Source organism: Mauremys mutica, chromosome 1 (assembly GCF_020497125.1).
Source record: "Mauremys mutica isolate MM-2020 ecotype Southern chromosome 1, ASM2049712v1, whole genome shotgun sequence".
Taxonomy (NCBI): domain Eukaryota; kingdom Metazoa; phylum Chordata; order Testudines; family Geoemydidae; genus Mauremys; species Mauremys mutica.
This window is the reverse complement of record NC_059072.1, coordinates 93,338,123-93,464,692: the sequence shown is the minus strand read 5'-3', so window position 1 is coordinate 93,464,692 and position 126,570 is coordinate 93,338,123. Positions and strand designations below refer to the sequence as shown.

The following is a 126,570-nucleotide window of genomic DNA, read 5'->3' as shown; positions in this document are numbered from 1 at the left end:
AGGTTAGAAGCTTATGTGGAGAGTTACTTGCTATGGATTTTAACTCTTGAATTCTTTGATGGATCTTGATGAATTTCATCAGATTCCCCAATAATCTAGTACAGATTGTATGCTCTGCTGAGGTGTGACTTCTCACTAGGGTGACCAAATGTCCCATTTTTAAAGGGACAGTCCCATTTTTGGGGACTTTTTCTTATATAGGTGCCTATTACCCCCACCCCCTGTCCTGTTTTTTCACAGTGGCTATCTGGTAACCCTACTTCTCACTCAGGCAGAAATTTAAGCTTTGTCTGCTGACTTGTTCCAAGGCAAGGAGGTTACACTCTTCATGGTTAGCATTTGATTTGAATACTTCCATTTGAAGTCCATTAGGTTTTACCCTAATTTAAATAGGTGTGCTCCATTTTAATGATCTGAGGGGTTTAGTAGCTCTGGTAAAGGCATTAAGCTTGATTCACCCATGCTGAAGATTCAACACAGGTGCATACTGCAGGTTGGTAAGGGTGTGGTGCAAGAGGAGAGTGTGTGTATGTGCATGTGTACATTGTATTTCTGCTTTCTCTGATGGTTCCTTCACTGTGGTCAGATTTAATTTCAACCAGGATGCCACTGGAGACTGCTTTGGGGGAGAGAGTGGAGAGGAGAGTGCACTGAGACTCTGAGATATGATTGATCTTTATAAATATATCAGAGGGATAAATATCAGGGAGCGAGAGGAATTATTTAAGCTCAGTACCAATGTGGACACAAGAACAAATGGATATAAACTGGACATTAGGAAGTTTAGACTTGAAGTTAGACGAAGGTTTCTAACCATTAGAGGAGTGAAGTTCTGGAACAGCCTTCCAAGGGGAGGAGTGGAGGCAAAAGACATATCTGGCTTAAAGACTAAGCTTGATAAGTTTATGGAGGGGATGATATGATGGGATAGCCTAATTTTTGGCTATTAGCGGTAAGTATGCCCAGTGGTCTGTGATGGGATGTTAGATGGGGTGGGATCTGAGTTACTACAGAGAATTCTTTCCTGGGTGCTGGCTGGTGAGTCTTGCCCACATGTTCAGGGTTTAGCTGATCGCCATATTTGAAGTCGGGAAGGAATTTTCCTCCAGGGCAGATTGGCAGAGGCCCTGGAGGTTTTTCACCTTCCTCTGCAGCATGGGACACGGGTCACTTGCTGGAGGATTCTCTGCACCTTGGTCTTTAAACCACGATTTGAGGACTTCAATGGCTCAGACACAGGTTTGTTACAGGAGTGGGTGGGTGAGATTCTGTGGCCTGCATTGTGCAGGAGGTCAGACTAGATGATCATAATGGTCCCTTCTGACCTTAAAGTCTGAGTCTATATGAGACTCTGATTCAAAGCCCATTGAAGTCTGTTGAAGTTTTTGCATTGATTAGAGTGAGCTTTGGATCAAGACCTGGGTCGGGGAATCCCACAAGCTATGCCCCCTCCTTGGCAAATTCTTCTAACTTCTGGGATGGCACTGGCTTGCCTTGAGCTCTGGATGGAGCAGGGATTACAGGCACCTTTTGCCAGTGCAACCTCTTTAGCAAAACAGCAAGTTTAATTTTCTGGAAATTACAGTAAACTGAAGAGAAATGGGTATTACATCTTTTACATGTTTATTTGTGCTGGACGCACTTCTTGTTTCACAGTCTAACAATCCGATCATGCCCCCACTGAAGTCAGTGGGAGTTTTGCCATTGCCTCTTATTGGAACAGAATCAAGCCTAGTACAATTACAGCAAACCTCTTCCTTCTCCCTGGATCCTGTTTTCTTCATTTCAAGCACATGCATCTTGTTTAAAAATAAAAGTCAAGGTAGACTCCTCTATAGAACCCCAAAGCACTGCATCAGCTCTACGGTAATAATAATTTGATAAATAAATGAGTTAATTAACATTTCCCTCGTACTGTAACAGACTCAGTGACGTTTTTAATTGTCATTGGATTTTAGGGGTAGTGCAAAGATACATGTTCCCCATAATATGGAAATATTCTGTTTGTTTTTTCTTAAATATTATTGACAGTCCTTACCCAGGTCCAGGCAAGTTTTGCTGGTGCAATTAGCCCTAAACAGCACATTTTGAAATGAGAACTATTCCAATCAGAAATGGAGCAAATACCTCCCGACCTTCCTCTCCCAGAGCAGAATCTAGACATGAATACATCCATTGGCTAAACTGGGGATAAACCAATTTGGGGGAGATGAGGAAAGGGGGCGATGGAGGGTGTTCTGAGATCCCTCATGCCTCAAGAGTTCCATATTGCCACAGCATGTCTCCTAGGGAGCGTATTTTCACTTCCCGAATCCTGAGAACCAAGAGCAAGCGCTGCTAGACAGCAATGTGAAGCACTCCCTCCTCCTTGGGAGGGAGAGTTTGAGCACGTTTATGCTGGGACTCTCCCATTCTCACCCTCCCACTCCAGTATAAGGGAGCACATGGGCTGACCCTGAATTCCAAATGGTGAAGGAAGGGTGTCTCTGCCTTAGAATTCACAGTGTGCAGTGTTGTAGCCATGTTGGTCCCAGGATATTAGAGACAAAAATGGGTGAGGTAATATCTTTTATTGGACCAACTTCTGTTGGTGAGAGAGACGAGCTTTCAAGTTACATGGCGCGCTTCTTCAGGTCTGCGTCGCTTGAAAGCTTGTCTCTCTCACTAACAGAAGCTGGTCCAGTAAAAGATATTCCCTCACCCACCTGGTCTCTTGGAATTCACAGCACAGTCCTGAAGGCCTGCAGCTCACAGGACAGTTAGAGTCCAGAGTTTGTTCTGGGTGTCTCAGCATCATGCTGCAGTGTAATGATGGGCTGAGCTCTCAGCTACCATGGTGGCACATCATTATGCAATGTCATCATGCATTGATGCTGCATTATAGCACAAAGATGGAAACACCACAGCAACTGGTCCTCCCACAATCAGATGGTAATCCTAGAAAAGGGTTTTGATACAACAGGTGAACCAAGGAAGGTGATGGCATGGGTCACTAGGGCAAAAGATTGGCTGAAAAGAATGTACAGGCTGTTTGTCCTGAACTTTTTCTGATAATGAATGACTAGATGCATTATCACTGGGGTAGCTCCATCGGTGGTACCAATGAGGGTGCACTAGTGTAGACAAGTTACTGGTGCTTTTAATACCATGCCATCTCACCTTGCCCCCAGCAGATTGAGGGGATGTGGTGGTAAAAATACTGACAACTGCTGGTGCCTTGTCTACATTAGAGCTCCTCCCTTGACTACCAGTGGTGGAGTCACCCTGGGGATAATACAATGGTGGGGAATTTTAAGGAAACAGCCAATGTGCAAAAGGCCACAGTCAGTCTGAAGTTGTAGTGCTACCCTACCACATATGCATATGCAACCTCTACCACAATCTGACTTTTAGTACAGGAGAGAGGGAGGATTAAGTACATCTGTGTCTATAGAGCATCAGTGACAGACAAGAAGGACTCCCACTTCTGTAGCAATCAAAATGGGTTCCTTTTAAACTGTGGAGGGAGTGGAGATGCTGATGAAATGGAGTCCCCACCCATGTGCTTGCAGTGGGCACATCTCTCCCCATCGCTGCTGTTGTCATGCCTGGAAGTGGGGTGGTAACCAAAGAACGTTGATCTTTGGGTATCTGGGTATGGGTTGGTGAGGTTAACAAAAGGCTGCAACACTGGTCTTCCCAGAGTGGGTGCCAGGAAACCGCTCCCTTGGGATAAGGCTGACATCCCTGACAGAGCTAAGAGAGAATAAATGTGTTAGTGGGAGCATGGAGAATGAAACAAAGAGGCAAAGGTCGAGGACAAGTTCTTAAGTGCTTTGCTAGTGTGTGATGTGGTTGTTCTTTAAAAGAGAGTTGCACTTAAAGGAGAAGGACAAGCTTGTGGGTAAGGCATGGGACTGGCAAGATCTGGACTCAGTTCCTAGCTCTGCTACAAACTCCCTGTGTGACCATGGGGAGGTCACTTCACTCCTGAATGCTTTAGTTGCCCATCGGTAACCTGGAGATAATACTTCCCTGCCTCACAAAGGTGTTTGAGGATAGATTCACTGATGTCTGTGAGGGGCTCAGATACACAGAGTTGAGGGACCAGAGAATTACCAACAGAGAGGGATGAGAAATTCCTTGGTGCGGTGCTCTCTAAGCTGCCGCGGTGAGAACTGCTGCTCTCCATTATTAAAGTGTGATTTGCATTTAAGGAGTGAATGTTTGTAGCAGAGGCACACAGGCAATGGCAAGTAAACACCAAACATGGCCAGGGACATTACTTCAAGAGTCAACACACCCCAGCGATGTTTAAAAAACAATGTTCTTGCCACATGGAAGTTCTGTGTGGCCATTTTCTCAGACTTTGGGTTCACTTTGAGGGCAGGGTTTATTATTACTATGTGTACTACCATAAATGTCCATAGTACTTTACAAAGGAAATAAACAAAAGGGGCCAGATATTCAGCAGACTCCATTAGAGCTGTGCTGGTTCACATCAGCTGAAGATCTGGCCCCATTATCCCTGATCCAAAAGTTTCCAACAGAAGGTTTCCAAAAGGAATTGTGACCCCTGGGAATACAGGTGAAATTAGGTTTTGTTTAAAGGCAGGGAAAAAATATTAATTATTTGAACAGAGTGGCCTGGGTGGGAAAGGAGTGATACAGCTGGTCATGTTTAGCATCCAACAGTAGTTCCATGTCCTCTGTGAGATGAGAACATTTGATTTTTCTGGGCTGTGGTTCGCTGAAATTTTCCTCTTGTCATATAATCGAAAATAAACCTTTGCTTCTTTTTTAAATTAAAATGGGCATTTCTGAGGTTCCTGCTTGTGGTCTCTGTACTGCAGAAATCAGATACCATCTGTGGCACTAGTGGAGTGCGTGCAGCCTGTTCTGCACTGGGGATTTCAGCCAGCAGTGCCCAGCCCTCTGTGTAGATAGGAAATACTGTTGTAAGCCTGAAGGAGTTATAAGGGAGGAAGGATGGTTCAGAGCTCAGGTGCTAGAGCCTGGGATTTGGGAGACATGTTTGACTCCCTGCTCTGACAGAATTCTTAATAATAATTATCATGGTCGTTACCATATTGCCTAAGGGCCAACCAAGAGTTGGGCCCCATTGTGCCCGGCACTGTACAAACACAGAGTAGTATATAGTCAGGCTATATCTACACAATGAGCTAGAGGTGTGATCCTCCTACTTGTGTACACATACTTGTTAGCTCTCGTCAAGCAAGAGTGAGTATAAATAGCAGTGTAACTGTGGTAGCACAGGTAGCAGGAGCGGAGGCACAACTTAGCTGTGCCAAGTACGTACCCCCTGATTTCAGACAGATACGTACTTGAGATGGCTAAGCCATGCCTCTACTGCTGCTACCTGTGCTACCCTGCAGCTATGCTACTATTTACAATCATGCTTGCTTGATGAGAGCTAGCATGAGTATGTGCACTGCTCCTGGGGGAATTATGCGCCCCTACGCACGCACAGAATTCACGTCCCCTGCAGATTTTTTCCCCCCACAGAAAATAGATTCTGCTGGGGAGGTGCTGAAATTACACTTTTCATCCACCAGGGACTGCTGTGGCATCAGAAGAAAGGGCAGTCAACTCAGGGCCAGAGTAGCCAGCCATAGAGAGGGAGGAGGCAGTGACTTCCTTCCTCACAGCACCTGCCCATGGAGCCTGGTGAGGAGATGGACAGAGGAGGGCATGGGGCCCATGGGGCTGCTGGGGGTCACATAGACTGAGGTTCAGAAGGGCTAGTGGGAGGAACTGGCTGGGGCAGGGGCACAGGAGCTACTGGGGTGACAGCATTGAGACAGAAGTGAATGGAAGAGGAGGTGCAGGGCTACGTGGGGTGGGGCAGTGCAGTGGCAAGGGGAGCAGGGGCAGATGTGCCTGACTGAATGGGAGAGGCTAGGGGTCAACCAGTGTCTGCATGGGAGAGGCTCCCCAACTCCCTAACAATCCCTTCCCTTCCTTCCCCCCAAAAAATGTTTCATACTTCTCCCACCCACACCCAACCATCCTTCAGGTTCACTGCCAGGCTCCTTCCCAGCAATTACTTCCCTCTCCCTCTGTTCCTCCATTACCCCTGACTCCCCCAAGTCTTTGTATTGCTTCTGACAGGTGTGGGAAATACATTTCTGTATTGTAGTTTAAATGACTTATTTCTCAAAATTCAGTATTAATGTGCCTAGTAAGGAATCTATTTGTCAAAAAACATTTCCTGAATCTTTTATTGTATATATTGTTACAGACATACTTGCTGACAAGTATTTTGAAGTAAATTACCAAAATAATTGAACCTGGCATGACTATATTGTGTTGTTTTGACAAATAAAAGATGCAGAATTTTAAAATATTGTGTGCAAATAAAAATGTTGGTGCAAAATTCCCCAGGAGTAGTGTACGCAAGCAAGGGGATCACAACCCTAGCTCATAGTGTAGACATGGCCTAAATAGACAAGAGGAGACACAGTGTGGGCAAAGGAGTTGAACACACAAGCAGAGAGAAATGAAGGCTACTTACCCATCACCAGAGTTCTTCAGGATGGCCTCTGCATAGTCACACTCTTGGGATGCTCTGACTGGTGCAGTCTGAATGTTAGAATTCTAGCTAGCAGTCCCCATTGGATCACTCCTGCATCTTCCTTGCTCCTCCCCTCAGTGAACATCAAACATTCTAGAGCAAGGGTGTAGAATGGGTATGGCACTCCTGATGCCTCAGTGTCTTCCTCTGCGACACCTATGTCTCTTGGTAAGTAGGATTCTAAGGTAGTGGGGAAAGAGTGGGCAGGAAGTGTGAATGTGCAGAGTTCATCTCTGAGAACTCTGGTTACAGGAAGTAACCTTCAATTCTTTTTCGAGTGTTGTCTGCATATTCCCACTCTTGGGATAGACTAACAAGTAGTAACTGTGGTTCAAGATGGTGGGACCATGGAGTCCTAAGTACGCTGGGGCCTGGTCTACACTACGAGGGGGTGTTGATATAAGATACGCAACTTCAGCTATGGGAATAGCGTAGCTGAAGTCGACGTATCTTATTTCGACTTACCTCCCGTCCTCATAGCACGGGATCGACAGCCACGGCTCCCCCCGTTGACTCCGCTACCACTGCTCACCCTGGTGGAGTTCTGGAGTCGACGGGAGTATATTTGGGGATTAAATATCGCGTCTAGATGAGATGCGATATATCGATCCCCGATAAATCGATCGCTACCCCCAGCGGGTAGTCCGGACATACCCAAAGACAGTAAAACTGCTTTGCCAAATTTTGCAGCAGACCTAGATTCCAAGTCTATTGAGTAATGTTTAGGAAAAGCAGGGACTGAACTCCATGCTGCTGCTCTGCATGTCTCTGTTAAAGAAATGTGTCTAGAAAATGTCATAGAGGCTGCCTTTGATAGAATGTGTCCCTCAGGGACAGGTAAACCAAGCAACTTGTAAGCTTAATTAATACATAACCTAGCCCATCTTGAAAGAGTTTGCATGGAAACAGTCCTCTCTTTATTTTTCTTTTCAAACACTATAAACAAGCTTGGAGACTGTCTAGGTTGTTTAGCTGTTAGAAGGGCTTTACCTGTTTATTTAGACATCTAATGTATGTAGCTTAGCTTCCTCGTCTTGACTGTGAGGCTTGGGGAAAAATACTGGTAAGATTAGATATTGGTTTATGTGAAAATATGAAACCATCTTTGGTTAAAAAAAACAACTTTGACTGTGTACAGAGAATTACCTTATGAAACAGTAAATGGGAGACCAGTCAGTAACACACGCAATTCACTTATATGTCTTGCTGAAGTGATAATTATTAAAAACAATGTCTTAATAGATAGATGAAACAAAGTACAACTTGCCATTGGCTCAAAAGGAGGTTTCATTAATTGTGAAATCACTAAGCTCAAGTCCCAAGATGGCACAAGGTTTCTTAATTGGAGGATACAAATTATTAAGACCTTTAAGAACCATTAATTATATCATGAGTAAAAACTTATTTACAATCAGGCTATTCTGATATGGCTGAAAGATTAACCTTAACTGTAGACAACGAAAGACTCACTCTCTTAAGATGCAACAGATATTCAGATATTCTAATATGCAACTAACAGGGGCTATAAAACGATCTATCTCATACATGGAAACTTGCAATAAAATCCTTTTCCATTTATAACCATAACATTTTTGTGTGGACTCTTTTCTTGAATGTATCAGTACATTTTGCACCTCTAATGAACAAGACTTTTTTGTTAGTCTCTAAGGTGCCACAAGTACTCCTGTTCTTTTTGCGGATACAGACTAACATGGCTGCTACTCTGAAACTTTTTTTTTTAACAATCCCAGAGACTTATTCCCCATGCTGTTAAGTGAAGAGAGTGAAGATCTAGGTGATAACTTTCCCCTGTTGTGTCAACAAATACAGTACTACTAGTAGAGGTGTGATTAACTCTCTGGACAGGTGAATTAAGTCTGGGTACCACTGTTGTCTCGCCCAGGACGGTGCTATTAAAATTACCTTGGCTCTGTCTTGTTTTGTTTTATCACTCTCTGAATGGGGAAAATGCGTACATAAGGTCTTGACCCCAATTTATCAGAAATGCCCCTGACACCGAGTCTCTATCTTTGTCTGCCCTTGAGCAAACAGGTTCTCTTCCTTTGATAACACTTTTATTAAACAGTCATCTAGATAAGGATATACATAAGTCCACTGTTTTCTTAGATATGCTGCTACAACCAAGAGGCATTTTGTAAACACACTTGGGACTGTGGATAAACCGAAAGGGAGGACCCTGTGCTGATAATGGTCCTTTCCTACCATGAAACACACATTTTTGAGGACATGATCATATTGAAATGTGGAAATACGTTATAAATTCTTAGTTGCAAACCAAGTCTGAAGGAAAGGAAGGGATTATAGAAATTAGAGAGAATATGTGGAAACTAACATTTTTTTATAAAAATGTTTAATTATCTGAGATCCAAAATGGGACGAAGGCTTCTGGGTTTTTTCAGAATTTAGAAAATAATGTGAATAAAACCCCCTCCCTTTGTACTCATGAGGTACTTCCTCTATTGCACCTGCTTGCAAAAGGGACTGAACTTCCTTTCTAAGTGAAGCTAATGAACTGGATCTTTGGTCAGTGAGAAAACAGTGGGAGGAGACAATTTGAACTGAATCAAATAACCACATGCAATGATGTCTAGAATCCACCTGTCCAATGTTATTAATTTCTGTATTTGTTGCATTAACCCCCACGCCCAAGATCTAGCTGTAGATCTGACGTTCCTCATTTTTTCTAGCACTTTTTTCTGTCTGTGTGCTAAACAAACCATCTCCATCAAAAGGAAGATCTTCTATTCTCTGAGGGACAAGGATTACTTGGTATAAGCAAAAGATCCTCAGTACTTGACATGGGTTTTCCCTAAAGGACATATAGAGCTTGCTTATCATAGAAGCTTTTATTACCTTTTGAGTGTAACTCAGGCCCTGTCTACACTGGCAAGTTTCTGCACAGTATAGCAGCTTTCTGTGCTGTGACTCCCGAGGTGAACACACTGCCAAGCCACATAGTGCACAGAAACTGCGCAGTTGTAGCGCTTTTGAAGGACATAAATCCACACCATGTAGAGGTTAAGCATAGGAGTTTATTACACACAGCGCTGGCGGAGTGTTATTTTGCTTATTAGGCTTAGAGACACTGTCAATTAATTGATTACAATAGAATATATAGATTTTCCATGGGTGGGGGGAAATGACAGGGTAGGCAGTTTTACACCCCGGGATAGGTTTTGCAGCAAGACAAGAGAAGCACATTAGCCAATGGTTAAAAGGTTACATAATGTCTCCGCCCATGGTCTTAAGTTAGCAAGTTAACATTTAATTACTACTTTGATGAAATGTTATTAGTATAAAAATATATATATTGAATTTTGATTTGGGGTTCATAGGAATGGAGCAACTTTTTTGATTAACAGGTATATTTTTAGGGGTTAAAGCAAAGAAACAGTGAAAGTATATGGCAATAAAGATTGTCCCCTTTATGTCTTAAGGCAGGCGTTGGTCCCTGGGAAGGGAGGTGGAAGGATGCCATATTTTATACTGACGTGCTAACTTTTTATAAACTCAAGCTTGGATTTGTGGGAAGAACGTCTCCCTACAGAAGAGACTAACACAATAGAGATTCTCTGTTTAATTTGCAATTTTGAATAAGACACAATTATTTAGTTTTTAGCTTTAACACCTGGCAATTTGCTGACCAGGCCTATTTTAGCAAAACAAGATTATTTGTTTACTTCAGTTTTTTCTTAGCTGATTACTATTTGCTAGGCCTCTGGTCCCTTAACCATACTCTGGACTTTGGGTCTGAAAAAGAGCTGGCACAATCCATATACCAGGTTGTTATATAAAATGCACATGGATTGTAACCTTTCAGCTTTAAAAAAACCACCCCCATGAGAGGTGGGTTTAGTCAGGATGGGATTGGTTAAGTGGGATGAAAAGGGAAGGGAAACAGGATGTGAAGGGATCAGGGCAGGGGAGGAGGGGCAGTTGTCGAGTGAAGCTGAGGTGAAGAAACTAGGAGGGAATGGGATAGGGTGTGTTGAAGCAAACAGCCAATTAGCACAAGACAGAGAAAGTACGCTCAAAACTGTAGAAAGTTCTCCGACTGTCCAGAGGCCCTGCTTTTCTGGCTGCTTCTCCTGGCCAGGGGTAGCTTTCTCATGTGACCTTTTGCTGAATCATTTAGTTTCTGCGTGCCTCAGTTCCTTCTCTGTAAAATGGGAATAATAGTACTTATCCTCGCAACAACTCTACCGCACAGGCACCACCTTCCCTAGGTGCCAGGGGGTGCTCAATCCCCGACTCTGCCCCAGGTCCTGCTCCCACTCCACCTCTTCCCCCAAGGTCCCACCTCTTCCCGCCCCATGCTGCCCCCTCCCTAGCGCACCATGGCCTCACTCCTCCCCCACAGAGCCTTCTTCATGCCATATAACGGCTGATCGTGACTGGCAGGAGGTGTGGGGAGGGAGGGTGAGGTGCTGATCAGCAGGCAGGAGGCACTGGGGGGGAGGGAGAGGTGCTGATAGGGGGCCTGCCAGTGGGTGCTCTGCGCCCATCTTTTTTTTTTTCCATGTGGGTGCTCCAGCTCCGTAGCATCCACAGAGTCGGCGCCTATGCGCAGAGCGGTGTTGTGAGGATATATGCAATAAAGGTTAAGAGAAGCTCAGATACAGTGGTAATGGAGGCCATGTACGCATCTAAAATAGATCTCTAGATAGGCAAGCTGCAATTTGCACTGATGCCGTTTAGCCATTGCTGAAAACAGGGTAAATGTTGCACTAATGCAAATAGCAGGTTGGCTGATCTATCCTAGGGTTTGCACTGGTGCAGCTGGCCATCAATGGCAATAAGTGGGGCACATTCCCACTGTAAACAAGGCCTGGGGACCCGGAAACGATGTGTGAGCAGTGGCTGTTTTAAGGTAAATCAGTGGCTCTATGCTCTGTGCCTAACTGCTTCCTTACCCAGCCATGTGTGCACAACTTGGTTAGCAAGGGAAACACAACCACTTATCTGAGGCGGGACTGAGGGGAAGAGAGCGGAAGACTGAAGAAGCTGGTAAGAAATGGGTTCATGTGTTTTTCCAGATCATTTCAAAGGCCTTTCAGCAAAATGGCTCTTAAGTGTTTTTAGTGAATCAATTACAGGGATAGGATTATTCCTATACAAACATGTGAGTTTGTTTTCTCTTTTTTCCAGGTAGCGGCAGCTTTCCTCTGAAAAATGACCAATAAACCCCTATTTCTTAATCCCCAAACTTCAGTCAGAATGAAATTACGGCAAATCTCAATCGATTTAGTGATCGAAATTGAGCCTCTTTTAAAAAAACAAAAAACACTATTAAAATGTCTAGACAAAATCAGGCAGCGTGTTTCTGCTATGCTCAGCCCCTCCATGCTCTCTGAGATATTCCTGGCATGCTGCTGTTTTACATAATATTGGTGCCATGAAGCATGGCCTCTTTAGGTGAAGAGGCAGAGATTAATGAGCCACATGGAAACACTAATTTGTCTGAGTTAGAGGAGATTAATTATGTTAATGGTCTAAGCAAAGCTAATCTAGAGGCTAGAAATGTTCATTCAGTGTCACCCTTAAAGATTGTTGGACTTGTATTTAAACTCTGTGAAAAGAGAATCTGAAAATAAGTGATGTATTTTATTTACAAAATGTGAGCTCTCTCCCTTTTTTCTCTGTGCATCAATATATATAGGAGTTGTGTATGTGCATGGGAGGATAACAGAGCCCTCATTATTTAATAATATTTTACATCTCTCTACCACGTCCTATCCCAGGGGTTCTCAAACTTGGGGTCGTGACCCCTCAAGGGGTCGCAGAGTGGTTGCATGGGGGTTGTGAGCTGTCAGCTCTGTGGGGCTGACAGCCCTGAGCCCCCATTAAATTAAATCCCCCCCACACACACACACACACACTCTCAGAGGTTTGCTGTGTGAAAGGGTCACCAATACAAAAAGTTTGAAAACCACTGTCCTAGCCTCAAGGATCCCCAGATGCTTCCGAAACGATGCATTTCAGTCACTACTGAAGTCCAGCCACTTCTGGATTGAAATACAGCAGCTGTTTAACTTTCAAGGAGCTGGCCAGTCTTCCAGAAATGTTGTACACTATTGCCAGCAGTATCAAAAGTCGCCTCTGATTCTGAGTGCCTCAACTTTTAGTTAAGATACTTGAAGCCTGATTTTCAGAAGTGCTGAGCACCTCTGACTGAAGTCAGTGGGAGCGGTGGCTGTGCAGTACCTCTGAAAATCAGGCCCTGGGTGTGACAAACTGGGCGCACAAAATCTGTGGCCACATTTGAAAATGTGCCTGCTAATGACGGCTCAGTTGGGGAAGCCTGTAAAGGGGCTAGGCTAGGAAAAAAGAAGGATCTATGGCTAGGAGAGCGAGGAGCTGGAGAATCAGTATTCTTGGGTGGGGCAATGCTCACCCATGCTCCACCTCACCCGGATTGGGAAAAGTCCCTCCTCCCCTGGCCTGCCTTCCTACTGTTCTCCTCCTTCCCAGGTCTCATCCCCTGCCTCCCTTGTGGAAGTCTGGATGGCAGACTGAGAGGAGCATCAGTTGCCAGGAGCAGAACAGAGCTGGCATGGTGCCCAGAGTGACTCCATGATGAAGAGGCTACTGCCTCAGGAGATAAGGTGGGCAGGGAGTGCAATGTTCCTTCGCATTTGGGGGAGTCCCTTTCTCTCGCATATTGTGGCGAGTGAGTGGTATAGAGAAGTGGAAGAAGACACTTTCTGCTCTTGGGAGGAGAAAACAGGAAGGAAGCTGAGAATGGGGTGGTGGAGAGAGGGAGGAGAGACTTGGGTGACCAGACAGCAAATGTGAAAAATTGGGACGGGGTGGGGGGGGTGCTAGGAACCTATATAAGAAAAAGATCCAAAAATCGGGACTGTCCCTTTAAAATTGGGATATCTGGTCACCCTAGGAGAGTCTGCTCCTACCCCTTCTCTGGAATCCTAAGGATAGGTGTAAGAAAGTGATGGTGATGTAAAAGCTCTTGAAGCATGGCTGTAACATGCACCTCCCATCACTAGATAATTCTGTACAGTAGCTTTTTTGGGGTGGGGGTGGTGGCAGAGTTACTGAACTTCAAACATGGAGGTTTGAGATTATTACACCATAGTTAAAGTTGCAACTAGCTTGTGTTTTAAAACTATTTTGTCGCTCCTGTAATTATAAATCTGTTACAGAGAGTATGAAAAACAAGAGTTTGGGGCTGAGAGGAGCTGCAGCATTCAGGAATTTAAGACAAACAGATGGAAGATGCCAAGAAAAGTACTTTAAAAGCTGGGAACTGGAATACAGGCTGTGTTGTGTCCTGGTTTGACTCGAGGGAATTTAGGTTCTCCTGAGACTCATGTGGAAATGGCTGGAACATGGATCTGCTAGGGAAGTTTATTGCAACATTCCAAGGTGAAATCATTTTATCTTTCTGACTTTAAATTTTTGTTATTATTCTGAGCTCTTCAAATTTCGGAAAGTTCAGCTGGGAAGAGCAGCTGTGCTTGTTGGCATTTGCTTTGATTCATAAAAGATACAGGTGTGCTGCCAAAAAATCCTAAACTGAAGAGAAATTGGGTTACAGGAGTAAAGATCAACACTACACAGAAACACTACTCTGTAGTGTAAGACAAGAAGTGAAGAGCTGTGTGCCCAGCTGAAAGCTGAGGGCATGCAGTTGCCCAAGTTGGAATCTGGCCAAGACATGTGAGCCAATACCACTTGTTTAATACAATATATATGGTTGGAGGTAGAAGACTTGAAGCAGGTTGGGTTTCTCAGTCCCTGTTCATTGTTCAGCTTCATATTTCGTAGGTGGTCTTATCTCCACATCCCCTACCCTTTTGGTGGTTCTCCCTTACACATGGATTTATTTTATACAAAGCTGTGGTTTTTGAGAGGATGGGGCCACATCTTCAGTAAAGGAATCTCTCATAATCTTCTAGGAATATGAGAGAGAGAGAATCAAATAGCTTATTTTAGCAGCAGCCATGGCAGAAATATTCTGCCCACCTCCCCAGAGAGGGGAGGGCAGTATGCCCACAGCAGCTTTTAATGTATTCATCAACACCAGACAGGTTCTGATTAACCACAGTTGTGTCTTCCAGTGGAGCGTAATGATTAGGTCCATCCATCCTTTCTATCGCTGCATGCTCCCTTCCAAACAAATCTCATCAGTCAGTTATTCTCCATTAGACCTTTATCAGACAGCATTTAAACTGCCACTTGAAATCAGCCACATTGAGTCTATTATTGGCATTTCCACTTCTGTTTCCAGTTCTGAGTTTTTCAAATTGATGAACCTCCATTATCATTGTATATATTCTCCTCCTATGACCTCAGAACCTTCAGCCAGTTCTCTTGTAGTTGCACGTCTCAGTATTAACCTCTTGTTCTCTCTTCTCTCCTTGCTCTCTCTGGCTTTCAAGAGGTGACTCGGTGATGTGCAAGCAGGAAGGTGAGTGGGATATAGAGGCTATTCAGCCCAAGCAGAAGTGCCTAGAGGCATGGCTCAGCCAGAATACCTCTGGGAGTAAAAGTCGGCAGGCACTGCAATACCTGTTTAAAGGGTGAAGCATGCGCTCTCCCACGGTGCTTGCCGTTGCATCACAGGCTATAGTAGAAGGTTCACAATGCTGGCTGTGCCTCCCTGTGATGCCACGCACCACTCTCTGCGGAAGGTCACCCATTTAATGAAAAACCTTGGATAATGTCAAAAAATATTGTGGCAAATTATGTTTGATGTTAAGTGACTATGACTGTCTGAGTATTTACGCCCTGAAGTAATATAAGAGCAGTCTATCTGAGAGACCACCTGCAGCCTTCTGTCCTGTCAACTGACTATTGGAATTGATCATCCCACTATAGAGTTTTGAAAGGACAGGAGGCGTGGCCTTCTCTGTGAAGGTCCTGTATCTCTGGAATGCTTTCCTCCTTAATTTACACCTAGGCAATGATGATCTTACATTTCAACATAGCATCTTTTGTCCTAAAAGATCTCAAAGCACTTTACAAATTGAAAGCAACACACAAATTACACATAGGGCATGCTTAATCCGTACCTGAAATGTGATCGTCTCCAGGATGAAAACAACTAACTTCAGTAACACAAAGCAATATTAGGCAACAGGTTAGGACAAGAAGTGAAGAGTACCTTTTCCAAGTGAAACGCTGTGGGGAGTTTTTAGGTAGGCAGCACATAATGGAATTTTGGTCAGGACACTATGTGACCTTTACTGGCCTTTTTATTTTTATAAGGAGTGCCAAGCATTCAGGTCTTCTCTCTGTCTTTGTCTCATCTGAAAGATTGCACTTACAGTTGCATGGGGCTTCCACACACCTTGCTAAGCCATTGGTTCAATATTAACTCATAGAAAAGAATGCCACATCCATCTTACCACCATCACTTTCTGCAGAATCTAAGTATTTCTTAGAGGTCTCTGATCCAAGCATTGAACTAAGTGGGATTGATCTAGATGATCTGACTGAATCATATCTGTGACATCCTTTCAGTAAGGGACTTGATTCCCTCCTCCACTGCCCCCATAGGCACAGTGTTTGCAAGTTGAACTGCCCTGTGTCTGCAGTTGCACCATTGGACACATTCAATTCCAGCGATGGGCAGGTGCTGGTACCATCCTCATTTGGGGATCCTGATGAAGAGTAGAAGTTTTAAACTCCAGCTAGGACTCCAGAGAAGCCACATCACAAGTGGCTCCCTAGGAGATGCATTGAATCAGCACATCTGGCTCCGTACCCTTCTGAAAGAATTGGGTTTGAGGGCATCTTGAGCTCCTCCAGGCAGATTTTTCTGCCTTTGGGTATGTGCAACCAGGGTTCCGCTGACAAGAATGGATTGGGCTTGAAGATTTGGGTTTTTTGATTTGCTGTGGCTGAGGGCTTGTTCTGACGGTTGGGCTAGCGAAATTTCTTTGTCAGTTGCAGAATTCATTGAGAATCCATGTAGTGTTTGCTAGCCATTCCTCAGGCCTCTCTTTATACTTAGACTGGACCTGTTGCATGTGGCAGGGTCCAGGGCCAACCAGCCAATCCACCTGTTTAGGTTTTGGTCTGGAACCAGGGAAAACCATTCTTGAGAGAGGGAGAGAGGCTAACTTGGATCTCTCCTTATGAAGTAAAATAGAAAGGGGGTGAGTTTGTCATCCTCCATTAGGAAGACACAGGGTGGGGAAGGAGCCAGCGGCTCATTGCCTTGGAAGGAAGAGGGGCCTAGTGCTTTTAATATACAAGGTTTTAGTCCTTACCTAGTCAGCAGTGAGAGTAACAAACTGTAGAGCTTACAGACAGCTTGAAAAAGTGGTGAGTCATGTGGCAGCTATAAGTCAGTTTTTGGATGATTTGGGGTAATTATCAGGATTGCTGTTCATTTCTCTTTTCTGGTTCATTTAGTGGTGCATTTTGTCATTTCAGTTTTTTGTTTCTTTAAACAATTAACTTGCACCTATTTTTGGTCACTAAATTTTACACCTCTGGTAAGCTATTTCCTGTGGCTGCCTCTGGGATTCCCTAGTACCGCATCTGTGGTACTTCCAAGCATGCACGTGCTGCCTTTTTCCCCACTAAGACTTATATTATACAGTGTGCAAAGGGGGCAGGGGTGTTCAGACATGCAGGGACACCCTATAAATGAGCTGCATGATACATATTATTTTATTTGCTGACAAATAACTGCTCTGGCAGATTTGCATGCACAAAACCTTTGTCCTGTGCCATGTGAGGATTTTGTAAAATGCAAGGTGTGCGTAGTCTAAATGTTAACAAAACTCAAAGGATAAAGATGTAAATTATTTATTTATTGACCATGACAAGAACAGAACAGCCCTATGCATTTCTATCTGTAGTTATTTCAACACTGTAAAAGAGGTCTGATGACTTATATGAAGTGTATTGTTGGAACAGATACCACAAAGCTACACTGAAAATTGTGAAAATTACTACTGACATGGGGCATCCTTAGCAGTTTGGGAAGATGCCGAGAACTTGCTCATATGTTGAATGTCACCCACCAGGCTTGCCATCTGGCTGCCAATGGTTTGCAGCTCCTGGGCCACTTTACCTATGTCCCCTCGCAGTCCCAGAACTGCATTTTTTATCTCCTCCAAAGTGCCCAGGGCTTTCTGTGTTGTGCCCACGTTACGTGACCCTTCAGCAGAAGGCATATTGGGGCTAGCCACGGGATCTACATTCTGCACAGGAAATGCCCCCCAGCTCCCACCAGAAATGCGGAGAGTTCTGCTCTCAAAACTGTTCACTTTTCCAGCACAACGTCTTGAATTATCTGGGAGGAGATTCAGGATGCTGGTGTTTTCACTCTCCTCTTCCTCAGATCTTTGGCAAGAAAAAGGATGTGTAACCCTGTCCTTGAGACAATTAAAGAAAACAGAAGAGGAGAGCTTGTGAGGTGAAGACAAGCCTGAAGGTCCACAGGAAGGGATAAGGTTAGGATGAACTATGTTCTCTGGAACAACTGAGTCTGGGGATGAGATGGAAAAGGTGGAAAAAGAGGACGTTGTTGCCATGGAGCTGGTTGAACCTAAAACGTATGTAAAAGAGAAACAAAAATGAACACTATACAATCTTTGCATAAAATTAATAGTAGCAGTAGTAAATTATTTATACTAAGGTAGTGTCTGAAGGCCTGATTGGGCCCTGGGTCCCATTGTGCTGGGTGTTGGGCGCACACACACAAAAGTGTTAACCCCTGCCCTAAAAGGCACAAAGAGTAGAGCTGGTAGGAAAATGAGGTGGTATTATGTAACATTCAGTCCACATGCTGTACTTGACACAAGACCCAAACAGCCTTAACACTGGACTGATTCACAAGCCAAAAAGGATCTACTAAAACATCCAGCATGGTGCTAAATTGTAACAGACCATTGTTCAGGTTTATAGGTGGAACACCCACTTATTTCAAAATTCATGAGACAATTCCTGATCTTCATACATGACCTGAGAGCACAGAGCTTGTAGGACAGCTAGAAAATATAGGAATGACATTTCTAGGCCCCACAGCCTTACAAAGATATTACACTGAGGATTAAATCCTCAGATGGGCCAGAGCAGCACCCACCACACCTTGGGACCGGGGGGGAGGTAGCTTTATGCCAACTTTGCAGTCTTCCTCCCTTTCCTAGGACCAGCTGGAGACTTGTTTGGCCCCTGAACTGCTCTAAGTCAGACCAGTTTGTAATGGTCCCAGAGTTCATTACACTACCTGAGGATCACTACAGTGCAGCACTCTCCCTCCTTTAACGGCTGGGAAGGAGAGAGTTATGTAATTCTAGCCTTATTCCCTCATGCTGGAGGAACCCTTAGCTGTCCTTTTAGAAAAGCTTTGTCTTCATTGCACTGCCAAAGTGCCAAAAAGGAGCTTTATTACAGGCCATGACCTAGCACTCAGTCTTCACACTGTGACATTTTACTGATGCCCGATATCATTGCATCACTTGCACTGATTCCACCTCCTATGTGAAAAAGCAAATATGATGCAAGTATTTTGTCCTGCAGGATAAAAATAAAAAAGATGGAGTGACACAAATAACTATAGGCTCTGAAAGGAGCAGTTTAACAGAGTTTTTGCCTCAAGGCTACTGATAATATTTTGATTATATCTACACACTACTATCTAAAATATAAACACATATGTAATTTAACAGTACGAGTACCTGTCTTGCAAATCTCCATGTACAATGTATAAGAGGGCTTGGGTGTCTGACTTTCACCAAACAGATCAGACTTTATTTATTTTTTATTTTTTTAAATTCTTTTGCTGGGATGGAGAGATTCTCCACTCGATTGCTGCTTCCATGAGTAACTGGCTTCCTCTTCTATTCTGAAAATACTTAGTATCTCCTTGGTGGCATCAATTTTGTTTCATTTGGCAGTAGTGACACTTTACTGGAGTAAAGTTTCTTCTTTTAGAAGTTCCACCCTCTTTAAGGTGGTCACTATCACCTTAGGATGCAATCCACCTTGTTTTCCACACTCTACAAAACAATTATATGCACAAAATGCTAAAATGAATCTGGCTCAGTGATCTAGACTGAGTATGATATGTTGCCAGGCAGAGATGGATTCCTGAGAGGTGAGAACAATAAGCTGACTCACCAGAGTGACTAGGAGGTGAAGAGGGGAATAATGCTTAGTGCAACTGACATAAAAACATTACCAAATGATTGCATTTTTGTTTACATTTTCAAGACCCAAGAATGTTTCTTTGCATACAACAACGTTCTATAAACCTAAATGGGAAAGTCTCAGAAATGCCCATTTTAAACTTAAAAAATAGCTGCTCTCAAAAGCAATTGACTCTATCAGCAAGTGAGAAGCATTTCTTAATAGGTGAACCTTCAGAACACTGCACTGACTCTCCTGGAGGCAGCTATTCATTCTCTAGTCCTGTCTCCTCCTTCAGAGGTTTCTTCTGACATCCAGTAACTCTCACAGGTGTAAACACAAGATTACTAACTCCTGACAGTTTCTGTTTAGAGAGAACTTCTCATGTGAGAAGAAAACAAAGGGGTTTCATTTGTTTGCGTGTCACAAGTATAAAGCTGTATGGTACAAATGTCACAGGACTAGCAAGGTCTGGGGACTAGGATTGGGATAAGGAACCTTTCACTTCTAAACCACTAGTTTCTGATATACTGCAGATCATTAATTACTATCTGATAGCTTTTCAATGGCTTAGGTGAAGTGAGTTTGTGGTCTCTGTCCAGGCCCTAGTAAGGGAGCGAGTTGATACTACTGGACCCTCTTGTTGGCAGTCTCAGCAGTGAAGCCAAGCAGTGAATGGGCCATGGAGACTGAATTACCTTATGGTCAGGGTTGAACAGTGGAGGTGAGACTGGGGGAAAAGTTTGTTCTGACATTAACTATGCTGTAGCTGTTCTGTGAGTAACCGGAGAATTTCAGTCCCCAGCGCTGATAATCCAGCACCTTGCAATTGCGCTAAATGATGTACAAACATCTTACAGCATTTTCAAGGGCTCTTAAATAAAGATACTTATTACTGCTTTCATTCTGTAAGATTTTGCTTTGGCTTGTCGTATCTAATATTGAATATGAAAATGTAAAGGGAAGATGTTACTTAACCTCCATTTAAGTAGCTCTGAACATTTAGTATTGTGTTCACTCTAGTGACAGCAAGAATGCACAAGGAGGCACAAGACAAGGCACAGATAGCTTTTTTTCTTAACACCTTCTAAATTCTGAAGGGCTAACTTCCTTTGCTGAGTGCTGTCACTACTGCATGCATGTTTTGCAAGAACTACAAAGAGGATGTGGGCTGGGAGAGGAGGTAACAAAGAAATTAGAATGCAAATTAGACACTTGTCTTCTGTTAGACATGGAATGCACAAACTCACCTGGCCTTGTGGAAAGATGGAGATTTGTGTTAAATGTCTGCAGACTACTAGGTGTGGAGGAATTGAAGTTTAGTATGCTGGTTGTATTAGGTTCAGGGAATTGTTTAGAAGAAGCTGGAGTTGGTTTCAGAATCTCACTGTTTGCCACACTATTCCTTAAAGGATCAAAGACGCTGAAGGTAGGGGAGAGATAAAGGGTCTCCACAGAAGCTATACTGCTAGCGGGAAGAAAGTCTGACTCTGGGACATGTTGGCAGGTTGTGGCAGGCTTTTCTGGAACTGATGACTGACGACCAAGCAAAATTTCTGCAATTTTGGGAGTGTTTGCTGACTGTGTCCTTGAAGGAGGCATAAGAGTGATTGTTGAAGCAGGATTTGTGAGTGTGCTGTATGTTCTCCTGCCTGTGCCCCATTTTTGTGAGGTAGATAGGCTTCTCTGTGAAGGGAAGGATATGATACCTGTCAGGCAAAAAGTGAGAATAATGTCACAGAAAAGGAGTTGCATCTTGGATGGGAAAAGTAATAATATTAATACAATGACGAGCTCTAAAATAGCATTTTTCATCAGTGGATCCCAAAGTGCTTCACAAAGGAGGTAGATTATCCTCATTTTACAGATGGGAAAATTGAGGTACAGAGCGGGAAAATGACTTACCCAAGGTTACCCAGCAGGCCAGAGCTGGGACTAGAACCTAGATCTTCTCAATCCCAGTTTGGTGCACTAGCTGCTAGGCTGAGCTGCCCAAGTTAGTTAGAATTGCAATAACAATAATGCTTAGCACTTTCCAGCCATAGATTTCAAAACATTATACAAAGGTGTACAATACAGTATCTTCATTTTTACAGGGGAGTTAATGAGACCCAGAGAGGTTAAGTGACTCTCCTGAGCTTACACAGTGAGTCAGCAGTTGAGCTGGAATGATCTACTGTCTATGAAGCAGTTTGTAATTCATAGAAAAGTGCACTAATGTACAATTCTAATTATTACATCTCGTTACAAATTACCATAAATCGCTAAACCTAAGTGTCTAATGTATAATTAGAAAATTAACAATCAAACCATAAGATGTAATCTTGACAATCTGATGTACGTTAACATGGCAGTTTGATTCAGCAGTGGAATGCATAAGACACTCCTGAAATCCTTATAAGGTAAGTTCTATTAATTTAAAAAATGGTTAATAACTATTAATTCAGCTAAAAACATAGAACTTTTTGCAACAATTTTTGAAAGTCTGCATTCAAAATGGGATCTGCATTCCAGTGTCTTAAGTCAAACTTTGGGGCTCTTGATTCCCCTAAGGCCTCCCCCAGATACCTGCAGAGGTGGTGGTGGGGAGGCTTAAGCAGGTTCCCTCCTCAGAGGCGCAGAGCTGACAACAGCACAGCATTGGCTCCAGAGCAGCCTTCAGAAATCTAATGGCCTAGAGAAATTATCAGAACTTCTCTGGACTTCTGTTTTCTGCAGGGTGGCGATAAGTGTGGGGAATTGGGGTAGAGGTTGCCTGCGCGTGCACACACAATATTATCTATTTATAGAGAGAGAACCTGCTTTGTGGATTGGAACTCAGTTGTTTGGTGGAAAGGGACCGGGTGGTATTTTGTTAAATTCATAAAGAACAATGGTTATGTTGTAGAGGTAAAGCTAAAATAATAGAATTAGGCAAGGGCAATTGTACATGGTTCTGGGTTTTTTAATAAAGTATGTAAAAGGCTTTTTTTTAAATGGAAAAGGCGAGTATCCCTACCTTCCCTATCGCAGTCCCTCCACTGCCAGCCTTAGTCTCCTTACCCACACATGCTCCTCTTCATCCTTCCTTTCCTCTTTCCTCTCTCCGTATCACTTTCTGTCCCCTCAGTGTCACTTTTCCTCCTCCTTGCTCCTATTAACTCCTCTTTTGCCATTTCCACTTCACCCCAACTTTGAATAAACTTCAAAACATGCATGTTACTGATATGTGCCAATCATCACCTGGATCATCTACTTGGACCCCAACCTCCACTCTTCCTTTGGTTTTGTGCCTTTTAAGGCCCAATCCTGCGAACATGACGTATATAATTTCACTCAGACCAGAATTAATCTTGAAAATCTCAACTTCCTTATACAGGTATCATAGACTCACAAAACTGTTTGAATCTAAGAAAAGGGCGGAGGGTGAAAGGGGGATTAGTCCTTGCTTTTCATAAAGTGGTGGGACAAGTTCTCCAACATACAGTCCCTGCCCTTATTACTCTTACTATCACTATTTAGGAGCTTGTCCCAATGCAATTTAAGGACTGTTCTCTCTGAGCATTCGCCAGAAGAAGCTTGGGAAAGATTGCTTCAGATGGTCTTGAGATACTCCCAGTCTTTTGAATATGGTTCTGCCCAGGGTCCTGGAACAATTTGTATAGTGGGGATGCTGAGAGCCATTGAACCAAACTGTAAATCCTGGATATGATGGAAACCACTTCAAGCCAGGTGGTGCAGCAGCACCCCTGGCACCCCAAGTTCCAGCACTTATGGTTCTGGGCCGCACACAATTCCCATGTGCTACTGCCCCTCTAAGATATAAATCTCTGTCCTACAGTACTAGTGCCTTCTCGATTGCTCTCTCTTGATATCTCCACTTTCTTGTTACTGGCACACACTGCATTATTCTTCATACACCACCATGTGGTTTTGTTAGACAGAGCTAGATTCCCAGAGGCTATTGCTGTGAGCAATTTCCATGTTAGCCCGATATGCATGCGTTACAGGTTTCAAAGCAGAGAGTCAGCAGGTGTGACAGGAGATTTTTAAAAAGTTGAAATGTATCTCACGGTTTAAGAATGTGTGAATGAAAGTTCCTCTGTGAGTAATTACAGTGCTCAAAGGAAATAGAGCTCAGAGATAATAGAAAGACCAGTACACTAACTGCCTGCAGTATTAAACTGTTGATACAGTGGGGAGATTGGAATCAGTGAATGTACTGATTCAATGGTAGATACAGTCTGTCTTTTAACAAAGATACTGTATGTTCTTGTTAAATGTTACATTTGAGAGATGGGTCTTTAATTGCTGGGGCAGGAGAAGGCGGGGAGGGATGTTTGTGTGTGCAGGTATGTGCGTAGGTAAAGAATGATGAGATAATATATTTCTAATAATGGAAAGATCTGAAATCTCTATACCTTACTCTATATTTTTGAGAAAAATATAAACTAGTTAGAAGTTTAAATTAAAGTGCCTTCTCAATACAGACTAGGGACCAAGTGGCTAGGCAGCAGTTCTGCTGAAAAGTACCTAGGAGTTACAGTGGACGAGAAGCTGGATATGAGTCAACAGTGTGCCCTTGTTGCCAAGAAGGCTAACGGCATTTTGGGCTGTATAATTAGGAGTATTGCCAGCAGATCGAGGGACATGATCATTCCCCTCTATTTGGCATTGGTGAGGCCTCATCTGGAGTACTGTGTCCAGTTTTGGGCTCCACACTACAAGAAGGATGTGGAAAAATTGGAAGGAGTCCAACGGAGGGCAACAAAAATTATTAGGAGGCTTGAGCACATGACTTATGAGGAGAGGCTGAGGGAGCTGGGATTAATGAGAGGGGATTTGACAGCTGCTTTCAACTACCTGAAAGGGGGTTCCAAAGAGGAAGGATCTAGGCTGTTCAGAGTAATGGTCTCAAGTTGCAGTGTGGGAGGTTTAGGTTAGATATTAGGAAAAACTTTTTCACTAGGAGGGTGGTGAAGCACTGGAATGGGTTACCTACGGAGGTGGTGGAATCTCCATCCTTAGAGGTTTTTAAGGCCCAGCTTGACAAAGTGCTTGCTGGGATGATTTAGTTGGTGTTGGTGCTTTGAGCAGGGGGTTGGACTAGATGACCTCCTGAGTTCCTTTCCAACCCTGATATTCTATGATTCTATGAATACTATAGCCTTTGTAGAAAACACATTTGGAAGTCATTTAATAATACATGCACTCCAGTTTTTTCACAGTGAAACAGTGTAAAGCTGAGAGTAGTGGCAAGGAGCCATCTGAGAAATGTGTTGAAGATGCTCTTCCTTTTCCTCCCTCTTATTTTGATCCGCATCTCTCTCCTTTGGCATTGGGCTCCCAATTCTCATGTTAGCTTTTCATTCCATTTACCCTTCTGCTGTTTTCTTAACCTGAATACCCGCTTACTGAACCAGAACACCTCCACAGAGGATCTGATACTAGGAAATGCTGTATTCAGCATTCATTTTTGGTTGGCTCTCATTGCCTCTGCCCTCAGAACCACTTCATTCATTCCCCTGGAAGGGATAGGAAGCAAAGGATAGCAAACAAGCACATGTGCTACTGGCCACATTCTGCCACTCCAAACAGCACTGTGGGCTAGATTCATGAGGGCATGTAGGTGTTGTAATACAGACCATTGCACCATCTCACTTTTAGATAACATGCTGCCTAGTGGAATTCACTACTCCAAGTTAGGGACCCAGGGTCCTTGTACAATATATGGGGAGAGTCAGGCACCTAAAAATGGGATTCACAAAAACCAGTAAGCCACATAGGGAGCCACCTAAGCTCCCTAGCAGGCAATGTAAAAGGGGTATAAACCTGTACCCCATCGGGAGTTAGTCGCCTCCCTCTGGCCTGGATTTAAGCACCTTTCTCTACTTGGGATTCATAGCCATGAAACCTCCCCTGGGAGTTAGGCACCTAAGCCAAGAGGAGGCAGTGGTGCCCCCCTTACTGCCAATATCTCAGTGGTTAGCACCCCCACCAAGGATGTGGGACCTGAGTTTAAATTCCCCCTCTACCTGATGTGGAGAAGGAACTTGAACCCAGGTCTCCCACTGCTGTGAAGAGTGTCCTGACCACTGGGCTATGTGGTACTTTGGGGTGGGGCTCTTAGTCTCTGCTGTTGGACCTGTTCCACTGTGTATAAAGTTATTGGGCCAGAGAGAGTGAGAGTGAGCGTGCTTCTGCAGCACAATGGTTAGGGCTCTCGCCTGCAGGCTTGAGTCATGCCAGAATGCTCCAGAACACCACGCTAGCTTCTTCCTCAGACTTCTGGTACTATCAGTTCTGAGTGATGAGGAATGGAAGTGCATTCTGGTACTTTTTTTTAATGACTCGGTCACTGCTCACCTGGGAGGTGGGAGTCCTGGTTCAAATCCCTGTAGGGTGACCAAAGAGCAAGTGTGAAAAATTGGGACAGGAGGAGGGTAATAGGTGCCCATATAAGACAAAGCCCTGAATAGCTGAAGTGTCCCTATAAAATCAGGACATCTGGTCACCCTAAATCCCTGGGTTTAGTGTTCTATGCATTAGGACATTGAAAGGGAAGTGGCATCACCTCCACCATTTTGTGTGGGGCCCAATCTGTAGACATGCTCTAAGGTATCCTCTGAGCATGTCTACTGGATCAGGCCCCAAATGCAAGGTAGGCAGGGGAATTTTGTGACTCCCACCAGGCCTTAGGCAAGAGTTAGGCACTGAGCTGGGGGGTGGGGACACTATTCAAGGGCGTAGGTGGCTGGACATGCAATTTAGGTACCAGGGGCATTTTGCTGGTGGAAACTTAGGTGCTTAGGGACTTTAGGGATCTACTGGTTTAGGCAGCAGCTGAATGGTGATTTTGTGAATGCGAGTGGCACTTAACTTGTCAGTTAAGTGCCTAAGTCCCCCTTGTGAATCCAGTTTGGTGTATTTCTGGAGATTGGAGCAGGTTCTGTCTGAACAGCTAGCTACAGTTTCTATGCAGGGATTCTGCCATCCTCCAATAGTCTTCCCCCAAAAGGCGGTGTGGGTTTGACAAATGTAAACATGCCCTCTATGTACATAAACAGTGGAACAGAATTGCTGGGAAAACATTCTGGCCAAGATTTGTAAAAATAGATGCTTTAAAGTTAGGGTCCCAAATTATAATTTACACACCTAAATATGTGAGCTGGTTTTCAGGAGCGCTGATTGCCACTGAAGTGAATGTGAGCTGCTGGGAGAGCTGGTCACTTTTGAAAATTATGCCCACTTGTTTCAGTGCTTAAATAAGGCTGTAGGAATCTAACTTTAGACACCCAATTTTTGAAAATATTGATTTCTATTTCTATTCACTTTGGGAATGTTTTCAAAAAGTACAAAAGAAGGTGAGGATTAAACAGCACACAAACTGAAAATTTCTATTTTAGGGTGTTATACTGCCACCCATCACAGTTGTATCTGAGCCAAAATATCTAGGTTTCAATAATAATAGTATTTACTTCTTATATGCTGCTTTTCCTCAGTAGAGCTCAAAGCACTTTTCAAAGGTGGTTAGTATCATTATCCCTATTTTACAGATGGGGAAACTGAGACACAGAGAAGGCCATTACTTGCCCTAGGCCACACAGCAGGTCACTTGCAGAGAGAGGAATAGAACCAGGTCTCATGAGTCTCAGTCCAGTGCTTTATCTACTATTCAAAGCAGTAGTTGGGGGACCAGCCTTCCTGTGACTCTGCAACCTAATCTGCTGTTCTAGATCTGCTCTCCCACGGATCTTTGCCAATGATTGATCCTGACCTGCAGCACCCCCGTTATTTCAATAGTGCTGCCCTGTGACTGATTATAACCAACCCATAACACTGTGCTCTCTTCAATATCTGTAATTATGATCTCTAGTCATAGTACTGTATTCAAATTTGTCTTGCTCAAGCTGAATGCTATTTTGGTGCATGTAACGTATAGTCCTCAGTGACTGTCTTATTTAAATGCTAATCACCTATGAGAGGCTTGGTTTCCTAGAAATGATCAGACTAGTCTTATTCAATAGCTTGGTATCACAGGATCACAAACCTCAGATACAGAGAAGAATCATCAAAAGAGAGAAGGTTTCCAGGAACTAGTCAAAATCCGTCCAAAACTGTCAAATCCCCCTGCAATAGTTTTGGGGAGAGATTCAAGAGCTTACTCGCTCCTTCTCTTGGCACTATCTGCAGCCAAAAGTGCTCCAGAATGTTACTTTTATTTCCTTGCAGCCAGAAGAATTTCTTCCAAAGTTGCAGTTAATTCCTTTTAAACTGCCTTGTTCCACAAAGAAGTCTATGGACTCGCACATCAGCCAACAGACATGGTACGTGAACTGTATTTTTTGATCAGTTGGTCCCAAAGAGGAGTCATCTCCTCTATTTCTAAATATTTGTCAATATTTTAGTGCTTGCACCGTGAAAATACCCTTGAGTTTGCCAACAAGCGTCTCTTTGAAAGGCTGCGTAAACTTAAAACATGGGTCTCAGAATGGAGGAGTACACAGTTACAAGGTCACAGGCCACCCTCTCACCCTGATTTTTAATTTATAAATATAGATCTGATTCTTCTCTCACTTACACCAGTTTTACATTAGTGGAAATATTGACTTCAGTTGTTATACCTTATATACATCCTTGCAGGTGAGAGCATAATTCTTTTATATTGCATTGTATGTCATCTGGAACATATGAGTTGTTGCATTTTAATCAGATCACTGGTTCCTTTTGTCCTATAGGTTGTCTCCAGCAATGGACAATATAGGAATCTTCAGAGCATGGTTAACATTCCTAGTAATTATGTAATGATGTGCATGAGGGCTGGAACTATTCCTGATACCTTCACTCCAACCTAAGCATAAGGATTGTTAATCTCATTTTAGCTTATATAGCCACAATGTTATTAATGATCCTTTTTGTTTGAGGAGGAGTCAGGACCCCTAGGATCTGTCACGGAGTGGGCTCCCCACCCCCATTCCCAAGTAGCTCACCAAATAGAAAACAAAAACAGTTGTTCTTTTTTCCAGAATTTAATCTTGTAAAAAATAATTCTCCCTCTTCCTGGATACAAGCAGAAAAATCAACAAAGGACAAGATTCTTCTCTTTCCAAGGTGCAAGTTGTAGCAGCCAAACAACCATCAGACTGAGACCAACGTCTTCCCACCACCTTTGTTCGTTCTCCTTTTTATACTTGACAGCTGAGCCTTGCAGTTTAAATGAACCCCATCTGCACCTGTCCTCCACTATCATGCCACCAGTCCAGGGGCGGCTCCAGGCCCCAGCACGCCAAGCGCGTGCTTGGGGCGGCATGCCGCAGGGGGCGCTCTGCCGGTCGCTGGGAGGTCAGCAGGCAGGGCTCCGGTGGACCTCCCGCAGGCGTGCCTGCGGAGGGTCCGCTGGTCTCGCGGTTTCGGTGGAGCTGCGGGACCAGCGGACCCTCCGCAGGCACGCCTGCGGGAGGTCCACCGAAGCTGCGGGACTGGCGACCGGCAGAGCGCCCCCCGCAGCATGCCACCGTGCTTGGGGCGGCAAAATGTCTAGAGCCGGCCCTGCACCAGTCTGATTACTTATCCTTTAGCCTTGGTAGAAAAAATGGGCTGCAGGCTTTAGCCCTGCCTGGGTAATCAGTATGGGGGAGTACTGAAATCTGGGCAGGTAGAATAGTCACAGTATACCCTCCTACAATTTTCTCTAATTGACTTTTTCAGTCCATAGAAGGTTCTGTGTCCTACTGCTCCCTCTAGAGTCATAGATTCTGCGGCCAGAAGGGACTACTGTGATCATCTAGTCTGACCTCCTGTATAACACAGGCCACCCCCAAATAATTCCTACAAAATATATTTTAGAAAAACATCCTGTCTTGATTTTAAAATTGCCAGTGATGGAGAATCCACTACAACCCTTGATAAGTTCCAATGGCAATTATCCTCACTGTTAAAAATGTATGCCTCATTCCCAGTCTGAATTTGTCTAGCTTCTACTTCCAGCCATTGGATTATGTTGTACCTTTCTCTGCTAAACTGAAGAGCCCATTCTCAGATATTTGTTCGCCAAGAAGCATTAGAATTGGGTTAATTGTCCCTAGTCTAAAACCCATCAGGGCTGCCCTGAGTTTTAGCTGGAGAGCACTGCTTGGGTGCAACGGGATGTGAACAATCCCCCAGAGGGGCTGAGTTGCCATGTCCTCAGCCCATGAAGGGCAAGGCAACATACGGTGGGCTATTGAACTGCTCTTTTGCCTGTTTTCTTGTCTTAGTTAATGTGTTCAAAGGAGGGGGCTGTAGGTTAGAATTGGCGTGCCCTGACAGAGCTGTGTCAGGGGAATGGAGGGTGAAACTGCTTTTATTTAGCCTTTTGGTGTGGCCCATTTGGTGCCCAGCCTACCCCTACGCAGTGCCAGGGCAATTTCTGGGGGCTGATTTTCTCTGATGTGAGACCAACAATTCAGCAGTTAATTCCTCTTTACTTTGTTTTGAATTTGAAAACAGGCAAACAGACCACTCCAGGACATTACAGTCAATATTTTCCCAAACAGAACAGCCAGATCCATTTCAGTTTAGATAAAATAGAATGCATTTCTTGAGGTGCAGCTGTGAAAACAGAAAATAAATGGTTTTAAACATTAACTGCCTGACAGGATAACAACAATGAGACACTCTGCAAGCTGGGCTGTAAAGCTTGCAGAATAATTGTCCAGCTAACCATTTAAAAAAGGACTGAAAGTTGCTTGTTGTCTAATAGCCAAAACTTCCCTTTTCTGTGTCTGGCTTCTCAGACCATGCACACAAACATATACAGGGTATGTCTACACTACAATAAAATACCCACCGCTGGTCCATGTCAGTTGACTTGGGCTGTGGGGCTGTAAAATTGCAGTGTAGATGTTTAGGTTTGGGCTGGAGCCTGAGCTCTGGCACCTCACTGATGTGGGCTCATGGGCTATAAAATTGCCATGTAGACATTTGGATCTTAATGTGAAGCTTGAACATAGGATCTGCTATGCTAGCACATCCTTCAGAAAGTTGCCTCATCGCGCCTTTATTGACAGAGATCTGCAGATGGAAACTAAGATTCTGGTCTACAATGCAGCAGTCATCCCCACTCTCCTTTATGAGTGTGAGACGTGGGTGACATACCAAAGCCATCTTAAGCATCTGGAGTGGTACCTACAGTGCTGCCTTAGGAAGTTTCTCCATATCAAATAGGAAAACCATCATACCAATGGCAGCGGTCTCTGCAGCTAACATCATCAGTGTTGAGGCGAAGATTATGAAACATCAACTTCATTGGGCTGGTCATTGTGTGCGGATGGCTGATACTCATCTTCTGAAGCAAGTCCTCTTTTCCCAACTTAGTCATGTTAAGAGGACCCGTGAGGGACAGAGGAAACATTACAAGGGTACCATGAAAGTATATCTTAAGAAGGGAAGTATTGACCCCACGAATTGTTAAGAGCTGTCTGGCAATAGACAGCAATGGTATTGCATCATACATCAAGCCTCAGCCTGTTTTGAAGAGAATCGTCTGAGAAATGGCAGAGAAGGAAGGAAAGTGTACAGCCTCCCAGCCAGCAGTTGTGCTTTTTCCAAGCAACCACCTGTCACATACGTGGAAAAACCTGTAGAGCGCAGATTAGACTCCTCAGCCATCTTACATCTCATCATGACTTTTCCCCCGACAGACATTATCCTCGTATCAAGGGACAGCCACCGCCGCCACTGAGGCATTTGGGCTCTGGGACCCCATGAGGGAGAGGGGTTTCTGAGCCTAAATGTCTACACTATTTTATAGCCCTTCAGCCCAACTCCTAGTCAGCTAAAACGGGCAGCCATGGGTGTTTTATTGCAGCGTAGATCTACCGTATGTGTCAAATCCCTCAAAGGAAGTCTCACCTCAGAGCCTTGTTTCATAACCAGCTTCTTGTTGAAGAATGTGGCTAATAATAAAGGCAATCTGATATGATACTGACATTTCTTTGGCAATTTACAGAACAAAGATACTGGGCCAATCCTCAGTTGTTGTAGTGCCACTGACTTCAATGGAGCAATGCCAGTTCACACTAGTTGAAAGTCTAGCCCATTATTCCTTAACATACATAAGACCAGTTCAAACAGAATGTTTAGGTGTCAGACATTGTTAAATCCCATTCCCTTTTCCCATGCTGGGTTTGCATTTTGACTAGTTTCTGGAAACCTCTCTTTTGATGATTTTTCTCTGTATCTGAGGGTTTTTTGGTTGTTGTTGGGTTTTTTGGTGATTGTAATAAGGGCTGCGCTGAATTTCATAGCAATGCACTGCAGACAGCCGCCTTCTAGAATGAGCAACTAGAAGAAGGAAATTGGGTTTTTCAAAGGAAGGGGGAAAGGAAGTCACTTAAGTGTCATGTGTTCAGTGACTATGATTGCAGTCATACCTCATTTATGTTATATGAAAAGAGAATGCTGCAGGTTTTTAGGATATGCTTCTATTTCTCAGCCATCCTCTCTTTGGGGTTTCAGCTGTGGTTTAACTGCTGTCTCTTTATCTAGAACTAAGCCTCATGCACCAATTTCAGCTTGCTGCTGCTTTTTAAAAATTGAACTATACTTTTTCTCTGTTCTTAGTGGGTACTGAGTAGTTCTGGAAATGGAATTTGTAGATGAAAAATACTCAAGGTGTTTACTAGACTGCGCTAATAAGGCTGACTATTGGGTCTGCTTATACAACTAGAATAACTAACTCTGAGTATTGACTTTCCACATCGTGGTTAACATGTAAAATCTGATTGAAGACGTGTGTGTGTGTGTGTGTGTGTGTGTGTGTGTGTGTGTGTGTGTGTGTGTGTGTGTTTGCAGTTTTCTCATTCCTAGAATTGAGACTGAAAAGTACTTGATAGCCAGAGTCAGGACAGTACAAGCAAGTGCTAGGTAAGCTTTCACACACTGTTCTGCTGATTATTATGTTATCCTAATTATTTCACTTGCTCCCCCCTCCTTTTTTTATCCACCTATTGCGTCTCATAAGTTAGGAATGTTATACTCTTTGGGACAGGGACTGTCATTTACAGTTGTGTTTGGCACATAGCCTAATGAGGCCCTAATTGGGGTCTCTAGGTGCTACTGCAATATAAATAATTATTAAAAATTACAATTCATTCCTGATCTGCAGAACCCCTCCTAGTCCAGCACTCTGCTCCCCACAAATACCTCTCCCTATACACCTTGCAGCACTCTCCACCATTCTAACAGTAAGCCTCTACTGAATGTATGGGAAAAAATGTTAATTGAAAACTAGAATGGAAAGACAAGCACAACAACCTACTGTGCAACCTACCATAGACCTGCAAAAGCCAGAAACTCAAAACCGGAGAACATCCTGGCATGCTCAAATTCAGAGCTGTATGTTTTCCAAATATACTTACCAGCGGTATGCTATTCAGCAAAAATGAGATTGAAATGGTGACAGCGTAAATCAAAATTATGGATAACATATTGAGAGAAAAGGGATAGAGCTGTAAGGTGAATTATAATTAGTGCAGATGCTTTCAGCTGAGCTGTTTTCTTTTAAAAAATAATACTATATATCTTAAACCCCTTTCTTTGGTTGGGTTCCATTCAGCCGTACATGGTATCTTTGAAATCAAGTACCATGCATATCTGATGCAGCCAATTTGACAAGGCCTGTGCCTGACCAACCTGATTGCCTTCTATGATGAGATAATTGGCTCTGTGGATATGGGGAAGGCAGTGGATGTGATATACCTTGACTTTAGCAAAGCTTTTGATGTGGTCTCCCACAGTATTCTTGCCAGCAAGTTAAAGAAGTATGGATTCGATGAATGGACTATAAGGTGGATAGAAAGCTGGCTAGATGGTCGGGCTCAACAGGTAGCAATCAATGGCTTGATGTCTAGTTGGCAGTTGGTATCAAGTGGAGTGCCCCAGGGGTTGGTCCTGGGGCAAGTTTTGTTCAACATCTTCATTAATGATCTGGATGATGGGATGGATTGCACCCTCAGCAAGTTCTTGGATGACACTAATCTGCGGGGAGTGGTAGGTACACTGGAGGGTAGGGATAGGGTCCAGAGTGACCTATTGGAGGATTGGGCCAAAAGAAATCTGATGAGGTTCAACAAGGACAAGTGCAGAGTCCTGCACTTAGGGTGGAAGAATCCCATGCACTGCTACAGCCTGGGAACTGACTGGCTAAGCGGCAATTCTGCAGAAAAGGACCTGGGGATTACAGTGGACGAGAAGCTGGATATGAGTCAACAGTGTGCCTTTGTTGTCAAGAAGGCTAGTGGCATATTGGGCTTCATTAATAGATCTAGGGAAGTGATTATTCCCCTCTATTCAGCACTGGTGAGGTCACATCTGGAGTATTGTGTCCACTAGACCCCCCCCCCGTCCCCCCCCCCGAAAGGATTTGGACAAATTGGAGAGAGTCCAGCAGAGGGCAATGAAAATCATTAGTGGGCTGGGGCACATGATTTATGAGGAGAGGCTGAGGGATTATTTAGTCTGCAGAAGAGAAGAGTGAGGGGGGGATTTGATAGCAGCCTTCAACTACTGAAGCAGGGTTCCAAAGAGGATGGAGCTGGACTGTTCTCACTGGTGGCAGATGACAGAACAAGGAGTAATGGTCTCAAGTTGCAGAGGGGGAGGTTTAGGTTGGACATTAGGAAAAACTATTTCACTAGGAGGGTGGTGAAGCACTGGAATGGGTTACCTAGGGAGGTGGTGGAATCTCCATCCTTAGAGGTTTTTAACGCCCGGCTTGACAAAGCCCTGGCTGGGATGATTTAGTTGGTGTTGGTCCTGCTTTGAGCAAGGGGTTGGACTAGATGACCTCATGAGGTCTCTTCTCACCCTAATCTTCTATGATTCTATGATCAGTCTAGAAAACATAGGGGGATTATACTGTGTGTGTTTACAGCAGAAAGATTTGTTAAAGGCATGTGGAACTGGTTTGAATTGTCCATCTTCCCCAAAATTCACATGACAGACCCCAGTATTATTTTAGGCTTTGCAACATGGTATGATGATAAACTCCCCCCCGCCTCCGCAGGATAAGTAGGGAGAGTTTTCAGCCCTACATGTAGTGAAGTCCAGCTTTTACCGCAGGCAGCTTGGTTTTACCTATTACATTCACAGGAGCAGAAAAATGAATCCCCTCAGCCTTGTACACTCCCTTCCCTGCATTTTTATGATAGGCTTTTTAGAAAGATATATTTATGGCCTGTTTCACATACACTAATAATGAAGTGACACATTCTCCTATGTTTTTAAAGGCAGGGAAGGACAAGGAGTAAAAGCAAACAACCCCCCCTCACCTACCCCGAATACGCTTCTTATGCTTACACCTAAATATAATTTATATTTATAATATAAAGTCTTACGGAAGACTTTAAAAATGTAAAAGAAATTCAGCTTCTAAGCTATGAGATTTCCTGCATTTCACTCCCCCTCGTTTTTTATCACTACGGAGACAAGCGTTGGCATGAAAACAGGATCTTGGTTCCTTGAGAGTTCACCTACTCCAGCTGCTTATTATTCTCTCGCCCCCATGTCTTGCGCCTGAGGTCCTAATTCTCTGCTTGTGACATCACTTGTTTCCACGGCAACCAATTGTGATGTCACAGAACTCTCACTTGAGGTGCAGGAGAAGAGATAGCAGCAGGAACACATGAACCCTTCTTAAGGAAGCTGATTTCAGCCCTTTATCCTAATGAAGTAGAGGGGAGAAAAATACAAACCATATTGTGGAGAAGCTGAATAGCTCCTACTTACAAAAATAACTTAAGCCAGCATCAGCTGTTAGAAAGCAATACAGACACTCCCCAATTTACACCTTGTGTAAGTCTAATTTTGCGTAAGTCGGGAACCTATACCCGACAATTACGCACACACACAAAAAAGCGTACGGAACTTTTCCCATAAGTGGAGATTTGTGTAAGTCGGGTTTGCGTAACCCAGGGTGCATCTGTATAGAAATAACTCAATTTCAGAGACTCTTCTTAAACTAGGACTGTACAATCTGGGGTCTCAAAAGTATTAACTGAACTGAATCTCAACGCTTTCTCTGAAATGCTTCAGAACTTTTTTATGGTTCATATTTCCTCCTCTCTCCACAGCCTCAAAAAACTTCCCTTCTTTCTAGACCTCTTCCATAGCACCAGCTCCATGCCCTAGCATCTTCCTTCACTCCCTTCCCTGGCTGCCTCTTAATAACTCTTTTTCCACACGTCCCTTCCTTCCTATAACTCTTCCCCACTACTGTTTGAACATCTGCTATCTAGCAGTATTGACAGCCTCTCTGGTTGAGTCTCATGCTTTGTTTTCGTGGGTTACAGCCCACTTCTTCGGATGCATGGAATGGAACATATATCTCCTCAATATATGTTCTATTCCATGCATCCGAAGAAGTGGGCTGTAGCCCATGAAAGCTTATGCTCAAATAAATTTGTTAGTCTCTAAGGGTAGGTCTATACTTACCGCGCGGGTCGACGCGGAGAGTTCGACTTCTCGGAGTTCGAATATCGCGTCTAATCAAGACGCGATAGTTCGAACTCCCCACGCGCTCCGGTCGACTCCGGAACTCCACCACCGCGAATGGCGGTGGCGGAGTCGACCTTGGAGCCGCGGACTTCGATCCCGCGGCGTCTGGATGGGTGAGTAGCCCGAACTAAGGTACTTCGACTTCAGCTACGCAGCGTAGCTGAAGTCGCGTACCTTAGTTCGACCCCCCCCCCTTAGTGTAGACCAGGCCTAAGGTGCCACAAGTACTCCTGTTCTTTTTGCGGATACAGATTAACATGGCTGCTACTCTGAAACCTGTCATGCTCTGCTGTATTCCAATCTTCTAAGCAATGCACTCAGTGCACACCTCTGAACAGGGAAAGTTTAGAGTGTAGGAAAAATTTAAATACAGAGGGTGCCCATGGATAAGCAAAAAAACGGATGTCCCACATGCAGCAGCCTTGTTAGGGGAAGACTTCAAGGGGGTCTAATTAATATCAGATGGTTGAAGGTAAGGAACCAAAGGAGACAGAGTCAGAACAAGCATCCAAATTTATGGATGGTTGCCTGAAATCAAACTGAACCCTTTTTAGGTCTGCCCATTTCAATTAACTCTTTCCCTGTCCGTTGGAATGGACTATTCCTTTGAAGCACAGGAAGCACCAGAAGCTGATGTGAGTTTTGCCCCATGTATGTTATTCAGCAGTAAAGTGGTTATATAAAATGTCTCCCAAACTGACTTATTTTGGTAAAGCTCATTCAGTTAAAGATTCTGTATTAATACAGAACTTCTGTCCCTGCTCAGGTTTTGAACTGTTTAGCCATCATACTTCTGTTCCAGGAGTCACTGGCAGCTGCCTGCACCACTGGTGGTGCTCCATCTGAAGAGCCCTCAGCAGGAAACGGAGGTGGCAAAGTGGTGGTGGTGGGGGTCTGCTCGTCTTCACTAAATACTATCAAGTCCTGGTGGAGAAGATCATACAGAAATAATCAGTTAAGCAGTGAACACGCAGGTACAAGCCATGCTGCTCAAAGTGGTGAAGACTCAAGCTTTACAGGTGGTGTTAAAACCATGAAGGGGGCAGCGTGTTAAAAATTGCTTGGTTGGTTGGTTGGTTTTTAGTAAAACCACTGGCTATTAAATACAGACTGAAATATTTTTAAAATGTTTAAGACTGATAAGACATTTATCCATGTGAGAATCAGGCCATTGGAAGTATATGTTTTAAAATAAAAATTACTAAATGCTGACTTCTCCGACTTACCTGCATTCTGAGGCCTGAGTCCAGGGGGGCTGCCTTTCCCCTACTAACGTCGATGTCACTAATATCTAAAGCACCATAAAGAATGCAGCTCACTGTTCTGCTTTAGGTGTCAGTGATATGATAATCTATTATAGGAGAAACACAGAACCCTATAATGAGGTCTTGCAGGCTTTTCTGGTCACCTTTTAAAATACTAAGGGATTTACTTCGATCTGTTATTCTGCTATAGGCTGACTTCTGCCCGAGAGCAAACTTGTAAAAAAAGACCATTGATACAAAAAGAAATGTTCTGGCCCTACATTTTCTTTGCTGCTATTGAAAAGATTTGTGTTTTCATAAGGACTCTCTTTTACCAGTCCCAACTTCAGCTTGTAATACTACAACTACTTTGCAATTTCATAGCACCTTTCATCTGAGGATGCTAAAACATTTTACAAATATTAAAGAACTCATCCTTATTACAGTACTGTGAGGTAGGGTATTAGTATTTTGTCTTTTCAGATGGGGAAACTGGGCTAAGAAAAGTAAAGAAATCTCCCCAAGAGAAGACAACCCAGATCTCTTCAGTATCAGATGTGTTGGACCAGGTTCTCAGCTGGGGTTAATTGGTGTAGCTTCCTGGAAGTCATTGGAGTTATGCTGATTTCCCTCAGCTGATGAGCTGGCCCAGTGCTGCTCACAGCTTGTTTTATTTTATTTGATCTTAGAGGGAAGCCAAAAATTGGTGATTATAACATGCCAGTTGACTGCTGATGTGGTCACACACTGGCAGCTAGGACAGATATAAAGTATACACTGCCCACTTAATATAATTACTTTTTATTACAAACATTTGCACTGTAAAAATGATAAACAAAAGAAATAGTATTTTTTCAATTCACCTCATACAAGTACTGTAGTGCAATCTTTTTATCATGAAAGTACAACTTACAATTGTACGTTTTTTGGGACATAACTGGACTCAAAAACAATGTAAAACTTCAGAGCCTACAAGTCCACTCAGTCCTACTTCTTGTTCAGCCAATTGCTAAGACAAACAACTTGTTTACATTTGTGGGAAATAATTCTGCCCACTTCTTAATTACAATGTCACCTGAAAGTGAGAACAGGTGTTCGCATGGCACAGCTGTAACTGGTGTCGCAAGATATTTACCTGCCAGATGCACTGAAGATTCATATGTCTCTTCATGCTTCGGCCTTCACTGCAGAGGACATGCTTCTATGCTGATGATGCTTGTTAAAAAAAATAATGCATTAATTAAATTAGTGACTGAACTCTTTGGGGGAGAATTGTATGTCTCCTGCTTTGGTTTACCTGCATTCCGCCATATATTTCATGTTATAGCAGTCTCAGATGATAACACAGCACATGTTGTTCATTTTAAGAACATTTTTACTGCAAATTTGAAAAAATATAAAGAAGATACCAATGTGAAATTTCTAAAGATAGCTACAGCACTTGACCCAAGATTTAAGAACCTGAAGTGCCTTCCAAAATCTGAGAGGGAGCGGTGTGGAGCATGCCTTCAGAAGTCTTAAAAGAGCAACACTCTGATGCAGAAACTACAGAACACAAATCACCAAAAAAGAAAATCAATCTTCTGCTGGTGGAATCTGACTCATATGATGGAAATGAACATGTGTCAGTCCGCACTGCTTTGGATCATTATTGAGCAGAACCCATCATCAGCATGGACACATGTCCTCTGGAATGGTGGCTGAAGCATCAAGGGACATATGAATCTTTAGCACATCTGGCATGTAAATATCTTGCGACGCCAGCTAGAACAGTGCCATGCAAATGCCTGTTCTCACTTTCAGGTGACATTGTAAACAAGAAGCAGGCAGCATTATCTCCTGCAAATGTAAACAAACTTGTTTGTCTGAGCGATTGTCTGAACAAGAAGTAGAACTGATTGGACTTGTAGGTTCAAAAGTTTTACATTGTTCTATTTTTTAATACTGGGGTTTTTTGTACATAATTGTATGATTGTAAGTTCAACTTTCTTGATAAAGAGATTGCACTACAGTACTTGTTTTAGGTGAATTGAAAAATACTATTTCTTTTGTTCTTTATAGTGCAAATATTTGTAATAAAAATAAATATAAAGTGAGCACTGTACACTTGTTGTAATTGAAATAAATATATTTGAAAATGTAGAAAACATCCAAAAATATTTAAATAAATGGTATTCTATTATTGTTTAACAGAGCGATTAATCGCGATTAATTTTTTTTAATCGCTTGACAGCCTTAGTTAAAAAACACAGCAGGTTTCCAATTGTCTTAACAGATTAGGTTTAACAAAGCAGCTGAATGGGGAATTAAGGCCTTGGCTACACTAGAAAAGTATCTGTTGCTTACATCAGGGTGGCAGGAATGAATGCAGTTGAAACAGTGCTGAAGTCTATCCTTAGCACACTTGCAGGTAAACCACATTCAGCATTGGTTTAACTCTCTTTGTTGCTGACACCTGCTATCAACTATTTTTTTGTAGTACAGTCAAGATTAAAGTCGTACATTCCTAGAACAGATTAAAATGAATCTGCTGTGGCAACTCCAGACAGACTGGCAGCCTTGGGTGTAGGAGGCGTAATTGTGATTGGCATATGGCTGGTGGCAGTGACTGTGAATGACAGAAAGGTATATGATCTTACGACGTTTTAATGTGTTTGGGGTGGGTTCAGACACAGACACACAGACATTGGAAGTAGTCTGTTGAATGCAAAGATGTTCTGATAGAGCCCTGAAAGTGGTGTTGTGCTACATGCATGTAATCTTAGTTGCTGCTTTTGTTGTTTTTACTCATCTTTAGTCAAAGAAATAATAAGAACAGTCTAAAAAGTAGAATAAGAAAGAATATCCCAAGTCTGTGTCTGTTCATTTTTCTCACAACAAAGAAACAACATATTCCAGAAGTCCAAACCCTTCTAGACTGCTTGGAAGCTGGCACAACTCGGTCTTGGTAGTTCAGTTCACGTAACTACCCAAAAGTTTGGTTACTGATTTCTACCCTCTTATATCTATAAAGCAGGGCCAGAATTAGTGAGAAAAGCATTTATCTATTTCTGCTTCACACCTTAAAAAGGTAATGCAATGACTGCATTGAAATGAAAAATAACAGTAAAAACATTAACTGATCATCACTGAGTTTTCCAAAAGCTTTCGTTTGGTTTCAGTTGTATTTGGGGGCAAAGGTTCATAATGGTTTTTATTTTGCAAGAATCAGGTTGCATTTGACATGAAAATGATTCTGATATTGATGATTATGAGTTCTTGGCAGGATCAATTCAAATAGAAGGATAAAGCTGAGAGAGGATAACGCTTCTGTAAAATCCTAAATGAGTTAAATTAGCAAATGTGGTAAGGAAAATGGTTAACACTGTGTGGAAGGTAGGTGGAATCATATTTATGGCTTTGTCTACAGTAGAGGATTGAACTATTTGTAACTGAACTGGTGGGGTGACACCAATGCAGCAGTGTGTCCACATTAGCCATTCTGTTCTGGTTGCAGTTTTGCCCTGTATACACACTTGTGCAGTTACATAGTTGTGGTTGCATTGTCCTCTGGATTTTTTATCACACAGTTCCCTACTTGGCAGTCTGAAGCAGTGGATTCTGGGAGTTATTACAAGTACTCCAGAAGCTCCTCTATTATACACAAAGTTGCAGGCCAGCTGCAACAGCAAAACAAATTGACATAGGTACACTATAAAAAGCAATAGAGATGCTATCTTCCAAGTTCATAAGTGCATCTCACTGGGACTCCAATTTTCCTTTCCAGGATCTTGTAAAGGGGTGGAATGGCTATGAGGCAGCAAAAGTAGGAGGTAATCCAATAAGTAGTGGTATCCTGATTTAAAATGTTGTACTGTTCAGGGATTGCAGGCATACGTGTAACAGCTAGTTGTTGCATCGGTACTTCACTTATGCTTGAGCCCTGATGTAATAGTTGAAAATTTCCCTTTGGAACTGTCTGTCCTCCATTTGCATTTCTCCCCCTTCTGAAATTAGCCCTGCATCATTTCCCTGTTGTCCTGTCTGAAACCTTCCTATTTCTCAAAGGTCATTTATTTTATGCTCCCCAAATTTATATGTGTAGTCCAAGGGGGAGGGATAGCTCAGTGTTTTGTGAGTTCAATCCTTGAGGGGGCCACTTAGGGATCTAGGGCAAAATTAGTACTTAGTCCTGTAGTGAAGGCAAGGGCTGGACTCAATGACCTTTCAGGGTCCCTTCCAGTTCTATAAGATAGGTATATCTCCATATATATATGTCTTTATTCATATCTCTGTGCATGTCTAGTTCTTCCTTTTCCTGGAGTTCAAGTCTGTCAGTCATTCCATCTCTATGGGTCCAGTCTGCTTGCCCCCAGGTCTGTTCTGGGATGACCCACAAAGGCCACTAAAATGAGAAATAAGAAATGAAAGAGTTAATAATCATAGCAAAAGCACATATCTCCCTTGATACAACAAAGAATGTGATCAAAAGTAACCATTCCATTTCAGTTTTGAATTCCAGTTCTTGGTCACAAGGCACTTTCTTCTTTGAGTAGAGCTGGTAGGAATGTATTATTAGAATTTACACACGACATTTATAAGGGTGAGTGAGGATACTAGATTAATGTGAGGATGGGAGATTGGCCAGGAGGTGGTCACTCTAACTAGATTAACAAGGGAAAGAAAAGCAGTTTTTGTTTGCATTAATGATATTTGAGAACCAGAACTGTGAATGAAGAAGTTGTCTGAGCTTCTGTAGGGGTGGAGAGAAATATGGAATGCTCCAAAATTTGATTGTAAGGCTAGAAGACTTGTTTTGTGTAGGTTTTTAGACATAACTCCTGAATACTGGAGGGAAATCACATCTAAGATTAATCATATCTCCACAAGATTTCAATCAATGTATTTGATTTCTGAGCGCTGGTGGGCTAGACAGCATAATTAGTTCCCCTACTCTCATGGTCTGTAGTTATCTCTACTTCACTGTGTCATCAAAATATGCCTAAGACTGCTTTTCATGCATTAAACAGCAAGAAAAAATAAAATTTTTGAGTGCAGGTAGATACAAGCAGTAAACTGTGTATGGATTGAGAAATACGATGTCACATGAACAATTACACCAATATGTACTTTCTTGCAATAGTATCTTATTTTTAGACCCTTTTTGTTGTGATTTCTATGTTACTTATGACTTTTTTTTCTCCCCTCTTATCCATCATTTTGAATCTGGCCATGAGGCATGACATGGCACATCCAGCTACTGTGCAAACTGAAGCAAGCACTTCCACTCTGAACTCTGCAGTGGAAAGCAAGGGGCAACATTACTGAGGGACATGCTGACCCTGCTGGATTACAGGGGAACTGAACTGGGTGGGCTGAGGAGAGGGTCAGTAACTATCACTCATTCTGTAAGGGAGGAGAGAATGGAAGAGTTGGGGAGAGAGCTGGATACTTCCACCTTCATGTGAGGCATTATCCCCTATCCAAAATCACTAAGAACAGCATTCATAGGAACCTGGAAACCATTTTTCTGTCCTCAAGCCTACAAAATCCACTCCCATTGGTACATTTTACAATAAAAAGCTGCATACCTGCTGTAGAGGGCATCTCTCCTGTTCTGCCTCCTGCAGAAATGGCTTGGGCATAGTCTCCACCTCCAGCTCTGGATCCTGAGATTCCAGCAATGTGTCCGGAACCACCTTGTCTGGATCCTTGTCTTGCTGGTCCACCTGATTCACAGATCGAGTGCTCTCCTTTTTTCCATCACCATTGCGCTGCAAGAAACCTCCATGCTATCTAGAAGCACCTCAGGCTATGTAGGAGAGCGAATGCTAAGAACTCAGTCCAGTTTGTTGTAAAAGGAGCACATTTTCCAGCATAAACCAGATCTATTGTAATTGTCCCAAGCCTTGTTCTTCTTGGACCTTCAGTCTCTTTGCCTTCTCTCAGTACTCTTTGCCACCCTGAGCAATACTCATCTTGGTACCCAGTAGCTCACGTATCCAGTCATACATTAAAGTAGTATGAAAGACTAGTTTCAGGTGGTCCTGGATCACCTCATTGCTCCAGATGGCCACTAATGCCTGAACATTGGCTATCAAGCCAGCTGGCAGCATTCTCATACAATGGCCTCCTTAGATACATGCCAATGATAGAATCAGAATAAAATCAAAGAGGCTGATCACTGTGAAAACAGCATGCAACTAGCTCCATGCTGTTTGTTGTGCTATTTGTATGCATAAGTATTTTCCAGCAAACTTATCTCCATTCTGACAAAGTACAAAAAGTAGACCACACAAGCTGTATGAGCGGTGACCAATGCGCCGTGAGGTGGTAGTGGGAGGACTATTTGCACTGCTATGGCTATTATGCCAGGGATCTTCATCTTCTGGTGATTAGCACCGCAAATTTCTCCAATGTAGACAAGGCCTCTGTGAGGTACATTTGAAAGCTCTCTCCATGTTAAAAAGCACTAGGGATATAAGTACAAGACCAGAAACTAGGAACTCCTGAATTCTAATCTAGGCTCTGGCAATGACAATGTGTAGCAAAGCTAGGGCCTAATTCTCATTTACACGAAGACTGCTTGATGCAGTTCTGGAAGTGTGAAGAGGCTTTAAAGTTGAGTAAATTACACTTACAGCCACATTAAGACCTCTTCACACTGCCACGGTGGTGCAAAGCGGCCTTCATGTCAGTGAGAATCAAGCACCTAACCTCTCAGATTTCCCATCTGTACTATAAGGATACTACTACTTACAGTGGTCACCATTCAAAATTCAGCATTCATCTTCAGTCACCACAGTGCTGGAAATCATGGTAGTTCTTTATTCAAACAGGAAATAAGTGCAGTATCTCCAGCATCATTGCTCACTATGCAGTACAGTATCTGATAAATGTTGACTTTTTAATGGCAACTTTAAACTGTAAAGTCCTACATAAGTGCTAAGCATTATTTTTAACTATGAAAGCGTGCAGCGTAAGAAAAGAGAAAGCATGGATCTGAGTCTGAAAGTGTTGCTTTCCTAAATTCCAGTGTGCTGTGCATGGAAAACAGAATGGGTTGAAATATATATTTATGATAAGTCATTTTGAAAAATATATGCAAGCTTTGCCTGTGCTGACTTAGCAACCATAGAGAAGAACCCTTTTCAATTTCTCTTTTGTAATCAGAGTATGTGCTTTCCTTTAGTACTGTAGATCACCTACAATCCCTTACACAGCACGTGTGGGCATCACTAATGAGATTTACTGTTTATCCATGCCAAGTTTCATCATCCACTGTGAAAGCAGCTTGCTGAACAGAGGGAGAGCTGGACTGTGGCGAGTGCTGCTGACATTTAATAAGGGGAAGCTTGGCAGGGGGATGGTGGAATATTACCATGCTATAATAATGCTTTTAAAATGAAAAATCTCATTTCCAAACCTCTTTGCAAAGCAGGGGGTACCATTTATAGAAAACTACTTGGGATGGGGAAGGAAGCAAATTAGTTACAGCAGGCCCTTGTAGAGCCTCCGAAATCATAGCCAGGAATAGGTGGGAAGAGACAGAGACAATACTGCATTCCAGTTCATCATAAGATTCCATAAAACTTTTGGGGCATATTCCCCTCCTCAGTGCACAGGGAATTTCATGCACTGGCCAGTGAATATGCCCCTGAGAACCATATAGTGTGCATTTGAAAAAAATGTCTTTGAACACAGAAATGGGTCCTCTGGGATGGGACTTCCTCCTCCTGGGATTGTCTTTCTCTTTATTCCACCTCCTGTCACCACCCTTACATTCAGGGATGCAGTAATTCTCCCAGTGGTCAAGGGCTGAACACACTTCCTTTCAGAGTCTCTGTATTCACTTCTGTAAACACCAGTCAGAAGAGGCACTTGCTCCCGGCCCCTATGTAATTGATTTTGGAAGACGGAACAAGGATGAATTTGAATATATCAGAGTCCTAGGCCACCAGTGTCCCTCCTGCTTTTCCACAATTGAAGGAAATAGTGTGGGATTTATCCACCTGATCTAAAAAGCAATGTTTCCTCAATGGGTCCAAATGAGGAAAACCTTCCTCCCCATGATCTCTGTCAAAAGACTCAGAGTAGGGTAGAAAGCACAGAATTCTTTCTAGAACAAGCAGTTTAATCAGGTGAAGTTGCAGCTCATAAAGCTACCAAATATACAAAGGTGTGTTAGTCTACATATTAATCAGATAACCTCTTTGTGCAGAGACTAGCAATCAGATAACAAAATGTTATTAAGAAAGAAAAGAGTATTTGCCCTGGAATACCCATGCATGTCTACAGGGATATAGTTATTTCTATTAATAAACTTAACAGTGAAGTTTACAAAGTTTTTTTATAAGTGACCTTCCAAAACATGTTCCAGGTGGGCATCAGGTCTGCTGACTGATGGCCAGATGCTAGAGCTAATTTAACCAGCTAGCATAATCCCATTTCCACGTGGTGGCTGGACTCACTCTAGGCCAGATTGGGATACTCTTACTCACACTGAATAGTACCTAATTCCACAAGTCGTCCCATTGATTTAAATGGAATTACTCATGGAGTAAAATGATGTTAAATGTGAGTAAGGGTAAGGCACTCTGGATCTCTGTGAACATCTCCCTCCCAGCAGCAGTTTTACCATGATGACCCTGTAGGATGTATCCTGAACTGGTACTGGTCTCAGCTTTCGTCACTGTTTGCCAATCACAGAGGGGACCCAGGGAATGCCTTAAAGCAAAATGTCTGTGGCTTCCTATCATAACAAAATGGAATATATCCAAAAACTTAGAAATAGAAATAACATTTAAGAAATACTTCTTGATATTTCAACTTTACTACAGCTACATGTGTTTCTTAGCTCATTACATGGAAGCTGCCATTTTCTGCCTATAGGATAAGAAGAAATTCATTCTGAAATGAAACCAACCGGAAAAGCTATTTTTTAGGTGTTTTGGAATATATTTAAGAAACGCAGTCAGGTAAAAGTAGGGGGTGAGGGTTGTGTAAGTGTCTGGTTTAATGTAACTTGTATTTCTTTATTTTAATTGCTGGAAATTGCAGAGAGAGATAACCTGGAACCCATTCCTTGGGAAATGGCATGTCTCTAATCTCTTCCCTTCCCTGCTTCTTCAACACAGTGATCTCCAATCGGATTACTTCCCTACCAGATAAGTCCCAAGGATGAGACAAACACTTTGGGGTAGGGACTGCCTTTTTCTTCTGTGTTTGTACAGCACCTGGCACAATCAGGACCTGTTCCATGACTAGGGTTCCTAGGTACCATGGCAGTACTACTACTACTACTACTACTAATAATAATAATAATAATAAATCAGGCTGCAGGCTGGAATTTATTGCTGAGAATAGGTGGGATTTTGTTGGGACCTCTAACGTGGTCAAACCCCAGATTAAAATCAGGGTTGGGGTCAGAAGCCACAGCAAGGATTGAACCAGAGTTGGAGCCAGAAGTCACACCAGGGGTCAAAACTGGAGACAGAATTAGAAGTTACACCAAGGGTCAAGAAGCCAGAGTTGTTAACTGGAGCCAGGATGAAAGACAAAATAAAGGAACAAGGCGAGGTAACAAAAGGAGCGGGAACCAGGTGAGGAGCTATGAACATGATCTCAGGAGTCTGGTCAGCAGCAGGCGTAGCAGCTAGTCCCTCAGACAAAGGGTAAGGCAGGAACAGGAACTTTTATGCTAAGAGGTGTCCAATCAGCAGCCTGCTGCTTGTCAGGTGATGCTGCTGAGTTAGCAGGTGTAGCTCCTGTTGAGGGATATCAACTGGTTTCCTTGTCTGGCCTTGCAGGGTGGTGATGCAGGGGGTATGACTCTCTCTCTCTTGGCAACCCCGTGGGACTGGATTTGAGACCCATGATGCCTGACACTACTCCTCCCCCGCACCTTCAAGGCTGGTCTCTAGGAGCCATGGGGTCAGGCTATTCATGGTGATCCCTGTAGTTTTGCAGGGGCATGAACATGATGAGCTGGCTCCCAAGAGCATTTTTCGCACCCACAATCTTCCCAGTCGATCAAATAATACAGTGCTCACTCACTCCTCTGCATATTTGGGAATCCAGGATGTCCCAAACTATGTACTCTTCATGGCCCTGTATTTGAACTGGGGGTGGGAGCTGTGGCACCAGCAGGGAAACAGATCATTGAGAAGAGGTTTCAGGAGGGTTACATGAGATACTGGATGGATCTTCCAGGACTGAGGGAGTACTGCAATTCAAATGTCACTGGACTGATTTGTTAAAGGCGTAAGGGCCTTTGTATTGATTATCCAATTTGTGCATAGGTTGGTTGGTCTGTAGGTATTTAGTGAATAGCCATACTTTTTGACCAACCGTCAGAGGTGGGAACTCTTTGTGGTACGTGTCAACATGATGTTTGTAAGCTATTATGGCAGCTTCCGGATGCTCCTTTAATTTCGCCTGGGTGTTATGAATAGTCTGTACCAGATCTGAGGCAGCAAGAGCTGCTGTGGACAAGGGGACAGAGGGATTGAACTGTGGATGAAAACCATAGCTGAGATAGAAGGGACTGAACTGGGCCAGGAGTAACACAACTCAGTTATTTTGGCAGGGGTTCAGGAATCAGTGTAGACACTATTCAAGTATCTGATTGACCCATTCTGATTGGCCATCCGAATGGGCATGATGGGAGGTGGATGTATACAAATGGACATCCACGACATGAAACACTTCCTTCCAAATTCTGGATGTAAACTGAAAGCCTCAGTTTATGGTAAGATGATCAGGAAGGCCATGGCAGTGAAAAAAATGCATAATTAAGGGTTGTGCAGTAATTTCTACAGTCGGGAGGCATATATGCATGGTATAAAATGGGCCTTTTTGGGAGGCTGATCCACTACTGTTAGTATAGTGTTGTGTCCTTCTCACTGGTAGTTCTGTTATGAAATCAAGGGTTTTATTTAACCAGGTTTGGGAAAGAGTTTCATACTGTATCAGAAAGACAAAAGGCTTGGTTCAAAAGATCTTAGTCCAAGTGCATGTGTCACAGAACCTGATGTAAGATCAGACATCATCCCGCACCTGTGGCCACCGGAATAAGCAGGCTACTGCATGCCAAGTCTTGGATTGTCCAAAATTAAGTTGGTTAAGCATTATTTATTCTTGACAAATCCATGCTGACTATTCCTTATAACCTTATTATCCTCCAGATGCTTACAAACTGATTAATAATTTGCTCCAGTACCTTTCCAGGTACTAAAGTTAGGCTGACAGGACCTGGGGAATTATAGACCACCTTGTTCCCCTTTTAAAAGACAGGTATTATGTTGCCCTTTTCCAGTCTTCTGGGACCTCTCCCATCCTCCAGGAGTTCTCAAAGATAATTGCTAATGGCCCCAAGATTGCTTCAGCTAGTTCCTTAAGTACCCTAGGATGAATTTCATCAGGCCCTGTCCACTTGAATACATCTAACTTATCTACATAATTTTTATCCTCAGGGGTGAAAGTAATTTAAAGGACTTATCGGTACGCCAGAGTCCTGAGTGGGGGTGTGGCCTCAACCAGAAGAGGCAGGGCCTTTCAAGATTAAAAGACCCTGGGGCTCTGGCTGTGGCTGGGAGCCCCAGAGCCTTTAAATCACCCCAGAGCTACCAGGGCTCAGGGGCAAATTAAAGGTCCCGGGGCTCTGGCCGCCGTGGAGGTCTGGGGCCTTTAAATCACCATGGGAGCCCAGCTGCCGGAGCTCCAGTGGTGCTTTAAAGGCTCCCCACAGCTGCTGGAGGTCTGCGGAAGCCGGTCCTGTCCAGCACAGCATACTGGCTCTTGCTGGTACGCTGTACCGGACCAGACCGGCTTACTTTCACCTCTGTTTATCCTGTTCTTTCCCTGTTTTGGCCTGCGTTCCTTCCCCCGGTTGTCAATGTTAATTGTATTGAGTATCTGGTCATCATTAAGGTTAAGATTCTGTCACGGATATTTTTAGTAAAAGTCAGGGACAGGTCATGGGCACTAAACAAAAATTCATGGAGCCCATGATCTATCCCTGACTTTTACTAAAAATAGTCTGGGGGGCAGGGAGAAAAACAGAGCTCTGCCGGGGCTTGCAGCTGCTCCTGTGGCAGGGGCTCACCTCAGCTGCTCCAGCCCCAGGAGGACTGACCCCACCCCAGACACTGCTCCGGCAGCCCTGGGACTGGCTGCCAGTCAGCTGTTCTGGAAGCCCTGGGGCTGGCCGCTGGCTAGCTGTTCCAGACCTGCTCTAGAAGAAGTCACGGAGGTCCTGAAAAGTTATGGAGTCTGTGACCTCCATGACAGAATCGTAACCTTAGTCATCATTAACCTTTTTAGTGAAGACTGAAGCAACATAGGCACTAAGCACTTAGCTTTCTTGATGTCATCGGTTATTAGCTCTCCTTCCCCACTACATAGAGGACCTACACTTTCCTTTGTCTTTTTCTTGCTCCTAATATATTTAAAGAAACTATTCTTATTGCCTTTTATATCCCTTGCCAGGTGCCTTGAGCTTTTTTATTTTGTCCCCACATACTTGTGCTGTTCTTTTGTACTCCTCCTTATCAATTTGACCATGTTTCTATTTTTTGTAGGATTCCTTTTTGATTTTCAGGTCATTAAAGAGCTCCTGATGGAGTCATATTGATCATTTACTATTCTTCCTGTCTTCCTTTGCATCAGAATAGTTTGCAGTTGTGTCTTTACTATTGTCTCCTTGAGGAACTGCCAGCTCCCCTGAATTCCTTTTCCCCTTAGATTTTCTTCCCATGGGACCTTACCTACCAGTTCTCAGAGTTTGTTAAAGTTTGCTTTTTTTGAAGTCCATTATCCCTGTTCTCACTCCCTTCCTTTCCTTAGAATCATGAAATCTATCATTTTGTGATCACAGTCGCCCAAATCACCTTTCACCTTCAGATTCACTACCAATTCCTCCCTGTTGGTCAGAAACAAGACAGATTCACAAAGGAAATGGTGCAGTTTCTGTATGTGGGATGGTGGTTTTTCTGGTTTCACAGGTCTATGGGAAAATCGTAAATCATGATGCAGGGATACTGTGTGTGTGCACTTTGTTTTTTTGAAGATGTCCTGCTAGTCTCAGTATTTTACGGGGAGGCATGGTTCGTCATGGAGAATTGGTGTTTCTGGACCCAATGGAGTTGCCGCCATGTAGATGGGCCTGTGGGTTCTTCAATCGGGTTTCTCCAGCTTGGGTTCTAGAATTCCAGGTTCTTGAACTGGGAGAAACTCAATGGGAAAGAGAGAACGTGTTGCGACCACAGAAAATGGGGGTCATGCCAGAGTAGCCAGGTGTCCCAAAATCAAGGTAAGATGCAGGACACTAATAAGAGTGAATTGTAGGACTTCCTGCTGTTCCCCAATCACAACTATAAAGATGAGATCTCTTGAGTAACTGGGCCCAACATCAGTGGGGACCCATCTACTGTTTCTTCCCTATCTGGGGTGTTTTGGGGTTTTATTGGAAAGCTGAGGACCTGAGCTATAGAGAAATCCATGAAATTATCCCCCACTCCCAAGTCAGTTGGGGTCCATTGCATGGAAAAGGCCTGTTTGTCCTGCAGGATCTGTAAATTGCAGGGGAATTGGTAGATGTAAGGAAGAATGATGGCCTCTCAGTTGACCAGAACCTTGGGATCTTTCAGTGGTGGTGCCCAGGCTCAAGACCCCAACTGTTAGATCTACTGTTAGTCAGCTGATCCTGCTGAGTCAGTGGATATAGCCCCTGTTTGGTGGGGTTTCAGCTGCAGTTTCCTTATTTGACCTTGGAGTGCAGTGGCACATAGGGTAAGGGTCTCACTTGTAAACCTTGTGGACTGGGTTCAAGAGCTGTGGTACCTTACAGTTCTACTGCTGGAGTGAGGCTGTAGGAAGGGAAGGCAGAGCTGAGAATATGGGTGGAGTTTAGCGGTAGGGTTAGAGGTAAAGGATGCATGATCTGGTATAAGAATACTAAGCTGAAGAAGAAGGGAAGGGGACAGATCAGCTGCCTGCTATTTCTCCGGGAGGGAGACTTCAGTTTATCTCCATCTGAAATTCCTAGACGCTATCTTCCAGTAAAATAAAGTAAAGCAAGTTAAGTTCAAACAAAATTATGTTTACTTGAAAAAATTGTCTTATTTTAAATGTACCAAAAATTGGTATTCAGTGTTTCAGTCCAGTGTTTCCTGACTGATTTCAATGCAGACTAAGTTGCTCCCTGACCTAATTTCTACCTGTTAGCAAGATAATAGCATTCTTCATGGAGATGTACCTTTTTAAATATTTAATGTCAGTTTTAAGAAGACAGCTTTGATGTTCTTTTGATACAAAAATTTAAAAACAACACTGGAGTTTTCCTTTAAGATTGCTGGGAACCTTCACTTTGGAGGGCTTTATACAGACTTAGCAAGTCATGTCCAGTCTCTTTGTCCAGTCTCTTCCAATGGTTGGGCTAGAGTGGGGAGATGGTGGACAGCATAATTCCCCTCACTCCAGCAGTTTGGGGACCCCAAATCATAAACCTGGCTCTGAGATCACATCCTAATTTGGAAAACTCCAGTGTGTTTCTGACCTGTTCACTGCCATGGTAATAAATAGCATAAGGATCAGAACAGACTGATTTAGGCATCCTTCAACCCCTCTCCTCCAACAGTAGCATCGTTCCCTATAGCATTTACCTCTGATGACTTCTTAGCAATGATTTGGGATGCCACCATTTCTTGGGCCATTGCCACTTTCCCTGGTGACTGAAAAGGCTGGTTTTGCTGTGGTGCAGATGCTGCCTTAGGAAAATGGTCTGTCAATGAAAGAAATATTTAAAAAAAAATTACTTTGGCAAAATAAAAAAATGAGTTTTACACAGGTGTTAAATTTTCTGGAGTTAATCGGGTAGAAAAATGCCTCTGAAGGCTCATTTGGTCCATTAACTGCAATGCCACCTGCCAATGACTGGGACTGAATACTAACAGCTTTTATAACTCTTTATGATAATTGACAAACCCAGATGGATTCAAAATTCAGCACGGCCCTCCTATTCTTACCTACTGCCTTCCGTGTTATATCCCCAGTGTGTAAAACATGCCTTCTTTTATATACAGGTGAAATGAATGCAAGAAGCAGGGTTGTTCTGCTCACTTATGTGAAAATTATACAGAGAAATGAATGCCCAGCAAACCAATACTAGAATCATCCCCTCCCCTCCCACCAAACCTTCTAATTACTATTTAAAAGGAATATTATTACTGCAGCATGGCAGACATGTGCTGCACATCACAAGGAACTAAACAGGAGTTTAGAGACCATTTGAAAAGATCATGACAAATTTTAAAGACCACAAGCCACTAAAAGAGAACTTTGTTCAGAGAAAAATGTGAAAAAATATGAGAAGATGAAATGATATTGTCATTAATAATTTTTATTTTATTTGCTACCATTTCAGACTGTTTTTATATTAGCTTTTTTCCCTGGTTATATCTTTTAACAGCCTGGCTTAACGAATAATAATTAATCAAAAATTATTTTCTTGCCTAGTGCTGCAATGAATCATGATTCTCTTGTTATGGCAAAAAAATTGATATCACATCTTCAGTATTGTGATTTCACATGGCAGGATAAAATAGGAGTGGGATTGTGTATGTAAAAATGAGAGAGAAAGGGAGAGTGAGCTGAGAGAAAACACCTTCATTTGATGCCCTGATTTTGTGGGTAAAAGAATAAATATTATTTAGATATTTTGGCAGCTTCTCTAAGAACAATCTTTTACACTCAAGGGTCATTCAGTAACTTTCCTAAAACTGACAAGGCATGGATGGAAGTCCCCTTTGGAGCTCACGAGTGCGGTTGATCAGCTAACAGGTATTTCTATACAGCAATGCAAAGGCATGTGAAACTTTGTTCAACAAAAAATGCAGATTCAGTGACACCAGAATGTTTCGTGAGTTCATGTTGGTTTAGCTGAAGTGGTTGTGTTGAAATAAACATTCCAAAACAATTGATTTTTTTCCTGTTAAAAACAGTTTCATTTCAAAATCTCCTTCAAGGAAAAATTAAAAAAAAAAAACAATTAAATCCAAAATGATTTTTTTCTGATTTTTTCAGAATTCCCAGTGAACCAAAACATTCATTATTTGCACAGCTCTACTTCTAGCCCCTGCAATCCCCCAGGAAGTAAAAGACTGACCTAAGTATTGAAACAAAGGGTATGTCTACACTGCAATTAAAAAACCATGACTGGCCTGTGCCAGGTGACTTAGGCTCATGGGACTCAGGCTAAGGGGCTGTTTAGCTTCAGTGTAGATTTTCAGGCTCTGGCTGCAACCCGAGCTCTGGGACTCTCCCACCTTGCAGAGTCCCAGAGACTGGGCTCCAGCCTGAGTCCAAACATCTACACAGCAATTAAACAGCCCTCAGATTCCAGAAGCCCAAGTCAGCTGACACGAGCCAGCCACGGGTTTTTAATTACAGTGTAGACATACCCTAAATCTCTCCCTTGGTGACCACAGGAGACACCACTTATTTGAATTTCTGTTTAAGCCTGATATTTGAAGGCCTCATAGCAGGGATGGGCAAACTTTTTGGGCTGAGGGCCACATCTGCGTATGGAAATTGTATGGCAGGTCATGAATGCTCACAAAATTGGGGTTGGGGTGCAGGAGGGGGTGTGGACACTGGCTGGGGGTGAGTGCTCTAGGGTGGGACCAGAAATGAGGAGCTCAGAGTGCGGGAGGGGGCTCCAGGCTGGGGCAAGGGGTTGGGGTGTGGGGAGGGCTCCAGCTGGAGGTGTGGGCTCTGGGGTGGGGCTGGGGATGCAGGGTTTTGGGTGTAGGAGGGTGCTCTGGGCTGAGATTGAGGGGTTCAGAGGGTGGGAGGGGGATCAGGGCTGGGGTGCAGGCTCCGGGCAGCACTTAGCTCAAGCAGTTCCTGGAAGCAGCAGCCTGTCCCCTCTCCGGCACCCGCGCAGAGGCACAGCCAGGCAGCTCTGCACACTGCCCCATCGGCAGGTGCCACCCCTGCAGCTCCCATAGGCCGCAGTTCCCAGCCAATGGGAGCTTCAGGGGCGGCTCTTGGAGCAGGAGCAGCATGTGGAGCCCTCTGGCCAGCAGTCACAGCTCTCCAGCTGCCCAACTCTGAAGGCAGCGCCACCACGAATAGCAGCACCGAAGTAAGGGTGGCAATACCATCACCCCCCTACAATAACCTTATACACACACCCCACAAACCCTTTTCGGGTCAGGACCTGTACAGTTACATCATGAAATTTCAGATTTAAATATCTGAAATCATGAAATTTATGATTTTAAAAATCCTATGACCATGAAATTGACCCAAATGGACCATGAATTTGGTAGAGGCCTACCAATTGTGTATCCACTTAATGGTAGTTCTGCCAAGCCCACATTTCTACAGCTTACCTATCAGAATGTCATGTGGGATTGTTAAAAGCCTAGCTGAAGTCCAGGTATATTATGTCCACCACATTACCCCTCTCCATCAAACAAGTTGCCCTGCCAAAGAAGGAAATCAAGCTGGTTTGGCACGATTTGTTCTTAGTAAATACATGCTGGCTGCTAGTGCTCACCTCTTCATCCTCCAGGTATTTGCAAATTGAATGTTTTATAGTGTCCCTGATATCAAAGTCCGGCTAACTGATCTATAGTTCCCCAGCTCCTCCTTTCCCCACTTTTTAAAGATGGGCACTATTTTAGCACTTTTCCAGTCTTCTGGGACCTTTCCTGTTATCTATGAGTTTGTAAATATTATTGCCAGGGGCTCTAAGATTTCTTCAGCTAATTCCTTCAGTACCCTCGGGTGAATAGCATCTGGGCCCGCTGATTTCAATTCTTTCAAACTGGTCAGAAGATCTCTAACATGTTCTTTACTTTCCCAGTCTGCATCCTTTCCCCTTTATTGTCTGTGGTAACTTCACTAGTCATCCGGTCACATGTTATTTTTGTGAGAAGACTGAAGCAAAGTAGGCATTGAGCAGCTCTGCTTTCCTATCATTTTCCATTACCAGTTCATCTTCTCCAATGAGCAGCGGACCCACACTGTCCTTGATCTTTCTTTTTTTTGTCTGATGTATTTAAAGACCCCTTCTTGTTGTCTCTAACATTCCTTGCCAGCTGTAACTCATTCTTTGCCTTAGCTTTCCTGATTTTAATCCATACACACTCACACTATTCCCATAAAAGCAGCAAAGAGTTTTGTGGCACCTTATAGACTAACAGACGTTTTGGAGCATGAGCTTTCGTGGGTGAATACCCACTTTGTCGGATGCATGTAGTACTTTGGTGACATGCCCCTCCTTCAATTTCCTGTATGAATCCCTACTGAGTTTTGGATAGCCAAAAAGCTCCTTGTGCAGCCACATTTGCCTCTTATGGCTCTTCTTATTTTTCCTCTGCATCAGAATAGCTTGATGTTGAGCCTCCAGCATTATATCTTTTAGGAACTGCCAGTTCCCTTCGATTCAGTAGTTTATGTCAAGCGTGCACACACTGACAGAAAGAACTGGTACTAAAATAAATTAAGCCCTTTTAATTAGGGCTATTAATTAATCGCAGTTAACTCATGCGATTAACTCAAAAAATTAATCGTGATTAAAAAAAATTGTGATTAATCGCAGCTTTAATTGCACTGTTAAACAATAGAATACAAATTGAAATTTATTAAATATTTTTAATGTTTTTCTACATTTTCAAATATATTGATTTCTATAACACAGACTACATCAAGTACTGTAGTGCATTCTCTTTATTATGAAAGTGAAACTAACAAATGTAGATTTTTTTATTACATAACTACACTCAAAAACAAAACAATGTAAAACTGTAGGGCCTACAAGTCCACTCAGTCCTACTTCTTGTTCAGCCACTTGCTTAGACAAACAAGTTTGTTTACATTTATGGGAGATAACACTGCCAGCTTCTTATTTAAAATGTCACCTGAAAGTGAGAACAGGTGTTCATATGGCACTTTTGTAGCCGGCATTGCAAGGTATTTATGTGCCAGATATGCTGAACATTTGTATGCCCCTTCATGCTTCGGCCACCATTCCAGAGGACATGCTTCCATGCCGATGACACTCATTTCAAAAAATGTGTTAAATTTGAGACTGAACTCCTTGGGGGAGAATTGTGTGTCTCCTGCTCTGTTTTGCCCGCATTTTGCCATATATTTCATGTTATAGCAGTCTTAGATAATGACCCAGCACATGTTCATTTAAAGAACACTTTCACTGACAAAATGCAAAGAAGATACCAATGTGAGCTTTCTAAAGATAGCTACAGCACTCAACCCAAGGTTTAAGAATCTGAAGTGCTGTCCAAAATCTGAGAGGGACAAAGTGTGAAGAATGCTTTCAGAAGACTAAAAAGACCAACACTCTGATGTGGAAACTGCAGAACCTGAACCACCAAAAAAGAAAATCAACTATCTGCTGGTGGCATCTGACTCAGATGATGAAAATGAACATGCGTTGGTCCACGCTGCTTTGGATTGTTATCGAGTAGAACCTATCATCAGCATGGATACATGTCCTCTGGAATGGTGATTGAAGCATGAGGGGACATACAAATCTTTAGCGCATCTGGCACGTAAATATCTTGCGATGCCTGTTCTCATTTTCAGGTGACGTAAACAAGAAATGGGCAGCATTATATCCCACAAATGTGAATACGCTTGTTTGTCTGAGCGATTGGTTGAACAAAAAGTAGGACTGAGTGGACTTGTAGGCTTTAAAGTTTTACATTGTTTTGTTTTTGAATGCAGTTATTTTTATACATAATTCTACATTTGTAAGTTTAATTTTCATGATAAAGCAATTGTACTACAGTACTTGTAATGGGGGAATTGAAAAATACTATTTCTTTTGTTTTTTACAGGGCACATATTTGTAAACAAAAATAAATATAAAGTGAGCACTGTACACTTTGTATTCTGTGTTGTAATTGAAATCAATATATTTGAAAATGTAGAAAACATCCAAAAATATTTAAATAAATGGTATTTAACAGTGTGATTAATCACGATTAATTTTTTTAATCGCTTGCCAGCCCTACTTTTAATATATCACTTTGACCTGTGCTCTCAATCATTCTCACAAGCTAATTAGGACCAGGCCTAGTCTGTTCTTAAACTGGAAACTTCCAAGTAAAACTTTCTAGCTCCAGAAGTGGTGGTGGTGGTGATTCATTATGTAACATGCTTCTCTTTGAGTCAGTATCACACCAACACCCGTAGGAGGTGCTAACCTTGCAGTCTTTTGCATGAGACATAAAACCAGGGTCCTGAACACTTGGAGGGGTTAATTATCCCAATGAATATTTGCAAAGCTCCTCTCTGATATTTTCATTGAATATATGGTATTTCTTCTTCACTTCCAATACTAGGTGCTCAAATACTATGATGGAGGGACAATGGCCCAAGTCTGTAATGGGACTTAGGTGCCTAAACACCAGATTTAGAGGCCTGAGTCTCAGATTTAGGCACCACTGGGATCCACAAAACCCCCACTTGGCTGCTACCTAACACTGTAGGTGCCTAAATTCACTCAGTGCCTAAATGTTTGTTGTAAAAGTTCCCTCAGTGCCTACGTTTCTGCCTTTGGGAATGTGTACAACATCTCACTCTAGGTGGCTGAATGCCAATCTCATTCCTAAATCCCAGCAGGATCCTCAAACCAGGTGAAGATGGGTATTCCCCTGCCTATGTCACCTGCAAGGCCCAATCCAGCAGATGTGCTCAAATCATACCTTCCCAATCTAGGCCCATTCAAGAGGAGGAGATCGTGGTGACAGTGCCCTTATAAATTTTAGACCACTGGTTAGGGCACTCGTCCAGGATGCAGGAGATCCAGGTTAACTTCCACCCTCTGTCTGATGGGGAGAAAGGATTTGAACAGGAATCTCCCACTTCTCAGAATAGCACCTTTATGTGTCTCCCTCAGCCTCTCCTGTTGAAGCTGTTGCAGTTTGGATACATAAACTCCCCAGTAGGGCTCCCCAGGGCACAGAACATGTCACCTCGACATGGCACACCTACAGTATACATTGCAAGCCAGAAAAAGTCACAGATAACTGAACTCACTAGGTCTAATTCTCTTTTACACTGAGGCTGCTTCACCCCATTTTGGCAGTTTAAAGAGGTCTTAAAGTGGATATAAATGCAGTTCACACCCACTGGAAAGTGCCTTTACTTTGCCAGAGTGATGTAAAAGGACTTTAGTGTAAATGAGAATCAGGCCCAAGATTAGCACTAAGCCAGAAAACTATTAAGAAAGTTTGAAAGTCAGATATCGGATATGGTATCTTGAGGTATAAATGGAATTAGATGCTTAGCTATCATTCTTCTTGTTCACATGCATAGAATTTAAGTGACCATTAGATTTGGGAGTCAGGAAGGAATTTTTCACCTCGGTCCCTGGGAATACTGGTAAGAATCTCCTGGAAGAAGTCACCTTCCTCTGGAGCACTGAGCAGGGATCTTAGGATTAGGTACAGTAGCTGCTTGCTTAACGTTGTTATGTTCCTGAAAAATGCGACTTTAAGCGAAATTATGTTAAGCAAATCCAATTTCCCCATAAGAATTAATGTAAATGGGGGGGTTAGGTTCCAGGGAAATTTTTTTCACCAGACAAAAAATGATATATTATATAGATATACACACAGTATATGTTTTAAACAAATAATTTAATACTGTTCACAGCTATGATGATTGTGATGCTTGGTTGAAGTGGTGAAGTTAGAGGGTGGAAGAGGGAGGAATATTTCCCAGGGAATTCCTTGCTGCTAAATGATGAACTAGCACTCGCTGAGCGCTTGAGGGTTAACACATTGTTGTTAATGTAGCCTCTCACACAAGGCAGCACGAATAGAAGGGAGGGGAGACCAGGGCTGCCCAGAGAGGGGGGCAAGTGGGGCAATTTGCCCCAGGCCTGGGGCCCCACAGGGGCCCCCACGAGAATATAGTATTCTATAGTATTGCAACTTTTTTTTATGGAAGAGGCCCCTGAAATTGCTTTGCCCCAGGCCCCCTGAATCCTCTGGGCGGCCCTGGGGGAGACAGCATAGCAGACAGAGACAGACACACACCTTGTGTGTGGGAGAGAGAGAGATGCACACTGCCCCTTCAAGTAAGCTGACCCACTCTTAAGTGCATTGTCTTTTTAGGTGGATCAAGAAGTTGACAGCAGCTGCTGCCCCAAGCTCTCTCTGTCTCTCTCGGTCCGTGTCCCCTCCCTGCTCTATATGGAGAAGGGGTAAGCGGGGTGCAGGAGCAGGGGGGAGGGGGACACCCTGACTTTAGTCCCCCCCCTGCACAGCAAACTAGAGCAGCTCCAAGGCAGAGGGCAGGACAGTGCTGCCCAGAGGATTCAGGGGGCCCCGGGGCAAAGCAATTTTGGGGGCCCTTTCAATAAAAAAAAGTTGCAATACTATAGAATACTATATTCTCATGGGGGCCCCTGCACGGCCTGGGGCAAATTGCCCCACTTGTCCCCCACTCTGGGCGGCCCTGGGGCAGGAGCAGCACATGGCAGTGGGGGGAGGGACAGCTGAACTGCCTTGATAGCCTGCTGGGCGGCTGCAGCACAGGGAACTTAGGGGAGCGGGGAGCTGATAGGGGAGCTGCCGGTCCACCCTGGTTCCAAGCCCCCACCAGCTAGCTGCAATGGGCTGCTCTTCCTGCAAGCAGTGGACAAAGCAGGCAGTTGCCAAACGACATTAGAAGGGAGCATCGCACAACTTTAAATGAGCATGTTCCCTAATTAATCAGCAGCGTAACAACGAAACAACGTTAACCAGAACGACTTTAAGTGAGGAGTTACTGTAGGTATATCCTGAGCTATCAATTTCCTGTGATTGGAGGAAGGTGAGTAGCATTGTGAGTGATACACACTGTATACATCTATGCTGCAACTAATTTAATTTTCAGATTATTTTTTAAATCAATGTTGTTTCCCTCCAGTTAATTGGTGGGGAAGACAAAGAGCTTGTCTACACATGAAATGCCACAGTGGCACAGTTCCAACACTGCAGCTGCGCCACCATAGAGCTTCAGTGTAGACACTACTTATGGTGGTGGAAGGTGTTCTCCCATTGGCATAGGTAATCCACCTCCCTGAGATTTTGGGACAATATCCACACGTCTATTTGGAGACAACATTACAATGTTAGGAAGAGCAAAGCAGTGTTCGTGTAATAATGGATAGCTTGTAAAGCCTGAATTTGTTAGGCTGGATAATTATACTACTGTCTTTTATATCATCCTGACTGACTTTTTCATTTATTTTGGCTACAGTAAGTTACCTGTTAAATCGGACTCAACCAATTTAAGAACACTTAGTTTTCAGGTGTTCACTTGAGAACTGCTCAGTGTTCTAAGGATTTGAGAGGTGGATCAGCTGGACATGTGTGTCTGGAGCATTAGAAGAGCCTCTGAAAGGAAATAGTTTGTGTCTTCTGTCTGATGAGAGGAAAAAGGAGAACTCAGCAGATACGGGGTAGGAAACATGAGGCTATACTCATCTTCAGTTCCCCAATACAATTTACTAAGAATCAGTACTAGTCTGAATGTTAAAACCCTACCAGCCAAGAAATAAATCAGACTGAAACTCCAGCCTCTACACATTCATAGTGTTTAGGTATTACAGCACATATGGTATATAAATAACAAGCTCTATTTGAAGACGTTACAGTGCCTAAGAGCAGTATGTCTGCCAACAGGTGACCATAGATTAGAGCAGCAGTTTTCAGCCTCTGGTCTGTGGACCCCTGGAGGTCTTCAAAATATGTCTAGGGATATGGCTGTACTGGCAGAGTTACAGCACCAGCAGTTACAGCGCTGCTCAGAGAGCGCTGAAAGGAAACCACTGTTGTGTGGTCACACTGTCAGCTGCCTGCACAATAGTGTGTTCACACTTGTGGCACATGCAGCGGTATTCGGAGTGGTGCACTCTGGGCAGCTATCCCACAGAGCATCTCTTCCTCTTCTGCCGCTAAAAGTTGTGGGAATGTGGAGAGGTTGTGGGGCATCCTAGGTCCTGTCCCAATGACCTGTGATGTATTGCGTCACATCCCAGTAATCCCTGTGCTTCTGTCAGCATTTGGCACCATCTTTCAATGGTTTGTGTACTGCGCGCTCTGCCTCTTCGGTCTGCAGGAATGGATCCCGCACTGTTGACTAATATGCTGCTCACTCTGACTCACACGTCACGAGTGGCAGTGGAGTTATTCCTTAAACTACAAAGGCAAGAGGAGTGCAACATTGATCTCACCACGCATAATAGCTATGACATGAGATTGCTTGTGGCATTCACAGAGGTGCTGACTACAGTGGAATGCCCCTTTTGGGCTCAGGAAACAAGCACTGAGTGGTGAGATCACATCGTCATGCATGTCTGGGATGATGAGCAGTGGCTGCAGAACTTTTGGATGAGGAAAGCCACATTCATGAGACTATGTGATGAGCTCGCCCCAGCCCTGCTGCGCAAGAACATGAGAATGAGCGCTGCCCTGTCGTTGGAGAAGCGCTTGGTGATTGCACTGTGGAAGGTGGCTACTCCAGACTGCTACCGATTGGTTGCTAACCCATTCAGAGTGGGAAAGTCGACCCTTTGGACTCATGTTGATGGAAATGTGCAGGGCTATTAATCGCATCCTGCTCTGAAAGACTGTGACTCTTGGCAATGTATGTGACATTGTGGATGGTTTTGCACAAATTGGCTTCCCTAACTGTGGAGGGGTGATAGACGGCACGCATATTCAAATTCTGGCACCAGACCACCTATGCCAAGTACATTAATCAGAAGGGGTATTTCTCAATGGTTCTCCAGGCTCTTGTGGATCACCATGAGCATTTCACGGACATTAATGCAGACTGGTCCGGAAAGGTGCATGATGCTAAACTGGGAGGAGTGGTAGATATGCTGGAGGGTAGGGATAGGATACAGAGAGACCTAGACAAATTGGAGGATTGGGCCAAAAGAAATCTGATGAGGTTCAACAAGGACAAGTGCAGAGTCCTGCATTTAGGACAGAAGAATCCCATGCACTGCTACAAACTAGGAACCAAATGGCTAGGCAGCAGTTATGCAGAAAAGGACCTAGGGGTTACAGTGGATGAGAAACTGGATATGAGTCAACAGTGTGCCCTTGTTGCCAAGAAGGTTAACAGCATTTTGGCCTGTATAAGTAGGGGCATTGCCAGCAGATTGAGGGACGTGATCATTCCCCTCTATTCGACATTGGTGAGGCCTCATCTGGAGTACTGTGTCCAGTTTTGGGCCCCATACTACAAGAAGGATGTGGAAAAATTGGAAAGAGTCCAGCAGAGGGCAACAAAAATGATTAGGGAGCTGGAGCACATGACTTATGAGGAGAGGCTGAGGGAACTGGATTATTTAGTCTGCAGAAGAGAAGAATGAGGGGGGGATTTGATAGCTGCTTTCAACTACCTGAAAGGGGGTTCCAAAGAGGATGGATCTAGACTATTCTCAGTGGTACCAGATGACAGAACAAGGAGTAATGGTCTTAAGTTGCAGTGGGGGAGGTTTAGGTTGGAAATTAGGAAAAACTTTTTCACTAGGAGGGTGGTGAAGCACTGGAATGGGTTGCCTAGGGAGGTGGTGGAATCTCTTTCCTTAGAGCAGGGGAAGGCAACCTACGGCACGTGTGCCAAAGGCAGCATGCAAGCTGATTTTCAATGGCACTCTCACTGCCTGGGTCCTGGCCGCCGGTCCGGGGGGCCCTGCATTTTAATTTAATTTTAAATGAAGCGTCTTAAACATTTTAAAAACCTTATTTACTTTACATACAATAATAGTTTAGTTATATATTATAGACTTATAGAAAGAGACCTTCTAACAGTGCTAAAATGTATTACTAGCATGTGAAACCTTAAATTAGAGTGAATAAATGAAGACTCGGCACACCACTTCTGAAAGGTTGCCGACCCCTGCCTTAGCGGTTTTTAAGGTCAGGCTTGACAAAGCCTTGTCTGGGATCATTTAGTTGAAGATTGGTCCTGCTTTGAGCAGGGGGTTGGACTAGATGACCTCCTGAGGTCCCTTCCAACCCTGATATTCTATGATTCTATGACACATGCATCTTTCGGAACACTGGCCTGTTCAGAAAGCTGCAAGCAGGGACTTTCTTCCCAGACTAGAAGATCACCATAGGGAAGTCAAAATACCCATTGTGATCCTGGGAGACCCCGCCTACCCCTTAATGCTGTGGCTTATGAAGCCATACACGGGGCACCTTGACAGCAACAAGGAGCAATTCAACAACAGGCTGAGCAAGTGCAGAATGGCTGTTAAGTGTGCTTTGGCCGTTTAAAGGCCCGCTGATGCTGCCTCTATGGGAGGCTGGACCTGGCTGATGACAATATTCCTATGCTTATAACCGCATCCTGTATGCTCCATAATATTTGTGAAGGGAAGGGTGAAAGTTTCACCCAGGACTGGACCTCTGAGGCTCAGCACCTGGAGGCTAAATTTGAACAGCCAGAGACCAGGGCTATTAGAGGGACATAGGATCAGGGATGCCTTGAGGCAGCAATTTGAAGCTGAAAGCCACTAATATTTGCTGCTATGCTCAGGAGTGCAGTGCTTGTAATGCTAGGAGGTGATTGTGTTGGTGCAGACGATGAAGGTGTAAGAAAATTGCCTGTTGCTTTGCAGGGCTCTGTTTGCTTTCAATTAATGGAATAAAGATTGCTTTCAAACCAAAACAATTGTTTTATTAAAAAACAACAACTGGAGGAGAGAGACAAACAAAAAAACACTTCTGCACTGAGGGGGATGGGGGAAGGGAAGGTCCAGGTTAAAGGTTTGTGTATGCCCAGGTATCATATCCAACCTTCTATTTACAGTACAGTACAGTGCAGTGGGTACTGTGCTTCAGCAGGGCCAAACTGCAGAGGGACAGGTGTTGAGTGCAGTGGGTACTGGGAGTCCTCAGGGCTGGACCGTGATCGGGCAGGAGTAGAGTGCAGCAGGTACAGACTGGAGCCAGGAGGTTGATAAGAGTGTGTTGGCAGTGTCTAGGGGGCGCATGGGAAAGAGTTTTGCAACAGCGGCTGCAGGGGAGTGTGGGCATGGAGCTGCTTGGTTTGCAGTGCTAGTAGCACCTGTAGCATGTCCGCTTGGTGCTCTATAATGTTTAAGAGCTGCTCCATGGCTTCATTCTGGCTTGCTGTGATCTCCTTTCAGTCCCTCTTCTCACTGTCCCACCATTTCTTCAATTCTAGTTTTTCAGTCGTAGAGTGCATCATGACCTCACACAGAAAGTCCTCTTTAGTTCTTCATGAACACTTCCTAATTCTGCGCAGCTGTTCAGCTGCCGATAACAAAGAGGGAGGCTTGGCTCCCAAGGTCATATCTGTGAAGCCAAAATGCAACATTTTACAGAAGCAGTGTTGTTTGCAGCACAAAGACCACTGATTTGAAACACAGCCACTATTCACCTACCTGTCACTAACTGGCTGACCCCAGGCAAGCACACATGAGCCACAAGACCCCCAAAATGGTGAGTAACTGCAGGGGGGGCAGGGGAAATCAGTGTTCCAAGACTGTACTGTACACTGGGCATGTGGTTCTTGCTGAGAGCCAGCACTGTAGGAGGGGGCTTATAATCATTCCTGTCACCACATTTTCCACATGCTGTGTTCATTATGGAAGATATCTCACTGCTGAGGGTGAGCAGGGAATCAAGGGGGAGGGTCTTCTCGAAGATTGTGGCTTCTGCCCTGGCCCTTATGCAGCTCGCCTGTGTGCAGCAATGCCCCCCCCCCCCGCCACTGCACCTCCCAGTGACAGCAGACTGGCATGAGAAAGTTACCCTTAATGGGGCAAGAAACAAATCAGCTCTGCCAAAGAACCTGTGGCAGTGGATTGCACAATATTTCCATGACAGTTTCCTGGAGATCGCTGAGGCAGATTCTCGTGAAGTGAGGGAGTCAAACAAGACCCTGTTCCATCACTCAGATTGGCATGTGGTGGTACATACGTCATACAGACAAAAGCCTGCTTTCTGCAACCCTCCTGCCCCCAACAACTTCAGTGATTCCCAAAATCAAAGCCACTTACCAGGGGCCTCCTCTCCTGTTTGTGCTTCACCAAGATCCAACAGCAGTGTCTGGCTAGCCTCCTCCAGGAAAAGAGCTCCTGGCTGCATGCATCTCTGGCCTCCAAGTCATCCTCTGTCGATGGGTCCCCCTCCCCCTCCACATCCTCGCCCAAGACTTCCTCTTCCTAGCTCGGTCCACTCTCGACTGGCACGCGAGCCACCAAAGTATCCACAGTGGCCTTTGCAGTGGCAGTGGGGTCGCCACCGAGTATCGCGTCCAGCTTTTTCTAGAACCGGCAGCTCATGGGCGCAGCACTGGAGCAGCGGTTTGCCTCCCATGCCTTGTGGTAGGCATTCTGCAGCTCCATCACTTTGACCCTGCATTGTAATGTATCCTGGTCATGGCCCCTTTCTGTCATACATCATGAAATCTGTCCATAGGTATCATCATTCCTGTGGCTGGAGCACAGCTGGGACTGGACAGCCTCCTCTCCCCAAATGCTGATGGGGTCCAACAGCTTGGCATTGTTCCACGCAGGGGATTGCCTGGTGCGTGGAGCAACCATGGTCACCTGGAAAGATGCACTGAGACCACTGCATGCAAACAGGAAGGGGACTTTCAAACTTCCCAAGGAATTTATGGGGTGAAGTTGGTCACCTGAGGGCAGGGCAGTAGAGTTCAAACCAATGACCAGAGAGGCAAGAACAGGCATTTTGGGACACCTCCCAAAGGCCAATGGCAGTGCTGTAATCGACCATTGTGTCTACACTGGCACCACAGCACTATAGCCCCAGCACAGAAAGCTCTACGCCTCTAGGGGTCAGGTTTTTTTACAGCGCTGCAACTACGCCGTTTTTGCGCACTAAAGTGGCTTGGCAGTGTGTACACCTTGGGAATTACAATGCAGAAAACTGCTTTACTGCGCAGAAACTTGCCAGTGTAGACAAGACCTAAGATTTCCAAAGGGATTCAAACTTTCATGTGAAATCTTTTTATAGGTCCACAAATGAAAAAAAGGTTGAGAACCATTGCATTAGAGCAAATGTAAGAGTGGCATCTCCCCTTGGTAATCAGCAGCTGGACCTGCAGTGCATGTAAGTCTTTCATGTTACAGCGGAGCAATGGTTCTCATTGGGACCCTTGTTAAGGTCCTTAGGCAATAGCTGCATCAGGTCTCCAGGCAATAGCTGCATCAGGTGGACCAATCTGAAACTCCCATGCCCATAGGAGCTGGTATAATCTGTTGTCTGTTGGAAGTCATTCTTTGCATAGATACCACATTACACTTTGGTCATTCCCACAGTGACCAAGAATTGGTCTTCTGTTGGTGTATCTGTACAGCATGAGATCTTGTATATGATATAGAGTGCATGTAAAATGCTGGAAAATTTAGGATGACAAGCAGAGTGAAAGGTGAAGCAGCAGACTGAATACTGTACATCTCTTGGCTTTGGTTGGTTTTGTACTGAAACAGCTGTTTCGTGGCGCAGGCGCTGGGAGCTAGGGGGGAAAAAGCGGGCACACGGTGCACTCAGGGGAGGAGGTAGAGGTGGAGGTGAGCTGGGTGAGGGAGCAGGGAGCCGCCGGTGGGTGCTGAGCACCCACCAATTTTCCCCCGTGGTGCTCCAGCCCCAGAGCATCCATGGAGTCAGCGCCTATGCACAAGAGAAAGTCTATTTAAACCCCTGGGAGATCCCTCCATTTTGTCTTCAGCTGGCTCAAGAGATAGCCATCTCCACCCCTAAGGATACCTGAGAGGAACAGGAACAAAGGTCAGTAACTACAGGGGGTGTGAGTGATTGCTGGACCCAGACTAGAAGGGGACTAGTCTGCAAAAGGAAGCTTACTGGGACACCTCTGAGGGTGAGGTTTTATCTGTATTCAGTTTTATTGCTGTATTAGGCTTAGATTTGTGTGTTTTATTTGATTTTACTTGGTAATTCGCTTTGTTCTGTCTGTTGCTACTTGGAACACTTAAATTCTACTTTCTGTATTTAATAAAATCACTTTTTACTTATTAATTAACCCAGAGAGTGTATTAATAGCTGGGGGGGGGCAAACAGCTATGCATATCTCTCTATCAGTGTTATAGAAGGCAAACAATTTATGAATCTACCCTGTATAAGCTTTATACAGGGTAAAACGGATTTATTTGGGCTTTGGACCCCATTGGGAGTTGGGCATCTGAGTGTTAAAGACAGGAACACTTCTTAAGTTACTTTCAGTTAAGTCTGCAGCTTTGGGGCACGTGGTTCAGACCCTGAGTCTGTGTTGGAGCAGACTGGCATGTCTGGCTCAGCAAGACAGGGTGCTGGAGTCCCAAGCTGGCAGTGAAAGCAGGGGCAGAAGTAGTTTTGGCACATCAGTTGGCAGTCCCAAGGGGGTTTCTGTGATACAACCCATCACAGACTTATTTACTTGTGGATGGATAGCCTTGATGCTTTTTAGATTCTCATGTATAATATGGATAAAGGCAGGGCTCAAACCTCTGAAAATAACTGTACCTGCAGGCCATATTTCTCCAATTGTTGGCATAGAGCCACATTGGTTTAGTTCACACCAGGGTACAGTCACCTTATTCACATGTTATTTCACTGTGGATACCATCTGACAGTTCAGTCTGAAAGGAATTATCAGCCTGAACACTGGAGAATTTTTTTAAAACACAGCTCAATTTAAAGAATCAACTTCTTCCTTTTTCCCATATATGTTGTACAGTTTGGATGAATTTCAGTAATCTCAAAACTGAAAGACTAACAGTACTGTCTGGAGTCAAGCATAATGCCACACAGGTGGTGTGCTACTACTCCCTCTCTCTCACCTCTACCACTGATCTCTACAGGATTCCTGTTATTCCAGTTTTGCCATCTTGACCTTGGTTCTGGTAATGTACCTAAATTCTTACTCACTGCACCCTTTCCTATTTAAGTCCCTATATCCTTGCACTGCTCTGCTTGTTCCATAACACTGACAGGCAGCATTTCATGCTATTCCAGTACTAGTACCCTCCATACATCTCTGCCAATGCACCTCAGTGCTGACCTACAGCACCTCTTTGCTATTCCAATTCTGGGTCCCCTATGTACTTTTATCAAATTAGCACCAGTATCCCCTGCTATTTCAGTCCTGAGTAAAGATTATCAACCATACCAAGCCATGCAAAATGGGGTGGATATTGTCTGAGAAGGAGAAATGTTCACTAGTAAATACGTTAGAATACCACAAAACCCCAAAGTTCATTTCATTTGAGATTGACAAATGAAAGGGTAGTGCAGAAAGACAGACATTTTGCTCTTGCAAATTTCTCCTCCTCTCTTGTCTCTTAAGCCCATTGCTACATCCTGCAATGTAATCTTTTCAGATTGTTTACTAATGCGAAGCCCCACCTGTAGAGCTGGCTTAAGTATTGGCACATCTAAATTTGCAGTTTAGGCCTGAGATGCTTACGTTGAAGTTTGACTGAATCAGGAAGCTCTGGTATGGGCTCAGAGGCAGACATTGTTGGTAAACAGTCCTTGGTAGTGGTCTTCTTAGGCAATAGCATTGCATAGGAGGTCCGCTGCCTAGTTCTGCGTGCTATCTCACGTTCGTTATGTAGCAGTTGGTCATCTGTTAACAAGGCACTGACTTGCTTAGATTTTTCTCTGACGTGATAACCTGTTGAAGTAATTGGGTTTAGTTTAAAGAAAAGAAATACTTGGTAAATGTGTTAGGAAGCCACCATCCCATTCTGTAATGAGGGCCACCTGGATATATCATGGGCCACAGCAACTACAGAAAAATGCAAAGAGGCTAAGGATGCTGAGCTGTTCATAACCATAGAACAATGAGCCAAGAAACCAAGATCTCAGTAAGCAGTTGTCTTTAGTAGATTTACTTTGTAAGCAGCTGACAAGCGGTTAAGACAATGCATGTGTGGTTCATAAACTTAAGTATGTTTTTAGGTTATGGTCTTTGAGGTTTTTCCTCCCTTTATTTCTTCCAAGGGCCAGCTTTGTAGTAGCCCATTCTTTTAGCTAAATGCTATTAGCAGGATGTTATTCCTTTGGTCAGAGAAGTGTTCAAGCAGAATTCCTCCTTGTCTCTTTGGTGCATTAGTGTATTGTCTCTGTCAGGCCTTGCCAGTCCATGAACTCTGATCCTTCTGTATGGCAGTACAAAACACTGCCACCAGTAAGCTGGCACAAATATGTAGCTTTTTCCATTAAAATTTGGCTATGGTTGTGTGTAGTGACAAGGGAGTATTAGTGTCAATGTGAGTTATAGGGAACAAGGAAAGAGGCTGAAGTGCTTTTTATCTTCAATCTCTGGAAAAGATTTTCAAGCCCAAAAATGCTAGGGTCCAAGGAAGATGTCAGGGATTAAAGATCTCTCTCAGAAGAGACATGATTATCCTATCAAAATGAATTTGTCTAGAGAGGGGAAAAGTCACACTTTTTGATATTCTTCTAAAAAATCTACCGTGTTTAGTATGTGTGTTAAACAACATCCCCAAACTACCAGCTGTAATGGAGTCAGTTCAATAAAGCTGTTGATTCTGCTTAGGAGATTCACAGGTCTGAATTCATTGAGGGGCTGGTACAGCAATGAAACTGAAAGGCCCATCAAATTCACTGTTTGAATCAGGCAAACAAACATAGAGACAACTGGATGTCATGATGATCCTTCTTATACTGACAGGACCCTGGGTCGTGGAAGGGACAAGGGAGTGTTGCTCCTCTTTCTGGAGTTTTGAGTGGGGAACCTTAACACATGACTGAATCCCTCTGATGGCAGGTAGCAGACATTGGTGGATCTCTGTACTCCATATCTTCTGTGTTTCTAGATTTATCTTACTGAGGCGCACATAATTATAAGAATCGAATGTTAAGATGTCCTACTAATGTATATTGCTCTCTCTCCCCTCATAATTGCTTCCAACATTGAATTTGATAGCTCCTCTAATCTCAAAGTTGTAATACCCACCGAATGAATTCTGTCCTGGGATTCTCCTAAGTAGAGTGACCAGCTTTATTTAATTTATTGTATTTGCAGCTGATAGTTTCTGGATGTTGTTTCTGTTGACTGAGGTGTCCAGGCACTGCAAACTGACATTACATAAGTCAGTCAGTGAATTTCCACTGGGTTTGTTCTGCGACTTGACCTGCAGTGGTGAAATTGACTCTTTCTCCTTTGTTGAAACAGCTGTGAGAGTGTCACTGTAATCCTGATTGTCATGGGACAGTTCTAGTTTTCATAAATCTGAGTCCCATGACCCTCAGATTCTTGTAGTATGATTAAGTGGTCTTGAATTTATTTACTCTCATTCTCATATCAATATGAAATGAAGCAACATCATTATGCACTGCTGCAACAGCATTACATGAAGACTGAGCTATAGCAGTGTCATGATTTAGCATCGTGGTGTGATTATTTTGTCCTGCAGGACAGATACAAATAGTTGGCATTTCAAAGCCAGTAGGAGCAGTATTAAGCTTTTATCAGCTGGAATTCACTTTTACATACATCACATGGGAACATGAATTGCCCAGTGTGACAGGCCCATCACTGCCAATAATTCATCTAATTTACTATGGCAAGGTGGATGCATGGTTGGGTCTCAGAGCCAACAGGCCAGTAGCTTCATCTACCAGCTCATGCTGCTCCCAGCAGTGCTGCATTCTTACTAATAATTTAATCTTGTCTTTGAAGTTCAGCTCCTAGCAGTTTGCCTCCTTTTTCTCATTTTCTTTCACTTCTGTTTAAAATTATAATGGTCCATTTCAACAAAATTAACTGTAATTTCATGGATCACCACATCAGGAATAAATTTTATACATAATACTATAATCCATGTAGTTGTTTCCCCAAAAGCTAATTGACTTGATGAGCAATTCTGTCTCCTGTGTAAATAACCCTGGTTCTAGTTAAGAGCTGTGTTATTTCAGGGGGTTTTTTGGTTTTAGTATTTTCTGGAAATTTTTAGTGGGTATGGCAATTTTGTTAAAGGAAATGTTTACCAAATATAACATGAGGGTAATAATATAACCTAGCTTTTACATAGTACTTTTCATCAGTAGATCTCAAAGTACTTTACAAAGGAGGGTAAATATCATTATCCCCTTTTCACAGATGGGGAAACTGAGATGCCAGGAGGTGAAGTGACTTGCCCAAGGTCACACAGCAGGACAGTGGCTGAATCAGGTCTTCTGAATTCCAGTCCAGTGTGCTATCCACTAGGTCATACTGCTCCCATAATTAATTTCATTTACTTTTAACTAACCCCTGCTCCATGCTTTTATCAATGTTTCATTCTTCATTACAGTATACTTAAACTGGCTTTTTTTTTTTAATTATTTTAGTTCTCATGAAAGTTTCCAGACTGATAACACAGGTAAGTCTTCTATTTATATGTACACAGGTGCATCATAGGCAGTGACAGGACAAGATTCCTACACCGCCCCACCAATATGTCATCAGTAATACGCTGGAAAAATCACTTCTAGGGCTAGATAATGGGAAGTTCCCTTATTGTAGCCTTTATTCAGTTTCACCATCTCCCTGTTGAGATTGCCAGCCTGTGGATCAATTAGTATGAAACGGGATGGTTCTTTTTGTAATATGGACACTTTTCTACTATGAATTGGATTGCAACTTCCAATTTATTTTACAAAGGTCACTAAACATATATTGGATGGTAAGAACTTTCAGTTGTTACCAACCTGTCCCAGACTGACTGGAACCAGAGACCTAGAGATTATGATGATAATAAAGATAAAAGGCCACATAACCCAGTTCCCTATGCCATCAAATTCTCCAACTGACTTTACTTTCATTATTCCTGAGATGGGCCAGTGTACTCAAGTTCTGATGGCAAACATGCCCAAAGGCAAACATCAAATATTTACTTTAAATATGATAAATTTCACTGGTATACTGACCTGAAATCTATTAGTCTAGCATGATCCAATCCTGCACGAATATTTTATAGGCAGGCATTACGATATACTCTTGCTTATTCTCATCTAACCATTTTTCAGAAATGGCAACTGCATGTAAATCTTCTCCCAATGCCAAGCATTCCACCTCACCCATATTTGCATTTAAACTTCTTTCAACAGTGCATAGGCACATGGGTTAAAATTCCAGCCTCTTCAACCTCCATGGGGCTGGGATTTCACCCTTTCTTTTTATTTGTGAGAGGTGGGAGCATTTTTATGTATCCTTTTTTTCTGCTAACATGGTAAATTGCTCCTCCATATCCCCTTCCTGACTTTTCCTTCAATGCAGCCATAATTACTTGCTATATTTCCCCCAGCAATTAGTTTAAATAATCCCCCCAAAAACCTTCTTAATTTTAATTGACAGGCCTTGGCAAGCTACATTTACCTTGATCCTTTCCAGCCTCATCTATGTAATGAAAATCTTTTAATGTCTGAATGTTAAAGAGCCCCTCTCGACAATGCTGTATGACTTTCTTTGATCCATTCTTGATGAGATAATCCAAGAGTGTGAGGGATTTATACACATGCCTCCAGTTCTTTCCCTGGTCGTTCATCCTGTGCCATATCATGTTCATAATCTCCAAAAGAGAAACTGTATTGTATGTCAGGTCACTGATCTCTAACATTAGTGAACTAGAGGGACCCCATGGGTCATTAGAGGTTGCTTCCCTGACTTTGACTTCAGAATCAGAATAATTTTTCACAAAGTTCTTCATGTGCCTCCTGAGTGCCATGGAGATGACAGGTTGTTGTTCAGTTGATAAAGTTGGTAAGAGATGCCTGTGCTGCTGTCTCTGCCTACGTGTTTTTAATCTCCACCTCAGCAAACCACAATGATTCTGCAAATAGAACAATACAAGGAATACATGTAACTTGTTATCAACTCAAAATTTTGGAGGAAGGGGGAAGGCTGATATAATTCTCAGTTTCTTAACAATATGGGCCAGCCAACATTGGGAGTACTATGATTGCAATCATAGGGCATTACCTAAGGCATTATCTGCTCACTCTACCTAGCCCGAAAGGGAGACCCATCCTACTTTTCCCTGGCCAGAAGTATGGCAACTATGATTAATGGCCACAAGGGTGAGAATACAGTGGGAGGGATACTTAGGTTCTCCTTAGGACAGACTGCAGCAGGGCAACAAACTGGAAGAAAGGTGACCTGGGTTCTACTAATGGCCTTGTCATTAATTTGCTGACCTTGGGCAAGTCACTTAACCTCTCTGTACTTCAGTTTACTCATCTGTATAAGTGTTAAATATAGTTATTAGTGATCATTATTTATTATTAGGTGTTTGTCAAGAATAGTAAAGTCACGGGAGGTGTAAGAAAGGATAGAACATTTCATTATCCAGCAAGCTTAATTAAATCTAGACCATACCTTCCATTGTTAAACCAGCGCTCCAGGTCGCCTATATGGTGCTCCTGTAGTTAGTACTTTGCGCACACCGCACACATACAAGAGACCCAAGTTCAAATGCCAGATTCAGACTTGGGCCCACAGAAGCTAAATTATACTGACGGGGCAGTGTATGCGTGCAGGGAGGAAAAAATAAATGGTCTCATGTCACTCTGCAGTGACCCTTCTCTCTTCTGCTCCTCTAAATAGGAGAGGGAGGGTAAAGGAAGGAAGAACAGGGTTCCATTGCCTGAGGACTGCTCTGCTAAACTGAATAGAGTTTCTCTACTGATCATCTTGAATCTGTCAGCTTTCACAGCTGGCATACGCAACAGGGGGATGCATTTTAGTTGAGGCAGTGATAGCATGAAAAGGGAACACAGCCTCCAAACAATTTAAACAAAGCCTGTGAATTGTCAATTCACAGCTTTATGAGATGAACCCATCCCCCTCCCTTCTTTTCATTAGTTAGCATGAGGGTGGGTAGGTCTCTGTGCAGTTCCTGACTGAGTCACCAGCAAAGGCTGTCATGATCATGTATCAAATTGATTTCAAGCCCTGACAAGTGCCCAGCCTCAATGAGGGAGACAATCTGTAATCAGATTTTATGTGCACAAAAGACAAAATATTAAAATTCATAACAAATGTGTTTGTTTTCCATCTTGCTTCCCCCCATCCACCAACACCTTTGTCCAGTCCGACGTCTATCTATTTTGATTAATTCAATGTTTGATTTTTAACACAAGGATAGGGATAGGCATGACTTTGAAGCAAAAACCAAAATGTTACCTTTTCAATTTTTAAAATAAAGAAGATAATTAACCTTTTTATCAAAGTATGCACAGCTTCAAGTAAGTTGGATAGAAAATATATTGGTTTAATTAAGATATTGTAGAGAGCGATAGCTGAAAATGCTGGGAACCTGGAGAGAAAAAAGAATCTTTCTGAGGAGGGTGCTACATAGTTTACAACTCCCTGCCTCTCTTTCTTGTTTGCACTTCAAATGGAGTCAATTTTTATCTGTCTCACTCCTGGAGAGAAAAAACTGATTTTATAATATGTTTCAATGAAGCTATTAAATTTCAGTCATAGCAGGATTTCTCTTTTGTCTTTGTGTCTTTCTTTGTTTTGGTGCACTGATGCACTGTGACAGTGGTTATATAGCAGCACATATTGATCTGTTTTTTACAAGTTGATTAGATAACTCTATTACAATCACAACCTGCTGGAGTGGAACACTTAGCACCAGTTCCTTTGTCCTCCTGGACTGGGTCCCCACTCATCTTGATTTCTGTGAGGCTGATCTGATTTTTGGCATGGTGTTCTATGACTTCCAAGCTAGGCATGCAGATATTTTATTATTATGATTATTGATTTATTATTATTATTTTAAAGTGAGTTTACTGATAGTGAAAGGTTCAAGAGTGACAGCTTGAAGTCTTCTATTCACAGAACAGGAACAGCATGGGCAGCATCAGTACAAACCTACTGCTCACATTAAATGTAAAGAAATATATTGGGGATGCAAAAATCAATGCAAAGTTGGGTCACGACATCACAATATAATGTTTGGGGGCAACATTACATAGGATTCCTAGGTCTACATAATAAATATTATGCTTTTTTAAAATACATAGAATTACTTATTTACTCAAAACCCTGGGTCATCTCTTAAAGAATAGTGTACCTGATTAAAACTACGTAACAATTATTTATTCATAATTAAACCCAGATCATTAACCTAAAATATATTCCTGCTAAAAACAGAAAACTTGACATGCACAATTTCATTTAAATAACATTAAAGCTAAACTATACAGCCAGGAAATTAATAGTTAAGGACCACAAATTGGATGTAGCTCTGATTTTGTGTTTCTGTCTTTTGTTGTTGTTTGCCAGTTCATATCATAAACATAATGTTATGTAAATGAAATTGCCTCATAGTTAGTCTTTTGTGCTACTAATCAAAAAATCAATATTTGGTTCTCGCATCCTGTCTCTCATTCCCTGAGCCAGCCATCTCTGTGGTTAGTGTGTCTGTGCCACCACATGAAAGAGACAGATTGATTTTTGTCCAGATCTGCCAGATTACTCCCAAACTCAGCAATGGCTGGGAGTCCTTAGAGAACCGCACTTTAATCCCTGTTGGCATCTGGGAGGTTAGGCTGAATGTGGTTCTACAATAATCTATTTGGCCAAGTGATGAGCAGTGCTGATGAGCCCTGAAAAGGGATGCCCTTTTAGAAACTAGACCTGAAACACAAGTGTGACAGTGAGTGCATGAAATCCAGAAATCTGGGGATCCCACCTCAGGAACTTTTATGATTTTATTTCAGTTTCATCAAATAATGATGTTTTTGGCTCATGGTCTACAAAAAAAAGTACAAGTTTTAAATCCTGCTATCAAGCCAACCTCTCACTAGCAGCGAGAAACTTCTCCTTATGTCAGGTTATTCCATAAGGTCCTGCTGCAGCGTTTCTTTCACCTTCCTCTGGCACTGAAACAGCTGGTACTAGCTGCTGCCAGAGACAAGGTACTAGGCAAAGTGGACCATGGGTCTGATTATTCACTATGGCAGAAAGAGATCTTGGAGTCACTGGGGCTAGTTCTCTGAAAACCCACTCAATGTACAGCGGCTGTCAAAAAAGTTAACAGAATGTTGGGAATCATTAAGAAAGGGATAGATAATAAGACAGAAAATACCATATTGCCCCTATATAAATCCATGGTACGCCCACATCTTGAATACTGTGTGCATATCTGGTCGTTCCATCTCAAAAAAGATATATTGGAATTGGAAAAGGTTCAGAAAAGGGCAACAAAAATTATTAGGGGCATGGAATGGCTTCTGTATGAGAAGCGATTAATAAGACTTGGACTTTTCAGCTTGGAAAGGAGATGGTTAAGGGGGGATATGATAGAGGTCTATAAAATCATGACTGGTGTGGAGAAAGTAAATAAGGAAGTGTTATTTACTTCTCATAACACAAGAACTAGGGGTCACCAAATGTAATTAATAGGCAGCAGGTTTAAAACAAACAAAAGGAAGTATTTTTTCACACAACACGCAGTCAACCTGTGGAACTCCTTGCCAGAGGATGTTGTGAAGGCCAAGACTATAACAGGGTTAAAAAAAAACTAGATAAATTCATGGAGAATAGGTCCATCAATGGCTATTATCCAGAATGGGCAGGGATGGTGTCCTTAGCCTCTGTTTGCCAGAAGCTTGGAATGGGCAACAGGGATGGATCATCTGATGATTACCTGTTCTGTTCATTCCTTCTGGGGCACCTGGCATTGGCCATTGTTGGAAGACAGGATACTGGGCTATATGGACCTTTGGTCTGACCCAGTATGGCCGTTCCTACGTTCTTATGTAGGTTCCATACCTGTCTGCAGTAATGGTGGTTTCCAGACACGGCAGCAGGTGTCTTGCATGGAAGTTCAGCGAGACCTGACTTTGGGTCAATTAAACCTGCCATTTAAGGGAGCCCATGGTTGACAGGACAACCCCCACTTGCAGGCAGATGGGTGTTACAACAGGTGATCGCTCAGCTGGAGCTGTGCCTGGCCTTGTGCGGTAGGAGAGTTGAGGGATGGGAAGGGAGGGATTGAGGGGGGCCTCTCCACTCCAGAAACAACCCCTGGGGGGGGCAGGTCCTCACAATCCTAAATCCGACCCCACTCCCTGAGGAGTGTAAGGCTAGACCTGCCAGTGCTTTGCCATCAGTGGCTGCTCCCTGTAACGTGGCCCACTGAGGGGGTGGCTGTGAAGGCAGGTGACATCCAGGAGAGGGCAGCCACGGGGAGCTCCTGAACAGGGGATGCTCCCACTGCCCCCAACACACACAACTGCAGGTAAAAACAGGGCACGGCACGTGACTCTCTCTGGCCCTGGAGACGCCTGAGCAGGGGCAAGACAAGCTTTAAACAGGGAGAGGCCTCGCCCCGCTCTCATTAACGAGTGGGGTAAATTGGCTGAGGGCAGTGGAATTCATGGCCCAGGCAGAGGCTTCACACTGCTGGGCTCGGACCCCACCCTCATTACCTGAGGAAAACTGAGCAGTAGCGACCGGTAGGCATCGTTTTCCCACTTAAAATTCAAACTGCCATCAATCAGCTGCAAAGGCCCGCCTCTCCCTGTCCTCCTCCAATCAGAATGATCATACCCACAGTTCTCCCCTCATCTTGCATTCAAAGCAGCTGTCAATCACCTTCCAAGCCCCACCCCTTCTTCACATCCAATCAGAATTCTAGCTACTCCTCTGCCTTACCAGCCCTGGGAATCCTGCTGAAAGGAGCAGGGACAGCTCTGTCACATTTTGTAATGGTGGGTTGGGGAGGGGAACAGTTGACTGACGGAACTTCAACCTCTGCTAGGCTCCACCCCTTAATTTCAGCAATCATAGATTTTCAGGCCTCCCTAATACAAGAGGAAAGCTTCCCCCTGCCTTTTTAATGGTTTTAGTTTTATTTTTACAATTTTTATACTTTTTTTAATCCATAAACATTGCACAGTCTAAACAAAGGTGAAATTCAAAGGTGCGGAGAGGTCGTAGCACCACTACAACCACTTGGACAGTCACCACTGCTGCCTCCTTCAGATCTCAATCCCCTCATCCAGATCTCCCAGTTAACACAATAACTCCTGCCTGAACTGATGCATTGATAAATGAATTAACGTGTTTTCCCAACTAGACCGCCACTTACGGGAAATGAGAGCTTTGCACACCCTTGCACGCAGCCAAAACGCACATCGTAAGTCACACTCATTTCAGAGGTTGCTAAAATATTGGTCTATAGTGCTGCTGCTTTTCCACCCACCCATCCCGCTCACTGTAGTGTACTCCCCCCACCTCAGAGCTGCCTGTGAGTTCTCTCATTCTCTCTTAACAGAGGCATATGCACACTCACACATACATACACACATATGTGCACATGATGGACGGTATCAAGTCAAAGGGGGAGTTTTGGTGGTAGACATATCCACAGATTAGAATGCTGGTTACACTGTGGCTATCACATTGCCATGTTGTTGATTTGACTGAGAGGTGATCAGACTAAATTTTAATAGCCCCACGTGGTTCAAAAAGGAGACTCGGGACCTGTCAATCCTAAATTCAAACCCAAAGCAATAAGTAGGTCTTGGAGTGCACAGGAGAATGCATTAAATGCAACTAGAGCACAGAACTGCAGTAGCATTCGCTAAAACTCCTATAATATCGGTTTAGCCCTGGCAGTGAAAAAACAAAACCATACTAAGCTAACTAAGCTCCACGCCCAGGGCTGTGAGCTGTCGTGTCTGCTAGTTCCTGCGTGGTTTGTGGTTTGCACATGACTGCCTGATTGGCTGAACTTCATGGTGAAGAGAGGAGGGTGCACGGGGTGAAAGGTTTGTTGTATGGTCCTGAATGGCTCCACAAGCATCTATCCTTGGTAAGCGCTTAATCTGAAGACAAGAACCAGCTGGCTTTATGAAATGCAGGCTGTTCAATATCATTTTATTTCATCTTAGAGTCTGCAAGTCTGGAATATAACAACCAGAAGCAAAGCAAAGACTCTTTCTCAGCCTTCCCTACTCTCAAAGGTATGTGACTATTATAACATTTGCTTTCAGTTCTTTAACAACAAATGGTGCCAGTTCAAGTGAGTCTGGGGCCCTTTGCAACATTATGCAACTGACACCCCAGCGGTAAGGCCCGAGATTCAGTTTGTTTGCACATCTGCCACACTTGCATCAAACTTCTAACCCTGCCAGTTTGGGGAGGGATGGGATTGTGTCCAGAACCGGTGTGTGTATTTGTTGAGAGTGTTGAAAGAATAGAGGCAGGAGATTTCCTTTAAATCAGAAGGGGGAAAAAACTGCATTGTCTTTCAGTCAGGGCTGTGATAAAAGGGAAAACATCCAGATTCCCCAGGGGCTTAATGTTATCTTGACAGAGCTCTCAGTCAGCACAAAGCAGCTATTCTCTACAAAATATTCCACTGGAGCATCCTGGCTGGGATAGGGCCCTCCATGAGCTAGATGCCCCCTGCAGCCAGAGTTTTGGCACTATTGTCTGAACTGCCCCCACAAATAGAACATCCATACGCTGTAGTATCCTATGTGACATGAGCTGGGGAACTCCAACTCTTACATCACAGAACCGCCATCATCATTGACAACAAGGCCCATCTCAGCAAAGAAGCCAAGGTGTGACTGGGCCATTAAAATTCACCCCAACTTCTCGCTCCTGATTAATTAGTCAGTAATTGTAAAGCATTTTGGAGATTCAAAGTGCTGTAATTGCTACATGTTCTATTTATTAAAAGGCACTGTCCCTTCAGGGCAGGGTTGAGGCACATGGTGATAGTAGTGTATGAGGAGAAAGTTCACACTGCTTTGCCCATGTGGTGTGCCCATTCTGGGAACAGCTGGAGGACTTCAGTCTCCAAACTTTAATCCAGCATCTCCCATCAGAAGAAAAATTAATTAAAAAAAAATTCCAAACGGTCTTTCAGCACGAACGGTGGGAACAATTTTGTTATTTACATTTGTCTGGAAAAGAATGTTTCCCTACTGGCCAGGTTGCTGGTAAATGAATGGTGTGGGGTACAGACGAAATGGATCAGGGGCTAGGTGTGGGGAAAGCACGTTCCTTATTATTACAATGTAGATCCAGGGAAGCAAAGCTCATCCCTGGCCCTCTAACGCAGACCTGAGGTTTTCATTTACACTGACTTTAATTTGCATTTCTGCCTTTCTTACATCCATCCTTGGCAATCACACCAGGTAAGGGAATTTAGGTAGGTTTGTGGGTACAGAACAGAGCACTTGTGTCATAGTGCTAGCCGCTGTGTGTTACTAGAGAGACAGGTTGGGTGAGGTAATACCTTTAATTGGACCAACTTCTCTTGCTCTTCTTCAGGTCTGTGTAAGCTTGAAAGCTCGTCTCTCTCACCAACAGAAGTTGGTCCAATAAAAGATGTTACCTCACCCACCTTGTCTCCCTAATACCCTGGCACCAACAGAACTACAACAGCCCTCCATACAACTATGTGTTACTATCATTTGTGTAAGTAGCAGAACAGGAAAGATTTGGACAGGAAGGCTAGGTGGACTATAGCCCCTCTAAATCTAATAGTATTTTATCTAGATGCTCTCTACTCCTTAAAATGATTCCGTTTGAGGGATGTTCCTATGCAAGATAAAAATTGTCCCTAGCTCTGCCAATTCAAAGTTTTGAATCTCTCCCAGTATCCAGTGCCTCTGCTGCTCATCTCAGTTGTCCGTCTTGCTGTTTTATTGCTTCTCTCTTTTCAGATCGTAAGAATGTCTCTTTCCCTGCAGCCAGCTGCTTTGTCTTGTTTTGTTACACTTTTAGCTGGAGGCAGTGTCTTCTGACTCTACTGTTATTTCTGGGCAGAATGAAAATAACCCTCCATCCCTTCTTCCCATTTCTTTCCTGTATAATGCTCCTATCCTTGAATTTTTCTGCTGGTTTAGATGCGTGTGATTCACATCCAAATATTGATTTCCCTTATCTACCCTCATAGTCCATCTCTAATGTACATGATCACTGGAAGTTAGCCACAGTAACCCAAACAGTGCCAAATGTGTTGCCATTCACATAGTAGTATTAGCTACTCTTGATCCTTCCAGATATTTGGGATTTTTTTAAACTGTGTTAAGACTACGGTCCTCCTCTCCCATTTTTCCTTCTCTCCAGGCCTTGGTTGTGGTTTAAAAGAAACCTAACTTGGCAGCCCACTTTCAGCTGATTAAAATGGTATGAAGCGTATAATCATCATCATTTGCCTGACCGGAGGATCGTGCACGGCCGCAGACACAGTCCAATCAATTTATGTGCAGCCCCACAAATCCCATGCTTTCTTTCAGAATCTTTAATTTTGCAGCACACTTGAGAGCTATAGAAAGGAGACTTCTTCACTCATTCAACTTAATTTTTCATCAGTCCTAGTAAGCGTGCATTTCCATTATCATTACCCCTTAGTTCCAGTGGAGACTATATTATAATAACCTTTTGTACTCACTGTGTATGCTTTTTATCCTAAAATCTCCAAGTGCTTTACAAAGGTGGGTAAATATTAATAGCCCCATTTGACAGATGAGGAAATTGAGGCACACAGCGGTGAAGTGGCTTGTCTAAGGACATGCAGCAAATCAGTAGCCAGGCTGGGAAGAGAATGCAGTACCTTGACTCCTGATCTTGTTTTTTAACGACTAGACAATACTGACTTATTTTACATTTTATATTGGTACTTTCATTTCAAACATTTTTTAAAAATGTATTAGACGTACATATGAATACAGATAGAATCTGCAGTGACAGTAGCTAGGCTAAACATTACAAGGACTATTCCCCTCATAATTCAGGGCATAAACTGATCCCCCATGATATAGCTAGAGGACCATTCCAGTGTTTGATGCCTTATTTAAATACTTCTGACTTTGGTCACTGATGGAGATGGGTTACTTGGCTAGATAGACCAATGTCTGTTCTGCTACAGCTATTGCTGTGTTCTCATTACAGCAGATGGGTAGCTGGGAGCGGGATGCATATTTTTGCTATGGCTCTAGCCCAGCTCCTTGTCTCTGAAGGAGAGTCACTGTAAACACTGTTTCTAGAAAGATGTTAAAAATAAATGAGAGGGAGAGAGAATGATTTTGAAAGAGTCTGAATTTTGGGGGGGGGAAGGAGGATAAACTTTTTTTTAATTATTCTGCAGAGTAGAGGCCATGCTGTGCACCACTTAACCACTGTCTAACTAGAGGCAGTTAACCTCCGAGGAACAGGTTCGTTAAGAATGGCAAAATGATGAGGAATTGACCTGTGAAGGTTAACTCTAAGAAATGTTATGTGCTGAGAGGAAATGACCATAGTGCCTATATTCCAAACTGAAAACCTGGTTTCACTCTCTTAGGGCTGTATAGATGTGTCTCCCCCGCACCTTGTGCCCCAGTGTCTTGGGCCCCTCGGCCGCACAATGAGTCCCCTGCAGCCCTGCTGTCAGCACTGCCCTAACCCCTACCTCCCACAACTGTAAAAATAAAAATAGAAGGGGGGAATATTTAAAATTGTCAAAATTAGAAAAAAATAAAAATCAAATTCTGCCACGCCTAATAATAATCACCAGAGCAGCCATTTCGAGCTGGAGAATTCCCTCTGTCTCCACATTCTGTTGAAGAGCTTTTATAGTTTTATGCACTTTCCCAAGACTTATGGGGACATTTGGAGAGTACCATGGTGGTAACCAAAGTTTTAGCTCTTTTAGGTACATTGTGAATTCATCAGGTAGGATCTGGTCAGTCCTTGAATGAGGAAACATCCAAGGAAACCTCAGCACTTCAGGAAATGGTGTTAATGACTTTGTGTAGTTAGCACATTTTCCTCCAAGTCACTACTGGACTGATTGCCCAAGCATCCTTCTTTCAAATGAGAGATAGAACTGAAGGTCACCCTATTATTATCAAATATCCATTAGCCCTGTACATAAGAATTAAAGGATTAATCCGTTTTCCTGGACAGATTCTGAAGTATCTAACTTTTTAGTTTTATATGGGCATTTGTTACTTCTGCTCTTATACTGCTGTGAGGTGCTGTGTTCCACCCCAGGTAAAATGATATGTGCACAGCGGGAAAAAGAGGTTCCCACGCAGGGTGCAACTAATGGTCTGCCAGTCACTTGCAGCCTCAGAGCAGATGTTTTGAGGTAGATGTAGTGGTCAGGGGACATGGCCAACATGTTGTAGCATGTATGCTGCCTGTCTCAGCTGCCCTACATCTTGGTCAGATTATTTTTAGCAGGAATAATCTTGCATAAGAGGTATCAGGAGGATACTATTCTATGTAGGGCTATGACAGGCAGCATTTGTGTGGACATTTTTCCTAAGTTTGCAGCCCATCGGTGTCACAAAAATATGTAGGGCCTGAATTTAATCCATAATTTGTAAAAATGCTTTGGGGTCTGTCAGGATGAAAGGTGATTTTTCTATCATTATTATTATTATTATTATTTTATTTATTATTATTTATTATTACTATATCAACCCACTCACCTCTGGATTTTTATTTAAAATTGTTTCTTTAGATTTGGGGCAGAAGGGGATTTTTACAAGGTTGTTTTCTCACTCGTGTAAACAATAGCTGAGCCCACATTTTCAAAATTGGCCACAAATTTGGGGTATCTCACGTTTTGGTGACCAGCCTTAAACACCTTGAGCTGATTTTCAGAAGGTTCACACTGACCATCTGGAATGGTGGTGCTCAACACTTGGGCAAAGTCCAAATTGTCACAGGTGGAGCAACTCAGAAATATGGTACCAAAAGTCAGTGACTGCTTTTAGAGCTTTTGGCTTTGATATATGCTGCACAGATTGATACCTTTGTTTATAAAAACTAATTTGAAATAGCTTCAGGTTTTAAAAAATGCCTGCAAGATAATCATTTATAGCATGTTATACATGATATTGAAATTGACCATTGCACCTTTCCATATCTTGTGGCAGATAGATTAGGTGGGGGTGGAAGAAATGGCATTAGAAAATAGGAGAATTGAGACCAGTGTACAGTAAGAGTAGGTTATTTTTTTTCACCTAGAATGCAGAAATGCAATACTGTAGATGTTTTTAGATTTATTGCCTTTGGATGAAATACACTCCGGTGTCAGGAACCAACATAAGTTCTATTTGCCACCAAAGTACCACTAAACCTATTTTGAGGGCCGAAATGTCACTTAAATGGCCCATGGCCCTTGTGCTCGTTCACTGCAGAAGGGTGAATTTCATCCTAGCATCATTTCTAAGACTCGCTGCTAGTCTGCTCAGAGAGCCACTTTGTTTGCGGTGTTGTTGTAGCTGTGATGGTCCCACGATATTAGCGAGACGGTGGGTGAGATAATATCTTTTATTGGACCAACTTCTGTTGGTAAAAGAGACAAACTTTTGAGCTTACACAGAGCTCTTCTTCAGAGAGTCACTGGCAGCTATCCTGTTGCAGAGACCTTACCACATTTGTGATGCATCTTGAAAGGTACAGGCTGCTCAACTTCTAAAGTTTGCAGCTCCTGAGGCTCCTTCCTGCAGACTTTGTAAAGTAGATGAGATAGGGCCACCTGGTGGTGTGTAGTCAAATAGTTTCCCATACTGGATTTTCCTTTTTCTTTCAAAAACTCGTAAGAAATTCTTTTTTTTTTAAATGTTATATGAAAGGAGTGTTAAGCATTCAAACGTCAGGAAATAGTAACAAGAACTTTAGCCTCTTGTTCATATGCTGTATAATAGCATGTAATTGTGTCATTGAAGGCTAGTTCTCAAATAATACAATATAACATCATACCAGTGTTTTACAGCCTTGTAAAGTGCATCTCATAAGGTGCACACTGAAAAGAACACTTGCCTCATTTATTGAACATCTTGTATATAAATAACTTTCAGGGACTCTATTTTTTTAATTTATTATTTTTATTACAGCAGTGCTTATGGACTGATCAAGAATGGGGCTCCAGTGTGCTCGGCACTGAGCAAACACGGGGGCAAATCAGCTGTTGTAAAGTGTCATTGCTCCATTGAGCTAGCCCCATAGAGTAGTGGACAGTCCCTGTCCCGAAGAGCTTGCTGTCTAAATAGACAAGAATAACACAGGGGAGGGAATAGGGATAGACCACAAAAGTAGGATCAACAGTGTGATGGGCTGCAAATGTCCGGTTAATTCCATGATTTGCTTTGTTTTTAATGTTTTTGTTTGGGAGGGTTGTTCGGAGGGGACTCTGGCAAACACAGAGCACTACAGAGTAGCGGAAGATACTAGGCATAAGTGATAAAAAAGTATGATATTTTGTTGCATTATTTGAGAACTGGTGTATGATCACCTAACTATATTGCAATTCATATGCACAAGTCACTAGAATTAAGGTCACACATACCCATTGGTGAACATGTGGACAAAGACTGAATAAATGGGTTTTGCTCGTATAACTGAGGGAGCTGGGGGGATGGAAACCTTACCCCATAAAGGAAATAACGCTCAGGACATGCATACAGCTGGGTCACATTAGGCTATTGTTGAGTATGTGGTAATGTAGCAGACGTGATTCTTTGTCCTTGTGGATTTGTTCTATGGGTGTCTCCGTTGGTCATTCTCCCCCCCCAACACACCCATTTTTGCCCCCTAAGTGTTGCCTGTGCGTTCTCATGCAAGGTGCACGTGGCTGTGTGGAGTTCCCCTCTGGGGAGACTCCACTGGTTTAATCACCAGCATGATGGAAATGCAGAGTTCCCACTGCCTTAAGGCCTTTATGTGCCTGCTGGACTTATTAATATGGCTGTGTGTTTCTCTAATCGTGATAACCTATTGGAATTGGATTTACATCTCATTCCACTTTATCCATTGTACAAAGCCAATACAAGCATAGTCTTGTTGGCTGGTCTGCATTAACAACGAATTAATGTTTCTTGCTGCCACCCAAAAAAATAAAAGAACATAGTTTTTAGACTTTCTGAACCTGAACTGAATGTGCCCTTTTACCAGCTTTATTTAATAGGATGCAGTCACCTTAAATTAAGCCCAATGTTTAGATGTGGGGAAAGTGGAGAATATGAAACTTAATATCAGAAGGAATGGCATGAATGTATAGTTTAATTTCAATTAAAACTATTTTATTTTTGGATTTAAATATCCCCCTGCAGCGCTGTGAACCCAAACAGCAGCACTGGGCAAAAATGATTATACCCAGAGTAGAAACGACCAGGCTGAGTTCACTGAGCTGGCTTAATGAAATGCAGATTAAATAAACTGCAGGATTGGTGGGAAAAAAAACAGTAAGACTTTTAACGATATTTAAGTCTTAACAACTAGAGACAATATTAGTTACCAGGAGATTTTAAAAATAACAATGTCTATCCTGACAGTGTCCTTTGCCCATATAGCATGCTTCAAGTCTATTCCAGTGTCCCTGCAACCATTGCTGCCGGCACAAATACATCCTAAGCTCTATGCAAAAATTTATGTGGCTGTTTCGAGCCTGAGACAGGATGCCAGGGCTCTGCCCAATCCTCACCACCTTTGCCCTGCCCGATCTGTTTGCGATCTAATCTCTTGGAGAATGAGTCCATGGATTTCCATTGAGTTATTCTTCCCAATAATATTTTCCTTCTCTTCTTGTGACATATCCTTGATTAGACTCAAATAAGTATCTTTTCCACTCACCTCCTCCACTCTTTGAAATTATTTCCTGTGCAGTATTTCAACAAAGTCTTTATCTCTACCTTGTCTATTACTTTTTAAAATCAGTATACATTCAATTTTTTGGCCAGAATTTCAAAACTGAGGGGCTAAAGTTAGGTTCCTAAACCCATATTTAGACACCTGGATAAAAGTGACCTTGATTTTTCAAAGGTGTTGAATGCCCACAGCTCCACTGGACATCAGTGTGAGCTGCAGGGGGTCAGCACCTCAGGAAATCAAGCCATTTTGTTTTAGGAGTCTAAATATGAATTTAGGAGTCTAAATTTAGGTCATATTTGAAAAAAAATTGGCCTTTATCCTTTCCTCGGGGGTCTTTAAATAGATTCCCATTGAATGTTCAGTTGGGACCAGATTTCAGTGGGAGTTAGATGCCTAAACACCTTGGAGGATCAGGCCATAATGCCTGTATTCCTGGTCATGTTAATACACACACATATATACATTCACTGTCCTCCATGTGCATGCACAGAGCACAACTGCCCACGCTCATGCACACACAGGGCAATTCATATGCAAACTCTCAGACCTGTGCTTTCATATATGCAGCACTTCGGCTCATAATTATGTGTGAAGTTGATTTATAAGCAAATTCACACTCATGCTCAGACATACGTGCATAACAAAACAGTTGCTCGCACACCCAGAGGCAACATCAAAGTCACGCACTGGCACTCTCACACAAACAGATGCACTTGCAAGCTCACATTCTCACACATGCATCAAGTCATGCCTTAGTTGGTACCTCCTATGTGTCTTGCATACGTATTCTGTAGCAGATAATTTCAATCTTTTTCTTCCCATTCTGTTTAACGAGCAAATGTGGTAGCACATCAAGATCAGAAATAAATGTAGTGGAATGACTTCAGTCAGCCTGAAATGTCAAATGACTCATTCGCACCCTTTAAGCAGAGTTCCCTCTTTTGCCACATGCATTCTATTAAATAGGACTGGAGACCTTGAGGTTCCCTGGTACAGAGCAGCAATTGATCACTTTCTCACAGATAGGGTAAATTAGCAATTATATTTGTATGTTATGCAGGGGTTGCAGACAAGGCTTCAGTTAAACTGGCTACTGTGATGGTTGCAAACTAGGGTGACCAGACAGCAAGTGTGAAAAATCGGGACAGGGATGGGAGGTAATAGGAGCCTATATAAGAAAAAGCCTCAAATATCGGGACTGTCCCTATAAAATTGGAACAGCTAGTCACCCTAGTTGGGTGACCAGCTGTTCCGATTTTATAGGGACAGTCCCAATATTTGAGGCTTTTTCTTATATAGAAGCCTATTACCCCCCACCCCCATCCTGATTTTTCACACTTGCTGTCTGGTCACCCTAGTTGCAACATCACTGCTCACACTGTGGGAATGGGAATAATGGAATCTCCAAGGCCTGTCTCTTTTCAGAAGTTGACCTGGTTTAAGGATTTATCTATACATGGAATGATTACAGAATAGCTATTCCAGACTAACTCCACGTGTGAACACTCTTATTGCTCTTTAAATTCACACCCTCCCTTAATTCAAATTAACTTTCAAGTGTAGACAAGCCCTAAATCATTGCCATGCCTTTAGTTAAATTGGTGTAATTTCTGTGTGTGGACAAACCCAAGAAGGTATCCACGTTTACCTTCTGGTCGAGAAGAAACTGGATTCCTTCTTGGAGCTATACCTTTAATTTTTAAAAAATCCATTATTGTAATTAATTACTTTAAAAACCCTGCACAAGCATTCACACATGCAAAAACACTCTCTCAGGGCCTGATTCTAATTTCAACATATGGCCCTGTTACACCACGCTGGCATTGTTACGGAGCCTATACTTAAATGAGAATCAAGCCTTCAGACAAAAAGCAGTGTTAATGGAACACTGAGGTTCAGAGTGTAAATATAAAAGTCAGAACATTCATAAATTAAGGTTCCCACAGCAACATTAATTCTACCACTTGGCACATATCTATAGTAGCAGTTTTAGTTGCTGTTTTTGCAGTTCAATGTGCTCCTTTGTATACAGAGTGGATCCAATTCAGGTCTCAGAACAAATGTGACTGAGAGCAGAAATTGGCCTCATATGTACAATGTTGCCAAGTTAAGATTGCTATTATGAACCTTAATTATGGGATTTCTTATACTTGTGCTAAATTCTCATACTTAACTTTGTATTGACCTAGGTTGTGGTATTGAATCTTATTTTAACTGTTATGTTAAAGATTAAAGAAGAAAGGATAAAATATAAGGAAAAAAGGTGGAAAAAAAAGAGAAAACTGTACAGTAATAAACCACAGCTTGTACAATCAGAGGCAATTTAGTGCAAAAATAGAACTACGGTTAAAAGGATAAAGGAATGCTACATTTCCTTATTGTGTTAACTGTGCTTCCACTTTGTGCAAAATTATATCTCCTGGCACAGACTGTAATTTTAGTTGCAGAGTTACAGGTTTTTCACAGTTGTCTATGTTGCCAAACTGAATCGTATGCAAAAGTAAGGAAAATAGCAGTTACCTTACTGATAGTCTGCTTCACATTTTACACAAAATTGTGTCTGCTGGCATGGTGAAGCATGTGCAGTAACTGACTTGAAATGCAGTCGCATGTGCCTGTCTATATTAGCAGACTTTCATACCACGTTCAGACATGTCATAGTAATGCATTCCTATATATCATGGTGCAGTAGAAATACAGAATTTGTCTTACCAGATCAGACAATTGGTTTATAATGCCCAGTACTGTATTTTGTGTATGGTCCAGTACCTGAAATTTCAAAGAGAAATGAAATTCTCCTATTTTGTACCCAGTCAGTTGTAGATGGTGACAGGAATTTTTTCGTGACCCTCATGGAGATCAACTTATGCTTTGAAAACATAAGATAGGTATGCTAAAATAAGGATAATCATAATTACAGATATTATTATTGGTTATAAAATAGAGAAACATGCACAGACACAGTAAGGATACCATCCATGCACACACAGAGTGCATATGCAGGTACAGACATGTAAGCCAGAATTTTCAAAAGGGCTCAGTTCTCAGTTAGCACCAGAATAAGTGGCTATATTTTCAGAAGAGTGTAGCATGCTGGGTGCTGAGCTCTTTATCTATCCACGAGTGTCACAATGGCAACTACTGGGTATCGAACACTTTTGAAAATCTGTCCCATATTTAAGTGCCTAAAGAGGAGCTGAGCTCTTTTTAAAATCTGGACCCAATTGTAGGGGCTGAAATCTTTTGAAAATCTGGCCCATCGGGCCAGATCCTGAGTCCTACTCTGGCTGCTTTGCACCACACCAGCAGCATAAAGAAGCTCTAATGCTAGTGCTTCTGCCCCCTGAAGGATTTTCTCTGGATTGGGGAATCCTTGTGAGGTGTAGCATCATCTTTGACACCCTCCATCCCAACCTCTTATATAAGGAACATAGGAAGAATGCTTCTATGTCCAGCTGGTCACTGGCTGCCAGAATGGCCATTTGGAGCTGCTATGTTTTAGAGCAGCCCTGGGGCTGGTCTAACTGTACATTGGGCTCAGATGTACCCTGGAGACCTGATTTGTGTTAATTAGCCCCAGGTTCTATAAAAGTGGTGGGCAACCTGCAGCCAGCGAACCACAGCCACCAGGAGCTGTGGGTGGCCATGCAAATATAAATAAACTGTCTGGCAGCCTGCCAGCGGATTACCCTGATGGGCTGCATGTGGCCTGCAGGCCACAGGTTACACACCACTGATCTACAGAGTGCAAAGATGGCCAAATGACACCTTTCATCCCCTGTATTTCAGCCTTGTGCCACTGATCAGTTAGAGCAGAGGCTATGGCCCTTAGAGTATATATGCATGTATGCAAACCCATATATGCATGACGTGTATACATATGAAAGCAATCTCAGACATACATTCATGCACTTACACAGTATTTCCTTACACATATCCATATGTACTCAGAGATATACACAGTTTATTTCCACACTCGTGGCCTAAATGCACACTAAGTGCAAACACCATACATACAAAAGCAGATTTATATGTGTGCACAGCACAAGTACAAATGCGTGCACATTTCACGCACTGAAGCACATGATTGGTATTCAGCTAACACTGACTTGCATTAAAATACATACCAGACCATACTAAAACTTACAAGGAACCATGAGAAAAATTGAGAGGCAGTTAACTAGATAAGTTATGATGAGATCAAAAAGCCTCTTGAGTACAAGGAAGTGGCTACATTTTTCATACTTTATGTATTTATGTGGGGGGTTAGCGAGGGGAGCTTGTCAATTTTGCAGAAAGAGATCATTCAGAATATGTTCATATCAGACAGTATTCCTCAAGTGCCTGCTCTTTAGGAGCAGTTAGGAAAAAATCATTCTGTACACAGTTGATAATGGGGGCTGCATTAGCAACCCCTTATTTCTCTGTCTGATAGAAAGACAGCATGTTCACCGTTGCAATTCCAGAGCCCTGATCACTGCAGATTAGGGGCGCATTGTCTGGCTGACTTAATCAAGCGAGTTAAAATATATTTATCATGATTAAAGGGGAGAAGCAGGGTGAGGGGAGAGGAAAAGGAGGGAGACATCAACCTTCCCTTGCTTCATATGGAGGTTCAACGAAGTCCAATGAATCACAGGGCACTCATCAGGGATAATTTAAATCCTGGAATGGAATGTTTGCTTGAGTGCGCTAGGCTTGGGTTCCGATCACCAAAGAAAACTGTCTCTCACTCTGTCTCTCTCCTGCAACAGCAGGGAAGAAAATCAGCCGCCCGTGCAGCACATTTTAATTTTGTCCTGATGGCCATGCCGCCCCCGCTTAGCTTATCTGCAGTTCAAATTGATATCAGGGAATACTGCAGTGACAGGATCAACTATCATCATCATTGCTTGGATATATGAGTCTGTCACTGGTATTAGTGTCATGTTTATCTTTCATTGCAAGCACAGGGCACCTTTTGCACCAGGCTCTGGGACTTTTTAAGAGGCCGGGGGGGGGGGGCTTCCTTCCTTGTCAGCAGCATCACCTCCCTCTCCCCTTCCACCCATATGCTGCAGATATTTTTCAGATTTTGAGCAGTAAATGAAAGAGTATTTTAAAACCACAGGGCCAGGTCTTCAGCTGTTGTAACTCAGCATAGTCCATAGACTTCAACAGAGCTATACCAGCTAAAGATGAGGGTTGTTGGGGGTTTTTTTAATCAGTCTTGCTTGAATGTAGAATATGAACCTGTAAAAAATCATTAGGATTTGAGCAGAGCTCATACCCTAGAAGCCACAGATCCCAGTGCTGCACCAAGCTGACCTGTCTGGCATCGATGTTGCATTGAAGTCAGCTACATATTAGGACAGAGATGGAAGATCTGGTGGCACGGTGGGTGTATTTCACTCATCATTTATGTAGAGAATTACCTGGCACAGCAGGCCTGGTTTGCCTGGGTGTGTTCAAAGCATTAGGCAGCACAGCCGGTGCACCATGCTTGCTTGTGTTTGGACTATTGGGCAGCAGTGGAGCAGTTCAGTAAAGCTAACAGAAATACAGAAGGATGGTTGGGAACTAAAGGATTAGGCAGAAAGGGGCCAAAACATCCCATTCTCCATTGTAGTTAGTTGCCCACAGTACCAAGGCTAGCATCGACTTCCGGAGCGTTGCGCTGTGGGTAGCTATCCCACAGTTCCCGCAGTCTCCGCTGCCCATTGGAATTCTGGGTTGAGATCCCAATGCCTCATGGGGCAAAAACAGTGTTGCAGGTGGTTCTGGGTAGATGTCGCCAGGCCCCCCTCTCCCTTCCGCCCTCCGTGAAAGCAACGGCAAACAATCGTTTTGCACCTTTTTTTCCTGGATTACCTGAGCAGATGCCATACCATGGCAAGTATGGAGCCCACCCAGCTCACCGTCACCATACGTCTCCTGGGTGCTGGCAGATGTGGGACTGCATTGCTACACAGCAGCAGCTCATTGCCTTTTGGCAGCAGACGGTGCATTACGATTGGTAGCCATTGGTGTCGTATTCCTGGGTGCTCTTTTAGCCGACCTCGGTGAGGTCGGTCAGGGGTGCCTGGGCAGACATGGGAGTGACTCAGCCAAGTCATTCCCATCTTCTGCTAAGCACGCAGGAGATGATGATGGCTAGCAGTCATACTACACCGTCTTCTGGTGAGCAGCCAGGAGATGATGATGGCTAGCAATCGTAATGCAGCATCTTCTGCTGAGCACCCAGGAGATGACGATGGCTAGCATTCGTACTGCACCGTCTGCTGCCAGCCTAAGATGTAAAAGATAGATGGAGTGGATCAAAACAAGAAATTGACCCGATTTGTTTTGTGAAATCAACAGTCTGCTAAACCCAGGGTTCTGAGTTCAATCCTTGAGGGGGCCATTCTGTGTGACAGTTGTTTGTGTTTCTCCTTGATGCAAAGCCACTCCTTTTGTTGATTTTAATTCCCTGTAAGCCATGTCATCAGTCGCCCCTCCCTCCGTCAGAGCAATGGCAGACAATTGTTTTGCGCCTTTTTTCAGCGCAGACACCATAGCACTGGGATCATGGAGCCCACTCAGATCACCACAGAAATTATGAGCACTGTAAACACCATGTGCATTATCCTGGAGTATATGCAGAACCAGAAGCTGCAAAAGCAAAACCAGGCGACGAGGCGACGGCAGCGTGGTGACAAGAGTGATGAGGACATAGACATGGACATAGACTTCTCACAAAGTACGGGCTGGGAAATGTGCCCCGGCAATGTGCACATCATGCTGATGAGCTCTGCATAGTCACCTGTGCTGATCAGCTCACCACGCTGGCCAAACAAGAAATGAAATTCAAAAGTTTGCGGGACTTTTCCTGTCTAACTGGCCAGTGTATCTGAGTTGAGAGCGCTGTCCAGAGCGGTCACAATGGAGCACTCTGGGATAGCTCCCGGATGCCCATACCGTCGAATTGCATCCACACTACCCCAAATTCGACCCGGCAAGGCCGATTTCAGCGCTGATCCCCTCGTCAGAAGTGGAGTAAAGAAATTGATTTAAAGAGCCCTTTAAGTTGAAAAAAAGGGCTTAGTCATATGGACGGGTCCGGGGTTAAATCAAGGTAATGCCGCTAAATTCGACCTAAAATCATAGTGTAGACCAGGCCTCAGTAATCTGCTGTGAGGGGAAGGGAAATGTAGAAGAGGAACTTGGCAAGATCAGAGGGATGGAGAGAAAATATTTCATCTTGTCATGTTTGTCAATGGTTTGAAATATGTTCCTCTACTTTCATTTAAAAATGAAAGTAGAGGAACATAGCAACATATTATTGCAAAACAAAAATCCCTCCAACATACCAACATGCTCTTCAATTGGAACAGCAGAGGATATCTTTTGAGGTGGATTAACAGAGGACTGGGGAGAGGCCACACGACTGGGATAGCAAATTGCTCTGCAGTTCAGGATTAAGGCCTTGTCTACGTACTAAAGTTGTACCATAGTTATACTGGTATAGTTAAAGTTCTACAACCTCCCCCCTCCGCCCTCGCTGTGGACGCAGTTATACTGATATAAAGGTGCTTATACAGTTATAGCTTGTTCCTGTATGGGGAGGGATGCCATGCCCCTAAACAGCATAGTAATACCGGTAACAAAGTTTTGCATAGACAAGGCCTTTGTCATATCAGCCAAACTGAATGTGGATTATGAGTGTGATGGTGATACGTCAGGATTAGAATAGCAGGGGATCTTTGTACTTAAGAATCGTGGTGCATTGACTGAGCTGTTTGAGAATTCTATGACTTGTCTGGGCAGGAGTGCTTGCAGGTGAAGAATGAGGGGCAGGGCTTTTGGGGGAGAAAGAACCTAAATAGCAGGAGGTGCCACCGATCTGGACTGAAGTGTATTGGTGGAGCTCTGCAGAAGAGTTTGAATAACATCACCTGCTCTGTGCACTTGCTTCCCGACTGCAAAAATAATTGTCCATTAATGACTTGTCACTACAGACAGCCTAGCCAGCTGTCCTTGGAAAGGGAATTTGTGAAAGAGGATGAATTGCCATGTGTGGAACACATCTGACCATGGGACAGGAATAGATGGGAGATTAGGAGAAGCTGGACAGCTTCCATTCGTATCTTTCAGCTCTATGTGGATTTGCAGCCTGATGCTCCAGCATCCACTGCTGATGAATTATTATTCACTACAATACATGACAGCTGAGAATCCCCCTCATTTCCAAGCTTGCATCCACTTACCCTCCTCCTCTATCTCTTGACAATGTTGCTTCCCTGAGGCTAGCTAATTAAGGATGCGGTGACCCAGTTTAGTTTAAAAGTACACAAAACCGGAACCAAACCAAACCAATTAACCTTTCCCAGAACATCAGATAAAACCATTTGGCGTTTGGAAAAAGTCTTTTTTTTTTTTTTTTTTTTTACTGTCAAAGAAATTCTTGTATTTTTGTGATTGCTCCCTGGTTAGAAAGTGCAACTGCTGAAATTCCATGAAAAAGCTTCTTCACCTGACATTGCCATCCCATCCAGAAGCAAGAGATGATGAAAATGTTGTGAGAAAGCCTGTTCTTATAAGATTGCCAGCCCCCTTTTTGCATACTCAGTTAGTTTGGATCATTCAGATAAACACCCAAATAGATCAAGTGTATCTGAATCATACTTTTTCAACATAGGATTTTCCACACTGGATCGCACCCATAATCCATCTACTCCAGTATCTTGTCTGTAACAGTGGCCAGCACCAGATGCTTCAGAGGAAGATGTAAGAACCCCACAGGAGGCAGATGTGGGATAATCTGTCCCCCACAATAATTCTCATCCTGGTCTTCATTATTATTATTTATTTGTATTGTGGAAGTGCCTGGGAGCCCTAGTCATGGACCACCATTGAGCAAGGCACTGTACAAATTAACTAATCCCAGAAGAATGCATCTTAATATCCCTTCCAAAAAAGGTTGTTATCCTTAATTGTAACTCTGGATAGTCTTCATGACCTTTAAATGTTCATCTCTTTCTAGGATTAAGACAAGGACAGCTGTGATGGGAGTGTAATCCACATGGGGAAAGGTTTAACATCTCAGGACAAGGGTGGCAAACCCTAGAAGGGAGCCCTACAGTGAAGGAATCTCTAGGCAACCAGAGAAGAGAGCCGCTTCTGGTCTCTTTCCTGGTTGGGGGTTTGCCACCACCAGCTCATTTTCATTTTTATTTATGGCGTAGAAAGCCATTTTGTTTTATGGCTAGACAATAAAGACATTTGAAAGCAGGACAGTTCCATGGAGTGCTTTTGGCTGGCTAACAGGAAGCCAGACAATTTTTTACATTGCCAGACAGCCGGGGTGAGTGACTGCTCACAGCAGGTCTCTCAGTGGGGTGCTCATTAGGTCTCACAGCAGTAAACATAGAGCAAACAGCTCACTCAATTTTGTAAAGTATTCTCTCAATCCATTCACAAGGCAGGAAAATTAATGTAGCATAGAACAGAGAATCTGATGAAAGCAGATATGGAACCAACCCAAAAGGTGGCTTGAGCTATGGGTGATGCACAGAAATGGCCACTGGTGAGATCTTCTACAGTATGAGATGGATAGACTGGTGTGTACAGTGTGAATTCATGCACTCACCACTGCCACCTACTTACCACATATATACCATTTCTCAGCAGCCTGACCTAGGGGAGCTGCTCCTTTAGGTATGGAAGGCACTTGTAGTGCCTCCACCCTCACTGGATGGAATACACTGGGCTTTCCTTAAATTATGAGAGGAAATGGTTGGTGCGCATATATATATATAACCATAACCACTGTCCACTGCTGTATTTAATACGTTTGTGTGTTTATCCATTTGTAATGAACATGCCTTGTGGTGGCTGGAGGCACTAGCACCTCTGACAGTTAATGGAGCTGTTCTATTAACACACTGGTGAGAGGCTTGCATTTTTGGAACAGAATATTTCCCAATGCCTCTTGGATATGGTTTAGCTGGTGACAACAATGACTGTATATATCATCGCTCATTCTGGATAATTGGCCCCTACTCATACAGTGTCACCTCTCATTCCTATACAGATGTTGAATGTTGGACTCCAGCCCTACTCACCATCAAACCTACATGTGGGCAGGAGGGGCCAGGGTTCTGAGGTGTCACCAAGTGTCCTCCCTCTCAGCTGCTTGGCTGGCTGGTTCTTGCTCACATGCTCAAGGTTTAACTGATCGCCATCTGTGGGACCGGCAAGGGATTTCCCCCCAGGTCAGATTGGCAGTGACCTTAGGGGATTTTCACCTTCCACTCCAGCATATGCGTGCAGGTCATTTGCCAGGATTATCCAGGTATATCTCACTTAATCATTTCCCTGCTTTGAACGTTGGTGCACCTCACACTTTTAGTCTCTTCCTGTCGCATATAATAGACTAGTGTCCCATGAGTTGTAATATTTTGTTCTCTTTTTAGTTGTTGGGTTTAGTGTGTGGGTGGTGTCCAGGGCCGCCCAGAGAATTCAGGGGGTCTGGGGCAAAGAAATTTTGGGGGCCCCTTCTATAAAAAAATTGCAATGCTATATTCTCCTGGGGGCCCTTGCGGGGTCCACGGCAAATTGCCCCACTTGCTCCCCCCCACGGGCGCCCCTAGGAAAAATAAACCTTCTGCATTTTGGCACAAACCCAGTTTTGAGAAAACTTCTTTACAAGGTATCACTGGTTCTCAGCATCAGCTAGTGCTAAAAGGCACTAAAGCTCATTAAAAGGGTTGGACAAATATTTTCCATCAAAACTTTTTCTGGATCGAAAACTAGGAGTTTTTTAAAAGCAGAAAAAAATCACGGACAATGTCTGCTTTCCTTCAAAATTTGTTGTGGTTTTTTTGATTGAAAAGCTGAAATTAGTCTGCCAAAACCTGAACATGGTTTGAGGTTTCAGAAGTGTGTGGCCAAATATTTGCTGCTTGCTGTGTTTGATTGTTTAAAGAAACAATAAAAAAATTCTGCTTAAAAAAAATCCAAAACTTTTGAACCACCTCAGCTTGTAACCAAACACCTGAGCCCATCCAGGCAGAGATTTTTCCAGGTTTCTGATACTCTGCTGGCTTCCTTGACTCATATCTGTCTCCATAACTTTGGGTTCATTTAGGTTAGAACATAAGAACAGCCATACTGGGTCAAACCAAAGGCCATCCTGCCCAGTATCCTGTCTACTGACAATGGCCAATGCCAAGTGCCCCAGAGGGAGTGAACCTATCAGGTAATGATCAAGTGATCTCGCTCCTGCCATCCATCTCCACTCTCTGAGAAACAGAGGCTAGGGACACCATTCCTTACCCATCCTGGCTAACAGCCATTAATGGACTTAATCTCCATGTATTTATCTGTTTCCTAGAGAATGGCTCCATGTGGTCCCTCACAAACTGGAGACGGTTACTGTGGGTTTATCTTTAGTATAGCTTATGTACATACTCCACGAAATGAGCATTTGAGCTTGTTCCAGAATCTGGGATGAGCCTATGTTGTCCAAACTGAAATGCTCAAAATAGCACATGCATGTGAATGGACACAGGGTGCTAAAATTAAATTAATCCAGGGGTTCTCAAACTGGAGGTCAGGACCCCTCAGGGGGTCACGAGGTTATTACTGGGGGTCGTGAGCTGTCAGCCTCCACCTCAAACCCTGCTTTGCCTCCAGCATTTATAATACTGTTAAATATATAAAAAAGTGTTTTCAATTTATAAGGGGGGGGGGGGGAGGTCGCACTCAGAGGTTTGCTATGTGAAAGGGTCACCAGAACAAAAGTTTGAGAACCACTGAATTAACCCCTCTGAAGCCTCAGGGAATGCAGGGGAGAGGGGTCTCCCTTGGTAGGGTTGGGAAGGATATTGCTCTTCTCATGTGATCCCTCCCCACAGTGGCTAATTTTAAATGAAGCTACCCTCCCCTGACATGAATCTCCCTATGGCACTGAAATTACATATAGACTATAATTTGGCATTTGAGAAGTGAAAGGGATGGTAGCCCTAATGGAAAAGCTAACAGCTTGGCTCTTCTGCAAGCCTCAAACTGCTGAATGAGCTTTAGGGTGGGGAAGGCTGTGCCTCCCAAACAGCCTAGCCCTACCCCCTATCCAACCCCCACCCACTTCCTGCTCCTGACTGCCTCCCTCAGAATCCCTGACCCATCCTGCTCCTTGTCCCCTCACCGTCCCCCAGAGACGCTGTAACCGGGTCAGCCTCACCCCTGCGGCGCCTCCTGCTGGTTGTCCTTGGGAATTAGCTCAGTCCAGCATCCAGAGCGCCCTCTGCAGGCTGGTGATCCGCCTTCCAGCTACTGGCCCCCGTGTCCCTCCCAGGACCCCGGTGCCCCTTCAACTGGGTCTCCCCCTCCCAGGGGAACCCCCCACCCCACTATCCCCACTTTGCCTCAGTATTGGCTACTGCCAGTCATTGTCTAGCCCCACACCCTGGGGCAGACTGCAGTATCAGCCTACTCATCACAGGCAAAGGGGTTTGGACCTGCTGCCTTTGCCTACCCCTGGGTTGCCCCTTGCAACCCCCAGTACCTCTTGGCCTATAGCTAGGCTGCAGCCTAGGGCTTTCCAGGCTGGAGCTCCCCAGCTCCTCAGCCTTTCCCCAGCCCTGTTCCACTCAGGTACTCTCTCTCAGCTCCCTGCAGCCAGGCCCATCTCCTTCTGAATACAGAGAGAGACTGTCTTTCTTCTGGCTCCCCTGGCCTTCTTATAAGGCCCTGTTGCTCAGTTTGGGGCGTGGCCCCAGCTGCAGCCACTTCCCCCAATCAGCTCAGCCTAAAGCCCCTTCCCAGGGCTGTTTTAAAGCCCCAAAGGGCAGGAGCGAGTAGCCATCCCACTACAGATCCCCACCCCCCCCCAACCACCACCCTGGGACCCCACCCCTGCTCCCTATCTGCCCCAACCCCTATCCACCCCCCCCAAACACCCACAATCCAACCCCCCATTCCCTGCCCTCTGACCACCCCCCCAACCTTTGCCCCCTCCCTGTGCCCTGAATGTCCCCGGGACTCCCTGCCCCTTATCCACCCCCCGGCCCCAGCTTCTTACCCCCGGCTCCCTCCTCACCTGGAACCTCAGCGCCTCGCAGAACAGCTGCAGCGTGTGGCCGGTGGGGCCTGAGCCCCACCCCGCTCAGAGCCACGTGAGGAGGGGGCGGGGCTGGGAGCTCACGCCGAGCGGAGGGAGCTGAGCTCAGCCCGGAGCTCGCAGCCCCGCCCCCTCACCACGCGGCTCCGAGCGCGGCAGGGCTCAGGGGCCCCGCCGGAGACACCCCGCTTGATGTGCTAAGGCTCCCGGAGAGGGGCGGAGGCGGGAGTCTCCGATGTTCTCTTGGGGGACCCTGCGAAGCTCGGGGCCCGGGGCAAATTGCCCCCTTTGCCCCCCCCTCTGGGCGGCCCTGGTGGTGTCGGTGGCCTGTAATACAGGAGGTCAGACTAGATCAGTGATACGCAGACCTCAGTGGTTCAGGAGCCAAATCAGCGATCGACATTACCCAAAAGAGCCACAACAGTGTGAATTCATTGATTCATTTACTATATACTATTCATGTTTAACCAGAATGAGGGGAAATATTTCGTTTACATGTATATATGGAAAGTTCCATGGAACTGTCCTGCTTTGAAATGTCTTTATTGTCTAGCCATAAAACAAAATGGCTTTCCACACCATAAATAAAAATGAAAATGAGCCAGTGGTGGCAAACTCCCAACCAGGAAAGAGACTGGAAGTGGCTCTCCTCTCTGGTTGCCTAGAGATTCCTTCACTGTAGGGCTCCCTTCTAGGGTTTGCCACCCTTGTCCTGAGATGTTAACCCTTTCCCCATGTGGATTACACTCCCATCACAGTTGTCCTTGTCTTAATTCCGGAGAAAGATGAACATTTTATATCTAGATTTAGATATAGATATAATTCTCACAGCCAATAAGTTAATAACTTGGTGCGAGTTGATAACTTAATTGGTTAATAACATAGCAAAAGCATCCTGACTGGTTAATAATTGTAACATCATGTGCTGCAAAGAGCCACAGGAGATACATTAAAGAGCCACTTGTGGCTCACGAGCCTATCTGAGTATCACTGGACTAGATGATCTAGTGGCCTCTTCTGACTTTAAACTCTGATACCTGCAGTACCCAAAAAGGCAGAGCAGAACATGCCATTTCACATCTATTGATGAAAGCTCACTTGTTGAAGCTGTGGGTCTGATTTATATAAGTCACAGGCTTGAAGATCAAGCTCTTGTTAAGGTCATCATCTTTGAATATGCACCCCACTTGCAGCCATTCCATGCTGTAATTTTATCACGCTCAGCGAAACAAAGTTGAGCTTAGACAATAAATAAATGAAAGGCTGGCATAGAAAACCCCAGTAATGCAGACAGTGGTGTTGGTGTCTTAGTAGGTGGTGTTCTTCCTCTTGAGTCATTACTACCGAGCTAACGCCCCAGCAAGGGGTTAGGAGGGATGTTCTATTATTGGAGTGCTGTATTTCAGATGAGATGAGATTTATCATCTGATCATTTGTGGTCATTAAATAGCCCCTGTCACTTTTCATAAATGTGCAGGTGTTAACCTCAGTGTCCTGGCTGAATTCCAGCTCACGGAATTACGTATTCTACTGACCTAAAATATGTCCTGTGTAGTTTCAAATGGTGAAGTTAGTTTTCACTTCCTCTCCTTTCACCCTTGTGTAGCATTGATAGCACAGAATGGCACCTGCATTCAAGCCTAGATGCATCGGCAGTTCAGCGATATAGGGGGTGATCACTAAAAGTAAAATTCATTTCTGTGCAGAAAGCCAGCACTAGTTAATTCACATTCATGCCTTAAATAGGAGTTAAGCAAACATAGGAATGGCCACAGTGGCTCAGACTAATGGTCCATCTAGACCAGTATCCTGTCTTCTGACAGCAGCCAATGTCAGATGCTTCAAAGGGAATGAACAGAACTGGGCAATCATCCCCTGTCATCCAGTCCCAGCTTCTAGCAGTCAGAGGCCTTAGTGGGACTAAGTGATACATAGGCCCTGAGCTTTCCCTCTGTACTGGGGTGATTTTCACCCAATACAGTATATACTGAACTAAATTCTACCTTCAGTTACATTATAGCTAATGGATTTGTTCTGTGTAACTGAAGGCAGAATTTGGCTCACAGTGTGTAAAGTGTTCTGATATCCTTTAGGAGAAACGATTCCTGAGAAATGTAAGTAATGACAAAAAAAATCAAACATTTCTCTGTCACACAGGTGCTGATGGAAGTCATACACATGTAGAGAGAGAAAGAATGAGCACCTAGTGGAAAAGCTTTCTTAAAAAGCCCAGCACTGACCTGAACAGTATAAGGAAACTGGAGATACAAGAGAAGGGAGGAATAGGATCAGAGATGCAGGGCTGGTTTGAAGTTCAGGTGCTGAAAAATGCTAGGTTGGCTTCAAAGACAGGATTATTGACCAGTGGTGCTTTAGTAGTTGGTGGGGAAAGAGTTTAAGGCCATGGTATTACTGCAGTACTGATTTATCAACCTAGCTGACACTGTGTATGGTATTTGAGTCACTCCTAAATCCAGCCTCTGGCAATGAAAAATACATTTAATCCATTTGTTAGATTGTTTGAAGAGGTGTCTGTGTCTCGGTCACTGCCCAAGGTTGGAATTGCTGGAATTGAAAATAAGTGAGAGCCTTTAACTATTTCCTCAGCACTGCTCTTTTTGTGGGGGAGGGTGTCAAATATCACATTTAACTGTCTGGTAGTTGAAAAATGAAATGAACACTCTCCCTCCTTAGAGAAAGAATCACTGAGATCTCTAATTCCACCAAAGGGCAAAAATCAAAGCAACGCTTTGTATTCCAAGAGGTTGTTGTTTTTAACTGGTTGTCTCAAACTGAGATTATTGCTCTGCACTTCGGAGTTTGAGGATGTTTGAAGATGTCACCCAGACATCTGTGATCTTTATAGAGCAGCTCAGTGCCTCAAGGTAAAACACTGAAAAACATGTCATACTAAAACAACTCTGCTTTGGTTGCTGGCATTTTCTTTAGTACTCTCCTCATCGTTCTAAGTAATTATTATTAATAAGGGATGTTTACATGAAAACAAAATCTTTGTTTTTATAGTTCACACAATGGTTAACCTGCTCCCCCATTTGAAATCTTAATCCTCCCCTTGTGACATAACAATCATCGTCACCACATGCAGTTGTGTGACATTACAGGCTGAAGATAAGGAACTCCAGTGGCTAAAATAGCAAGGGGTGCTGCAGGTCAAGGCTAAGTTGCATCCGCAGAGCTATGTTGGGGACCCAAGAATAGCATGGGACAATTGTAGCTCAGCATTGAGGTGCAATGGCAGATCAGTGTGAGGACCTGGGACTGCGATACCAAAAGGTGTCATAGGTCAGAATTAAGGTGCATCAACAAATCAGGGGGAAGGCAGGAAGGAGAGAGAAGGAGATGAACAGGATTGAAATGGTGGGAGAATTTGCTGGCCAAGATTGAGGCACGCTGGCAGACCATTACAATGGTGCAGTTCACTACTGAAGTGCATTGGCAAAACTTGGAGGGGCAAGGGAAATACTGCAGGTCCTGACTGAACTATGTTTGTACAGCTGTGTGGGAGCTCCCAGGACTTAAATAACACAGATGTCTGTAAGACAGGATCCCACTGAACTTGCAGAGTTGTGTGTGGACAGTCATACACCTTGCCTCTATTCTGCCTGCCTCATGTTTGGTCACACAAATTCAATTTCACCTCAAATAAGCAGCAAAAAAGAAAGTGCTGAAAGAAACCCTGGAGAAAAGCATGTGAAGATCCTTTTATATTTGGGAATGAGAGAAGACAATTCTCAGAATCAATCTCTAGTGGCCCATCAATTTTAAACATGACATTTTTCTTGCATAATTCTGGGTCTTGTTCAGAGCTAACACTTTTTGGTCTTTCTCAGTTCTGCAATGAAAGGCAGCTCAATAAACCAAAGTTTCTCTAGAGAGGCTGTTGGTGAGGTTTCTTTCTGAGGTCCTCTGGATAATAGCTTTTCAGGTAAAGCAAGTTGGAGAGTCTTCCCTGCTTGTACAGACTGGATGCCTTGGGGGAGTGAAGATAAGCTATGGAGCCTTTAACTTCCAGGTCACTGATTGCAGTCCAGCCTGGGTTAGAGGAAGCGCTGAAAGTTTATTCCCATCTGAGAGCTGTTTGGTGGCCTTTGTGAATGCACTTCCAGGGTTATCTCCCACTGGTTCCTGGGAGGACCTGTACCTACATCACAAAAAACACCAATGCAATTGAACTACTTCCTACTCTGCCATTGGCAGTCTCAGCAGACAGGTCAGAGATTCAGTGACCATGGGAACTGAGCATTCCTTTTGATCCTAAAAATGGTCCTTCCAGCACACATCTCAGTTACGTTAGCAAGAAGTGTTGATTAAGTGAAGCTTGCACCGCTACCTCCCATGCTACAAAAAGGAAGACTTTGGTTTGCAGGGCTGTTGATGATGATGTGGTACCTTTCACCGCCACTAAACACATGTAAGATGTGAATTCAGGCTCTAGAAATCTGGACTCTTTGGACACATATGTTGTACTCATGTGGCTTAAGCAGTAAGTACTACACCTCTAAAACAGGGAGTACAACCTTTCTGTACACAAATTCTTTCCCTCACTGGAAATCAAGGCTATCCATGCCAAAAAGTCTTTGTAGAGGAAGGTCTTTCATTCTTCAACATGGTGCTTACCATCCAAAAAAGATTTTTTGTATTGTAAGATCCTCCTTTTGCCCATAGTTTGTATCTCTCACAAGGATAATAAGTAGGCCACTGTGGAGGATGAGTGCCGCCTTCTGCTGAGTGAGGGGGTCACTTACATCACAAGGAATAGCTAACAGAGCAACGCTGTTATCACTTACACTGAGGTCATCCCTATTATCAGCCTGCTTGGGCGTGGGGGGCACATTTTCATCATAAGATTATTGGGTGGAGACAATGGCCTGTAGGAAACAGCTTCTGCTTTGGTATGTTTTGAGCCCTCGTGATGAAAAGTGAACCACTAATCTGAGTCTAGTTCTGATGGCCATCAGCCATGCCAGTTAATGGGATCATTCCCAGCTGGTAACTTCATTCAATCCAATAATTGTTTGAGCCTGAACAAGAGATCACAACACTGGATATAGGCCAACTGCCCCTAGCAAGGGACTATTACAGATTAACCAACAGGCTGGTCTCAATGCCGCTGGTACCCTGAGTGAGAAGAGATCACAGCACCAATGAATAGTTCACAGTGTCCTGAGCAAGAGGAGATAACAACCCCTTCTATGAGCTAGATTCAGAGGTTACAGCTCCTCCCAGACATTGATATACTTGTATCTCTTCCAGCTTTGCCCTGTCACCAAGGCACAGTATGGAAGCCATTGCCAAATTTGATTTCAATGCTTCTGGAGAGGATGAACTGAGTTTCCGTACCGGGGACATTCTCAAGGTAAGTGCAGCCCAAGGCCCCACCAAAGGAGGACTGTTTAACCATGTGACTCCTGCCAGATCCCACTGCACCAGTGCCTCTCTCCATAACATAGGCCAGCCTAGATGTTCACAGACTATGGTCCAGATGCCACTAGTGTTCCATGGAGGGCTTGCTGGAGGTTCATGGAGAACTGGCTAGTCACACAGTGCTTGCCATCCTCCTTATTTCCAGCTGTTAGATTGCCATAAAAGATGGCTAAAGTACATTAAGTGACTTTCCTGATGTTACTGTTCCCTGTAAGGAATTACTGTAGTTGCCGCAGAGATATTATATAATTGCTAATGGGAGGGGAAGTATCCACAAGATAATTTCTGTATGAAAAATTTTGAGAACCCCTGAGCTAGAATGAGCTAGAACCCCCTTCAGAAATGAAGAAGCAGAGGAGTGCTAGAGCAAGAGTGGGAAGAAGTGGCAGGCAAATGTCAGACATATAGTACGTGAAACACAGTCTATTTAATCTTTGTATTGTTATGGTAGAATTGTTCTTGTTATCAGCAATGAGGATGAAGCCACACAACCCCACATAATATTTTTTACCCATTCCTCAATCTACAACACTGTGCATCATAGTCACTCTGTTACAGCTGAAGATGCCTGAACATGACTCTCATTGGTCAAAGAGGGGGATCTTTCCGAAGTGACGTGAGAGGTGCTATGGACAAATCCCCCTTCTCCCCTTTAGGACGGTTGAGCACTTCCCCTACACAGCACTCCTGATGCTTCCTCAGCTCAAACTCTGTCCCCATGCCCCTGCTGCCTCCACCTCTGCACTGGGTTGATTGTATCTCTCTACTCACTTGTTTATTTTCACTGGGAATTCACGAGAAAGCCAGAGATTGTCCTCTCATTAGATCCTTCTCTTTGAGGCAACGCAACTCCCTAGCAGCCAAGAGTCAAAGATCTGACAAATCGAAGTGTGTAACATCACACGCACGCACACACACACCCAGCTGTCCTCCCTACCCAGCCTGTGCAACCTGCTGGGGTTTATCTTAACTGATTGGCGAAGGAGATAAGGTAAACAGTATTGATGTGGAGATTAAATGAACAGGAAGTGTGAGGCCCTGAACCAGCAGCGACAGGAGGAAATCCACCTCCCCACCACCCCTGCTGTGAGAGACTGACACAGAGGGGCCTGCCCTCTGCGCACCAAGAGCTTGCAGGTGGATTGCGCCGGAAACCTAGCTGCTAGCAGAGCAATCTCCAGGCAGGAGGGGAGAAAGGGTTGCTGATATGCAGTCATACTCTGTGTAGCTGTTGAGTCATAGAGGAGAAAAGAGTTGTATCCCATTTGGTTTGTTTGGAGCCGCACAAAGGGACCTTAAATCAGGCCCGCTATATGGGGGAATCAACTGGCAATAAGCCAGGGAATCCTCAGCTCCCATTCAGAAATCCTCAGCTGCCCATTCCCTCCCTGTCCACAGGTGTAAGGGTTCACAAGGGGCAAGGCAGTGGAGAATGAGTCCCAGAGGTCTCAGTACTGTCAACCCTGAATGTTTAAAAACAAGGCTTAACCATTTTTTTTTAAATTACATATTTTGGAAACTTTTTTTTTTGCCTTCTCTTTCCTGAGCCCCTAGGGGTCATACTTCAAGCTTTTCAACCATAAGGGCTAGAAACTTCCTTTTAAAAAACAATGAAAGCTGAGATTCTCACGTATTCACTTGCCTCCTGGAACTGGAATTTTAAGAAAAACACCATAGACCACAAAGCTTGCAATAAAATCATATGCGCTGGCAACACAGATAGCTATATGCCACCTGTTCTCTCACCTCTGTCTTCAGGCCATGGCAAGGGCACAATGGGGTGGAGAAAGAGCATAATGCAGTCCAGCAATCCTTGACCAGTGGAATGACCCTAGTAGCGATAGTAGATATAGCCCTGAGGCTACTCCAATTTGCATTACTGCTGAGGCTGGCCCCCTGCAACCTCCAGGATCTAGGGAGGCAGAAAACTGGCTTTGAACCACCTTTGCCTCCTCCCTTCAACTGCCCTGGTGTGAGCTCTGCACAGCTGAAGATTCAGCCCCCTAATTCTAGCACATGCAATGATATCCAGTAACACACACGCAATCACAAACACACACATTCCTATGTAGCAGAATTTTTTCAGAGCTTTTTCATCTCTTGTCAAATTGGGACCCGCCAGGGCAAACCATTAAAAACAACACAAAGAACTCCTTAAACCCCCACTAAGTCCTTCATAGCGAACTCCTCCATCAGGAAGGCATTCGAGCTGTGCAGCATACATCTCCCAGCCTCCTGGACTTTTATCCAGGAATACAGATAAAACTAACAAGCAGTCCCTCTAATTCCTCCATATCGTCCTCATTGCTTTATTTGCACTGCACTGGCCTTCAGCTCTCAGCCCTGCTGCAGTGTGTGTATGTGGGGGGAAGAAAACGGGGGTGCCATGGGATTCCAGGGCTCTCAGCACCAGCAAACCCAATCTAGTCTGCTTTTATCCTTCCAAGTAATTCCAAACTCTTTTTCTTTCTTTTGCCAGTAACTTCTCCTTCTGGTTACCTTGCCTTTCCCAAGGAGGTTCGTTCATTCATTCATTCATTCATTCATTCTGTCTCTGCTACAGATTTTAAGCTCCCAGGAAGAGTGGTACAGGGCTGAGCTGAGAAGTCACGAAGGATATGTCCCCAAGAACTTCATAGATATTCACATTCCCGTGTAAGTACAACTGGGATCAGGTGCATTTCCCTTGAAACTTTCAGGGAGTTTTGTCATGTGTGTAAGTCTACACTTATGACAGCGTGTACAGACACTGCACACCCAGCTAGCACAGGGATAAAGAGCAGCGTAGAAGGTGAGGCATGGCTTTGGTGAGGAGAGGAGAGTGCCCTATACACCTGAACCTCCAGGGTGTATACCCTACATGGGCTCTCTACATAGGGTTACTATATTTCAAGTCCTTCAAATAGAGGATACTGCCAGGATCTAGGGTGGGGTACAGCAGCCACCGCTCTCCAGCCATCCTGCTCTGAAGGTAGCGTCGCAGCCACCACCAGCACAAAAGTAAGGGTGGCAATACCATACCATACCCCCCTCACTTCTGCACTGCTGCTGGCAGCGGCACTGCCTTCAGAGCTGGGCACCCAGACAGCAGCTGCCTCTCTCTGGGTGCCTACCTCAAAATCACAGACATTTGTTCAGATTTCAAAAATTTGCCTGGGCAGAGATTGGAGAACCAAAAAAGAGGTCCTGTCCAGGAAAACCTGGACGTATGGTAACCCTATCTCTACACACCCAAGCAATGCCGCCCATATATAAACTCCTGGTTTTTGCCAGTGTAGTGTCCTGTTGCCTCCCCCGTGCCAAAGCCTTTCCCATGGGACATAAGAATAGTCATACTGGGTCAGACCAATGGTCCATCTAGCCCACCGTCCTATCTTCCAACAGTGGCCAATGCCAGGTACTTCAGAGGGAATGAACAGAACAGGCAACCATTGAATGATCCATCCCGTCGTCCACTCCTAGCTTCTGGCAAACAGAGGCTAGGGACACTCAGAGCATAGTCTTGCATCCCTGCCCATCCTGGCTAAAGCCATTGATGGACCTATCCTCCATGAACTTATCTAGTTCTTTTTTGAACCCTGTTATAGTTTTGGCCTTCACAGTTTCCCCTGACAGAGTTCCATAGATTGACTGTGCACATAGGCGCCAACTTCTCCTGGCACCGGTGGGAGCTTATGCCCCCCTCGCCCCTGGACCTGCCCCACCCCCATTCCAACCCCTTCCCCAAAGTCCCTGCCCCATTGGACTCCTTCCCCAAATCCCTGCCCCGGCCCCGCCTCCTCCCCTGAGCGTGTCGCATTCCCGCTCCTTCCCCTCCCTCCCACAACTTGTTACGCCGCAAAACAGCTGTTTTGTGGTGGCAAGCGCCAGGAGGAGAAGCGGGGGTGGCGTATTCAGGGGAGGAGGCAGAGGCAGAGGTGAGGTGGGGCTGGGAGGGGAGCTTGGCTGCCTGTGGGTGCAGAGCACCCACCAATTTTTCCCCATCGGTGCTCCAGCCCCGGAGCACCCACGGAGTCAGCGCCTATGACTGTGCATTATATGAAGTACTTCCTTTTGTTTGTTTTAAACCTGCTGCCTATTAATTTCACTGGATAACCCTTCGTTTTTGTATTACGTGAAGGAGTAAACAACATTTCTTTATTCACTTTCTCCTCACCAGTCAAGATTTCATAGATCTCTGTCATATCCCCCCTTAGCAGTCTCATTTCCAAGCTGAAAAGTCGTAGTCTTTTTAATCTCTCCTTATATGGAAGCTGTTCCATACCCTTAATTATTTTTGTTGCCCTTCTCTGTACCTTTTCCAATTCCAATATACCTTTTTTGAGATGGAGCAACCAAAAATGCATGCAATATTCAAGGTGAGGGTGTACCATGGATTTATTTAGAGGCAATATGATATTTTCTGTCTTGTTATATATCCCTTTCCTAATGGTTCCTAACATTCTGTTAGCTTTTTTGTCTGCCGCTGCACATTGAGCGGCTGTTTTCAGAGATGCTTTAGCCACAATGACTCCAAGATCTCTTTCTTGATTGGTAACAGCTAATTTAGATCCATCATTTTGTATGAATAGTTGGGATTATGTTTTCCAATGTGCATTATTTTGCATTTATCAACATTGAATTTCATCTGCCATTTTGTTGCCCAGTCACCCAGTCCCTGTTTCCTTCCCCCTTGCCAGAGCCTTTCACTGCAGTGTGCACCTACACCCACTGCAGTGACAAGTGTGGCGCGGACTGCTTTTCATGTGGCGTGCAGTTACCCTTGCAGTGCCTGTACTCTACATGCTGCCATAAGTATAGAGATAGCCTGTGTGTTTGGTCAGCGCTTCCTCTCTCATACTTTCTTAGAGCACGATACAGTTTAAGGCTGACAAGGGCTGTGGCAAAACTCCACACACCAGCCTGTCAATGCACATTAGTCCTCCCCTGCAGCACCCCCTGCTATTTTAGTCCTGACAGCCCCAAAACTCTTGTTACTGTTGCTAGGATGTGGTAGGAGCTACATCAGAGGTGGGCAAAGTACAGCCCACAGGCCACATCCGGCCCGCAGGACCATCCTGCCCGGCCCCTGAGCTCCCAGTTGGGGAGGCTCGCCCCCGGCCCCTCCCCCGCTATCTCCCTCCCTCACAGCCTCAGCTCGCTGCACCACCGGGCAGCACAGCACCGGCGCACCCCCTGCGGGGGGGGCAGGGGAGAGCAGGGAGGGATGCTCACTCGCAGCCTCAGGGGAGCAGGCGGGTGGTGTGGGCAGCAGGAGCGCCGCAAGCATGGGCCGGAGGACTCTGGAGGAGCACCAGGAGCCGCACAGCCGGCCGGAGAGAAGCGTCGCTTTGAAACGGAAACCGCCGCTTCTCTCAGCTGTGCAGCTGCCCCTGCTCCTCCTGTTTTGGTCTGTCTTTGATTTCTGAACTCCCCCTGCCCATCCCCAGAGTTCATGTTGCCCATGCTCCCAAATGGATTAGATAAGATGATTTTGGCCCCTGCTGCAGGAGCTCTCACCTCCATATCTGCCCATCCACTGCCCAGCAATTCCGCCCCCACCCTCATCAGTTGTGCCCTCCCCACCAGTTTATCTTCCACCCCCATCAATTCAGATCTCCTCTGTTCAACCCCTCCAGACCCACACCTTGTCAGTTCAGCCCCCCAGCCTCACTTCTTCTCTTCCTGGTGTTCTTCACCCCCTTCTCCCAGGTCTGGGGGTCTGCCGCGGGGTTGTCGCTCCCCTCTGCCCTTTCCACTGTTACCAGGCCGGCGGTGGCAGGGGAAACTGGAGAGGAGCAGAAGCGCTATTCTGTGCCAGTTGCTTACAGGAGGGCTGGGAAGAGGAAGGAGTGGCACCATCTGGAACTGCTGGGGGCTTCTGCTCAGGGCCGGCTCCAGCGTTTTTGCCACCCCAAGCGGCGGAAAAAAAAAAAAAAGTCACGATCGGCAGCACTTTGGCAGCAGCTCTACCCCACCGCTTCATTCTTCTGTGGCAGGTCCTTCCCTCCGAGAGGGACTGAGGGACCCGCCACCGAAGAGCCAGAGGTGCCATCCCTTTCCGTTGGCCGCCCCAAGCACCTGCTTCGTTCGCTGGTACCTGGAGCCAGCCCTGCTTCTGCTCCCTCCCCTCCCCTCCTGTGAGAATGGCTTCATATCGCTATGGGGTGAGGGGTAGCTCTTCCTGTAGTAGCTTTGATTGCTTGCTCAGTACCAGGAGGCAGGCAAGTGGGGCAGGCAGCCAGTTGGAGGGCTTAAATTCACTCAAGGTCATTGCCAGACTGGCTCCTCCAGCCCCAGACAAAATTATGTCACTGGTGGAAAAAATCCTGAGAATTGGTGATACTGTATGTGTGAATTCCATCTACTGGCTGAGCTGTGGGACTTGCTCTGTTAGCTCAACAAGCAAATACAGGCCTGTGTTTTTGGCACCAAAGTTCTCTCCTTCCATGCTGCATGTACAGGGTTTGCTGAGGTGCCTGTGCCACAGGGTGTTACGCTAGCAGCTTTTTCCTGGCACACTTGGAGTTGTGGAGTAAGCCCGTTCATTATGCATCTCACATAGGAATTACGTCTTCACTAACCTTTCCCTCTCACACACACAGAGTATGTAATAGCTGGGCTGAAACATTTCCACTTTGATCCTTTTCTGAGCAGCAGCAGCTCCTCATTTTGAAAGTTGTTCAGGCTGGACACTGGAAAGGGGAAGGGGGAAGGAAGTTGGTCTTCATAAAGGGCCATTTTCTCCATCCCTGTTTCTATACACCATACTTCGAGAACATGCACTGTTAGCAGGAGACAATCCTACCTAACCCTTTAGTCCCTTTCCCTTCTCCTTCCCCTACCTCTGCTCATTCCCAACCCTCCTCTCACCTCTTCCCTTCTTTTTCTCTGACCCATTTCCTTATTCACATGCATGTGATTTATTCCCCTTGACAGCTGGTTTAATGAAGGGATATCCCGCCATGAAGCAGAGACCTTACTCATGAGCAAAGAAGTTGGCTCTTTCATCATCCGAGCCAGCCAGAACTCCCCTGGTGACTTCTCCATCTCTGTCAGGTACCTGCTACTTACAGTATCTTCCTGCTGTTTCCGGTTAACGCTGCTGTCCCTAGCCTCCCCTTGACAGGATGGCAGTGCCTTGGGAAGCTTGCGTGGTGCCAGTCAATGGGAACAAGTGAGGCATCTGCTTCTCGGATGTTTCTTTTTCCATTAAAGTGACACAGCAAATATCCCATCCCAAAATCACAACCCCAGCTGTCCTGCTCCTTCTGAAGCAGAGCAGAGCGTGTTCTGTGGGCCATCTCCCACCATGCAAAATGTGTGCCTTTCAGGTATGTTTTTTTGCCTAATGGCTTTAGTTACTGGCCAAGAATGCTATTTAATATCCATTAGGAGGTGACTTGCACCATTAATTTATTTCACATAGACCACTGAGCAGCCACCAGATGGGAATGGCTTTCAATCGCTGTTGACCAAATTGCACAGGAACCAGCAGCTTAACAATTATGATAATAAAAATCCTTAGCATTTATGTAGCACTTTGAATACTGAAATGCTGTATGAACATTGACTAATAAATAAAAAAACTCCATTTCCCAGCCCCCTGGGCCTCTTACTCCCTATGCTTGTTTCCCTTTTCAGCCACTTATTCTAGTCCAGCCATTCTCGGCCTTTGTTTCAAACCCAACACTGCCCCCTCCTGCGTGAACCCAGCAGGGCCCTGCATGGCACTGGGACTGCAGATGGTTCTTCAGAGGGAATCCGTTGTTCCATTGGGCGCTGGTGAACGTTATGCAACAAGTATGAAGGGGTAAATCTCAGTCCTTCGCCCCATCTTGTCTAGGGATTAACCTGAGGAAAAATACCTCAGGTAAGGTTATAATCTGGCGGCGCTCTTTGCTTAGAGCCAACACAGATCCACTTGTTAATGGGCACCGTGCTGCTGCCTTACCCTCTTTTAAATAAGGTGCAGAATCAAGCTTCTAACCATTTGTGGTCATAAAAGATCCCATGACCCTTATTTTGAAAGTAAAGGTCTGAGTCCCAGTGCCCTGTACTGATTCTCCCATTTGGCCATGCATCCTCAAGGCAGCTGCATTTTTCTGGTTGGTGAGTGATTCCTTTACATGCAGGGTTACATTCAGATCCAGTGTATCCAGGTGCAATGCCACTGACTTCACTTTCCAGAGTCTGCAAAGGGCTTTTGGATTAAAGGTATTTGAGGAAAATAAAATTATCATCTGATGTTCATTTCTCCCCTTGATCACAGGCATGAGGATGATGTCCAGCACTTCAGGGTGATGAGGGATACAAAGGGCAACTACTACTTATGGACAGAGAAATTTCAGTCACTGAACAAATTGGTGGAGTACTATAAGACCTCCTCTATCTCCAGGCAGAAGCTGATATTCCTGAGAGATGGGAGCCAAGAAGAGAAGGTATGCCCAGGGTTCTCAAACCATCCCTGAAGAACACAAGAGGAGAAAGCCATCCCATGGGATGAATTTAGTGCTAGAATGTTGCCTCTGGAGACCTTCAGTAGAATCCCAGTCGGGTCTCTAGATTGTAGGGCCCCTCAGCCTAGATTTTTGATTGATTGCATCATAAACACATTACGTAACTTAGTGAGATTTGCTGTCTCCATTTACGACAAGCTGAAGACTGCAGCGGGGAATGCTGAAAATCAGGACCGAGAGACTTTGCCAGAGCTGTGTAGGGGCCCAAGGACTGAACTGCAGGACGTGCTGCAGGTCAGGATTGAGGTGAATCAGCATGAATAAGGGAAGCCAGGTCTAACTTTAGGAAGGGGTGGTACAGAATAGCTGCAGGAACACTGCTGTGTTTAGGGGATCAGGGATAGAGCAGGAAGGGGATCACAGGGCAGACTGAGTTTATTGGCAGAATTGAGAGAAAAAATTGAATTTGGTTCCTTTCTCCCCTTGAATGGACTTAGGGTGCTGCCACTGTTATAGCTGAAAGTTTGGCTGCATTGAGGAATTGCTTCTCTCTTATTAGTTGCGGAACATAGCAGGGTATTGTGGAGGAACTGGGGACAGGATGTAGAAGGGCTGGCAAAAAAGGGGCATAAAGTTGTCCCAGAATTCCAGAGATGTGAGCACAGTTTGTGAGTTCAAGGAAGAAGCAGTAAAAGATGTTTGTGGAAGCAGGGAAATCCCTGTTCACCAAATGCCCATTTGGTGGTTCTGTGCCAGGAAAATGAGGGAATGACGCAGCACAGGGTGCCAACCATTGCACACACAATGCTGAGAGAGAAAACACATGGTAACTACAGTAACTGAAGTGCTGCTTAATCAGGAAGCGGACTCTGGCATTAAATTACCAGGATGTGTGGTTAGAGACAAGGCAGAAAATACATGACTTGTTCATTGTGGCAATAAAGATTTATCAGCTCCATGTGGGACATTCTTTTCAGCTCCAAAAGGGCAATAGGGTTCATTTTTCAATCTGATAAAGGGTTCTCTGTTGTTGACTCCTTCTAGACCACTTATGCGGCTTTTTTAAAAAGCATTACCTAGCTGTAAGGGAGGCCACATATAGGAGAGAGCTGACAGCAGAGGATAGTCTGCACAGGGCAGGAGATATTGTGTTAGTAAAACAACTATTGAAGGTGGTTCAGAGCAGGGAGAGGGAGGAAGGGGGATGATATTTGTGCCAAGATGTAGACAGGTAAATGAAAGAATAGGGGAGGGGAGGTTGCAGCCAATGCTCCACTCCATTGCTGTGGTGATGAGGGTTTGTACAGCACCTAGCACGATGGGGACTTGGGCCACGACTGGGGTTCATAGGCACTACAGCAATGATAATAAGAATTAATAAGTAGAGCCAGGTGCAGAGACAAATTAAGTCTGAGGCCAGAGTTTTCAAAAGAGCTCAGCCTTGGGGGTGCATGTTGGATGCTGAGCTCTACCAAAAATCTGGCTTCATTGTGGGTGCTGAGCCCTTGAAATTCTGGGTCTGGGCAGTTAACCAAGGCCTCACAACAACTCTTATTTGCAGTGGGTAAATAGGCCCCAGACATGCTCTTCTCTTTCTGTAAAGAGGGAGGTGGGGCCTCAGCCACACGATTGTTTACTGGAGGGAATATTGGGGCCCAACTCACCTTGTGTATGTAGTGAGGGGACAAATGCAGGCTCCAAATCCATCCATGTATTTGGGCTCAGAGCCCCAAATCCCAAGTTGCCCTTCTGATGGAGAGTGGCTGTGGTGAAGAGACAAAATCCAGGATCCCAGATTTGTCAGTTTGTTCAGAGGAGCAGGAGTCCTCCTTTGCATAGGCCCTAGGTTTAGGGAGAGTAGTGGGACGACAGAGATCTGGAGAGGGAAAGGGACAGAGTACTGATTGCCAGGATACCAGCAAGGGCATTTTGGGAAGCAGACCTGGCCCGACCTTTATCATTCTCCCCCCCAGGAGAGGCGTGGTGGGAGCCTGGAACGGGGGGCACAGGAAGGACTCCGCCTGAGTTCAGCAGCTGGAGAAATCCGAGCATCAATGTCCAAGAGATACGCAGATTCCTCACCACCCCTGCAGCAGCAGCAACAGGTATCACTGGGAAAGAGGGGTTAGCTGGGATGAGCCTGGACTGCAGAACATGCTAGTCTCTGCTCACTAGGAGCCGGGCTGTTTACCTAATTGTTTAAGTGCATCGCCATGACTGCTTCTTCACATTGTGATGTAGCATCAATGTATAGTGTCATCATGGTGACATCTGGTGGACTGAAATAAATATGTGATCTTCTATTTTGCCCTCTAAATATCAGAGTTTATGGGATGGAGCTGTAAAAATCCAAACTCAATAGGCAGGTGACACTCTAACTAGACGGCTGGGAACAGCAAACCCAGTCTTGCAAGAATGGCCAAGTATGCCAAAATGTTGAGCTTGGGACAAGACTGAAAGTCATATTGGGAGCACAGATCAACACTCGGCCACACACCTATCTAGGAATGCCTCTGAAGTCTCTAGGACAAGCCCAACTGTGCAGCCCATTTCTTTTGCTGTGTTGTGGTGATAAGATTCGGCACCATGATGCACGCTGGGAATGGGAAATGAGTTAATTACCATTGGGAAAGTTTGGTTTCTTTGAGCACGTTCCACATGCTCTCTGTTTCTGATGTAAGTCCTGGGTTCTCTCTTTCTCTGCTGGGAGCTCCTGGTGTGTCATCCTTCAGTCCTGGGGCTGGGCAGAGATGGTGAAGGTGCATGCAAAAAATGCTCTTATTGTAGGGATGGGAGGAAAGAGCAGTGCATGGTGTTGCCTCTACAATTGTTCCATATTAATTTTGGTAGGAAATGGCTACCATGGGGAGGAGGGGCTGCCTCCTGTCTGTAGCAGGAGATGCTGCAACAGTATTGGCCTCATCTGAGGAGAAGACTGGTCCCCCTAGGGGAAGAGATCCAAAACCAAGCCTCACAGGGCAAGAGAGTCCTAATAGAGGAGGGCCAAGGACACTCTGGGAGTGGCCAGTTCTATACCCCATCATTCAGGAGCAACGTTATATAGGAAGGGGACTGTTGGCAGAACAATACAACTTGTCACAAGATTGGAGCTTGGGCCCTTTGTGACAAATCTGTCAAGGAGTCATATTTGATACAGAGCAGAAATACTTGTAAGAGAAAAGTATACCACAACAAAAAATGAATCCTGTGTCTCTAAAGCCAGATTGAGTTTGACTCACTCTGACATTTCCAGCCAGGGACAATTGACATGCAAAGTGGGATTCAGTCGCACTGACCTTTTAGGCTGACTAAGGTGCAGGCATGACCAAAGGGACATTTGAAATGCTAGGTACCGAGAGAGGATATTGGGAAGCTGCACCCAACTGCCCAGCTCGAGATTCTTGGTCCAAACCAAAGGGCACAGACTAAGGAGTCCTTTCCTGTTAGGTGTGTTGCTTGCAGCCCAATGAACACCTGGGAAACAAAGACCTTATAAATGAAGACAAGAAATTACTTGGAGGCATTAGGTGACATATGCACTGGCTGGATCCTGAAACCCTGGTACCCAGTAACTGAATCCCCACCCCGGTCCAGTTGCACATCAGAGTATATTAATGGCTTCTCTTGCACCTCACTTTCTAGGACAGAGGTGGTGGGAGCCTGGACAGGAAGGATGGGCTTCATCGCCTCAGAGACCATGGAGAAGGGAGTGCAACATCCATGTACCGGAGACAAACAGAACCATCATTTCAACATTCACAGGTAGATGGTTTGCATTATATGCCCCTGTCATCTACCTGATCCCTTCTCTCAAGGAAACCACCATAGAGGCTAGTAGGTTTACTGTTCTCTGTGAGAGGTCAGGAGGCGGAACGGTGTATTATACCTGATGTGATGTTGCACATCCCTATCACTTTAGAAGGTGTTTCCATGGCATGTGTTCCATTCCTGTATGCCCCAGCCACTTGAGTTCTACTTTGGGGCATGAATATATTGAGAGGGATACTGGGGGTTCCTGATAACTTGAACCTACCCTCAGGTGTCTCTTATTCAGGCTCTACTTTCTGGGGTCCTGATGGCTCTTCCATTGAATTCCATACTGGTATCATGGTTTCATATCCCAGCATTGCATTTCTTGCTCTTTTTGGTTTGTGTTGTGGGGGAAATTCATAAGAGTTGTGTCTGACCTCTCCTGTCTCTTCCTCCTCAGCAAACACTATGGGTCCAAGCCCTGTATGACTTTGAGGCATTGGAGTGTGATGAGCTAGGATTCCGCAGTGGAGACATCGTAGAAGTCCTGGACAACTCTAACCCATGTTGGTGGAAAGGGCGCCTGCGGGGCAAATTGGGTCTCTTCCCTTCCAACTATGTTACACCAGTGACCCGGTGATTCTGCAGCCTTCCAAGATGAGTTGGGATGGAGCTGCTCTGGCGTGTTGGGGGCAGAGAGAGCATCTTCCATGCAGCCGGAACATACCATGTTTTTATTACAATAATAATTTATTGGCAGTTGACCCATTGATTAGTTAATATTAAAGGGACTTCTGGAGAGGGGTAGGATTTTTCTCTCCTTTTACACCCCAGTGTTAGAGGGAGCAAGAATCCTGGATCGTCCATGAGGTCTTGCTGGATCCTGCCTGCACTGCCATAATTTTGGCAAAATGTTGCTAACTCATACTTTGCTAAATAAGATAATTCACATGAGAACCCACCTCAAGCAAGCCAGGTTTCAGCTTGTAGGCAGCCCCACCTCCTCCAACATCTGAGCACCACCTTTTGGACCTTGCAACATGCCATCTAGCAGAGGAAGGGGTGTGGTCTGGTAAACTGGTCCTGTAAACTGGTATACAGAGCAATGTGGAACCAATATATGGGGAGGAAGAGAAACCAAGTTCTTTGCAGCTTCTTATAGACCTGCCCTCATGCACTCCTGCCCATACCACATGTACTCCTGTCCACTGTCCAAGCTGCCTTCCAAGATATCCTGCACTTTCCATTAAACATTTGTGTAAGGGGGCCTGGCTATTCAGCCAAACTGATAGTCACCAGCTGGAAATATGGTGAATGTCACCAATAGTTTTGTTAAATTGGAATTTTTTTTGTGGTATGTTGCTGTCTAAAAATCCTCCTCCTATTTTTTTGGAAATCTGGAAGCCCTGTTTTTATAACCTTGAGTTGCTGGTAACATGTATCATGCACCTCTGTGTATCTATGTGAACACACACACACACACACACACAAATATACATACACACTCTTCTGCATAGGTATTTCATCATTGCAGGGAGGGCAGAAGACAACTATGTATGGTTGTGTAGCACCGTGATATCTTTAGAAATTGTCCCAATTTCACATCCCTGATTTTCCACCCACCCCTCTCATGGCCTCCAGCTTCCCCATGCCTAGCTTCTGTTTCACCTCTCCTGAGTATCCATCTCTCGGGTCTCTCGTTACGAATATTACTATAGTGCCAGAAGCAACCTCTAGCTAGCACTATTTTGATGCCAGATTCCAGGCAGGGCTACTACTCTACTTGTGGGAATGAAGTGAATAAAGTTGCCGTCAGGAACAGTCTCCTCTATATACCTGTTTGCTTTGAACTAAATAAGGTAAATGCCCAACACATTGGAAACAAGATTGAAAATTTAAAAAAGGAGAGAGTTGTACAAATCACCAAGTGTGATATAAATGAATTGTAAATACACATTTGAAATTATCAAAATCTTGAGCGAGAGCATTGGGTAACTGCTACTCATGCAAGTTGAAATTTAGCGAGCTGCCTGAATAAAATACTTTCCCACTATGTTTAAGACCTCAGGAGTCAGCAAGGAAGTGCTGATTTCAGTTTATTTGGCACGAAAGAAAACACAAACCAGACCCATCAGTAAAAATGGACCTGATAAAGAATTAAAACCAATGGGGAAAAAAGTAAAGAGAAGCCAGGCTGAATGCCATCCAATGACATGGCATAAATACCATTGTCACAAGATGTGCGACATTTTCTGTTCTTGAGGAGTAAGGAGCTTTTCTGGAATGCTTGAGGGAACTGGAACAAATGAAGTACAGTTTAAAAATATAAATATAAAGAAGAATATTGCTTATAGAGGCAGGAATAGGTACTGAGAGCTTAACAGGAATTTGGTCAGGGGCATCATTTAGGTAGGGTGGGGAGATGGGGGAGGGAGAGTTGAAATGTGTGAGCAGTTACCATGTGTGAACAACTCAGACACCGGATCCAGAGACCGGCTCTGCTCTCTGAAACCTTTGGTGTTTGGAGCCCCATGGGCAGCCTGAAGCCTACACTCCCCACCCTACGCAGCCCAGCTGCAGGGACCCACCTATCTGACTGCAGCTCTCAGCTCCAACCTCATCCGCTGTTACACTCCATTGCCACTGACTGGCCCCAGCACTTGCGGCCAGAAGCTGTGACTGGCAAATTTGTGGCCAGAAGTATTGGTTGCTTGGGGATCAATGAAGCAGATGCTCTGATATGGATCTTCTGTCTCACATGTGACAAGTGGAAAGTGCTCAGTTTAATGGATGTAGGCAGGACTTCTCTGTTGTGGGCCTGGTGAGAGGGCTGTCTCAGGGTACCGTGGCTAAGAGGAGCCCAATCACCTCCATAAACAAAGCCAATATTTCCCCCGCACCTTGCAGATTATAGGGCATGACTGGTCCCAGCCCCCCTGTGTTGCACGGCAATGCTCCAGCCCAGTAGCAGATTGGGGGCTGATGTCTTCTGTTTCAGAGTGTCAGCTTTTCTAGGCAAAGAACAATGAGGTCTCTCCCCTCTGTGAAGGGGACAGCCTAATTATGGATTTTTACATTTTATCCAAGAGTTTTGAGGGGACTAAGCAGTCCCTGGAACCCCACTGAAAGTTGCCCCCTCCCCTACTGAAATCTGAAATGATGCCCCTGAATTTGGTTACCCAGGTTTAGAACAATGAGTTTCAGGAAACAGCGGGACAAAGTGGGTGAAGTAATATCTTGTATTCAGGGCCGGCTCTAGACCCCAGCGCACCAAGCGCGTGCTTGGGGCGGCATTTTGCCGGCAGGGCGGCAGGCAGCTCTGGCGGACCTTCCGCAGTCATGCCTGCGGGAGGTCCACCGGAGCCGCGGGACCAGCGGACCCTCCGCAGGCACGTCTGCAGGAGGTCCCCCAGAGCCGCGGGACCGGCGACCGCCAGAGCACGCCCCACGGCGCGCCGCCCTGCTTGGGGCGGCGGAATTCCTAGAGCCACCCCTGCTTGTATTGGACCAACTTCTGTTGGAGAGAGAGACAAGCTTTATCCAGTAAAAGATATTACCTCACCCACCTTGTGTCTCTAATATCCTGGGACTGATACAGCTACAACACTGCACAAAACAGAGGGACATGCTCCATTCTGTTGAGTGAAATTTTGCTGTGGTACAAATAGTTGCATTTCCATTTTCCTCAGTTACCTTGTGCTATATCTGGGCTGGCTTTGGTCCTGGTGGTTCTATATGGGCTAGATTCTGACACCCCTATGCAGAGGAGTCCTTTCTCTTTGAGCAGCCCCCTTGAAAATCGATGGGACTGCTCATGGAGTGAGGTGTCCTGTGCAATGGAAGGGTGTCAGAATCTAACCCTAAGTGACTCCACAGCTTCACAAGGTTCTTTTTAAGACAAGGAGAAGATTTGGAAGAGGGAAGGTTTAAGATCAAGAAAGAGAGAAGAACGAGGCAGAGGAAGATGAAAGAAAAAAATCAAAGACCAACAAAAGTAAAGAAGCAATTTCAGATCTGGAACTGCCTGAAGAGGATAAAATGGTTCTCTCAGATTTATCCCCACCGTGTTGTATTATTTTTCAATTCATTGTTGTGTTTACATTTATTATTAAAATTTAAACTGAGGATTTTTTCCCCTTTGCTCAGCCTCCTAAAGACTGTGTAGGTAATGAAGAAGTGGTTGCAAACAAATTAGATTGAGGATCATTTGCTTAGCACTCAAATAGCGCTTTACATAGTTAAAGTCCCTTTACAAAGATTAAGTAATTAATACTGGGCAGTAAATTGGAAGCACTCCAGTGTCAAGTGATGATTTATTGTGTAAGAGGTAGCTCTCCACATGTTTTTTAAATTGGTGTTTCAAGAAATAATATGTAAAGCAATGAAATCAAAGGGATTATGCACATGCATGTCTTAGAATCTCATATGCTACATCTTCCTGGTGTTTGTCAATATTTTATAAACCAATAATTCAGGAATACAGTCTGGATGATATCCTACTGTGAAGCTGAAAGAGGGGAAAAGCAAGACAATTTTTTAAGCAAATGATACTGAAGAATCTGGATTGCATTTGGAGGGATAACAGAAGTGCAAGTTACTAAGCAGAGCTCACTTTGATGGCTGAACTAGCTTTTTGTCCTCAGTAGGGTGAAAATCCCTATTTTATTTACAGTGTCTCAGTGGTTAATAAGAATGAGTAAACAGAATACATGAAAAGCTTTAACACAATAACCAGAACAGAGAGAGAAAGAGAGAGAGAGAGAGAGAGAGTGTGCGTGCACTCACAATATCATGCATCAGAAACAACAGAATACAGATGGTTACATTCTGGCAGCTGCTAGAGGAAGGGCACACAGGGAGACTGTGCTTGCCATTGCCCCTAGGGACACCTGTGTAGAATGCCAGGACTAACTCTTCCTAACCTCTGAGAGGTGTACCATGGTCTTAAGTGACCAGATCTCCCTTTTTTTCCCCCAGTATCCAGTAGTGGTGTACCCGTGTTGTTCCCAAGGTATTAGAGAGACAAGGTGGGGGAAGTAATATCTTTTATTGGACCAACTTCTGTTGGTGAGAGAAACAAGCTTTCAAGCTTAGACAGAGCTCTTCTTCAGGTCTGGGAAATGTACTCAGAGGGTATGTCTACACTGCAATTAAACACCACATCTCAGCTGCCTCAGGTTTGCAGGGCTCGGGCTATGGGGCTGTTTAATTGCGGCATAGAAGTTCAGGCTCTGGCAGGAGCCCAGGTTCTGGGACCCTACCCCCGCGTGGATTGTGAAGGGGTTTAATTTGCATGAAGCATGAAAGAAGTCAGTTGCAGAAGCAGAACTGACAGTAGGGAAAGACTGTGGACTTAGCTGTCAGCTATGGGCCTGGAGAGAAACAGACAAATGGGTAAAAAATGTGCACTGACCTCAGTGCAGAAGAGAGATTCAAAGCACATTTTATGTTTCATCGTGCAAACAAAAGCCACTCGGCTGACGTAGCACGTGCTAGTATGAAAATGGAAAATTTCTCAAATGGCAGGAGGCTAAGGACATTGGCTGGAAATGCAAATGGAAGAGCAGCCTGGGTAATAAAGGGGCTGTCCCAAAAAGAAGGAGAAACCCCCCCAAAATATGCAAAAAACAAAGTAACTTAAAAGCAAAAATAAAAGATATCAAAATATCTAACAGAGCCTACAGTCAAACTCATCACTGGCACAAGCAGGTGGAACTCCACCACTGTCCATGAAGACGTGGCCACAGTGAATTTGGCCCTGCAAATGAAAGTGAGGACAACTCTGTGAAGAAAGCGGTTCAGAACAGATGAGTTAGCTGTACATTTGAAGCATGTAAAATAGTAAGAACATTCTGAACTCATAACTGAAGTTCAAAGCCCTATTTAAAAAGCACTTCTAAGAAGATTTTCAGTGAACCAGCCAAAGACAAATACAATTTAAAAAAAATAGACACCTGCCTGATTGCTCTAAAGGTCGTTCAGCCGGTGTATCTTCTATGACTGTACTGTAGTGAATGTGTCTGACTCAGGCAAGCTCTTTGGAGTAGGGATCATGCCACTCTCTCTGCTTATAAAGTGCCTACACTGTCATTGCTCCAATATTTACAAGTAATTATAAATGGTGAGAACTAGTCCATGGTAATGGAATTGGAAATGAACCTTGGCATAAGCTAATGTTTTTAGACATTGCAGTACTGATTAGGCTATGCAATGTTGAATTAGAAGCAGAACATAATTCTACAATTTTGTACATGAAAACTGGATAAAAAACACAAATAAAATAACTTTGGCATAGGCTCCTGAGGCCAGATTCTCCACTGCTGTGTGAACCTTGTGCAGTCATTTTCACTAGTGCAAAGTGGATATAAAGTGCTTCCGCTGGTTGCTTCTTACACCCACTTTGCACTTTTTATATCAGTATACCATAGGGTGCCATTTTGGTGCCAGCTGTTTTCCTGTCATTGATGAACAAAGTCTATTATTGCAACACTATGTCAATGACGTAACAATGACTAGGACAAATGAAGAGCACTACCAGAATTTGAGGGATGGCTCAAAACATTTAGATACATAGGAATAACATTTGAGAAGTCCAAGGATTTTGCTTAATAAAACTCTTCACTGATGATGTTGAATTTGCTGTAAATGCTGAATCAAAGAATCCACCCAACATCTCAGCAGTGGAAGCTGTGGTGAAAACTTGCCCATTAAAACACAAATATGAAAGAGCTACAGTCATTTCTTGTACTGGAATTTACTACAAGAAAAAGAACTATTTCTAGCATGTTCACACTGGTAAATCTCCTGAAGAAGCTATTATCAAAGAATGTTACCTAGGAGGTAAATTCAACATGCCCAAAAGTTTTCAGAAGAATTAATTAATAGCCAGAAATTTCTTGATGTCCTGTGACGCAGCTAAATTAGTAACTCTTGCTATTGATGTGGCTTCTTTTGCATTGGGTGCAGCTATCATTTGTGTCAATCAGGTCTGGGAGCACATCAGTGCTAACACATTAGAATCTTTAACATCAGCTGACCAAAATTACAGCTTGATCTTCTCCTTTGAACATGCACAATTTTTGGAGTGCAGATGTTTCATACATACTTATTAAGCAGAAAATGGACACTAGCACTGATCACACACCTCTCTCTGATTTTAGGACAGAAAAAAAAAGATTCTAGTTATAGCACCATCAAGACACAGACATGGGCTGTCCAAGTTGAAGCTACACTAGAAATAAGGCGCACTTCTTTCTTTTATCAGTGAGGGAAATTAACCACTGGAACAACTTAACAAGAAACGTGGTGGATTCTGCGCTGCTGGGATTATTAAAGCCAGACTGGATGCCTTTCTGGAAGATGTGCTCTAGTTCCACCACACTGGGTGAAGTTCTATAGCCTTTGTTCTGCGAGAGGTCAGCTGAGATGTGCATAATAGTCCCTGCTGACCTTAAAAACTTTTGAAGCTATCTGCAAATTGCAGCCCTCTTTGTGCGATATTAAATAACCCTCATTAACACAAAATACTCATGCAGGAGTTTGCCCTTAGAGGATTGCATTTAAAGCAGTGGTTCTCAAACTTTTGTACTGGTGACCCCTTTCACATAGCAAGCCTCTGAGTGCGAGCCCCCTTATAAATTAAAAACAGATTTTTATATGTTTAACACTGTTATAAATGCTGGCGGAAAAGCGGGGTTTGGGGTGGAGGCTGACAGCTCGCGACCCCCCATGTAATAACCTTGCGACCTCCGGAGGGGTCCTGACCCCCACTTTGAGAACCCCTGATTTAAAGATAAGTGGCCTAGTTTTTTGAAGTGCTGAGCATCCGCAGCTCTAGATGAAGCATCTCACACCAAGCCCCTTTTATGTAGGTGCCTTACCTGCCCAGCTATAGGCACAACCAGGTTTGAAACATGTGGGCATTGTGTCCTGAAGGGACATTGGGCCAGATTCTCAGCTAGTGTAAACAGGTGTCGCTCTAATTAAGTCAGTGGAGCTATGCTGATTTACACCATCTGAGAATCTTGCCTATTGCTCCAGAAAGGCGTCATCTAGTTTGATAAGATCTTCCGGTAAAGAGGCAAAGGGTGTGTGTAGCGCTTTACTCCTCGTCTTTGAAATGACAATGACACACTTTATTTAAAGAGCCTTATGCATGTGTGTAGAAGAGTGTTTAAAAGGGCCATATCCTGAGTGTTTTACTCTGTCATTACTCAGGCAAAACTGTCCATGCCACCAAAACTCTCATCTAGGCCTTCATCTTCTCATGCCTGGACTATCGTTCCCTCCTCCTCGCTAGCCTTGACTTCTGCATCTTTGCTCCCTCAAGTTCATTCAAAATGCTACTGCTACAATCTTTTCCCATCATGGCTGCACGGGGAAAATGCAGCATATTAGAAAACATGTTCACTAATGTATTTTAAATAATATGAGGGTCAACACACCTTAGCACCTAGTGTAGACAGGGATCAGCCATATTTAAACATGTTAAGCATGATTAATTAACTATGGCACATTTTTAACACAACTGACTTTGTCCACACTAAGGCCAAAACTGTGCTGAACATCGTGTTAGTTAAAATGTGTGTGTGAACATATTTTCCAAGATGATGCATTTTCCTAGCGTAGATAAGGCCTCGCTGGATCATCACTATGACCACATTAGCCCCCTCTCTGAGTCCTTCCACTGGCTCCCCCTTCACCACTGTTTGAAACAAAAGGGCTTTAAGGCCCTTTACAACATAGCCTGTC

The 126,570-nt window shown here is 44.1% G+C and overlaps 2 protein-coding genes across 9 annotated transcripts; one reads left to right on the top strand and one right to left on the bottom strand.

The window, feature by feature from the left end:
- Positions 1-17,360: 17,360 nt before the first annotated feature.
- On the bottom strand, positions 17,361-78,058 carry ENTHD1 (ENTH domain containing 1). 2 transcript variants are annotated; one of them, XM_045001923.1, is made up of 7 exons: positions 77,928-78,058; positions 72,862-73,315; positions 68,941-69,150; positions 52,104-52,222; positions 37,009-37,141; positions 20,953-21,411; positions 17,361-18,119 (listed from the first exon to the last, which is right to left on the bottom strand). In XM_045001923.1, the coding sequence occupies exons 2-7, from the start codon at positions 73,208-73,210 to the stop codon at positions 17,521-17,523; spliced, it is 1,869 nt and encodes a 622-aa protein (XP_044857858.1). In that variant the 5' UTR covers positions 73,211-73,315; positions 77,928-78,058; the 3' UTR covers positions 17,361-17,520. The 2 variants fall into 2 exon arrangements, with proteins under 2 accessions (XP_044857858.1, XP_044857857.1); XM_045001922.1 differs by lacking the exon at positions 77,928-78,058 and adding an exon at positions 77,269-77,921.
- On the top strand, positions 35,300-120,003 carry GRAP2 (GRB2 related adaptor protein 2). Of its 7 annotated transcripts, XM_045001929.1 has the most exons (11): positions 35,300-35,515; positions 36,984-37,191; positions 79,395-79,466; positions 89,919-89,993; positions 105,461-105,563; positions 108,195-108,286; positions 112,550-112,669; positions 113,883-114,051; positions 116,043-116,174; positions 117,712-117,831; positions 118,280-120,003. In XM_045001929.1, the coding sequence occupies exons 5-11, from the start codon at positions 105,486-105,488 to the stop codon at positions 118,457-118,459; spliced, it is 891 nt and encodes a 296-aa protein (XP_044857864.1). In that variant the 5' UTR covers positions 35,300-35,515; positions 36,984-37,191; positions 79,395-79,466; positions 89,919-89,993; positions 105,461-105,485; the 3' UTR covers positions 118,460-120,003. The 7 variants fall into 7 exon arrangements, with proteins under 7 accessions (XP_044857864.1, XP_044857862.1, XP_044857866.1 ...); XM_045001927.1 differs by lacking the exon at positions 89,919-89,993; XM_045001931.1 differs by lacking the exons at positions 35,300-35,515; positions 89,919-89,993 and adding an exon at positions 35,535-35,611.
- Positions 120,004-126,570: the final 6,567 nt, after the last annotated feature.

What these genes read in the sequence shown, in the direction of transcription:
- ENTHD1 (XM_045001922.1), bottom strand. Translation starts at nt 77,361, where the DNA reads ATGGCAGGTTTAATTGACCCAAAGTCAGGTCTCGCTGAACTTCCATGC. An exon ending in TTGCTAAGAAGTCATCAGAG is followed by an intron (nt 37,142 to 52,103) that starts GTAAATGCTATA and finishes CTTCTCCACCAG; the next exon opens with GACTTGATAGTATTTAGTGA. An exon ending in CAGTGACTCCTGGAACAGAA is followed by an intron (nt 21,412 to 37,008) that starts GTATGATGGCTA and finishes TTTGCCTGACAG; the next exon opens with GTATCATATCCTTCCCTTCA.
- GRAP2 (XM_045001924.1), top strand. Translation starts at nt 105,071, where the DNA reads ATGGCCTGTAGGAAACAGCTTCTGCTTTG. An exon ending in GTACCGGGGACATTCTCAAG is followed by an intron (nt 105,564 to 108,194) that starts GTAAGTGCAGCC and finishes TCTCTGCTACAG; the next exon opens with ATTTTAAGCTCCCAGGAAGA. An exon ending in ATAGATATTCACATTCCCGT is followed by an intron (nt 108,287 to 112,549) that starts GTAAGTACAACT and finishes TCCCCTTGACAG; the next exon opens with CTGGTTTAATGAAGGGATAT.